The following is a 121,896-nucleotide window of genomic DNA, read 5'->3' as shown; positions in this document are numbered from 1 at the left end:
TATGACTCGGGAGAGATTGGTCAGGGGTCATCATTTAATTCACACCACGGTGTTAAATCAAAGTGGATGTTGAAAATGATTATGAACGATTAAGAAAATGGCTCGAGTCAAATGGGACATTTGCAGTTAGAGAGCGCGTTCACACGTAAATCACTCACGCGTTACCAATTCAATCACATTATCTCTATCGCTTGCAGGACTCACCAATCAAAGAGAATAATCCTACGTTTAGTGAAGCAACAGTCGAGGTTAACGCGTAGCTGCCGTCAAACGTTTCTAACCATTCTACATAAAAAATGCTACACGAATACGAAACTCCACCGACAATGAAGCTACCAATGAAGGCTGACAAAACAACCATCCAACGTTCATTTGGCATGATAAAGCCTCCTTTAAACAAAGAAACCGTCTAATGAATCGGAAATTGCCGTGAATATCATATACCTTAATGAATAAATAGATTGCGTTGCTTAGCAGTATTACACATATTGTGTTTGGAATGATCAATCCCATTACAGCAGTAATTATGAAACGAGAATGTACGTATAAACAGACGAATTATATGTAACCCACACTTGCCACCTTGTTGTTGGCCACCGTGTGGTAGGGTTCTCCAAATTTAATTTCCTAAATCTCGATACCGACAGCAAAATGCAAACACAAACACTGATATGAAATACTACAGTTTATTACTAATAAGGAAAAATAACTATTCAAATTATCAATTAGAAGACATAGAAGACTGAAACAAAATTAATCGATTACTTCAAATTACTAAAATTAATCAATGCGTATTAAATTCATTAATTGAACAAAATCAAAAAAAAAATAAATATAATTATACCACAAATCCACGAATCTGTTGACGAACCTTCCTGGCCGCTGATGATGATCTTCCGAGGTTATAATTCTAATGATTCAATGATGCAAAAATACACACACACCGTCAGTAGTCAGCTTCAGGTAAGTTTCCAGTTACCAGGTGCCATTTTGAGGCGGTCCCGCATTGTTGGACAGATTTCAACATCTCTTAAACTAAAACCTCTAGCGCGATTACTTGTCGTCCATCCCTCTTTTGGCACAAAATCTAAACTTACGAATCGTTAGAAAGGTTACAATTTCTATTTTTCTGATGGTGTTTATTTCATTTTTCTCGGCTGCAACAATCGAACACAGTTACATTTTACGTCCCTTTTAGGAAGGCGCTTAAAAAAAATTGGTAATTTTGTGTCAATGGCTGTAAAGCCGGGCGTAGGTCGGCCTTGCGACGTGACGCGCGTGGCCGCCCGTTGAGTCAAGCGCAGAGCGCGCGCGAGTGGTTGACCGTCGACTTTCTGCACTCCGGAACGAAAATTTTTCGAACTCGTCCAGCTAATGGTTCTGGTTGGTAAGCATAACTTGAATAATAAGTTTGAAAATGGATAACGTCCATTTGGGTCCACAAGTCTTGGAACTTGGACTTCAATTTTTGAAAGGGATTTCAAGAGGTCTTTAGCTAAGATCCTTCTCCCTCAAAATCTCTGAAGCGTGTCCAGCTTGCATCTTTGCAACCCAGCAGGGACCCCCTGCAGGATGTCACATGGCTAACCACAATAATGAAAATTAAAATCTTACTTGAGATGACTCAGCAGTGAAAAATGACTCAAAATTATGCTACAAAATATAATTAGATTTTGAAAATGGTTAAAATAACTCGACTAAGACTTAACTAAAAATGTAACTAAAACGATAAAACATTTTCAATTCACTGGTGATCACTCAAGTAAACCCCCTTACAGCCCACGAAGAGTTTTGAATTTTCTCAGAAAGTGTCAAATGAAAATTATTGATAACTGGGTCTTGTAAGAATTTCCTTTCGGTGATGGAGAGTTCACCGGAACGTAGTACAAACTGCGGTTGCCTAGACACACCGACTGTGTGATTCAGAATTTTCAAAAACTAAAACTAGCCTGATTATGTACAAAGCACAGCAAAAAGAAATAAAATATATTTAATCATAAAACATAGTAAATTTTTGATTGCTGCGGCGAAATACCGATTTTGGACAGGTTCTTAATATTGCTGCGGCGAATTTACTTTCATAATGTAGTCAGCCAGCCAATCATGGAAAATTCGACGATCACGGCATTTTTTGTTACAGCTTGGCATCCGGGCTCATTTGATAGCAGAGTATGTGGGCTATCATGTGTGGTGGATGCCTTTTACAATTTTTTCGTTTTTTGGCCTACAGGGGGCGTTAAAGTCAGACATTTTGAAATTAAAACATCTTCATTTTCATTCGTCAAGGAAATACACTTTAAACTACTTTTGCTAAATAATTCGAATATCCTATCTTAGGTTTGGAGTAATTTTACAATCTAAACCTTTTCCGAGTTGGGGGATTGCAGCGCATATAGCGCAACGTTAATTTTATGCATACATTCATTTGTTACCTAGTTACAGCAGCAACAATCGTGTAATATTCACTTGAAAATAGCAATTTCATATGAAATATTCATTTTAAAGGTTATTAGCTCAAATAGTGATGTTGTTAATGTTTTTTGTTGATTATTTTGATATTTCTTTAAACTTACTTACAACTCGTATGTACTTGGTCAATATCGGGATTAACTGTTTATTGGTTTCTATGGTAACAGCAATTCAAATCTGCGTTCTTCATCCGTCAGGTACCGGTATTTTGGGCGTTGGGTCTTTCGTGACATTCGAAATGTTCTCAAACTTGCCTAAAGTCGTCGGCCATGTATTGGACCGCTTATTACTACGTCTTGCTAACAATTGAATTGCAACAATGGTAACCATTGTTGCAATTGCAGAAAAATCGCGTAATTTGTCCACATTCTTGACGTAACCAATGGATTAATTGAGGATGTGTTTATCTAAAACCATATCTAATCTCTTTTCTTTAAAATTTTAAAATCATTCCATATTCGTTCACGAGTAAATTATAACTAAACGTTGTCACCATGGTAACCATACATTATATGCGTTTATTTGAAAAAATTCTTTTTTTCCCATATCTTTTGAACCCTTTTACCGAATCGGTCGAATGAAAGCTCATATTTGAGGCAATTTCTTGAATTTTCTTTACTTCTAGGGCATGACATTAATGATTCTAACGTTGGAGTGTCTTGAATGATTTTTGTCAGGATATATGCTGTTCAGTGAAAATGATTGTCTTTCGAATAATAGACACTTCATTATCACCAAAACTTGTGTCAATGAAATATTTCATAGTTGTAGCTTGACTGATCAATTTTTGATGAAGAAATTGCAACAGCTTCAATAATTGTCAGAGTTGGCTTGAAAATGTCATGAAGAAGGAATGAGACTCTATGATTAGGAAAAGATGGGATTCAATAGTTGAGGAAGGATGGAATTCTAAGATATTTGAGTGGAGAATAGGCCTTATAACTAATAGGTAGGCAGGCCTCATATATTACTTATATATAATACTATTTGATTTTGTCAATGTATGGACATTTTTGTTTTTAGTGAACGTTTAAACTGGTTGACATCGTGAATATTACGCAGGTGGTTATCAATGTTATTCCAAAGGGAAGCAGCAACTACAGTAAATGAACGTCCACTAAAAGTACTTAGGTTGTAATGGGCTGGAGACAGTAAATTTTGAGATGATGATCTTAGTGCACGAACTGGATTGTACTGAACGAGTAGATCTTTCAAGTAGACTGGAGCCAACAAGTGGAGGCACTTAAAAACAAGGAGAATAACTTTGAACTCTTTGCGCTGTTTCACAGGCAACCAGTGAAGGGACCTAAGCACAGGTGTTATATGCTCATATTTCTTTGTTTTGGTGACAATACGAGCGGCACGGTTCTTTATTAATTGCAGTCTATGAAGAGAAGAAAAAGACGATCCTGCCAAGCATGCGTTACAGTAGTCAATCCTCGACAAAACTAGGGACTGCATCAACAGTTTCGCAGCCGCATCAGACAAGTAGTCCCGGATGCTACCTATCGCCCTAAGATAATAGGACGTAGCACAGACAACACTACTAACATGTGCCTCCATATTGAGCTGAGGGTCAAAAATTACTCCAAGATTTCGGATAGGTTTATTCGATAACGGAATCTCAAAGTCATCAGTCGCGAATACTACGTATGTTGATTGAACGCAGTATATGCATTGTTCCAAACAACATTGCCTCGAACTTATCCACATTGCACATCAACTTATTGTCAATAAGCCACTTGTTGACATGAGAACATGTAAGCCCGATAACATTAACTTGTCTACTGATGTCCAATGATTTGCATTTGATTGCCATATACAGTTGACCATCGTCCGCAAAACCATGACGTGAAACTTTGCTATCCTCAAATAACTGCACTAAGGGCAATATATAAATGAGGAACAATAGTGGCCCCAGCACGGAGCCTTGGGGCACACCATACTCAACTTTGCAGAAATCAGAGTAATGTCTGTTGATAACGACACGATGCGTTCGATTCTCAAGGTACGATATTAACCACTGAAGTGCTGAACCACGAATACCGAGCACTACCTGAAGTCGATTTACAAGGATGAGATGGTCCACAGTATCGAAGGCAGCACTCAGGTCTAAAAGGACAAGTATGGCAGCACCATCAGCGTCAACCATGTTACGAATGTCACTTTGAACCTTGACAAGAGCTGTCTCGGTGCTGTGACAGGTTTTGTACGCAGACTGGTAAATATCATGTAAATTGTTAGCATCCATATAAGCGGTTATACGAGCAGCGTCAACACGCTCCAGTACCTTGGAGATAAACGGGGGGTTACTGACTGGACGGTAGTTTTTGAGAACGGAAGTATCTAAGCTCTGTTTTTTAATGAGCGGGGTTATCAACGCAGTCTTCATAGACACGGGAACGTATCCTTCCAACAACGGTCTGTTAATAATGTCCAAATAGAGAGGAATGACAGCAGGTAGGATGGCTCTCAGCATCCAAGTAGGCAAAGCATCAAGCTCACATGACTTACTTGGCGATTACCCTATTATTGATACAAGCTCTTTCTCCAAGACTGGCTCAAATTCCTCTAACTCACAATCTCCGAAATGCATCGTTTCAGGACCCAAACACGAGTCTGGGAAAGATAGTTTAATCCTCTCAATTTTGTCAGCAAAGAAAGTTGCAAATCTATTTGCAAGTTCTTCCCAATCATCACTATCTGGCAGCTTTCTACTAACATCTTTCAGAAGAAGTTCATCAAACACTTTCTGCATAGCTTTTCCATCCGAACCCTGCATCACTAATCCTGGTATTGTAGTACTGCCTCTTGGAATGCTTTATAAGATTATTATAATGCAATTTGGCAGTATGGAAAATTTCGGGCTAAAGTATTTTTACAAGAGGAGGTAGATAATTTTCAACAAAATGGTACATTCAGTCGTTCCTAGTTCCATAAAAGCAAGAAAGGGCACTTTGAGTCCCTATCAATATCAAAAGTAGAAAGATGCATTACAACGTCATATAGCCCGTGCAAACTATCAAGCAAAAATGCATGTTCAGCATGTCCTGAATTGGTTTCTTGTAAATGCAAGACTGATTGCAGCCGCGCCAACTGTAAATGCAGAAAGAATTATGTCACTTGTACATCTGCATGTGGCTCTTGCCACAAAAACTGCCTAGATAATGATAAACTAGGGGTCCAGGGACACCATGCCCACTAGGGAAGTGGTTCCAAATGCTCAACAATCTACAATTTCAATATTCCCCCTGGTGACCATATGCAAAAACCAATGACCTTGAAACTCAATACAATCATAAAACATGTCAGCAGCTACGATTTTGTAATTGATTATGATAACAAAATATGCCTCGTTACCAATTTAATATGGAAATACTAAGTTATTCTACTATTCAACGCCCCCTGATGACCATATTCAAAACCCAATGACCTTGAAACTCACCACAATCATAGAACGAACTATAGTCACGAACTATAACTTTGTAATTGATCATGGTAACAAAATATGCCTAGGTACCAATATAATAAGGAGATACTACGTTATTCTACTATTCAACACCCCCTGGTGACCATATAGAATAACTAATGGCCTTAAAACTTGCGACAATCATAGATGATGTCATGAACTACAACTTTGCAATTGATTGTGGTTACAAAATATGCATTGATACGAATATAATATAGAAATACTAAGATATAGTATTAATAAACGCCCCCTGGTGGCCATATACAAAAACCAATGACCTTGAAACTCACCACAATCATAGAACACGTTATGAGCTACAAGTTACTAATTGATTGTGGTAACAAAATACGCTTAGGTATCAATATAATGTGGAAAAACTTTTTCCCACCTACGAATGAGTAGTGATGACACCAAAATGGCCGCCAATTGCGTCATAATTGGCTGATCAAAAATACCTGTCTCAGGTATAAAACATCCCTTTTCAATGAATACCCATCACAAATTGCAATGAGAAATGGCAAACCAGTAGGGAGCTACAGCACTCAGAATTCGGGCCAAAATTGACATTTTTGGGCACTAAAAAGGTCATAGGTCATCTTGAGTCCGATCGACCCAATTTTTGTTATGCTGATGGGCCCTGGGGGGTATTCACATACATCCGAAAGATCAAGGTAATTGATCAAAGCGTCTTCAAAATTTCCCTCAAAAAGTTCAAAAATGTGTAAAAAGTGTTGATTTTAGCGAACAACAATGGCTGACAGTTGGCCATCTTGATTCTTACAGGGCCAGTTTTTGGGCTGAAAAGTAGTCACGAAAAGTGAACGCAATAGCCCGCTGGGACTAAAGTCCCAAGTGGGCTAAAAAGTAAATTGCAGTTAAGGGAATATTAGTTTTACTAAAGGTTAACTAGTATCATCCCCTAGAAGTAAGGAAAATTCAAGGAATTGCCTCAAAAATGAGCTTTCATACAACAAATTCGGTGAAAGGGTTCAAAAGATATGGGAGAAAATCTTATGGGAAAAAAAGAATTTTTTTTTTTTCAAATAAACGCATATAATGTATGGTTACCATGGTGACAACGTTTAGTAATAATTTACTCGTGAACGAATATGGAATGATTTTAAAATTTTAAAGAAAAGAGATTAGATATGGTTTTAGATAAACACATCCTCAATTAATCCATTGGTTACGTCAAGAATGTGGACAAATTACGCGATTTTTCTCCAATTGCAACAATGGTTACCATTGTTGCAATTCAATTGTTAGCAAGACGTAGTAATAAGCGGCCCAATACATGGCCGAAGACTTTAGGCAAGTTTGAGAACATTTGGAATGTCACGAAAGACCCAACGCCCAAAATACCGGTACCTGACGGATGAAGAACGCAGATTTGAATTGCTGTTACCATAGAAACCAATAAACAGTTAATCCCGATATTGACCAAGTACATACGAGTTATAAGTAAGTTTAAAGAAATATCAAAATAATCAACAAAAAACATTAACAACATCACTATTTGAGCTAATAACCTTTAAAATGAATATTTTATATGAAATTGCTATTTTCAAGTGAATATTACACGATTGTTGCTGCTGTAACTAGGTAACAAATGAACTTATGCATAAAATTAACGTTGCGCTATATGCGCTGCAATCCCCCAACTCAGAAAAGGTTTAGATTGTAAAATTACTCCAAACCTAAGATGAGATATTCGAATTATTTAGCAAAAGTAGTTTAAAGTGTATTTCCTTGACGAATGAAAATGAAGATGTTTTAATTTCAAAATGTCTGACTTTAACGCCCCCTGTAGGCCAAAAACGAAAAAATTGTAAAAGGCATCCACCACACATGATAGCCCACATACTCTGCTATCAAATGAGCCCGGATGCCAAGCTGTAACAAAAAATGCCGTGATCGTCGAATTTTAGGATAGTTTTTTAAGGTTGGCTGGCTGACTAATGCTCCTGTTTGTGAAAATCTAAAAGACCAAAATACCCCTTCGCTAGAGGTTGCTCTGTTAAAAACGCAAGCTCTCTTCAATAAATGCCGTTTGGTGAATCTAATCTCTTCCGAATTATAATGCATCTTTCGAAGCTCTCGTCCGACAGCTCAAGCTCCTGTATAGACTATCTCTGATATACAGCCAAATTATAATTTTCACCAAAAAGTAATCTTTACCGAGGTAAATGGTCATGCCAATAAGTGTGACCACAGCAAGTTGTTTAAATCTGGCGACTGGTTAAAGTTTAACAACACTAACTTTAACAAAAAAACTATACGTACGTGATTTAACGACAAGTTGAAAGAGTTTAAGCAATATTGCTCCATATGGTTAACCCTAAACCAGAACAACTGGGCCTTGGTCCCTTTATGTTGACATCCCTAGGGAGGAAAATGAAAATTTTTTACTAAAATCTGTTCATTAACATCAGTTGAAATATTGAGTGACAGGGGACATGCATGTGCATACACTAGTGATGTTACTCGGTGTATAAATGTGCCACTACGGCGCTATCCAGTTATCCAACGTAGTTGCCATAGAGAAAATCCATCTTATAAATTATATACTGGAGGCATATTATGACCAATTGTTCCATCGTACGAACGACATAGAGCGCGGTAGATTGACAGGAACAGGCGGACGGGTGTACAGGTAAATACATGTTCGTACAAGCGTTTCAATGTGTTGTCTGTACATACATTAAATCAAAGATAACAATGTTTTGCACTTAGATGGCGTTAGTTAGAATCTTGATAATTTATCATCCAGATCATATTGATCTACCCAACTCCAGGACAGTTTTCATACATGGACATTCAGAATATCACGTCCAGTTTCAACGAGTTGCAGCGAGTCAGACACGACTGCATTTCCCTTGGGCCCACTACTCTACTACCATCACTTTCTGCAATTAAGCACTTGAATTGTGTGTTCTTATTTCAGATTGCTGGAAATATGTCGAATGCTGTGATCGAGTCTGCATGTAAATCGTCAATGTGTCGGTTAAGAATTTTTCTCGTTTTGCTTTTCTCATCCATCGTAGTCGGTATGTTTCTGTTCGCTCGCAGTACGCTCCTCTATGATCCGCTGATGATCGAGCAACGGATCCGCGATAAGACCAAACGGTGCGACTTCAATTGTAACCCGGAGACAATGCCTATTGCGAATTTGCCCGATGTAGATTGTCAGTTCCCGAAAGATCGCGAGTCGGTTTTAATTCTTGTTTCGAGTCCATCAGAAGCGCATACGAGAAGAACACTGATACGACAAACATGGGCCAGTAATAAAGGACTGGAAAGACCGGGATTCGAAGTAAATTTACGAGTTGTATTTGTGGTCGCTCTGTCTTCTTCTACCGATGTTAATTCCAATGTAATAGAAGAGGCTTCAGTCCATAGGGATATTATTGGGGGTCGGTTCGCCGATACCGTACGCAATGACACATTAAAGACCATATTCGGCATAAGATGGGCTGTAAAAGCCTGCCAGACTGCTACCTTCATCGTGCAAACAAATGACGAGATTCTGGTCAATATAGACAATCTGATTGGTGAAATCCAGTTGATGGGTTCCGGTAGAAGGGTTATTGGCAATTGCGGAGATCCTACCGAACCGATCCGTAATCCTAACAACATCCAGCATATCGATAAAGATGTTTACCCAATGGAATATTTACCGAAAACCTGCAAGAGTTCGGGTGGTTATGTGATACCAATGTTCGTAGTGATAGACGTTGTTTCCTTGTTCGTGGTTATGAATCGCTATGGCATCCCGAGCGGAGATGTATATCTAGCGATGTGTTTGAACGAGCTGAAAGTTCCCAGATACGGAGTGAGCGGTTTCGAGCACGATCAACCCCTTGCCCCGAGTCCAGAATACCTGTGCGACTGCGTAGTTACCGCCGGCGGCTTGGAATACTTCGATCGTTTAGCAATGTGGAATGGAGCCCGATCTTGGAAATGTCAATTACACGGAAGACTTCATTGTTGGGGTATCATTTTGAGATTTTATCTTCTTCATATAACAATAATTGCAATAGGGTTGCCTCTTATTCTGGTGTCCTTTTGGCGCTTGAAACATTGTCTGAAGATGAGATACGTGGGTTATCGACCTGTACCGAAAACTTGGGATTAGTTCGGGATGTTCTCGTTGCACCTCATATAGAGAAGATCTACGAACACACATGAATATGCAACATTAAATGCTACCGTCCATATTCGATTGATATTATATTTCGATTGACTTCGATATTATCGACTATCCTTTTAGACCTACCAACAACAAGATCTAGTTTTACATTTATATATAGGCCTATATATTTAGTGCTACCACCAGTTGCCATTGACAACCGTCTCATTGTATTCAACAATTAAAGATATGAATATTGATAATCTCTGATGACAGTCTTTCTGTTGAATGATCTGTCGTTACATTTATGCTTTGCCAAAATAATTTTAATGAATTATAAAAAGGTAAGTTCATTAAGATTTTTTTCGAGTTGGCTTTACTCTACTGTAGTTGTTATTGTCAACTTTATATCACAAGTTATCATATATCTGATAGTTATTAGTTTTTAGGCCCCTCCCGACCAAAGGACGTTTATTGGCCAGCGTCCATTAGTTCGCCTGCTCCAACCAATGGTGGTCTCATTCAGGGCCACCTTCCGTTATCGGAGTTAGTCGACTATAGTCGAACTAAATGAAACCGAATGTCCGTTAGTCGGAACTATAGTCCGGAAATGGTCGACCATGCAATTGAGCATGGTCGCTACAGTTCGGAACTAGGTTCAAGATGGCCGACACTGTGAAATACGTTACGACCGAACTATAGTGTGTTCGGTTATTAGTTCCGACCACTAGTCGACTAGCTACGAAAACCGAAGTTGGCCCAGGGTGGCCGACAGTCGGCCATATTTGATTCTCAAAATACACTGTTAATCCATCTTCTATAGACATTTTTTTTGTAAGTAAGGCGCATAGTGTAAGGTGACGATATAATTGCACTCACGATGCTGGGGATAAGTCCAGGATCTTCAAACTGAGGGTAATCAGCTGATCATTCCCCTGAAAAATGTTTATAATCAGTCTAATTCTTGCGCATTCTGAGCGTTCTTTAACCCGCTTGATCACCCTATGTCATGTTTAAAGTGTACCATGTACTTTGAAATGTATATATTGGAAAATGAAAACAAGTAATACGAAGAAAATTCCCCGCTGCACCAGTAGCACCCCCCTGGATCCACACCTGCGATGGCCGACTTGCGACCATATTTGATACTTGAAATACTCTGTTCCCATACTACTATACTGAGACTACTAAACGTTGAATACCTGCAGCTAATGAATTTATTGTATATAGGATACAGATTCATATTTTGGTCTGAGTGCCATCATTTTTCAAGCGGAATTTTCGCGAAAGGTTTTGAGTATTCAGTTGTTGATCTCTATTGATTTTGGTTATAGCACTATGATTATACCACTGCTCCTATTGCAGGCACTCTGTTTTTAAATTGACTCGGCGGGACCGATTTACAGACAACCTATTTATAATTCTGTGTTAATCGTAGATTTTATATAAATATCTATTAGAATTTATCTTATGATTTTCCATACGTATATCATAAAATCTTATAATGAATTTGATAGACTTTGTTCTTTCCCGTATACTTTTTAGAATAAATGTATATCAATTCTAAACAAAACGATAATTTTCGCGTGTACTCCTTTTTTGCTACTGCTATAGAAGGAAGTGTCGTGTGCATTATCCAAATGCGCCATGACAGATAAAATGTGTCTGATTTTTCTATCGACACGCGCTACAGCTTTGACAGTCTCTATGGTAACCGTAGGGGTAGAAACACACATTTACCGATCGAAGTCGCTTTGGCAAATAAAACAAAAATTTCAGTCGACTGTATAATATGCGTCCATGTTACGATTCCTTTTTATGGAAATTAATTGTGCTGTTATTGTTCAATACTTGTCCTATATTTTTTCTGCGATATACACTGCTGACAGTTTAAGAAGTAGCGGTGAATGCTTTTTAGAGCTCTACTCAACCAATAAAACAGGAATCGCCCGGCATTGCGGTATATGCTAACGTTTACGTGCAAAGGCTAGCGAAAAACGTTATCCCAAGAGGTGAGATCTTAGTGGACCGAATGCGAGAATCTTGCGAGGAATTAGATTAGCAGGTAACGGTAGCCGATTGTGAGAGGAATACTGATGTTCAGTGATATTGTTGTCCCCTGCTGACTGGAGGAAATTGACTACACCACGTAGAAGCCGATGCGTTGAGGCTACTGCTATCGTCAGTGAATATCGCGCTCAATAAATCAATACGGCGCCATCAATACCGATCGGTAATAACAAAATATAACAACATACTTGAAAGATCAACGAATAACAACGTATAATAGTTAGCACGACCGGCGAAGGTATTCGCTTTGAAGGTAAGTCAGTCCCCCAGTGCTGGTATATATTTCATATACGACGTAAACGGGAAAAAAGGAAATTGATATTGATTAGATTGTTGAGCCCATCGGGAGAACGTTAGGTGATTATGATATTATTTCTCGGGATTTCAATGATGCCGATAGAGTATTTATCATGTTCTATTTATCATGTCTGTCTGGATGTCTACAAACAGCATTTACATAGACAGCCAGCTGCCAGTGCACATTAGCATGTAGACAAGCTTTTTCATAAAAATGAAACCAAAATAAAATAGAAACATCGGCTGGGCTAAGCTCTCGCAGTCATTCAAGCGAGATAAACGAGGATTACCACTGCAGACGGTTGTGGCATCTGAAACAGATCAAAATTCACTCCTCAAGCACTAGCTATATGAATCATATGAATATTAGTGACCCGTTGGAGAGACACAACAGCACATGAAATGAGATAAACATAATTTGTTGATGTTAATTCAATTCTTTATTCCATTCATCCCATGCATTAACATTATGCATTCTAATCATAGTTAGACTCACGAATTTTTGGAAAATATACGCAGATCAAACCCATTCTATACCATCAAGTATCAATTAACTGAGGCAATATAATTTCAGTAGCAAAATCATATCGAAATTCCAAGAGTTTATACGTTAGTACAAAAAATTACTTTTCCAGTTTGGCGCAGACAGCGTTCAAAACTGAAAATTGACCTTAGGAGCAAACCTACCCTTTTGGAACAACGCCTCCTATGGTGTATTTTCGACTTTCTATATATACCGTTACCTCTAAATGCTATCCTGTAACCTATAGGCCTACATGTATGTTGAAAACATCATATATATATATATTATACGTACGTACGTGCGTACGTACATACATACATACATACGTACATACGTACGTACGTACGTATATACATACATACATATATACATACATAAAATACGTACATACATATGGCTAAAAACGAAACCTTGTTTCTGCTGAGCTTAACAGTTGACCTGCCCGGCTGCCTACCTTTCACCCCGGCCTTCCACATATTTCCTGATGTTGAAACATTGTTGTTTCACTCTTTGTTATAATATCACTGTTGATTCAACGTCTACTTTTGGTTGAGTGTTTACTGGGAGTGTACTTCTTTTGAAATCATGATCAGGTTAGCCAAAACGCAGACCCGGCAGCTGTAGAACTGATTACGAATCTTATTGCATTTAACAAAAATGACCCGGCCGCTGCGGAGAAACATGGTACATGTACATACCATTTTAGTCCATCATAACATTTCACCGATATTCACTGGACATGTTTATTGAATCTAGAGCACTTTTCGTGAATCTTGGCACTTGGCCTTCTTAGCCTACAGATTCAAAGATTCAGATTTGAATTCATTGCACCAGAAATTTTGCAATTTTTTTCGATAAGGATATATACAAAATAAACAGTTGACTCCAGATTTTATAAAGATTAATTCTATAAAGTATATCGATATGATACGTATGCAAGTTCAGCAATGGCTTACACAATTAGTTCATTAAATTAGATAAATTTATTGAAATTTTTATGTGCCAATTTCATCTACTAAATGTGATCGTTATGTGACACTTGTAACCGGATACAAAGTAGCAGTTCATACCGGGTCAATCATTGAATATTCCATTTCGGAACGTCATTTAGCTACTTCTGCTTTGTGAAAGTTTGAAATCAACAGAATGATTTAGCATACGATTATGCGCTCTGCTAACGATATCTATTTGCTGTAGCAGGTAGTGCCGCACCTACAACGTGTTGAAACACATTTGTGTTGATATCTATCGAACATAAAATATGTTATCGCTCGTTTGCTTCTATCGGCCTCACTTGCACACAGTTCCACGGTTATATAGATTAACTGAAATGAATAGAGTCAAAATTCTACCAGTCAGAAGCCGTGATCACACGGAGACAATTGGCCCGGGTCAAATTAGCACGGATCAGGCTCGAGCCAAATTTGGCATGTGCCTAAATTAGAGAGCGCGCTCACACGTAAACCACTCACTCAATACTAAGCAAAGCGAAGTGGATGATTTCCGGAACCAGCATTTTGACATTCAAACGCAATTACTTGTCCCGTGCTAAAATTCGTCCCGGACAAAAAAGCTCGTGCAATCACGGTTACATTTAATCTTGAGTTGTAGACGGGGGTCCGGGATAGGATCCACGGGAAAATTAGAAGGTCGGGGTCCAGAAAGAAAGGGCATTACTCGAATAACACATCCATGTCAATGCTACGATCGGGGTCCCACCCTCGATGTTAATGTATCTTTAAAGAAATACCTCCTAAAAATGGGGATTCCTTATAGAATGAGTGTAAAATTTGCAGGTTTTAACTATTCCGTATTGACGAAAAGGGCAACATCAATGGGAAGGTAGGATTCCAAAACCACCACCTAAATCCAAACCAGCATATATATATATTAACGATTTCATTTGTTGGGAAAATTGTTTAGTTTAACACTGAGCTCTGGTTTCTGTCTGCTTGCAGGTTCGCCATGTCGGTGGCATCGTACCACGGAATCGGGTTGATGTCCGGGAATTCACTGGACGGTCTTGATATCTGTTACGCTGAATTTCTCGGCAATCCCTCGTCGGACGTGTGGAGTTATCGCATCATCAAAGTCAAAACTATTGACTACAGCGAAAAATGGTGGATCAGACTGAAAAACTCTCATCGAACCAGCGGCCCCGACCTGATCAAATTACATGCCGATTTCGGTCGCTTTATCGGCCAGGAAGTGAAATCATTCATCGAAAGCGAAGACATCAAAGAGCTCGATTTCGTTGCCTGTAACGGGCACACGGCGTTTCACCAGCCCGGCAATGGACTGTCGTTTAGTTTAGGAGATGGTGAAAGAATCGTTACTTTCATCGACTGTCCGCTCGTTACGAATTTCCGCGGGAAGGATATCGAACTCGGCGGACACGGTCGTCCTCTGGTGGCCATGGCTGATCCTTATCTGTATCAGGAGTACGATTTTTGCCTGAATCTAGGAGGTTTCGCGTACATGTCGTTCGAGGGCAAAGCTCATGATATTTGTCCGTGCAATATGCTGTTGAACTATCTGGCGAGAATTCAGAACGAATCGGCTTTGTTCGATAAAGATGGCGAATTGGCAAAATCCGGAGAAATCTTAGCTCCGCTCAGGCAACAGTTGAATTCGATAACCTATTACAAACAGTCTCGGCCGAAAAGTTTGTGCAGAGAATGGTTCGATAAAGAGGTTCTACCTCTTCTAGATTACAAGGTAGACCTAGGCCTATATTAAACCATTTGCCTCTTCATTTCAAAAGCTTTTGACTGAGAAAAATGTCTTGAATTCCAATTCACATATAAAGCGGGTCGATTAGTCACGTGTTAGTAGTCTTGTTTACTCCTCTGCACGTTGAAACGAAGTTGAATTTTTATGAATATGTAAAACGTAGTATAGGGCCAACTTATTCAAAATAACTGTAGGCCTACATAGTTTCAGACAGGCTGTATACCTACTTGTTATTTTTTTTGCAAATATTTCGTATTTTTCGTGCCACTACCTGTTTTACTGAATCAAAATTAATATTTCTGACATTTTTCTTCCAGACGTGGTCAATCAAGGACATGCTGCGCACATCTGTGGCCCATATTATCGATGAAATTTGTCAAGCTGTTGAGTTGTTTCTGTTGGAAGCGACGTCTGTCCCCGCGCCTAGAGCGGGCGGGAAACGCAAGATGTTAGTAACAGGCGGCGGTGCTCATAACTTGTTTTTAGTAAAATGTTTGACGGAACGTTTATCGACATTGGACGTGAAAATAGTCGAGTACGATCGGGACGAATACACATTAGATTACAAGGAAGCGTTGGTTTACGCATTTTTGGGCATGAGGTGCCTGTTAGGGTTGCCGAATATAAGTAAAGACGTCACCGGTGGTAAAGACAACATCGTCGCCGGTTCTATTCACGTGCCACCGCATCACAGTAAACCTGTGCTTAGTATCAAATGAACTAGTGCCTCGGCGTCTAAAGCTCAACCACTCCATCGTCCTGCTTCCTCGAACTAGATATTTCGTGCCGTGTCAGTATCGTGATGCCCAATTCAAATCCATGGCGGAGTGGGATGCGTTCGCATTGTATCTACTAAAATCATTTAGGCGGGAGTTTCCGGTTTGCTTGTGATGAATTCAGAAACTGATTTCTGGAACTGGAACGCTGTGGTGCTCAATGTAACCCATATACTACCAAGTCCACCTATAAAACATGCAAGCTTACCTCTGTCAATTGTATATGCTTCACTGAGAACCTTAGTGTCAGTGGTATATCGCTAACGCGACCCCTGGTTCAGGCGAGCTCTTTAGGCAGTATACGGAGCTCCGCGAACCGGCCATTCTCAGGACTGGGTGAAGTATATGCTTGATATTGAATATATGCTTTCAATGTAAAAACCTCCCGATTCTATCAAAATTTTACACACGCGACGATTTTTGGCAATTGCTGGGTCCAGTTTCACGAAAAAGTTGATAGTTTAATTGACGCCTTGAAGAAAAATAACTCATTTGCCTAATATTATCGAAAATGAATAATATGATACTAAAGGATCAATAAATTGAATTTTAATATATCGACAATTAAATTGAAATGACCGACAACCAGTATCACCGGGCTAGCCCCTAGACTGGTTTCCGCCATTTAATTGAATTCGGCAGGCCATCAATCTACCGGCAATGTTTATGATGCGGGGACATATCCACTCAAAATTCGTTGTTGAAATGATAGAAGATGAATCAGTGATTTGAGTTAGGCCTGTAACCTATGTTACACAAAAAACTAAACTTAAAAATTTATTGACGCCAAACGAGGCTAGCCGGAGAACATCGCACTCATTTCTCAAATACATGAACATTGATAAATAGAAAATAAGACTTCATGAAATATATCGAAACGCCAATATTTATGACGTGGTGCACATCGCTTCACACAAAGTAATATAAGTATCAATACACAAAATATTGTTGTAAAGGTTAAGTTTTATGGCGTCAAAAACACGAACATTTGTTAAATACAAAACTTCCAAAGAGTCCAGATATCACAAAATGAATGCCAAAATGCCAAAATGCGTAATAAGCCTTTTTACAGTTTCCAGGCGCCATTTTTTGGGTACCCACCGCGTCCGTATTGTTGAATTTTTGTCCCTATTTTTATCCGGTTTAATTTTTTTATTTGTGCATCTGGATTGGATTAAATTATGAGCAATAATTCAAGTTGAATTATTGGGAAGACGATATCAATTCTTATAACTTCACCAGCGCGCATTGTTGCATTAGCTTTATGATTGAGTAATATAATAAGAAAGTTAATTATCAGCTGAGTTCATCGATATTTTCACTTGGTTTCTCTCCAATCTAGAGATATGAACAAAATTTAAAAAAATTAAACGGGGGAAAATTGGGACGAAAAATTCAACAATGCGGACTCAGTGGGTACCCAAAAAATGCGCCTGGAAACTGTAAAAAGGCTGATTGTAAATGGTATTTTGAAACGTGACGCATCGCAAAGCACAGGAGGCCTGAGCCAAAAAGTTTTTGACCGACAGTATCCTAGGTACGGTACTACAAGTAAAAAGACCAAGAGATAGTGGATTTTATTTGAGTAAACGGGTCAACTTAAACTTTTTGTTTCAGGCACCTAACAGCGGCGTCAAAAGTTGATGGTGATGATTGCTTTTGTTTACTTCACAACGTCAATATTGACAACAATTCAAACTGTACCGGGTACGAACTTTTTGTGGTCATTCACACTGAAAATGTCCTTAATTTGACTTTAGAAACAAGTACGGTACTTATTAGAAATATTCAATAAAAATCCTCATTGTGAAGAAGGTCTTTAAATAAAGATAACCATATATAAAATTGAGGGAATACGTTTTCTTTAATCAATAAAGATGGAATTTGATCATTCGCTTCGAACAGCGCGCTGTAGCTTGATAAAATAGTGAACCGTATGGTGCTGCCACTTTAACCAAACATTCAATCATTGTCAATGGCCGGTGACGGTGTCGCTAAAGTCACGGTGAGCTATGTAATATTTTGACATTTTGTTCAAGAAATATTTAGAGGGCTATACGGTTATGTATGGTATTAGACCATGCAAATTATATTCAATCCGACAGATATGAAATTTGAAATTGTCAGTGCCGATTAGACTGGCAAAATAATGACTGATCAAAGTGAATATCAATTCTCAGGTTTGCTCTACCTCCCAATGGGTACAAAATGGCGGCTTTTTCAACCGCAGAAAAAGTTGTATATCTATAGAGCCCAGAGGTTGAGGGTAAGGGTCTGCATAAGGTTATGAGAGGATTTTAATAGCTACTTTTTCCTGCTGTTTCAACTTATTGATGAACTCCTGTCAACAACACGCACGCACTGATGCTCTTGTTAAGAATGTGTGATTTGTTAGCCCACTTGGGACTTTAGTCCCAGCGGGCTATTGCGTTCACTTTTCGTCCATCGTCCGTCCGTCCGTCTGTCCGTAGAAGGAATCCAGTTATTTTGGGAAGTTTTGAAGACGCTTCAAGGTAATGTCTTGATATTTGGGTTACGCATGTATCTACCCTAGACACATTTTTAGCCCAAAAACTGGCCCTATCAGATTCAAGATGACCGACTGGCAGCCATTGTTGTTCGCCAAAATCAGCACTTTTTACACATTTTTGAACTTATTGAGGGAAATTTTGAAGACGCTTCGATCAATTACCTTGATCTTTCGGATATATGTGAATCCCCCCAGGGCCCATCAGCATAACAAAAATTGGGACGATCGAACTCAAGATGGCCGTCCTATGACTTTTTTAGTGCCCAAAAATGTTAATTTTGGCCCGAATTCTGAGTCCTGTAGCTTCCTACTGGTTTACCATTTCTCATTGCATTTTGTGATGGGTATTCTTTGGAAAGGGATGTTTTATACCTGAGACAGGTATTTTTCATCAGCCAATTATGACGCAATTGGCAGCCATCTTGGTGTCACCAGTACTCATTCGTAAGTGGGAAAAAGTTTTTCCACATTATATTGATACCTAAGCGTATTTTGTTACCACAACCATTTAGAAAGCTGTAGCTCATTACGCGTTCTATGATTGTGGTGAGTTTCAAGGTCATTGGATTTTGAATATGGCCACCAGGGGGCGTTGAATAATGCAATATCTTAGCATTTCTATATTATATTCGTACCTATGCATATTTTGTAACCACAATCAATTGGAAAGTTGTAGCTCATGACATCATCTATGATTTTTGCGAGTTTTAAGGACATTGGTTATTCTCTTTGGTCACCAGGGGGCGTTGTATAGTAGAATAACTTAATATTTCCTTATTATATTGGTACCTAGGCATATTTTGTTACCATGATCAATTGCAAAGTTGTAGTTCATGACATGTTCTATGAATGTGGGAAGTTTCAAGGTCATTGCGTTTTGAATATTGTCACCAGGGGGCGTTAAATAGTAGAATAACTTAGTATTTCCATATTAAATTGGTAACAAGGCATATTTTTTTATCACAATCAATTACAAAATCGAAGCTGCTGACATGTTCTATGATTGTGGTGAGTTTCAAGGTCATTGGTTTTTGTATATGGTCAACAGGGGGCGTTGAATATTGAAATTGTTAGATTGTTGAGCATTTGGAACCACTTCCCAAGTGGGCGTGGTGTCCCTGGACCCCTAGTTTTTTGTTTATTTTTCAAACAGCGGCCTCACAGTTAGCTCAGTGAGATAAGGCGTGATGTTGCATCCGCTATCTGTACTGAGTTTATCAAGTAATCTGTACAAGTGGGTTTGAGTCCTACTGGCTGTTTTGTGTGCAGGCAACACTTCAAAGGCTGTCCTGTCGTGAGGTTAAATAATAAAGAGGTTGATAATCCAACTGGTTAGTCTTGGGAAAACCAAGATCCAAGCGACGTAAAGCCAAAAAGAACAAAAATCTTGTTCGGTAAGGATTTTGCATTCAGAAATGAATCATGAATTGGCATAAACTTGTTGCTGAAAAACAGCTTCTGTAGGCTTAATGTGTGGCCGCCTGCTGTATTTTGATATGCAAATCAATAGGTGGTTATGTCATAGCAACATCTCCCAGCGTCCAAGAAGCGGGTTTTTTGGCATTACTCAAGCGTATGCTGAGAAGACTATTAGATGATTAATGAAAACAAAAACAACTTTGGGACAAATGGTTGTTTATTTCTGAATGCACACTGGTCACTGAAGAAATTGATGCATGATAAAGGTTCACCCAGCACTGGCAGTGGTTGTCTCCACCAGTGATCTCCGTCGCTCTACGATCCAAGTGTAACCAACTAAGATTCTTGGTGAAGATAAAGGTTGATTGATTATTGACGAAATTACAGAACGAAAGGTTGCACGAAGGGGAGGTGTGACAGACAGTAGGAGAAACGTACGCAAGTTGGACATTGCTTTAATTTTTCAAATGCATTTGATGGGGCCTTTTTGTTGAATTTTCAGGTGCATCTGATTTTCTTTGCAAAGTGCCGTGAAATCATTGGTCGAAAACAAGTTGAATGTGAATTGAATAAGGATATTACAGGACTGGCTCTCAAACACAATATAATATCGAAATTCCCTGGGTAAGATTATAGAAGCGTATATTTTGCCCGTATGGCATTATTTGCGCTACGGTAGTTTGCTATATGTATAATCAAACCATTAGTGCTGTTTAGAACTACCGGGGTATCAGTGACAACTTAGACGAAGTGTTGTAGGTCTATACGAAAAGACTATAAATAAGTAGCAGGCGGCCGTTTGTCACGTTAAGCACACCAGACCCGTACCGGGACGTGAGGGAGAACACACGTTGGATAAAATCCGGTCAATAATAGGTATTGTTTCGTCACAGGCACTCGCTGGGTTATCGAATTAGCCTGTGGTTTTGAGTGGTTATTCTGCAAAAAATCAGAGAAAATACATCTATTGGTACTGATGTGTTTAAAAAGATAATGGCCGCTGGCTCTACACGGGTGGCATCACAAATTATTCACAAACATTTCCATCTAAGAGAAAAACTTTTGTTTTATATGACACTCTGGCTCCAGTGGCTATTTTCCTGAAAAAAAAAACAGGAAGTACAGATGATGAATGGTTTGCCATACGTATTTGGATATTAGAAACACTGTATTTAGGTAGAGCAGATTTTGTAGAATACAACAAACATCATTCTATTTAGAGGGTGCTGTGACTTGTTCGCTTCCAGCCCAAACCATATTGCTATTCATGGAAAACAGTATGCGCACTGTTTACGTTAAGCAATATACATTCATAAGCCTTCTCAACTATCTTCCTTTATTTCATTGTGTTTGTCTTCACAGGTTGGATGCTATATCTGCCAATATCGTACTCGCCGTCAATGAGGAATACATCGAAATAGATTCCAGTGTAATTCATTTGAACAACGGTGATGAAATAGCTGTGATTCCCCCAATAAGTGGAGGTTGATTATAAAAGCTAAACAACCTTTGGTAAACAAACTGCCAGTGCCTTCTCTTTAATACATGTATTCTCTTCATATGTTCTGAGCAATTAAAAAAGAAAAATGTTTTATCGATTTAATTCACAGATTAAGATGGATAATGTCAAAATCCAAGAGGACCCTCTGTCTATTGAAAAAGTAACTGAACTGATAAGTGACCCTTCAGCTGGTGGCTTGTCACTTTTTGTAGGTAGGCTACGATTTATTTGGCCCATGTATTCTAGTGCAAAAATTGGTTTAGTTTAATTTGCATTTGTTTTAGTTATGAAGAAAATCCAGCTTTTTGTTAGTCTTGGTTGTAAAAATTTACCGTACGAGATTTTACCTAGATATTTATCTTAACCCTTTTAGTTTGGAAGAGCAAGATTTGAAGATTATAAATAATTCCGCCCTAGTGTGTTGAATAACGGGCATACTATAGTGTGTCTACCCCATGGTGTGGTGTGTCGGTAGTAACTGAATATTTCACTGTTTGACAGGTGCTGCCATCTTTCGATAGAAATAAAGCTAATTACTTTAATAACATCAATACACCGCAATGCTGGGTACTAACTTACTAAGTTCATTTTACACCGCACTGAAAGGGTTATAAAGAATTGACTGTAACTGATTCATGCCCTTTGTATGAATCATGAATAATTGACTTATTTCTAGAACTCCCATATATATTTCAGGTGTGACTCGAGATAATTTCAATGGTAAAAAGGTCGTCCAACTCGAATACGAAGCTTATTCTCCAATGGCGTTAAAAGAAATGAACAAAATCTGTCAAGAAATTAGAGCGAAATGGCCATCTATTAAACACATCGCCCTCTATCACAGAATTGGGTAAGATGTTTGACGGAACTTTCATGAAGTACATATACAACGGGATTATATGAAAAATTTTATCAATTTAACCCATTAGCACTCAGGAATTTCACTATGTAGTTTCAATTACTCCTCAGAAAATTCAAGGGAAAATCCGAAGTTTATCACGATACTGAATTGCTCATATGCTGTTTATTTCCATGCATTACAAGTTCGTGTTATTTTGTAGTGAATACTCAAGGCTTTCATATGATGTAAGATTTGATGAGGTGGGCCACCAAAATTGTGTTAATTCCTCCAAACTTACTTGGATTTGAAGTGAGCGCTCAGATGTGTCATGTTCTTACTTAAAATAGTCGAGAAGGGGTCATTCATTTATTACGTGCGCATTAGGGGAGGGGTCAGTGCAATTGCATACTGTAATGCTAAATGTATATGAAAATGGCTGATTTTGCGTACAGAAGGGGTGGTGGGGGTTGAAAAAGTCAAATTCCATGCGTTCGTAATAAATGAATGATCCCGAATTTCAAATAGGAAGATGTCGATTTCTGTATGATATTTTAAGGACTTGGGTATCCAGTTTACCCTTGTATGTATGCATGCACATAAGTTGGGGTTGTCTTAGGCAACAAAGTGAACTGTATGCGTATGAACAACGCCCTTCCCTTATAGTTTATGCATTTTCAATGTACAACTTTGAAAAAAAATAGTTGATCTGATTTATTTTCAGACAAGTTCCGATAACAGAAGCTAGTGTTATTATTGCTGCGTCATCTCCACACAGAGTTGACTGTCAGGCCGCCACACAGTTCGGTATCGATGCTCTGAAAGCTACCGTTCCCATCTGGAAAAAGGTGCATAATAGTTTAAATCACTTATTGAATAATCAGGGGGCAGGTTAGTCGCTGTAACAACTGCTGTTTTAATTGTCTGGAGCAGTTGCTCAAAAGTTGGTTTAAGTAACATGTGAATAACTGACTTAGTGACACTAAAATGGTATTGTTATTATGGTATTTTGGTTTATCTTTTGCTTTACGTCGTTTGGATCTTGGTTTCCCAAGACTACTCTATTGGATTATTCATTTAACCTCACTACAGGACGGCCTTTAAAGTGTTGCCCGCGCACTGTAAGCAGCCAGCAGGACTCGAACCCGCCCGTCACTCCACAATCACAGTGAATGCATTTTCTGAACCCATTTTCCACTAGTCTAGATATTTGAAAATGAATTACCGGTAATTTTATGCTCCACAACAGTAGAGGCAAACTTAAAACCTAAGCCTATGATCCACAACTTTTGAGCGATAGGCATTAGAATCAGCTTAATTTTACTGCAATCTTTACTACATACATGTATTCATATTGAATACGGGATATACATGTACTATATTTTGATGAATAAAGAAATGAATTTTGATATCTGTCACTATTTTTATAGGAATTCTATGAAGATTCGTCGAGCAGATGGAAAGAAAATGCAGAATGTTGCTGGTCAAAAAACAAATCTCAATTATCTTGATATTTTATCATCAATTACCGGTAGTCAAATAAATCGTAAATAATTTATATGAATACATGTGCAGGTAGTTGGTTTGGTTTATTTTTCTTTGCCAATTCTCAGATATTGCTTGAAATAATGCAGCTATCAACCTGCTGTCTGCACACACCCCTGACAGACATTCGATAGACCTTCACCACTTTCACAAAACATATGCGTCCAGGCGTTTCTTTGAAAATGAATTAGGGTGTCATGTCTGAACCATCAATTTTTAGATGGATATTCACCATGTGTTCGTTCAGACTTCGCCATTCAAAATGTGATTGTCTGAGGGTGGTGGATAGACAGCAGACCGACGGTAGCATATATGGAACGGTAAAAATAATCCACCAATGACATTTCAAACCCCCCTGCCAAAGGTGCTTTATATATTATCAGGGTCCGATCTAAGGAATAAGCCCAGGGGCAAGCATATCTGAAATTTTACTTGCCCCCTCAAAAATCTACTTCATATATACACGCCTTTGTTGTGTGTATAGTCTACTTGATCACTTTTTGAAAACTGGGAATGATAAAAGATCCCAATTGAACCTACTGATGATAGGAACCTACTGAAGATAGATTCGAGCGGAGTGGGATCTTATACCATTCCCAGTTTTCAAAGTTAGATCCAGTAACATGTACTTTTCTTCATTACGATTAGACTACTCCCCTAGAGAAAACTGGTTTTCAACCCCTCTCCACAAAATTGTATCTCCCTTACTGCCATCCTCATATATACACAAAATATGAATGGTCCATTTGTACTGATAATTTAATATACACTTTTGGCATAAAAAACATTTTCACTCGGGAATTGTTTCACTCGGGAATTGTTCATTTGTTAAATTTATTTAAAGAATCCGTTGTTGCTATATTTCGGGTCACAAAGTGAACAGTTAGAAAACTAATACATGACTTAAAAAATGCAGTATCAGAGATGTATGTTCAGTAAACAGTTTTGAGCACTGATACCAATACATTGGCAGCCAATGTACATCTCGGAATAGCTTGCTGTACACCCAATGAGCCAAAGGATTTTCAGGGTCTTATCAGCGCTTAATCCCTTTACTGTTAGCAGTATTCACATAAAAAACTGCCTGTATTCCAGTACGCAAGATTTTCAGTATCTCCCAGTTTATCGATGGTCGACAATTATCACTCCTGCACATTTGGGCATGATTAATTGTAATCAGTGAGTAATTTACAACATTTAAACGGTAGTATTAGAATCTCACAAAGATGAAGAGCATGCTATATATAAGTTAAGTCGCTTATCCAGCATTTAGAAAATTTGTATTCCAGTGTTATTCAAGGTTTCGGGGTGCCCTCCCATGCATTTTTGCCGTCTGCTCAAGTTGAGAAGTGTACATGAAATGTATGATACCAAATATCACAGGTATTTACAGTCAAGCTTCCTAAACCCAAGTAGCACCATTAAGTAGTACATGAACATACAAGGATAGACTAGTTGTATGAAAATGTCACAAGACCATCTAGTAAGAACTCCATATTTCAGTAAAAAAAGTAGATTTACTGTAGTCTGATCGGATGTTTTGGTAAGAAATTCTACTGTATAACAATAGTGGAACCTCGTTCTAACAAACTTGGATACAACGATTCATCAGATATAAAGAATTTTGTCCCAAGTATTGATTTAAATTTGATTAATTTCATACTGGATATAACAATCTATCGGTTATAACGAACATATTTTCTGGTCCCCTGAAGTTTGCTGTAATGAGGTTCCACTGTATTATTCAATACAAGTTTATGTACAATATTGTACAATTAGATTATGTTGTATTAATATAGGCCTATTGGGTGTAAGAGGAAGAACAGAGACCATATGCAGGTATCTGCACCCGGCTTGGACCTTACCCCTCAGACATTGATACTATATTTGATCACAAGACATTCTATCGCTACACTTTTCAAAAAGCAACTCGCAAGACTTCACACAAGAATGGTGAATGTCTGAATTATAGTTGTGCCAGGCTGCAGATCGTCACTCACATTAAGCCTAGCCAAGGTCCCTAATACATATCAGTCATTCCTGGATATGAGTGTTTATAAAGGAGAACATTTCAGGAAAGTATCTACATCACTTTCATATTTCCAATACAGTAGACTCCTCCTATAAATCGATATTGTTTATCTCAGTAAACCATTAATTTAGTGGTTTTGTATGCAAATCTGTATCCTTAACACTACTAAACTCTAATTTGGTAACCGCCTAATAGGGTTAGAATAAATCCCAACTGAACTGATTTGGGTGTAGTTTACTGTACAATTACAAGCTAGACACAAATTTCTAATTGCCTATTTCTAAAAATTGAAAGAGTTTTATAGGAGTTGTAGGCATGTTGTTCAAATTAAAAGCACTTTCAAGCAACTTAAAAAACATTTTCTGTTAAGGAGTTTTTTTAAGGAATCAAGGAGTCATAGGGACCCTGGTAGCACACAGACGAATACCTGAAACAAGAAACACAAGATGCTTTTCTGGCTTTTTTTCATGAGTGTCTGCGTTGCTCCGAAACATGGTTTTACTGTAGCGATAAAGGGTAAAACGAATAATTGAAACACAACGGCGTTTATTTCTTGCTGAGTGCACTTGGCTTTCTTTTAGATTAAAGGCTTTTTTGAAGGCTGAATTATTCTTCAATATCATGCGAAGATGAGAAATATTCCTGGCAGTTGGTCATCAATCACTGAATATAGAACAAGATGACCTATGATGAACAGCAATAAACACGTGCATGCTGGTTTACTGAAAGAACTTTGGATAATTTACGTCCAGTATTTATTTAAATAGTCTCTGTATTTAGCGTGTACTATATAAAGTCGAATTCATTTCCAAGATCGTCCCCATAATAATCAGCGGCTTTATCAACTTTCACAAGTGGCTTTCCTTTCTTCTTTCCTTTTTGAGCCTGCAAAATAGATACTTTTCATCAGTCCCGCGACAAGGTTGCAAAAGGTATGTTCAGTAAAAGTACTTGCATAACCCATTAGACCGCCGACGTTCGACTTGTATCCCCGCAGAACGTCTGCCAATGTCCGCTGTACTGTAGCGCCACCTATCATTTGAGGGGGTCAAAGGTCAAACTTTTGACCAATGATTGACAAATCTATACAGCAATAGAAAGCCTGTATAATTATCTTCAAAATAACCAATGGTTGTAGTGCATCATTTTCAGTAGTTTTCACACTGCATCTCTACCAATCTTTATATGAAGTAACGAGACGAGTAGTACTGTATAGGTTAACTATTTATTTGACGCACGAGCTTTCGCTACTAATATATAGAAGCTTCATCAGGTGAATGAGTGAAGGAATCAATCACCTGATGAAGCTTCTATTCATTAGTAGCGAAAGCTCGCGCGTCAAATAAATAGTGAACCTATATAGTACTACTCGTCTCGTTACTTATTTTAAACCAGGTTAACACGGCTACTCTACAAATAATCGTCATATGCAAATTCAATTGGCTTATTAAACGTTTGTTGTTCTGGAACGTGAAGTTGCGGCGTCTAATGGGTTAATTCAGATCAAAGAAATTAATCCAGTTTATGAGAATTCTAGCCAGCAGAAATGAGAAACAAGGTATCAATTTTTTCAGCCTCATTTTGTTGTTGCAAGGATTTTTTGTTGTTTCGTTTCTATATAGCTTGTACATTACTTTTTCAAAAATCATGATCAAGCTAACCATAGCAGACCCGGCAGTTATAGAAATGAATTGAATAAGGAGAAACAAGGTATCATTTTTTAGCCTAAATATCCTTTTCTTCCTCAGAGGCATTCGAACTGGATGATGTCAAGACAGTAGAATATAACTCCCAGCTTATTTACATGGTGCAAAGAGGATCAAAGGAAAGTCTAATGAATGTCACATTCACTGATGCGTTTTTTAGTTAATTCATTTACCTTTAGCAGCTTTTGTTTTTCATTCACTATTGCATTTAATGAACTAGTAATTTTCTTTAAATCATCGGCGTCCACTGCAAATTGAAAATTGTAAAACAATCACAATAGTATTTAAAATCATGTATAAAGTTAAAGGCTTGATTTGATGATCTTTGGATAATATTTTGTAATAATATGCCTTTGTCATAAGTTTGTCCGAAGAATAACCCCATACCCACTTATATCTGCAGGACTAGCCAATTCTGGAGAAGATTGTCAACTAATGTCATTTATAAATATAGGATGGACAGAAAGTGAAAGCAATAGCCCCAAGCAGGCAACAAAACGCAACTGGTTGGCCATTTTGAATCTGATCGAGATGATGTGACCGACGGGAATACATGGTGCGTACTTTCCCTCTCTTGTAGGCAAATCTAAGAGAAAAGGAATTTATCACTTACTTCCGGCTGTTATATCTCGTATCAAGCTGTCTACAAAACCTACATAGCACACTGAATTCTGAAAATCAAGACACTTGGGTCTGACAAAAGCTATGAAAATATTTCATCAACAGGGAGGGTGCCTTTCTACCTTTATTCAACGCATTTCCTACCAGTCACTCGTCGTAGCCGGTTTAACGTATTTTGCTATCTCGTCAATGATTCGAGAATGTCTAGGTTACTGAGAGGACTGAAGTGGCAAGAACCCAACTAAAAATCATCTAGCAGCGAGTACAGAGAGGCTAAACATGATTCATGGGTGTACCTCAAGTTTGGTTCACACAACATTTCTATTCCAGAATTGCATAAGTTTAAGTAAATTATTGAGAATTGGTACCGACAACAAATCGAGCAACTCGCAGCGAACCAATATTTTCTATAGACATATTATAAAAAACAAATTCAGACGTCATAATTGAGCAGTATGAGGCATGATCAATGAATTAATGAATCGGGATTGGAGCTCAACATATTCTTCAATATTACTTACTTCGTATTTGATAATTTTATTTTTCAGAGCAGTTTCAAAGGCATCGAATTCTTCTATAGACGTCGGATCCATGGCATCGATTCCGGATTTATCTGATTTTTCGGTGACGCCTGCAAAATGAAAAAACACAAGAGAAATCTGACGACCCGACCTTTCATTATCTCTGTTGATTTGATATGAAAATATAGAGCTCTCACCAAAGGCATCTTTAGCTATTTGTAGATCACTTTCCTCTTGAAGCTTCTGTCTCCGTAATTTTTCTTCGAGCATTTCTTCAGGGGTTAGTTTCCTTTTTGACTCGAGTTCCTGAAATAAATACCGTAATGCACTCTGGATTGTTCACCAAATTCGAGTTTAACAATTTAAGTACATGTAACTGAAAACCAAAAGTTAATTTTTTCAATATTTTGATGGATACACGCAGAACTGCTAATTTATTCACTCCAACAGTCGGCACGAGTAAGCACATTTCGCTGGCTTTGCCATCGATCACTGATTGAATGTATAGAACAATATATTTGAGATATGAACTTTGCGTGTACCCTGTCTGTTGACCTACATAACAATGTTATGATGCGTGGCTTTGCACTCGGTCACTAGCATGGAAAAGCAATAGCCCTATGAATCATTGTGATAGTTCATCGCAAAAAAAGATCATTTATTTTTCTTGGCGATAAATAGAGAATAAATGATAGAGTTGGAAATCGATACCTAGTGTAGTGAATGGTGGTTACCGACTGTCAGATCATCGGACATAAAAATTATGCGTTAAACAGAAATTCATACTAAGGCATTTTTATGGCGAATCCTGAGAGACTGGCAGTTAGTTAAAAAGGGCTGATAATCACGAGTAAGCATGGTAGGCTGATCAAAATATGCATTAAATTGTACTTATATTAAAGGGGCAAAAGTTTAGATGAAAGAGACTATTGACACGAGGTGGGTAAAGCAGATTAAGTTATTTTTTGTGGGTGATTTAGTTTGGCGATTGAATCGTCAGTAAAAATCCCATAAAATGCCTTTGGCTATCAATCCTGGTGGCTGAATCACCTGAATCCAACATGTTGGATGGATTTGGTTGCCTGGTGATTTAGTCCGTTATTGGTCTAGGTGGTCAGTCAAAAGCAACAGACTGACAGCTGCATTTTCATTTTCAACTATCGTGGTATCAAATGAAGATTATCACCAAAAATGAAACGTTTAAAAGAAGATGAGAAAAACAAGGAGTTCCCTGAAAACTCTTTATTTTTCTCATCTTGTTACAATATTCAATTCAATAGTAGCAGTCGACACGATTCCTATCACAAACTTGGCATAATTTGAATTGTACCAAGGCACGATTGGTATTTATGATTTATCATAACCTACTTGTTTTTTTCGTTCTTCATTGGTCTTTTTCTTTTGTGCTTCTTTTTCTGCCAGGATTTCTTTAAGACTTTTTTTCTTTTTCACTTGAACGGCTTTGGGACCTAAAAATGAACAATTTCCAGGAATAAATAGTTCACCGAATTAACGAATAAAACATAAACATAAAATAAAAGATTTGTATTTTTTGTTCCTTAGAAGATGAGGTTTAGTTTTAAACCTCGTAACTGTAAGGCAATAAAATGTTTTTACAGAAGTAACTGTGGGTTTTATTCGTTAACTCTACACTGAGATTTACATCATTTCACTCCAGTCAAGTTCATCGAATGATCTAACAAAATGTTAGGTTTGTTAGATTAATCTCATATATTGTTTAACGGGGGGAGGTGTTTGGGGAAAATCTTAACGGTTTCCAGAGTTAGATTATCCTTTTTTCTCTAAGTATAGAGGACCTAGATATTGAACTAGGCAGATAGGAGAAAAGACTTTGGGCAAATGTCAATTTTTCACTCAGAATACGAATCTGCAACTGAAGAACTGCCCTCATTATCTCCTGGCTACAGGCCTAGGATATCTGTCATTTTCAATAGCTTGTCACATTATTCACATACCACTTTCTCCATTTTCAGGCTGCTTTTTTTCATCTTCGTCATCGTCCCAGTTGTCCTAGACAGAATACATAAAATTGTTGAATAGAACGAGGATTCTTAGCAGTTTAGGAATTCCAAATGACAGTGTCCCTAGATGCTGTATAAGGAGTCCCTTACTATATCCAAAGTAATTTGCTCCCGGTACATGGGCACTGGAAAAATATGGACTTAGATTATTTGGGTACCAAAACTAGTTGAAAATTTGTTACTAGTAATCAAACATACCCGGTACTGTAATGACTGAGCGACTTTTACCTATCATTGTGATTTATGTCGAATTAATGGCTGGAAATGTACTAGTTTCATCAGTATGGTAAGCTTAATCAGTTCATCTACCTTTATTTTGCACGATTGGATTAGAAAGACTTCCTTTCAGAAAACTATAAACTATATTTCCTTAAACTATATTCGTTAATTTAGCATCCGCTAGTGTCATGCTGAAAAAAGCTTCCATGCGATACCACCTACTGGATTTTTTATTGCAAATGAATGGGTAATGATGTCCATTGCCTGTTTTCTGGCGTCTGTGCAAGGGCTGATGCAGGGACCACTGTCGAGGGTAGCACAACTTATAACTAGGGGTCCAGGGACACCATGCCCACTTGGGAAGTGGTTTCAAATGCTCAACAATCTAACAATTTCAATATTCAAGGCCCCCTGGTGACCATATACAAAACCATGACCTTGAAACTAACCACAATCATAGAACATGTCAGCAGCTACGATTTCGTAATTGATTGTGATAATAAAATATGCCTCGTTACCAATTTAATATGGAGATACTAAGTTATTCTACTATTCAACGCCCCCTGGTGACCATATTCAAAACCCAATGTCCTTGAAACTCACCACAATCATTGAACATGTCATGAGCTACAACTTTGCAATTGGTCATGGTAACAAAATATGCCTAGGTACCAACATAATAAGGAAATACTAAGTTATTCTATTATTCAACGCCCCCTAGTGGCCATATAGAATAACTCAGAGATGCTAGGGCCAAAGTACCAAAATTCTGGAATTTAGAACGGGGGTCAGAAAAATTCTCCCCCAGGAAAAATTTTGCGTTTTTGCATCACCGGAGATGCAGTATCACGATCAGCATCTTTCATCTGAAAATACGACGGCAGGCATTCGTTGTGCTTCACATCCCTCGCTGCCTTCTTATGCCGCGCGCTATCCGGGTGACGAAGAATATCTTTTTTCCCGCCACTACCGTATTTGACCTGGTCTTTACAAACAACGCAGTACGCCACGCCAGCTAAGTCTAACTTACGAATGTAGTTCGATAAATAGTCCCTGTTACTGTCCTTACACTCTAGCCAGTGCCAGTTAAATTTATTTTTTATACCGCTGTCAATTGCCTTTATATCGGCCGACTCCCGACTGACAATCTTTCCGTGCGTGCTCATTTTGCAGACCGTCCCGCTTGACAGCTGCAGGCAAAAAGAAAGTTACAAAGCTGCGTGCCTCAGGACATAGCACGCGCATGGTTATAATTAAGATGATATTTATTAAATATCATCTTAATTATTACCACGTGCATCTTCACATTGTTGGCCGTCAGCGGGACGAAATGGCGTCACAACAGTGGCACTCAACCTACGCACGCACAGATACCACCACAAGCACACATATATACATTGTAGCAGAACATCCTCGGAAACGGAGACCAAGATAAAATAACACAGAAGCGACGACGAGTACAAGCAAACGAACGCTTTTACGGTCCGTGCCATTACTGGTCGCCGCGAGGAATTCTCACCAAATTTCCGGAATTGACATCGGCGATCCTAAATTTCCGGAATTCCGGATATTTCCGGAAAACTAGCATCTCTGATAACTAATGTCCTTGAAACTCACCACAATCGATAGACGATGTCATGAGCTACAACTTTGCAATTGATTGTGCTAACAAAATATGCATTGGTACAAATATAATATAGAAATACTAAGATATTGTATTATTCAACGCCCCCTGGTGGCAATATACAAAAACCAATGACCTCAAAACTCACCACAATCTTAGAACACGTTATAAGCTACAACTTTCTAATTCATTGTTGTAACAAAATATGCTTAGATATTAATATAATATCAAAAAATTGACATTTTTGGGCACTTAAAAGGTCATAAGACGGCCATCTTGAGTCCGATCGACCCAATTTTTGTTATGCTGATAGGCCCTGGGGGATTCAAGTATATACGAAAGATCAAGGTAATTGATTAAAGCGTCTTCAAAATTTCCCTCAGAAAGTTCAAAAACGTGTAAAAAGTGCTGATTTTGGCGATCAACAATGGCTGCCAGTCGGCCATCTTGATTCTGACAGGGCCAGTTTTTGGGCTGAAGTTTTGTCTAGGGTAGATACATGTGTAACCCAAATATCAAGACATTACATTGAAGCGACTTCAAAACTTCCCAAAATAACTGGATTCCGTCTACGGACGGACGGACGAACGAAAAGTGAATGCAATAGCCCGCTGGGACTAAAGTCCCAAGTGGGCTAAAAACGGCATTTTGAAATTAACTAGGGTTCCAGGGACACCATGCCCACTTGGGAAGTGGTTTCAAATACTCAACAATCTAACAATTTCAATATTCAATGCCCCCTGGCGACCATATACAAAACAAATGACTTTGAAACTCACCACAATCAATACATAGAACATGTCAGCAGCTATGATTTTGTAATTGATTGTGATGAAATATGCCTCGTTACCAATTTAATATGGAAATACTAAGTTATTCTATTATTCAACACCCCCCCCCCCCCCCCGATGACCATACGCAAACCCAATGACCTTGAAACTCACCACAATCATAGAACATGTCATAAACTACAACTTTGCAAATGATCATGGTAACAAAATATGCCTAAGTACCAATCTAATAAGGAAATACTAAGTTATTCTACTATTCAACGCCCACTGGTGACCATATAGAATAACTAATGTCCTTGAAACTCACCACAATCTTGGCACACGTTAAGCTAAAACTTTCCAATTGATTGTTGTGACAAAATATGCTTAGGTATCAATATAATGTGGAAAAACTTTTTTCCACCTATGAATGAGTGCTGACGACACCAAGATGGCTTAAAAACATTTCCCCTAAATAATAAATACTGCAAACTATGCTGCGCACCGAGATGCAATTTTCGGCACAGTACAAGAAAATGAAAAATCCTCGTCAATTTTATTTCTTCTTCTGTAGTTTTCTTATTGAAGAATTTGATATGTTGCATCAGTAATAAAAAGCCTACTTGTAAATTCGACAGCAAATGTTGTACAATATTCCGCTCATTTGTTTACGTTAGTAGATCAAGATGACGTCACACTACATCGCTAAAAATCCCCAAAACGGCATAAAATTGCCAATTTACTCAATTTAGGTTTCATCAATAGCTTTCAAAAGCAGTCGCCACTTAGCTTTATAACAGCCAACTTAATGCAGACCTTAGCCCGTGAATCATTTCACACTCGAGATAGCGATCAAACAAATCCAACTAAAACACTCTGTTTAATACTAATAGATTCAGCTGCGCTGAATCTAAAAAAGCTTACCACCAACGATTAGGTAACTAACAAGAATGAAGGAAGTCTGTTCTGATAAGATTTGTTCATAATAAAGGTATATGAACTAGTTTATAAAAAAAGTACGAATTGAAACATTATACCGAAGGCATTTGTGATAGAGAGTAGTATGCCCTTAGGCCATACCTTACTTTCTTTTAAGAGCATATGGAAATTTTTTCAATAACAATTCATTTTTGGCATTTTTCTGTTTAACTTTGACTTTTAAGGTAATCTCTAATATTGAGTTCCTTTCTTAAAAGTGATAGTTTGCCATGAGAATTCATCCAGCTGATCCCCGAAATTGGCACTGGAAGAGGACAGTGCCTATCACCGACAGTAGTCAGGACAGTGTCGTCACTTCAGCCAGTGACTTCTTCGAGGACATATGAATTCTTTACCTTCACTTCATCGTCGGAATCCTCCCCTTCCCATTTATCCGTAACCGTTGGTTGGCTTGCAATAGCCGTCGGCTCAAAATCCTCGTCATCTGAAATTGGAATTATGTATAATCATCGTCGCGATCACGTCTCATTCACCTAAATATAACTGATTATTCAATGCGGAAATAAATTGCCCTCACCCCAGTCCGCCATGTTTGCGCTAAAATGGTCGATGTTCAGTTCGCGGCTCTGATAAATCAGGATTCGACCCTCGTAATTCGCACGCCGCTGCGGTATACAAAATAACACGACTGTAAGACTTCTACTATTACCACAAAGTCAACGTCACAATTAATTCAATAAATGTTTATTGTTTTTAAATCAAAAATACATGACTATAGGTGACAAGAATAACACGAGTGAAGGGATAAAGAAGTTTTAATTAAAAATAACGTAAAATGTGGTCGATGAAATGAGACGCCTCGTCACAGTTTGATTTAATTTTGCAAGTAAATTTAGAAAACTGAGAAAATTAATTGTTGTCAATGAAACTGGAAAAGGAAAATCAGTCAATTTAATTCAATTTTGTTTCATTATGAAAGTACACAAGTAGATGTGGGCCCAATGAGCAGCATAACATTAATGAAAGTCAAATTAATTCGTAGTTAAAACTTGAAAAAGTGACAACTAATGCCAGGATTTATTGCAGCGACGGGTAGGAGGAAGATCGCATAAAGTTGAATTTAGGTTCATCTATAAATCGTAACACCAGATTAGAAAATTAAGTTGAAAAAGGTCACTACATGAAATTTAATTGTGAGAAAAAAACGTGATGAGAATTTCTTAATCGTAATCAATTTGGTCTTTTGCTTCCCGGTAGCAATTTGAGGTCCCCTGGCCTAATGACAGATATATCTGTCATTAGGCCTGCCAATCAGTCACTCGCCGGTTCGGGCTGGTTGGAAGATTGTTTGAATGAACCGGAACCGAATTTCCCAATAATTCACTTAGATTTAATAGACGAAAAAATATGTAAACTCTACCGCAGATCACACAACTATCTGTACCTGGTACTTGGATTTCGAAAATCAAACCCGCTGTTTCGATCCCGGCAGGTGTGGGGGATTTGTAAGGGACACCAAATAGAAAAAATCAAACGAAGTCTTTCAATCAAATAAATGACAATTCCAAAAAAGATAAATTTTTCTGTTAAGGTACATTAGTGTATCAATGAGGAAAAACCTCTTGTCAGAAAACATAAAGAAAATAATATAGGTACGAAACAGCGACAACGGGTTTCTGCTTTGCTGGTTTAAATCGCACTCGGAAGCGCACAAAGATTTCGCCAAAATTGTTCTTATCAGTTTATAACATACGCCGAATAGCCGGACTATTTTAAAGTAGCGCGACACATATCCGGGATGTGTATCCACAAGGGCTGCCACGTAAAAAGTACTGATGCACCTTGTTTGGTGCTTTCGATCATAGTTCCGATGAGAGTTGCATGAACTAATCGTTCCCGTTGGCATATGGCACTTATGTGTATACCGTGTTTTTGATGTGATCCAGCATTGAAACTGAACTAAACTTGTTCGCTCTTCTGACATGGTAAAATTCTTTTACGCGAGATTAATTCATAGTAAATTTATATATATAGTAATTTATTTGCGTATACGCAAATTCGAAACGGTCAGACGGTCGAAGGTATATTTCTGTCAGAATTGAAAATTACGTTTATAAGCTGTTAGTAGTCGAATCTGAGAGGAGTTACATTTTATGAAAATAATTTGTCTGGAAAGTCGAAAGGTAATAATCACGAGAATTACAAGAGGGTTTCTGCGAAGCAGCAGAAACCCTAAATATTTACATTTTTATGGTGAAACTGAGAGAGTTTTGCAACATTAAAGAATTGTGACATTGTGATATTTGAATAGGAAAGGATGACTATATTCCTGATGCATATGCTGCGGCCTTTTTGGACGCCGCAGAAAAACTTGAATTCGAACCCTTGCAAGCCCACTTCTCGTAGATGCTGAGGAAAACTTTGGATTCGAACCCGAGCAAGCCCACTTCTCGTGGAAACCTAGGAAAACTTTGGATTCGAACACTTGCAAGCCCACTTCTCGTGGACGCTGAGTAAAACTAGGACGATAACTGAGTTAGGCATACCATGAGTACATGGATTTAAGCTCTGCAGAAATGCGAAACATAGTATCAATTTGTTTAGCCTTTATAGTCAGCCAGCCAACCTTAAAAAACTATCCTAAAATTCGACGATCACGGCATTTTTTGTTACAGCTTGGCATCTGGGCTCATTTGATAGCAGAATATGTGGGCTATCATGTGTGGTGGATGCCTTTTACAATTCTTTCACTTTTTGGCCTACAGGGGGCGTTAAAGTCAGGCATTTTGAAATTTAAACATCATTTTCATTTGGCAAGGAAATACACTTTAAACTACTTTTGCTAAATAATTCAAATATCTCATCTTAGGTTTGGAGTAATTTTACACTCTAAACCTTTTCTGGGGGATTGCAGCGCATATAGCGCAACGTTAATTTTGTGTATACATTCATTTGTTACCTAGTTACAGCAGCATCAATCGTGTAATATTCACTTGAAAATAGCAATTTCATATAGAATATTCATTTTAAAGGTTATTGGCTCAAATAGTGATGTTGTTAATGTTTTTTGTTGATTATTTTGATATTTCTTTTTAACTTAGTTATAACTCGTATGTACTTGGTCAATATCGGGATTAACTGTTTATTGGTTTCTATGGTAACAGCAAATCAAATCTGCGTTCTTCATCCGTCAGGTACCGGTATTTTGGGCGTTGGGTCTTTTGTGACATTCCAAATGTCCTCAAACTTGCCTAAAGTCTTCGACCATGTATTGGACCGCTTATTACTACGTCTTGCAAACAATTGGATTGCAACAATGGTAACCATTGTTGCAATTGCAGTAAAATCGCGTAATTTGTCCACATTCTTGACGTAACCAATGGATTAATTGAGGATGTGTTTATTTAAAACCATATTTAATCTTTTTTCTTTAAAATCATTCCATATTCGTTCACGAGTAAATTATAACTAAACGTTGTCACCATGGTAACCATACATTATATGCATTTATTTGAAGAAATAGATTTTCTCCCATATCTTTTGAACCCTTTTACCGAATTTGTCGAATGAAAGCTCATTTTTGAGGCAATTCCTTGAATTTTCTTTACTTCTAAGGCATGGTACTAGTTAACCTTTAGTTAAACTAATATTCCCTTAACCGCAATTTATCATTATTTAGGCAGTTTAACGAAATCTAAATTCGTCACCTTCTTAACAAATTTTTGGCAGCTCCTCTAAAATTATCGTTTGCTATGTAATAGATAAAGAAATTGACAGACGAGTTTATGGCCGGTAACAGATCGTTAAACAATACTTGTATCGTTTAGATGGATGAAAGAAGATGCAAGAATGTTTAATGGGTGGTATCCTGACGAAGTGTCCGATGAAATTGTTTTAAGATCGGAACGAAGCTGGAATTTCACAGACAATAAACACAATAACAGCTATGGCCATTTTACTAGCTTTCACGTCTAACCTCTGTTCGGCTTCGTTTGTAAATCCTTTTCTCCGAGAACTAATCTTTCTTAGGGTCCATATCAAATGGCTGTTGAAAATTATAAGCAATACCGCAGGCAGGATTTCTTTGTACAAAGGAATGGCGAATTGGTCAACATTAGATATTAGAAAAAAAATATTTCCGTATTGGATCGCTTGCTGGGCAGATGGATTGTATAATGACCTTGTTACATTCGTCATAATACCAGTTTCCTATTGTAGTGCCGATAATCAATGGACAACCTAAGACACCAAAAATGATGTAAAAACAACAAACTACAATTCGTACCCTTGAAGAATGGCCTAGCGATAGAAGTACACCTTTCTAAAACTAGCAGTACGGTTATCCAGTTTCTTGTCAGTTGCGCCGAGGATCTCGGTAAGCAAACTATCCGATATATCCATGGCCGAATACCCCAACTCATACTCGTAGGTACCGTGAACATGTGACTTCCCTGGGTCAGAGCGGATACGACTAAACGAATAGGCGCTTGAATTATGCGAAATGCAAGAAAAAGAATATCGGCTACTGCCACCGCAGAAGGTAGAGCGATATGTGGTTTGAAGATTGGCGACGCAAAATTGCAATGCTCAAACAATTCAAAATTATTCCAATGACGCTGATAGTAAAACTATCCAGCAAGTTTTACGCTGATTGTCAACACGTTTGGGAATATGTAAGGTGGGCAAGGATTTTTAGTTGCAAAGAGTACTGTCGTCGTCTGCGAAGTGAAATTCATCTCGTGAGAGAGAAACCTTTAATCAGCTTCACAGCTTAACATGGAACACGTACCAATGTGTCACGAAAAATATTCGTTTTATGATGTACATATTTTCACGATTTCTCAATCGGAAAAAAGCCTGAAAAATCCCCTAGATCCACCCGCGTGCTTTGGTTATCGAATACATATTAACAGGCACTCCCATACACAGCAAAATGATACAGGAAGTCAATTGATAACTAATATATTTTTCACTAATTAGATAATCATTTAGATAAAATTCTGTGTGATTATGATATCATACGATGTCTCATTTCTGGGTAGAAGCTGTTTGGTCAATATCATCGAAATGACCAATTCATGCGAACACTCCAGAATACGGTACGATAGCAACGCTCTCCCGTTAGCGTCACCGAATTCGTCCAAAGTGTGTCAACCTTGGTCGAATTATATACGACGATTGATTCGCCGAAAAAAATTCGCCTGTCCTTTAGTCATGTAATTAAAGTTCTAGACTAATGACTAATGGTAGACTCTTGATTGGCTTACGACTTTTGATGTTCTAGCTAGGATCCTGGATTGATTTTGAGTTATTTGCACAAAGAATTATCAATGGTACAACAAATTTTACGATATAGATATATAAGTTGTTGCAGCATCGACATAGAAGTCGCAAGGAACCGGTCTACGGTATGAGTAATATCAAAAATAGGTTCTTACACGCAGATGCAGACTCAAATAAATTTATATGAATCAATTCTGTTTCTTCAGAATCTTCGCTTTCGTCTCCTCCACACTTCATTTGTATTAGTTAGTGGTGAAGCACAATCCTCGGGACCCAGCAGACCATCTGAACGTCCTCTTCTGTTTACGTTTTAGGCGGAGCTATACTCATTGCAAACGACAGCATTTCATTTAATATATCACGTAAATCTTTATTAAAAGTGTTTTTAAGGATAATATAAACAATAGTTATATATTGACAAACGGTTAGTAAAACGTATAGATATAATATCACAAGATTTTAATACTTGTCGGAAATACATCATCCTGAGGTTTCCGGACGAAAGTATCAAATCACTTCAAATTTCGAATTAACGTGATTAAATTCTGATTGATTAATTCACCCTTTCAAAAATTCGTTTCGGAAATGCATTACAAAATTATTGTGGTTTTCAAATCAACGAAAATTTAAGAAAAATCACGAGTATTTCACTGAATTCTAGTAGTCATTTTGAGAAAAAACATAGGTTTTCGGACGACTGTACCATCGAAGCGATATGTTGAATATGTTATTAAGCCTGTACAGTTTCAATTTTGATCAATAGTAAAAGAATAGAAATGGCGAAAAGAGCGTTTTTTTTCTGTTTGAGCATTACGATGATATAGTTTTGGACGGTTTAGTAGTTTTAGAAGTGAACCAGAAGCTGTTGTTTTACATACATATATATTCAGGTATCATGGCGCATAAAAGACACTACACAGTATTACACAATAATGTCCGGATTTATAGACAATACATGATTCGGAGATACATTCAACCAACATCAGTGCACCAGCAGAACGATTTTGGCGGTATACAGAGTATGGCGGTAAATCGGGGTTGGTCAACTTTGTATTTGAGATTTACATTGAGAAAACCTGGCGGTAGGCAAGAATGGCGGTATATGGGTGGGCGGTTTATCGGGGGTTGACTGTAAAGAAAAGATTAGTGTAAAAATCTTCTCGTTGAATTCTTGGGAGTCAGACTAAATAATAGCCCATTGGTGGTCATGTAGTTTACCAGTGTCTTTTGAAATAAAAAGTACCGCAGATGAAGCATTTTCATTAATCAACAAAGACAGTGTAGCAACCAGCAATACATCAAGGGATATTAGCGGCGTGAAGGACGCGTATTGAAAAGGCATGCATTATGATCGAAGTCATTCCGGATGGAATCATCTCGAATTAAACCGTAGCATAGATTCACGTAGCAACGGTATATCAAACGATACTCATACCAAGAAAGGATCACCCGCGCAAACAAACCGCATTAACTTTTGTAATGGGTTTATTATACGCTACGCAATTTTGGTCATTGATACTGTGTTTTATTCAAACGATAATTAAGCTAAAATCCATTCGCATATTCATACACACGTTTTTTCATCGATATTATTACTGGCGCATTCAAAATGAATTTTAGCAAGCTTAATATATTCAAATGAATAATCAATTTATTAATAGATTGCCCTTAAAACTAATAAAAGATTGATTGATTGCATCTACATGATCGAATCGTTGGTTTGTGTATTTAACGCGAAGTCGATCCCGTAGCAGGTGCGCGAAAAAACATGGCGCCATTTGGATATTGCGTTGCAAGGAAATCCTGTTAATCAGGAATCTCCGTCAAAACGTCAAACGTTTATGCAATAAAGCAAGAAAACGGCAAATTGGCATCACTTTTGAAAAAAATCACCCAAGGAATTGACAGTTTTATACAAACTTTATTTTATGCATACGCAATTAAAATGAGCACCAGTAATTAGAATTGAAATACAAAATTTACTTCTGTCACTCAAAGTGGACGATAATAGTAAACTAAAAACCACAAAAAATAATCCTACAAGAGTTCAACATTTGATGCCTTTGGGAAATAAGTCGCGATCACACGAGCATCTTTGGCCCGGGCCTAATTAGTCGCGACCCAGAACAACTGTTCACGCGCGTCCCAAACGGGTTTGTGCCTGTTTGGCCAGACCAAAAACATCGAACCAGGCCTGAGCCAAATTCATTCAATTTAATCATTGCGTCTGAATCGCAACTGGTTCCGGAAGTGACCTATTTCGCTTTGTCACAGAATCGTTTAGTATCGAGTGAGTAGTTTACGTATGAGCGCGCTCTCTGATTAGGCTAGGGCCAAATTTGACTCCGATCTGTGCCAACGTGCGATCACGGCTATTATCACATTATTACGTAGTTAATACTGCCTCTCATTGCATTGCGAATTCTCGTTCCACATTCAATACTAAAAAAACATTATATACGATTATAAAAGTTATGAAGATATTAATAAAACTGCTACAAATCTCCTCTTACGTATATTCAAATTATACAAATAGAACTTTTTGTTGAACCACCGTCGTTAGTTATGCGAAGCTATGGGCACTCGGATTTGCATACACATGCTCAGGCTGAGGATTTTCTGGAACTTCCTCATACTTCACCAGATTTGAAGTATCAGGAGTAGTAACTGACGGTCCCGGGGGCTGCGGTTCGGAGTAGATTGGTTCGGCCGGAGGGCCGCCATCTGGTCTGTTGTTTACATTATTAGCTTCTTGCTGTTCGGCCAAAGCCAAGTCGTATAAGATGTTACTGACTTGCATCGGTGAATCTCGAGTAACCGAAGGGTTAGAGGTCAGTGGTGGGTGAGATTTTCTGTATTTGTAAATAACTACAGCCCCGACCACCACTAGTGCAATTATCACAAATAATACAACAGGAACTGCTATCGCTACTGGCTTTACATTTCGTCTGCCCTGTTGCCCCCAACCAGCAGTTGTAGTTGTCAGCTGTTCTGATGTTTTCATAATGACGGTTGATGTTAGCTTACTGGTCGCTTCTGATGATTCAATTGTTGTAGTCGGCACCATCGCTGTGAAGGGAAGACAATAGTAAAACAATATTCATTACATCTTAGAATTAGAATTTACCAACTCATTATCAGTAACAGTAACAGCAAAAATACATGTATTTTTGGTAACAGTAAGTGTCTGACCGCTTTGGCGATCTTTTCACTTGATAAACTAACACTATGCTCACGTGCCTTCCAAGGTTTTAGTTTTTTATGCTTACATAATTTATCAAATTTAATTTTGAATTCTAAAATATATTACGACGACTACTTCTGGCAAGTGGTTCCTATTCTTCACAATTCGGTTGGCGAAGAAATCACGCAGAAATAATCTTGGGTTTCTGGACGTTCAAGAGACAAAAGGCGAGAATTGTACCAACGTGATAAAAGAATTGCTCATCGATCGCCTACATGCCGCTCGCGTAAATGCCATCAGATTCCATAGAGTACACAGGAACGGTCAACACCTCCATGACATAATTCGCTCAATCACTGCCGCCTTCGTCTTTTATGAAGATAGGCAATGCATCCTACGAAAGCAGATTCAACGACAAAAGTGAAGATTATCTGCGCATTTTAGAGGATTTTCCACGCGCGATACGACTTCAGCGCCAATTACTTTTCCAATTCAAGCAACAACTCGCGCAACAAAACAGAGGCGCAAAAATCATCGTGTCCTTTGACAAACTCATTCATGAAGGCCGAGTTTATAAGGTACTGGACAACAAAGTTACCCAGATGAATAAGGATCCAGCTGAAGTACGAGATAAGCATCCGAAAACGACACGGGCTAAGGCCCTGAATCCAAGAGATCCCAGGCTTAAGACACCTCAACTTGGTTTATACATATGAAGATATCAGAGAATCAACTAAGCCCGCCAGGGCAGCCGACATGAATTCTGAAACCACCGCTCCACGAACGCCGGTCGAAGCAGCATAGGAAAACGGCCGAGGTGCATCCTTAAGCCTGGGTCACTGGAATGTGTTCGGTTGGACTGAATCCTGTGAAAAAGAACCGGGTGCGTTAAGGAACCAAATAATCAACGATACAAAACTAGACGTTATATCGATTTGCAAAACCCACTTACGTGGGAACGATAAACCTATTTTACAAAATCAAAAATACCGATGGATTGGTCAAAACCGTGCTGAAAATAAACGAGCGAAAAGAGGGTCAGGCGGTGTTGGTTTTTTGGTTAAATGTGAGACTCTCAATATGTATAAGTTAGATATTCTAGACTCCGGTTACGAAGGAATATCATGGATACACTTGACTAGTAAAATGGATCCTAATGACACTGTTGTCTTGTGTAGTGTCTACCTACCACCAGACAATTCTAGCAGAGGAAACGCTTTTTCAAAGGGACTTTTTAAAAAAACTCTTAGCAAATGTGTACTATTTTTGAATAATGAACCAATGTTCATTTGTGGTGATTTTAACTCAAGAATCGGGAATAAACTGGACTATTCTTCTCACATGTTAGCCCCTGATCGTTAGGCAATCGATCCATCTACTAATACGTTCTGCGATCATTTTATCGACTTTCCAAAAGATTGCAATTGCTGCGTGCTAAATGGATGGTACCCGCGCGATAATTTCACTTGCGTACCAAACCGCGGAAGCTCTGTCGTGGACTGTATCGTGACTTCGATTAGTAACTTACAATCCGTTTCGAACTTCGAGGTCAATTTAATGTTGGACTTAATTGACCCGAAACTCTTCAGTCCAATAAAGCGCGATCCTCCGAACCACCGTCCTAGCAAAAATTCGAGGGAAGTTAACGCGTTCGAAAGGAAATATGATGTATAGCCGGGCGTAGGTCAAACTTGCGACGCGAACGTCGTGTTGCGTCACAAATGGGGGCGTAAGTCGGTTGCAACGCGATTTCCAGCAACTGTGTGCGACTAGTTGCTCCCAGTCGCAAGAGCGCGTAGGTCGGTTGCGACGGTCGCGTCGCGTCGCAGAAGGTAGAACATGTGCGACTCACTGCGACTCGCGTCGCTGCCAGTCGCAACCCGTCGCTTGCAGTCGCAAGGTAGCGTAGGTCAGTGAGTCGTTGCGACGCGATCGTCGCTGGCGGTCGCAGTGAGTCGCGAGCCGTCGCAAGGCCAACCTACGCCCGGCTTAAAACAGATACTAATCGATCTGTTCGCATACGACCGCAGACGTCACGCGCTGATTACCATATGTAATAATCTAATAAATCGTCAAATCAATCAGTCCGAAATTAACGACGCCTACAATAATCTGTCATCTGTAATACATAAAGAAATGGATGAACGAATCCATTTCAAAGACATTAAATTGTCATTTAATGGCAAAGGTCAGTCTCGACGCGGTAAACCGTGGTGGAACGAAAATTTAGACATTGTGTGGAGAAATACGCGTACTGCCGAAAAAAAACTATCATAAATGTACAAGTAAAGTTCGTAGGCGAGCTCTGTTATCGGTTTTTAAACTCACCCGGAAAACGTTTGACATGAACTATAACAGGAAAGCGGAACGCGTCTTTTACAGGGAAAAAGTTAATAGAATTCAGGAACTCTCGAGAAACAACCCCAAACAATTCTGGCGTGAAATGGATGATATCGGTCCTGGCAAAATCAAACCTAATATTAAAGACTCGGTTCGCCTACCCGACGGCTCTACCTCACAAAACGATATTCTGAAAAAACGGCACGACGACTTTGCGTCATTGTTCAACCACCCCGTAAACCATAACTTTGATGATGATTTCCTAAACAGAATCATCCACGCAGTGAATCATCAACAAGACAACCAGGATAATATAAATGTCTCACTCAACTCACCTCTCAGATACCGAAGTGACCAGAGCAATTAAAAACTTAAAAACAACGAAAGCCGTTGGACTAGATAATATTCCGAATGAAATTCTTAAAAATGAAAACATCGCTGGAATGATCTGTTCGTTTCTATCCACTTGTTTTGAAAATGGCGTAATACCAAAACTATGGTCGTGCGGAATAATTCACCGTATCCTAAAGAAAGGGAACGAGAAAGATGCTTGCGAACCACTAAGCTACAGAGGAATAAGTCTGATATCTACCGTATATAGGCCTAAGTTATTTACATCCATCATTAACAACCGTTTAACCAGCTATCTCGAGCGAAATGGAAAAATTTGTGATGAACGGAACGGTTTCCGTAGAAATGTGAACTGTACAGACCACATATACTCACTAGCAACAATAATTCGAAATCGTAAGGAGCAAAAGAAACCTACGTTTGCCTGTTTTATCGACTTTGCAAAAGCGTTTGACTCGATTAACCACGACTGCCTATTTTCAAGTTACACCGTGCAGGTGTAACAGGCAAAATGCCGAAAGAATAAATGGCTTCAAAATTGATAAATTCGGCGTAAAATGCGGATCAAGACAGGGTGACGGACATAGTCCCAAGATATTTCCTTTATATATCAACGATCTAGCCGAAGAAATTAGTAACTCAAAACTAGGTGTGAAAATAGATGGCGAGACAGTCATTAGTATCTTCGTGTATGCGGATGACATTGTCCTTTTAAGCGAAAACGAGGATAACCTGCAACGGATGTTGGAAATAGTGAATAAGTGGACAAGACGATAGCGTTTTAACATTAACGTTGATAAAACGAAAATAATCCATTTTAGACATATCCGCTCATTTTAATCGGACTTTCAGTTTCGTTCCGGTGATCAACCGGTAAACTACGTGGATTCGTACAGATATCTTGGATTAGAGGCGAATAACCACCTTAATTACTCACACACCGTGCATATTTTAACAAACTCTGCCAGTAGAGCGTTAGCCAAACTAGTTTCAAAACATTTAGGCAGTTGGATTGCGTTACGATACCTACACAAAATTGTATTACTCGTAAAACAATTGTACTTAGTAACTCCAATAATGGATTACGCAGCTGGAATATGGGGTCACAAAAATTATAACCAATGTGACAAAATTCATTATCGGGCAATGCGTACGCACCAGATCCTCGCCCCTGCCAAGCGTAGACGGAGACATGGGTTGGCTGCCCAACACAATACGCCAAAAAAAAACGAATGCGTTCATGTCACCAGCTTAATAATCTACCACTGAATAATACGGTAAAGAAAATTTTCAACTGGGATCTCGAGTTGGCAACGAAGGCTAATACTAGTAACTGGGCTTAATCCGCTACTGAGATTTTAAGCGATTGTAATTTTAATTGGTACCGTGACAATGTCAACTTCACCCCGCAACTTAGCAAGTTGTCCGATAAACAGTGCTTAAACGTTTGTAAGGAAAATTTGCGGGTCAAATATGCCCGCCAATCGTGGTCGATCGCGGTCGACGCAATGCCAAAATTGCGTTTCTATTAAACGTTCAAGAGTTCGTTCAACGTGGAGACCTACGTTATAACCCCCATGTCAATAATGCAGCCTTCAGCAATTGACTGAGACACGGAACATTCCCGCTACACGTCGAAACAGGCCGATTCAGGAAAAACTCCACTCGACCAGAGACTGTGTAAATTTTGTGATCTGGAGCAGATTGACGATGAAAAACACTTTGTGTTAGCATGCCAATCGTTTCATGCTCTGAGAGCAAGGTTTCTGGACATCGACCATGACAACTGGTTGGATCTATTCACCACCGACTACCCCGTGTCTATTAGACAGCTGGCAAACTTTATCATCCAAGCAAACTATCCAAGGAATTCAAATGCCGTCTAAGAGTACATCTATAAAATGTGAAAACCCTGACGTGCCTCGTAGGCCAAATCTTGGACGGTCGGTTTAGTTTATTTTTCTATGCAATTTATAATAATGTTCTGGAACTCCCTCATATTTCACAAGCTGTTAAGTGGCAGGATTATCACGAGACGGTCCCGCGGGGTGCGGTTCGGAATAGGTTGGTTCTGCTCGAGAGGCAAAATCTAGTGGTGGTAAATTATTAGCTTCTTTCTTGTTGTTCGGCCAAAGCCAAGTCGTAGAAAATGTAACTGTCTTGTGTAGGTGAATCTTGAACAATCGAAGGGTTGGCGTATATCGAGCTTTTTGCATTGGTTTCAAAAACGTTAAGCGTCTCCAGATTAAACATAATTGACAAAAGCTGATGTTTTGAATGATATTTCTTATTTCGTAGTACTAGCATTCTGGGTTTCAATAGAATAAAGAACCCGCTAAAAGCTGGTATTTTTGCGGCACTTTTTATGTACGTTGTGAAAATACGCCGTTTAATGTTAATTCCAACATAATCACTGAATGAGATATGCCTTGACATCGCGTTGTCTAGGAGCTAGGCCCACAAAACCGAATTTTTAAAAATCGAGGTCCTCATATTTTCTTCCAGGGCTTAAATGGTTGGCACTAGAAAGGTACCACCACGGACCATAATTAACTTCAGGTTGTGTTTGCGAAAATCTTCTCGCTTATGGCACGATCATGAAGATCCGTTTAGAATTGACGGAGAAATTGAAGAAATAGATAAGTTTCTTGTTTGGAAGAAAGAGATAAAAATGGGAATTACAATAGTCTCTTCAGAAATGCAGAAACTCTGAAGTTCAAGAATAATTTACCAAAGCATATGCTGAAGTCGTAATTAAAAACAGAATATCCAGTTGGTAATATTACTCCGGTTCTAATAACTTTGTCGTAACTTACCAAAGCAGGCAACAGATGCGTCTTCGCTATGGTCACAGTTGTGATCTAGGAATCCTCGCCGTTGACAATCACCTACGTTACTTTCATTGCCCGCACACTGAACGTTATCCAACATAATCATACCACTTGCAATTCCGAAATTATTACGAATCGCTTTCCCCCATGGAAAACCCAGCATTTTACAGACAACTTTGGCGTCTTTGTCATCCCACATATCATCACAGACAGTGCCCCACTGATTGACTCCGGTAGCGTATACTTCTACCCGTCCACTTGTAGAATTGCCATCCGCCAGACGCACCTTAGTTATTCCTGTAATGGCATCGTAAAAGTAAAATACAAAAAAACGTTCAGAAAAACTGCTTAAATTTTGCGATGTTTGAAAATGAACAGAATGGAATCGAATACTTATATATATAAGTTAAAAAAATAACTCACGAATTTTTTCATTGAAACATTTCACTGATGCGTCGTAATTATGGCTTTTACAAGAAGAAGTTATCGATTCATTCCAACCAGTATTGAAACATTGTAGTATAGTCTTTTCTGAGCCAATACATCCAAATGATTTCACCCAAACTGGCCCATTCCCTCCACCATAAGCCGATCCACGAACTGCGATTCCGTCCTTATAGTTGAACTGTTTACATAAAACCAGAGCGTCGAAGTAGGACCAATATTGGTCGCAGATAGTTCCCCAAAGTCCATCGTACGATATTTCAACTCGTCCGTAATTGCTTTTCGGGCCCACAATGCGATAGTTCATTCCTACAGAATAATTCATGATTTCATCAACTCAAGCCCATCTGAATATACATATAGTCATATTGACAAAAGGTATCGTACTAAGGATTTTTATAGGAGTTTTAAATTGACTGTTTTAGTTTAAATATCGGCGCACAACATTTGGTAGGCGATAGCTTAAGTCACGTATAAACCTACCTGCAGTGGTATTGTAACAGATGACTCCAGCTTCAAACCCGGTGGCGTGACATGTGTAATTATCTCCCCAATTTGTGAACGAACAAGACTCCAACTTGAATCCCAACGGACACGATACATTGCTAACTACGATCGGTCGTTTATTCAGTGCAATATGCGTGTAAGCTACACCACCAGCATATTTCATTGTTTTACAAGCCGCGGACGCCTCGCGATCTCCAAATCCATACGGACATACGCGACCCCAGACACCAAAATTGTTTACTTCGAGAATGCCATGGTAATGACTGGCATATCTGTCTTCGGATATACGCAATCGGAAGCCTGCAACATTCACATTATTCATTATTTTTAACGTAAGTTCATTTTGGCTTTTCAATAACTTGGTTAAATCAACAAATGAAATATTAATCTTTTATGTTCAAATAAAAAAATGCTCTTTTGAATTGAGAATGTGTACATTGACGAGATATTCTCTTCACTTACCATTACTGGTTATTGGCGTTTTAGAACAGTATACTCCAGCCACAGTACCAGAACTACATGTCGATCCTTTCACAACGGAACAACTTTTGAATGATGTTTCCGTTCCCAGGCAGCTGACTGCGATCAGACCTATTGGCAACTTTTTGCCTCCAAACGCTGATCTGGATAAAGAAAAAATAGTATTCACTTTGGTTTAATAAGATACAACAAATCCGTGACTACGCCGCATCTGAAACTTTGAGGAAAATTCATGAAATTATACATTTGATATGCGAGACTGTATACTGGATTATCTAACAAGAATACCTAGGAACGGCTTTGCCCGTTTGGTAACCTAGTTGTTTACACACAACAACCGCATCATTGTCGTCCCAGTTACTGTTACTACACACATGACTCCACGTTCCATCTACATTGACTTCAACCGTACCATACCCAAGTCGTAATCCAGTCGATAATCTCACTGCGAGTTGAATAATTACAAAAACGAATAATAAAATACTATACTATAAAACAATGTCACAAGATGTACCGTTTTTATAAGGTGTCCTAATCGAAGACAAAAACACTTTCAAAAAAACGAATTTTCAAAAGGTCATAAGTACATATTGTGTAGGAAGTACTGATCGAGATTGTGTCAGACGGTATTCTTGATTGTAAGGTTGTTAGCCTTACAGGGCGTTAGAGGCTGGGAAAAACAGGCAGGTTCAAGGGGCATAACAGTTAACACGAATGTCCTTTACACGCTCTTTTTTCACATTGTGACGTTTGTATTTCAAGAACCAATAAAGCAATTTTTGACTACTATTCTCATTGTCTTTAATCGTACGGCTGGCTTATGTCAACCTGCGACGCGATGATCGCCTATTGCAAACTGCGATCGCAGCCCAGCTTATGTGGACAAAGTTCCGATTCGCGGTACCTGAGCCCGACTAGCGGGATATGAGATCCAGCAAGTTGCTTCCCCACTTATGGTTACGGTTACTGGGAACTGAAACAACTGCAGATGGTCATGTGATGTACATTTTGAGAATAGATATATCATAATATAATTATATTTTTGCTAATGTATATACTTCTATACTTCTTATTCGTATTATCTTTCAAAATGTAGCCATCGACTAAAAGGCAAGGCGTGTATCAGCTCCTTTTAGGCATTCTACCTTAAGATTCGTATGCCAAGTTATATAACCATCACCGTCTATTCATTTGCTTATTAGCACTGGATCTTCTTTGGATGTCTCTCCAATTACTTTCAAATAAATTCTGATAGTGAAATTCGAACATACAGTTTGAAGTAAAAAATTCAAAAAATTATGGCTAGATACCAATGATGCGATCACAATTTGTATTATGCATATGCGGACTCTGATTGGCTGGAAATCCTGCGGTCAGTTCCGTCGCGTCGGTTGCGCAAGAAAGCAACTGTCAGCCCACCGTAGGCGGGAGTAGAACATGGGCAACTACCCGGATAGGGCTTGCAACGAGTCGGTAGGCGTTGGGTTTCCCTTGCAAGCCGGCTTTTGTCGAGAGGATATGACAGCAACTGGTGGCCTAACGTAGGCCGCCTGTCACCAATAAACCCAGTTCGTCGGTAGGCGTCGGGTCGCTGGTTGACATTAGCATTTAATTCGAGAAGTCTCTTCATAGTCGGTCTATCAACTTCGATTCCAACAACCTACCATCTGTATAACAATGTACTCCAGCGTCGTAGTAATGTGAACAGGTTTGATAGTAACTAAAGTGATCGAAGCTAGAGTTGAATCCAGGATGTGGACATTTTTCCAAAGATGGCTCCGTCCCATTGCATTGCAAGTGACTTAACCAAATCGGCCCTTGGCCCCTTCCAAATATTTTGCTGTTGTACACCGGATCCCCGTCCATAAAAGATCTTCCCAAAGACCGACAAAAAACTGCTGCATCTTTTTTATCCCAGTGAAGACCACAAACAGTTCCCCATACTCCTGATATACCAACTTCAACACGTCCTCTCGAGTTCGTCCCGTTGGCCAAGCGGTATTGGATACCTAAAAGTAATCATAGATTTATACAATTCGTTTATTGCGTGCAGTCGTCGTGAAGTGTATAAGACATTCAGATTTCTATAAACAAGGAGCCTATTGGCTTATATAGCTCTGCTGTGTGATTTGAAGAAATGGAAGCTGCATACCTAGGGGTGCCCCCTTTTGGCCAAATCCAAAAACGGCTCTGCATTTTGTAGGTATTGGTCCATAGAACATTCACACCAAATTTGGACTTGATCTGATTAAAACTGTAGGACTAATAGCAATTTGAAGAAATTAAAACTCCAATGGTGGTCGAAATCGAAATCGTCCAGTGGTGGTCGAATCAAAAAAGATGGCTCTGTTACTTTAAGCCCTTGGTCCATAGAACATTCATACCGAATTTGGAATTGATCTGATTAAAACTGTAGGACTAGTAGCGATTTGAAGGAAAAGTTGACAGACAAACGAACGAACGGACGGACGACGACGGCTCACCCCTAACCCATTAGCTCCGCTGACCTTCGATCATAGCGGAGCTTAAAATGTCTCACCTCCTCCGTTATAACAGAGAACACCGGCGTCATAATGATCCAAATTTGAACAGTTGCCGAGGGAAAGTCGATCGTCGAATTTACACTTATCTAAGCTGGTCTCAGTGCCGACGCAAGATACGTTAGCCACCAGGTAAGGTTCAGAATTGTAGATGATCTTCCACGAATAATGAAACGAATGCATGTAAGCAATTCCACGTTGAAAATTAATCTGTTTACAGAATACGTTGGCATCATTGTCATCCCAGTTAGAACTGCAAACGCGACCCAGCTGTCCTAAGTGTTTAACTAAAACTCGGCCGATGCCCGGTTTTGTTGTTGTTTCCAATTCAAACTTGTAATCTAAAAATAAATTTCACAGTGTTACCCGGTACTTATATTATCAACAGGCAGACATTAGTACGGCGACTTGGTTATGCACTTATATTGAAATATTCTTCAATGAAAAGTTTCAAGAAGAATGATAGATTTGGTTCAATTATAAAATCAAGAATAAGGTAATTAATTAAGTCCTTCTTGATTTTCTGTGTAATCCGGAAATATTTACTGACATTCACTTACTTACCTGTATGGACGGATATCGTAGGAATACATATCACAGAAGCGTATTTACGGCTGCTACAATAACCGAGCGTTTTACTATTTTCAATCAAAGGATTCGATGAATTCCATAATAACGTCAGTGTTCTGTTGTATTTGTATTCGAAGAATCCATACCCCGAACAGCAAACCGCTCTACCGTCATAATATCCAAGCTCGTGACATACTTGTCGCGCGACAGCGTCCGTGAAATTGACATCGCAGACAGTATGCCACGTGGTATTGCGATATATTTGTACAGGACCCGAGGTCCAGTTTACGTCTCTAGTATGATTTGCCAGGCGAACTGTAATAAAAATACAATCAATGACAATTATTTCAAATTTTATCTTAGATGCATCATTAGTTCAGCATCTAAATTAGGGGTCAAGGGACGCAAGCCCATTTGTTAAAATGCTTGACAATCTGGCAACACTATATTTAACACCCCACGTGAACGTACACAGACACCAATAAACTTAACTCAACGTTATCATAGAACATGTCATGAGTTTCAAATTTCAAATTGATGGTGGTTATAAAACCGGCATAGGCACCGATCTTAATTACCAGTATATAATTCGATGATCAACTCCTTCTTGTGGGGGTTGGGAAAGATTGGGAAACCATGTAAGGAGATGTGTACACATTCATCAAATATCAAGTTAGAACCTACTGACATTTTCCGCAAAAAATATCTCCGCATGAAGACTGATGAGACTAACATCGCCACCAACGATCACACAACTATATCTGTACTTCGATTTCCGATTTCAAAATCAAACCCCCCGTTTCGCTCCCGGCATGTGTGGTGGGTCTGTAAGGGACACTCAATCAAAAAATCAAACGAAATTTACCAACTAACAGGGTTAATAACATAAATAATATAATAACATTAATAATAAATAACATAAATAACAGGGAAAATCCCTATTCTAAGATCAAAAACATTGAAACTGATCAGGCCAGTATTTTGGTCGGAGATGAGTCATGGGCAGATCATGTACCAAAACTTTCCAACATTCCGTTTACAGAAGAGTTATCGTATGGACGTATGGAGGATAAGAATTGAACGCAACAGCCCCCATGTGGGCTACCTGAGTTAACTGAGTCCATGAGTTTTTGAATTGTACTGATACCTAAAACTCGAGGTGCAACATATCAGCTAGTCCACCACAGCAATGAAATTGCGATCCACAACAGTCATTTATATGATGGCTGATTCGGGCTACGTTACATACTAAAAACTTTTTCTGTACGGCTAGAGGAACGGAAAAAAAAATTTGCCTGTTTTTTGGTTTTCTAGAGCGAACATTCAAAACTTTTGGTTTTCTCGCGCGAGAATTCATAGGAAAAAGTTTGGGTTTCTCGTGCAAGAAAACAAAATATTTTGGTGAAATTGTTTTTGAATTCTCACACGAGAAAACCAAACGTTTTGAATTCGCGCGAGAAAACCAAAATGTTTTGTTTGCTCGTGCGAGAAAAACAAAAGTTTTGAATTCTCGCGCTAGCGAACCAAAAAACGGGCAAATCTTTTTATCGTTGCTCTAGCCATACAGAAATTTTGTTAGCATGGCCCGAATCAGCCAACGTACATTTATGAGGGGTTTTATTATTTCTTTTTCTGAAAATATGTTTTAGAAATAATACCTGCGCCAAAACAGTGTACAGCGACATCTCGCTCGTGGTTCTGGCAATCCGAGTATTTAGACTGGCGCCAAGATGTCTGCGGGCAATCCTGAAATCGGCTTTCATTCCCAACACAATATATATCATTCGTGTAAACGACGTTCGTATTACCAGGGCTCGAGTCTTGCAAGAGAATTCCATCAGTGAAACCCATCTGTCGACAGAATACCCCGGCATCAGCGTTTCTCCAGTTGATATTGCATACAGTACCCCAAACTCCATCCACAGAAACTTCAACACGACCAAAATTCCGTGAGCCGCTGCCAGCCAAGCGATAGGAGAGTCCTGAAAATGAGTTATTTAAATGTGTTCATACGATCCTGGTAAAATAACCGACTTTTGAATTTTATTTCTCAGTAATGGCTGTACTAAAATCAAAATAAGTAACATACTTTATCATTCATGAATATGATGAGATTCGTCGAGGCGCCGTGTTAACCGCGTGTAGAATAAATATGATACGAGTAGTATAATATAGTTGAACTATTTTATTTGACGCACGAGCTTTCGCTACTTCTGTATAGCAACTTCACTCATTCACCCGATGAAGCTACTATACATACGTAGCGAAAGCTCGTGCGTCAAATAAGGTAGTTAACCAATATAGTACTAATCATCTCGTTGCATTTATAAATACATCACATTAGAAAATAGGTTTTACACGATATCCCATTTAGAGGTCACCTTTTACCTTGAATGTTTTTGGTAATAATAAGAGTCCTTAAAGATTACATTAATATGAATACAAAATAATAAAAAATAAGAAAATATGTAAGGCCTACCATTGCGTTGGTAACACAATACGCCAGCTGCGTGTCCAGAGGGACACGATGTCAGCGAACCCCAGGCTGTTCTAGTACACGAACCAAGGCTTATATCACCGGCCGTGCACTTAAAATTACCGCTCCAGTACGGCCCGTAAACGCTTGATGTTTGATAATGCGTATATGCCTGTCCATTTTGGAATCCAAGCTGTCTACAGGCGACTGATGCATCTGCATCACTCCAACCATCTGCACAAATTCGCCCCCAGACATCATAATATTTCAGACCAAGCTTGCCAAATCTCATACTCCCTTCAATGCGTATTCCATACCCTAAAATTGTAACACGATTTGTCAATCAATCTACAATTACTTCATATGATCTATAAGGTATTCAGTGGTCAGATGATACACATATATGATCGCAAACAAACCTGTACTGGGTGGACTATTTGAACAGACAACAGATGCATAATTTCTGGTGGAACACCGATCTCTAAAAGTGGGACTCTCGTGTGGACAGTCGAAAATCGTTTTTTCATTTCCAACACATCGTACGTTGGTCATGTTAGCGGGTCGATAGTTATAGCCAAACGCACCACAGCATACACTTTTTCCGTAGGAATATCCCAACTCTTTACAAAATACTCCTAAAATACAAATGATTATCTTTATCAAGCCGTTCTTCATAGTTGCACAGGTAGAATATATGAAATAATATTTGATTGAATTACACAATTACACTCACGAGCGTCAGTGTCATCCCATCCTTCATCGCATACACTCATCCAAGAGGAGAAATCTCGTTCGGGGAATTTCCCCCAGACGTTAACAATACCATACGATCTCGAATTCCCTTTGTAGATTTTAACTAAAATTCAACAAAACATCGTTTCCTTTAGGTATAAAAAAAGTATCAGTAATTACCGCGTGCAATGGATTACATTGGAAGTTATTTACCTTTTCCTGCGCACGCAACACCGGCTTGTGTAGTAGGATAACAACGAGACGTACTTTTTTTCCACCCTGAATTCTGGCATTGCAAGATATTATCCTCCCGGCTGTTACACCGCATGTTATTCAAAAATGCCACACCGTTAACTCTACCGTGATATGACCGAGATAATGCACGGCCATCGCTGTAACCTAACTGACGACAAAGCACCTTAGCATCGAAATAACTCCAACTACGGTCGCAAATTGAACCTGGCACGCCATCAAATGTAAGTTGCACAGTGCCAATGTTTGGCGAAGCACCACCGATTAGGCGTATAGTTAAATCTAGAATGATATAAAGCACGAAAAAATGTTAGTTAGTATGTAAGTTAATGTAAGTTAAAACTCCTTAGCCGTATATACTTAGTTGTGCCGGAGTGCTAATACTAAACCTTGCGCGCATGGCGAGAACAAGCCCAAAACACAAAACTGTTTTTCTGCCCTGTTTCATGACCAAATATGCGTTGTTCAGAAACGCAAAACACAGTTAACCGAAACATCGTTTCGCTGGGTATGATTGGAGAAATCGGTACCGGATTCCTACCACCCAACACAATTACATCGATGAACAAAGATCATTATGATCAAACGATGAAACGAAGCGATCTATGGGCGACAATTCCCCTCAAAAAGACTATGTTTTGTTTGACGTAGCGCAAGTGACAATTCCGCACCGTGTAGGCATTTTTACGCCGCGAAGATATTTCCGAAATGTCAGCAGATGGCACCACGTACACGTGAATGACGTCATCTTGGAAAACCCGGAAATAAATCAAAATATTCAATCCATTTTCTTTCATCTTTGAAACAACGTTATCATTTAGCTGTTTCAGAGTTTCGGCTAGAAATTTGTGCGAAATTCTCAATGACGCCTGGGGAAACCTGAAATAGATGCACCATTTCACACGCTTATCATACCACGCAATACTGATACAAAAATGATATTAATAAATGTCATTCATTATCCCGAATTAGAATTTAGATGTTCGAAAAAAATAAAAATTCATGTATATATGTATCGAGTCAGTAATGATGATTCAATCAATTATTTAGTCATGCAGTCCCCATTCCATACATTCTTGCCTTGAAGTATCAAAATCCGAATATATTATGAATGGGGCTATCATCAAATTAAGAAATATTATTTCTGGGTTTCCATGGTGACGTCATTTGCATGTACTAGGCGCTATCTGCTGAAATTTTGGCGCATCCAACTTCGCAGCGCGGATTGACTGTTACGTCAAGTGAAATAAAACATTGTCGCCCATAGCAATCACAACGGTGACGGTGTGTACTGGTTTTACAGATGAAAATACGTACTTGAATATCTGTAGCATAGTGCGCCTGCGTCATAGGTTCCGAAATGACACGGCGATGCGACTTTCATTGGATCATCGAAAATACATTCGGCTAAATTTGATTCTGATCCTTTACACCGGACATTAGCCATAGTGTACGGCAGTTGTCTACTAGCTGTCGATTCTTGAAATGCGTAACCTCCGGCATAACCCTTTTGTTTACAGAAAACTGTTGCTTCACGATCCGACCAGTTGATTGGACAAATACGTCCCCAGACACCTCCCACACGAGCTTTCAGTCGTCTTGTATCGTTAAACCATTGTACAATTAATGCTGAAATATAGATTAAGGTAATATTTGAATAATCCATCATTACATATTCACATTTACACATAGCGTACATTCTATCAAATTTACAGAAAGGAACACGGTTATAGATTTCAAACACATGAGACGTTTGTTCTTTCTTCTACTGGTGTCGTTATTCCTGACCTGGAAATTTTTCATCTATGTACATAGGTCGCGAAAAAACTCATTGACAGATACGTGTACCAGGGGCAGATTTAGGGGGGGGGGGCGTGGTCTCGTGGACCGGGTTTCTGTTTTCCTATTGAGGGTGCCCAAGACAAAACCTGCAAATTTGACGCTCATTCTTTTGGCAATTGTATATCCTTAGATATCTTCAAAAATATCTAATGCCGAAGAATAGGAACCACGACGGCCTATGACATGGCTGATTTATTTAAAGAATGTCTTTCTTTTCGTCTGGATCCAGGCCTCCCAAATTTCCTAGATCCGCTCCTGGTGTGCGTATGACGATTCATGTAGAAATCCTTCCTTCCTGCTGTTTGTGGTATTCCATAATTATTTTTGTAAGCAACAATCTATGACGATTATTTCGATTGAGCATGTATATTTATCATACATGTACTTACGTTGAGTCCTGATGATAGGTGTCGATACACAATAGATACTGGTGTAATTCTTACTGGAACAACTGTCAACCTTTATAGAACATAAATTCAACTTTGACTCGTTGCCCAAACATTTCACACTTGCCAGTTGGTTGTTGGATTTTCTCAAAAAGAAACTTCGTAAAATTGCTTTTCCATCTACATAGCCAAGTTGTTTACAAGCTATTCTAGCTTCGACGTCAGTGAAACCGTGATCACAAACTGGGTACCAAGTGTTGTTTTTTATGATGTCCAACCGACCGAAATTGGACTGTACATAAAGTCCCAAGCGGACTGAAAATGAATGGACACACATTCAAGTATGCTACATCATCGATGAGTGAACTACAAGAGACCGATATTCGTAATCGAAGCCGACCAGATTTGAAGTCTGGAACCACTGCAACACATTCAGAGCGAAAAAGTACGTTTACGTAAATTTCAAGACTCGGGCCACACAAAGAAATATCCTAGTTTCTCAAGAAAATCAAATGCCACCCTGCCATAAAAAATCCCTAAGAATAAAAAGCCAAATGCGCTCGCCCGCATCTGCAAAGCATTGATCGTCTTCTTTTAAATAAATATCAAATCCGCTCGCCCGCATAGCTATTTCTTTTCTGCGGGCTTTATATGCTCATCGTCCACGTATCGGTTATCCACATTTACGGTGGCAACAGCAGCGTTTCATTTTACTTCATTTCGAGGAATCGTTAGAATAGTGAAAATGGTTGTCTCAGTTTCGGCGATATAGTTTCATTTCATAGGTTTAGGGAGCTTCATAATTCTGAATAATTTTTTGCATATGTTCTACTTGTATTACTAGCATTGGTTTGGCATTAGTAAAAAACTTCCCTCTCGCGCTTCATCTATAAATCTCTGGTTAGGCTTTTTGTTTCAACCTTTTTATTGAAAAAGAAAAGAATTGTACTAAATCTGATGAGAAAATAGGATACCGTATTTGTTTGTGTGGGCTTACCTGCTCGGTAACATCTAACTCCGGCGACTTTATATCGATAACTGCTCGGGTTACAAAACGTATTGGCAACTTTTCCCCAACCGATATGACGACAATTTTCAATACCAAGTTCGTCGCCATTACAATGCACTTCACGTAACCATAGGAAAACCCTCCGAAATGGCCTATTTGCCAGTGAATATATCACTGCGTTGCCAGTTTCGAAATTGAGTTGTTTGCAAAATACGTTTGCTTCCGTGTCGGTCCAATTTTCCCCGCAGATCATTCCCTGTCTACCGTTAAGTGTAACTTGGATCGTTCCATCGCTGGTTGTGCGACCGGAAATCAATTTATAACTCAACTCTACATAATAAAATACGAGTTACTCTCAGATACGAAAAGTACTTAAGTTAATAGAACAGACATTCCATTATTGCAAATGTTCTTTTTCACTGCAACAACACGAATATTGTTTTTTAAAAATTCGGTTTTCACTAAAAAGTATAGATCAAAGTATACGTATTTCATATCAAGCTCATACTTACTATTAGTAGTCGATGTGTAACATAAAGCGGCTGCCGAATCTGTTGATGAACACGCGTATCCATATCTATTACGATTTCTGATACCATCGCAATATTTCAAGTCGCGCTCTGTCCCTGTACACGTGAGATTACCGACCCAGAATGGACTACCTGTTACCGAAACCCGAGTCCTGTAAGCGATGGCATTATTGTGACCCATGGAATTGCATAAAGCTTTAGCGTCTTTATTATCCCAACCGTCGGCACATATACGGCCCGAATGCCCGTAGATGTTCAACTTCACGAGGCCATCCTTCATCGTGATAACAACTGAAGACAGTGCGACACTGACCCGAATAACATCTGAAAATGGAAAAACAGTAGGCTGCGATGGTCCTATGAAATGAATAGCTGTATTTCTACATCATATATCTGTGTCTGCTGTATTGCAACTTGACATTAACCAAATTTACAATTACTTCCAATGGACATTTTCTCATACTTGGAGTTACAAACTTGGAATTTATCAAACTGCAAAAATCACTGATTAAAGTGAGTGAACTAGTTTCTTCCGAAACTAACTTAAATCTCGAAAATCTTTTGAAAATAAGTGCGTCCCCAGGACGAAACCATACGAACGAACCATTTGATGTTCTATCATTGCCATGATGGGCGCTGAAACTCACCGATTGGAGGAATCACTAGGCAGAGGACAGAAGCGTATTGTCGGTTCGGACAAGCCATTTGATTACCATAGTTCACTCGACATTGACTAAAATTGCTCTCCGATCCAGAACATTCAATGTTTGAAGCTATAATTTCATATCGTTCTCGGGGATCGGAATTCTTGAACGCTGAGCAACAGATCGCTTTAGCGGCGGAATAAACAGGTGAAATTGATCGACATGTTATCATCGCTTCTCTGTCGTCCCAATTTTTATCACAAGCGTAACCCCATTTTCCTCCATAATTCAACAACACAGGCCCAATTGCGCCATTGTTCTGCAATCGAACTGTATGAAATGAAAATGAAATGTTTTAAATTAATGGAATAGTGTGACAAACTAGAAATGATTCATCCGAATAAAAGTTAGGACTAATTCAGCACCGCTTTATCTAAAGATGTCTACACCTGAATAACATCAATGAATTGGATTTCCCATAATAAAATTTATCAATCAAAATTATAAAAGTCATTACCGGAAGAAACGCAATGTACGTTCAGATCATTGTCGTGCGTGCGACAACCGGAATATTTTGCTGCCTGCCACTGGTAAACGGTACACATTAGAATCGACGATTCATTTCCAGTGCATCTCGGTGCTTGGACTGCTACAGGACCAGACGATGTACCAAGTTTTCCGTTGTAAACAATTCCGTCCATGTATCCTAAACTACGACAAAAAACCTGCAAGTATCGAGTATTTCAATTATATGTCATATATATATATACATATATACATATATATATATATATAAATTGCAAAACGATTTTATATGTAAGCTATTTTTCCTATTGGTAGGATATAATCTAACCTTAGCGGAGGTGTTGGCACGGTCTGGATCGCACACTGTTCCCCATTGTCCGTTGATCAAGATTTCTGCTCTTCCGTAATTTCCCATTCCGCCGGCAATTCGGAATTTAATGCCAGCTTTAAAACAACCAAAAAAGGGTCAAGAAAAATTTTCATCAGAAATAGATTTGTAACAGATGGAAAAGGATGTCACTAAAAGATACAATTTCTTCCGAGATTAACTTATCAACAATATTAGCGCGCAAGTCTGCCTCACCTGCGTCAGAAGTGCATAAAACGCCAGCTGCTCTGCGATCTGAACAATTACCATCTCTTATTACACAGCCGGCTAAAGATGATTCGAAGCCGGAACATTTCACATGTCCAACAGTAAAAGGTCCGTAACTGTAGTCAGGAACATATATGGCTCGACCACTAAGGTATCCCAATTGTTTACAAGTGACATTAGCGGCTCGATCGTTCCACGTGTCGTGGCACGTGCTACCATTTATATTCAACCATCTGATTTGAACAGTTCCATACACACTAGCTCCTGAGCTGAAGACATTTCGTAGGCTAATCGCATAACCTGTAAAATAACGATTAGATCAGTGACGTCATAGCAGGATTTTCCCTGGATTAACGAGCTTATATTTGAATTTAACGCTTGAATTTCTTGTTTTTACTATAGGCTGCAGATTGTGGATTGCCGGAAGCGTATCGCAAGGGCGACTAGAGGGAACTATTTAATTGATTGTAACTGATTATCCTCCAAGTAACCTCCAAGCAGGGTGCAGAACGCATATCAACGGTATCATCATACCAATCATTAGTGTTGAAGATGCTAAGAAATCTTCTAGATAAGAGGTGACCGATAAAGAGTCCTATATTGGATATTACCGGTACTAAGAGCTGCACTGAGATCAATACGCATATTGAGAACTTCTGCTGAAACTCAATTCCATTTTTCCTAGAACCTTTCGCACTACCAACAACCCCTTTTGACCATGAAGATCTCTTTTAGGTGCTGAGGAACCCCAAGGTTCCGCGAAGAACTAACGGGTTCTTTGAATAACCCACAAAGAAGGTTCTTAGATTATACAGACAGACGCGTGCCAGCTTTGGGTAAGCAAGTGTATTTTGGCCAAGCCATAATTATCACCGAAAATCACGAACAAAAATATCTGCAATCAAATTACGCAGATTTTCGATATGAAAATATAGCTGAGATTTTTGAGTCCGGTTTTTCCATGAAACACAGACCAATTTTCATTTTCTGCTTACCGTTTAAGAATGGGGTCATCGAGCACGTAATTCCTGCAATATTATTCAGCTTTCCCCAGGAATCTCCACTGCAAGTTCGAACATTAGAATATCTGCATTTAGTGGCTGATGGTTCGCTTCCGCTGCATTGTAAATTATTGATGAAGAAGTATTTGCTACTGTAAATTGGGACAAGCATATTTTTCGGCAACGCTTTTCCATATGGGTATGACAAATCTCGGCATATCACTCGTGCGTCGTTGTCATCAAAACCATCTCGGCAAATATATCTCCATTCCCCATTCACAAATAACTTTGGATTGCCGTATCTGGAAGTGTTTGTCACTTTACCATTTGAAATTGTAGCTGAAAGGATATTTAAAAAGTCAACTTAATAGTGAACAGAAATTTAATGTATACTACGATGATACTATCTATCCTAGCTTCTAATCTTTCCATAATAAACCCTTACTATAAACCATGGACGATTCGTCTTAGAGTCCACAAAAACGAAGAAATTAATTCGTTTGACAGATTTTATGATTGTGGCTGATTCTGGTCATAACTTAAAATTCCGGATATAAATAATGGCAAAAAGCGAATAAATTTCTTTGTTTAATAACAATAATTTCTTCAGTGTGATAGCCCGAATCAGCCACCTCAGTGTAGGTTTGATTTTTGTAACTACAGTTCCTATGAAAATTGCGATTGATAAAGCAAAGATCAAATCTGTGGACATCTTAAATATCATCCAGTAACTAAGTAACACCAGGATATGTAACTACTTACCATTCTTTATGCATCGAACTGCCGCAATTTCCCATTCTGAGTGGAGTAGCTTAGCATCGTGACAAGCTCCATAACCAAATGACTCAGGTCTCCATCCAGCACTTTCACATGCAAGGATCGAATTTTCATTGCCTTTACATCTGATATCACCGAGGTACATCCGTCCACTTCCTGAACCAAATTTGCTTGGAAGTAAATGATTTAGAGAAATGATAATTCCGATCAATTTTTTTATCAACAATCTAGAAAATGAACTCTTGAACCATTATAACCATTGGTGGAAATACTATGTGAAACCATTGGTGGAAACACTATGTGACCCGTGTTGTGACGATATATAGAGATCCCCACACTAATATAACAAGAAATATGAAGTCCGAAAAGTTTCCTTTAAGTTCCATTTGTTGTAACTCAATCTACTTATATTCACTAATGTTTTTGATAATCACCCTCTTGTTTGCTTTGCTTTAATTCGTTTAGTTTGTAACTGTGTAACTCGGTATTCCTGAAGACGATTATTTGATTAGAGTCGGAAGTTAGAATCAATGAATCATTCAACTTTTCGAACTTCATCTTTCCCGTTATATCAGTGTGAGGATTCTCCTTATCTCGAGTCAGCAATCGTACGTAAGTTGAAAGCATACTTGCGAATTACTGTTCCTCCATTGTAACCAAGACCCAGTGATTTACATAAAACGGAGGCAGCGGTGTCATAAAACGATAATGAACAAACGGATCCGGGTATGCCTTCATATGTCACCACAACTCTTCCTTCATTTGGAGTCTTTCCTCCTTCAAGGTGAAAGGTCACCCCTGATTTAATACGTGAGAAAAATGCATATTTTAGCGACGAGATTGTGAATAGATTGTATACATACTTCCTTCAGTTATTCTGCAACCATTCTGATAAAGACATTCATATTATTGACTCTGCTCGGGGTATAGGAAATATAAATGAAATTATTGTTATTTTTTTAGGAATGAAACATGTATGGCGTCGAACAGAAGTTTACACCCTTCGGTTAACATGTTTATGCTCTGGCCGCATCAACACTATAATTTATTTCAAAAACTCGCAAATAGATCACCTAAACCAAGAAATCATGCTTCAACAAAACCTTCATATTTGGACTCTTAACAATGTACTTATACACCTGGATGCAAACGGACTGAACGTAGTAAACAGAATCACAATCGACACCATTAGCGTAGTCTATTAATTAAACCCAACGCCTTTTTTATTACTTACACCTACATATCCCGACTTTGACACTTGAGGTATGTTCTGATTTAGATCGAACAGGGATGACGGTCTATCAATACGCATAGAACTGTCTGACCACTTTTGCTCTATATCATCACATACGCATTAGTTTATTAGTTTACTGTTTCTGATGTTTTGACTGTAAACTCAGTCTGATTGCCACGATAGCTGGAACGCTGCCTCCGTTTGTGACCTTAGGATAGCAAGCTCAGTCTATCTACGCGCAATGGTGACTGGAAAGTTGCCTCTTGACATCATTAAAAGCTACCAAAAACCTAATCGTGACAATGTAAATAAAACCCGATCAAGACTGTATATATGTAAGTGTACAAACATGTATTTAATATTCACGTGTCTGTGCCGCTTTCTTACTGACGGTCTATCAATACGCATAGCACTGTCCGTTTGATTGCGATACATTCACGGACCTAACTCACTGTATATTAGAAACACATAACTGCTCCCAGTGTAAAACTTATACTTTTAGGCAAATTCAGCACCAGATGTGAAGTACCAACTGCGCACCCCTTGACGGAGAAACCCATCCTCATTGGAGCTGCACCGTCGATGTCATACAACTACACTTCGGATACCCCAGGGCCATACTCTCATCTGGAAAATTTGCGTTTCGAAATGTGCTTTCTTCCTATCTAGTCAACACGCGGGATCATCAACTTAGAGGACTTCTACATCAATATCTACCCGAGAAAAAAAACCACAATAAACTATCGGACTATTTACACGTAGAAAACGACCAAAAAATATAAAAATGGACAAAATGATCTAGTAATATAGCTATTTCCAGAATCTCATTGTATTAAATTAGGCAGCCAGAAAAAATTCATCCCAATCAGTCGCTTGCCGGTTCAGACTGAATGGAAGATTGTTTGGATGAATCGGAACCGAATTTCCAATTATGTACTTCGATTTTAAAATATTCTGTTAACTCGACCGCCGATCACACATCTATATCTGTACTTCGATTTCCGATTTCAAAATCAAACCCCCTGTTTCGCTCCCGGCAGGTGTGGTGGGTCTGTAAGGGACACTCGATCGCGAAAAATCAAACAAAATTTACCAGCCAAATAAATAAATAATGGGGACAATCCCTATTTTAAGATCAAACATGTTTATGCTGCACCGAATAGCCGTGTTATCCAGAGAAACCAGTTCTATGTCCTGTCCGGCTGCAGGCGGCACCTTCCGCAGAGTATAATTGGTTTCACGCCGCAGCTCCACAGAAATTTAATTTCGAAGCTTCGTTGTATTCACGTTGTTTAAGATGTATATTTTTTATCCGTACTGCGACAAGTTTTTTCTATTTTATTTTTTTTTCAATTTCTTTCATTCCATGTATCTGATGTTTTTACACTAACAAAGGTAGGCTAGGAGCTGTGCCCAATTTATGGATTTCACAATTAAAATTGACAAATGAAATTCATAATTTTCAACCGAGGGGCCGAACTCATCATCAATGATGCCTCCACTTTTGATGGTTGCAACATTGAAATAATAAGAGATTACTACTATCTTGGCATCCTTTTTAACGTTATTTATTTAAGGTGATAACTTTATCAAGACCTGTGACAAACGAGTTGATATTACTTCCAATGAAATGTCTGGACATAGGGCAGAATGTGGCATACAAATCCCTAGTCGTACGTCCTATACTAACCGTTTGCTGTGAAATGAGATACTTTGTAGCTGCCGAATCAGGATCATCATATAAATATGTGAAACTCCTCCAATTGCAGAAAACCTGATAAATAATTAGGCACGAAAAATGAACGGTCCGTGGAGAACTAGGCCAACCCCCTCAACTCTATTTCATTATCCCTCTCTGTTTGAAATACCCGGTACTGGTCAAGGTTTCGTAATCGCGAGCTCTCATTTTACGCCCGTACGCCCGTACGGCTATCGGTCTCCTTCTTGACAAAATGAATATTCCACATCCGGATACCACTATTCAAAAAACCTTTTCATGCTTCACAACCTTTAATTATTAATATCTGGATAAACCAAGGCTCCAGCAAACTTCCATTTAACTCGCTTAAGGGATCCATATCATATGTTTTTTGTATTCCTGTAAATGGGCAGATCTTATCAACGACTTTTGCAGCAATCCGAAACTGTGCACCTACAAGACATTTGAACTATTGTTCCATATTGAAAATAAATCCTAGTCCTACCTCTTACATCTATCTCTCCAAATGAAGATCCCAGAACCTGCTGTCATAACCTCTCTATTGAGACTGACAGATATATAATCTACCCATCACCCGTCTACCGATAGGCTTCGAGGTATCTTTATACTGTAGCCTGGCCACATTGTTCCGATGTTTAGACGGGGAGTTTTGCCAAATCGATTAAATTAGGGAGGCACGCGTCGTAGTATGTGTTACATCTGACGTGTCTTCATGGGGGATACCGAAATTCTATATTAGAAGTTGAATTAAATGTTTTTGTGTCATCTAAAGCAAAATCTCTCGGCTCTCTGGACTTTTCAAACCCGTTAAAGACGACGCCAGATCGGTAACCAGTAACTAAAGGGAGTCGGTTAATAGATTCACGAAAATTATTCAGTGTAACGACTTACCTGATGACTGATAACATAAAACGCCAGCAGCGCCGACCGAACTGCTACAAACCGATAAACGGGTATATCTACAATCTGCTATCGTCGATTCGGTACCGTTGCATTTGACATCAGTAATTAGGTAAGTATTTGACCGATAGTATGAATCTCTCGTGGCACTGTATATCATTTTCATTCCACCGCGATAACCGAGTTGTTTACAGGTGACATTAGCTGCTGAATTGTTCCACCCTTTGTCACAAATATAACCACTTTGACCATATATCGAAACATGTACTGATCCAGTGAAATGACCGAATTGTCCACCATTTGTCAGTTGAATTGTTAAATCTATTGAAATTAATAATTTTGAAATTACGAGAATATATATGCATAAATGAATATCATAAATGTACGATGCAATGAAAGAAGTCTCACCACTAGAATTCAGAATTTGGAATTTCATCCAGGGTAAGCAGACATTTCAAAAGATTTACTTTAAAGCAACTGGGTCCAATAAAAGTTGTTGAAAATCATGTAAGTCGAATTAAAAACTCAAATCGCGTGTCAACTGTGGTCTCAATTTTATAGGGCTTCGATATTTTGTTTCGTAAATTTCCTGTGTGAAACTTTCCATCTACATTAAATGATGACTTATGCCATACTTACTCCCTGAAAACGGCTTGTTTTGACAAACAACTGATGCATAATTACTGGATGAACAGTAAAAGCTTGACAAATAGGGACAGTCTTCTAGACCAGTTTCATTACCCCTACAACCAACAGATGATATCACCGTCTTGGTATAATACGAGACAGGTTTAAACGCCTGGCAACATAACGATTTCCCGTAACCGTATCGAAGACTGCGACAAACCACTTGCGCATCATTATTATTCCAACCGGTTCCACAAACCTTTCCCCATCTACCGTCCTTGTAGAATCTCACTTGACCGGCGTTTGGACCACCATTGACCAGTTTTACTAAAATGATATTCAATTATTTCAATTGCATTATAATGTGCACAACATCGTAAATAGTTGTCGAGTCAATAAAGATTTTGTAAGACCAGGCACAGCCCATTGCCAAGGAATTTGGAAAAGGTGAACACTGCTAGAGTAAAGAAGGAACTTTACCTCATAAAGCACATTCTATAAGGGAAAATTAGTTTTTTTTCTAAGTTGCAAATTTGAAATTAATCTCAAAAATCCTTTTTACAGATATGTCGTCATGACACTTTCATAGTTGTATAGCATAAATTCTGAATGATATTGAAGGGAAATGATTTCAAAATTCGCCCTTCGCTACAGGTTTACCTGGATTACATTATCTGTGCTAGATTACTAGAACTAATATTAGTTAATGTATTAAGAAATAGAGTACACAGATACAGTAATTTCCATGGCACTCAAAATTTGGGGCACTAACGCCACCCTTGATTAGAACATGATAAAGCTTATTCGTGCAATCATAAATGGATTACCTCTTTTATAACAACGGACTGATAAATCATGATCATGACTGCTGCAGTATGTACTGTTTACATAATTTCGTAGCCAGAAATTTGCTATTTCACAATTGAATAGAGGTTTCGAGCAGCCATTGAAATCTTCTCCATCTCCAAGCACAACTGGTCCAGATCCTTTTCCATAAAAAGGATGTAAGATTGCAATACCGTCATTGAATCCACGAGACTTGCAGATAGAACTAGCAAGTGACTTGCGTCGATCGCACACAGTAGCCCATTGACCATTATATCTAATTTCAACTCTTCCTTCGCCAGGCGTTTCAACTGTACCATTCATGAAACGGATTTTCAAGTTATCTATTGTTTGTGACAAAAAGAAAAACATTTTTGATATCATTTGGTGCAAGTACAATTCGAATTTTATATGAAATAATTTATTAGAACGAAACCACAACGTTTCGGCTGTTGACTAACAGCCATCATTAGGTGTATATGGTAACGAAATATTGTAAACAATTCGCAAGAATTCACAAGGAAATGACCCCGAGCTCAGGAAAGAGCTAAGAACAGTATTTCTAAGAAATGAATATTCAAGAATAATTGTTTCAGACTTATGTAAAATATTTAGATCATTTAAAGTTTACCTTGAACATACAACCTAAATTATGCAATAATGGAAACTATAATCACTGATTAATTCTGCAGTAAAGAATTACCTTGATCATTATTTTTGAAGCAAACAACATTGACTACTTGATAAATAGAACAGCTGTCATAACTATTTTGTACGCCAAACGGGCTTCTCGAACATTCTAATAGTGAGGTTTCATCACCAGTGCAGTTGATGGCCGTGATCCACTGTAATGATGTGTTATATCTGTCAAAACTATTTCTCATTGAACCGTAGATTAATATTCCATCGACAAATCCTGCTTGGCGACAAGCAACTTTTGCTACGTCATTGTCTACTCCATTCTTTGGGCAAACTGATCCCCAAATTCCAAGATGCCGTACAAGCAAAGTACCGAACGAGGTTTGTCCGTTTTCCAATTTGACTTTGAATTCTGAAAAATTATTGAGAAAAATATTCATATGTTCATGAGTAATTAATGTTCATCATTCAAAGGTTTGCCTCTGTTGCACACCATAAAACCCAATGCACAAGGCAATTAACATTTCGTTTCATAAAAAAGGAAAACACGTTTTATTAGAAATCGTTTTGAATTAATTTCTTAGAGGTTTATTCCTTGCCTTGTGCGTTGGGGTTAAAGTTCCATGACGTGTCTTACCCATTTCAGATTGTGTTAGTGTTTTTGCATGACAAACGACCGAGGCCAGTCTTCCATAACGACACGTTTGATTCCGTTTTGTCGATGGACAATCTGTGAGGTTTTTCTCGCTACCCATGCATCGTACGTTGATCACAGATTTTATACCATAACCGCTTCTCGAACCGAGCGCAGAACGGTTTAACGCGCGACCGTCGACGAACCCCAACTCTCTGCACACAACTTTAGCATCGTTATTGTCCCAGCCATCATCGCAAACGCTATAAACGCTAGCATTTAAAGTCAGGGAAACAGTGCCGTAATATTTTCTTGACGACAGACGCACTGAAATATAAATAAGATGAGTTATATTACGACGACCCTATTTTTAGGCATTCTACTTAGCCGGGGACCATCGAAGAACTCTGTCACATTTCTAAAATCATATCACGTCTGACAGAAACAATGCTTCGAAATAATTATATCGATTTGTGGTGAAAAAATAATTCTCACTTTTTACTACTAGTCTTGGTTTAGGAGAATGAATAGTCGATTTTCAATATTCTATACGTTGGCAGTGTCGCGACATCTCACCCCATTGCAATACGGGATATCGACAAATTCAAGTTCTGGAATTACTCGTTTGATGGAGCTAGTCAGAACCGGAAATTGGCACCTGTTTTCACTCCATTCCATTCCAATGATTATGGACCATTATAGTTAGTTAGTTATTGTGTCCACACAAAAATCAATTACACTAAGCTCTTCCATTTATGAACATACAGTTTGGCAGTGTCGCCAGGTATGTCGGCGCATCAAGCACTCCAGCACTCCAGCAGGTGGTTCATCGTCTGTGACTGAAGGTCACAATCGAAAAAAATTTCCGGCGCGGGCAGTCGCAGGCTAAACTTCATAATGAAAGCTCCTCCTGGATTTCAGTCGCCTCCTAGCTGGAGAGTGGGCGGCGTCTGTCTGTTACTAGTCTTTACTGTTCATTCTTGCTGATCTCCTGATATCTGATGGTTTTTTGAACGAGAGATTCCTGTCTAAGGATATACAAAGATACACTGGGAAGACAATGTGGTGACCGTCAGCAGCGGTCAGTCTTTGTCTCTGAGGTAGAAAACGCAAACTGAGTTTTTGTCTGGTTTATATTTAGGTCGTTTTCATCATGATATGGTATCCATAACGTCATCGAGTCCATTTGTAAGTTTCTGCTCAACTGCTTAGAAAGTGTGTTCCTAAGCCCCTATGGCCAGATCATCTGCAAAAATAAAACGAGGCTTTTGGTTTTGGCTGGTGGTTTTTAAGATGTTGAAGAGCAGCGGTGAGAGCATGCATCCTTGTGGCAAACAATTTTTTATTCTCCCCCATCTACTATTCTTTTCCTCAGCTCAACATTCTGTTTGCCAGCATACTTTTATCGAGCTCTGTGAGGTAGATATCTTTGGTTATTTAATGTGCTCAGGACTCGTCTGTGGTTTTCAGTGTCACATGCAGCAGTTAGGTCAACCAACACAACTCCAGTCACCATGCCTTTCTCGGAACCGTCTTCTGCGTACTAGGTTAGGTTGAGACTGTTGACTCTCATGGACGGAATCCCGATTGCTCTAGTATGACGAGTTAGCAGTCACATTTGGCTGTTGCGGTGCTTGGGGCCCTTCCAAAAGCTTGCGTATTAATGCCCATGTCGTTTTGCTGTTTATCGTCAGATCTTTTGATTCGACCAACATAGACAAGCTATGCTATCTGTCCTTTGAGATGGCTCCCATCACTGTCTGGCCAGCTTCCCGAGTTTCTTCTGAGAATGGGTTAGCTTCAAACACACTAACATAGCTGGCATAGAGTTCATACGTTTCATCTGACAGGCCTGGTATGTACAGATCTTCTTTTTGGCTACTGTCTGCACTAGCTTCCTGATGTTGGCTCATTTTCATTCACCTGCACTTCGAAATCTGCTCAAAGCCTGTCAGCCTTCCAGTCAGCCTTTTAGTGGAAGCGTCGTTTGAATGGGACATGGGTTGGAACAATGACAGCTATGGCCTGTATTGACCGAATTGGTCGATGTCGGCTCTGTGGTATAGGATCTAGCACAATCCTTGAGCTCTCCAAGGTTTTCGGAAACAGGCCAGGTCAGGATTGTAGCACCATTTCTATCGCGCATTGTGTAATGAGGGAAGCAGCTTGAATGTAAAAAGCTGTGGTTAGTTCTGCCCACTCAAGATGCTGTTTGGGACTGGTAGGCCTTACTAACCTCCGGGTACTTATATACTGTTGTGACAACTACTTCATTTAGCACTACCGTACTGGCGATGTGGTCTCTCGATAAGATTCATCCCTGGTACATTGGGTCAGTTATTTTGAACCCCACTGTGTCTCTTATAGGCATAGTACCTGGCACGCTGCATTGTTAAACTAATTATGCAAACTTACTGCATTGTTAAACTAGTTATGCTCGCCTTGGTGACCGAGAAACATTCAAGGTTGGTTGAAATTAACGCCGCCGGCCCTAATAAGGACTCTTGCTCACCAAGTTGGCTTCAGCCGCTCATTGTTGGTTCTGTTGGTGTTGTTATCTATGGGTGGTAGTGATTGGATTAGGCCCGCGCCGTGAATGCCCCTTTTTCGACATGGGCATGATGAGAGCAAGAAAAGGGCGAAGTGGACTGTTTTGGTAATAATGAAACTGGAGTACCCCAATTTGAATGATATCATATGTCAATACAGGTATGCAAACTGTAGCTTATAAAGCCTTACTAAATACAGATGAGCGTCATAAACAATTATCATATGCCAGTTGTTAGCAACAAATCACTGTCAATAGAAATTAAAGTAAGAACAATGATATGAATACAAAAGGAATCGCAGAGTGACAAATACATGTTAAAATTAACAAAACCTAGTTTCGGAACTTCACGGTCTTCATCGGTGATAGTGACTTATTACATGCTAGACATCTTTCGTTGTTTATTACTTTCACGCGGCTTTCAAAAACTTCTCGCTTGATTTCTCAACCCATCTGATTGTTCTAATACATAGACTGGTGGCCCTGAGCGGCAACCTATCCGCCCAAGAAATCTTGGGCGTCGTAAAGGGGTTGCGGCCAGGGTTTGTGTGGGCGTGAGCTTCAGTGGGAGGCAATCAAACCCTAGCGAGCGAGTTTGTGACAGGCTTTGCAAACAATCGATGCAGATTCTCTTGAAGGTTTATTAATGACTGTTTCAATACCTGTAGTATTTTTACATTTGACACCAGCATCCTCTCGGTGATCACAGTTGTGTTTTCCCCAAACGCTCCGAGAACAGTTTATGATATTCGTTTCGTCTCCTTTACACATGACGTTATCCATGTAAATAGGGGTTGAAGATGATACATTTCCAAATGATGAGCGTTGAGTATGCTAAAAGTACGAAACATTCATTTACCGTCGAATTATACGAATAGTGAATAACATCGAAGAATAATTTAATCGAAAGATAACCATACTTAAACGTATCGCTAATCAGAACTGCGCTGCAACCTTACTTACTGTTCCCCATCGGTAACCAAGCATTCTACAAACCACTGAGGCGTCTTCATCATCCCAGAAATCATCACATATAGTACCCCAAAGTCTGGGTCTTGAGCCACCCAACGGCATAATCTCTACGCGACCTTCGTTCGGTGTAGAGCCGTTCTGCAGACGGATCGATATCCTACCGTTGTAGTCTGAAAGAATAAATTATTTTGGGATTCAGCCTGACGGAACGGGGGGGGGGGGTAGCATTGCCGTTAATACATCTCCCATCGCTGGTCATCGTATTGTGATGATTTTTCAAAGCCATACAAATCATATACGACGATTTAAAAAAAAACATTATCTGGAATCAACAAATTCATATCGCAATGTGTATCATCGAAGTGTATTTAGTGTTATTAGTAGTTTTTAGTTGAAAACCAAAAATTCGGATTCTTAATAAATTCTAACGTAACATTTTAGTTTTTCGATTTCGTGATTGTTGGACTTATACCTAAAACTTTGTTAAAATCTTAGAAAAAAGCTAATTACATGTAGGCCTACATACAACCTATGAGAGAAGCATCGGAGGGAAATGTATTTCACCGAATCCATAAACTAGACATTTTTTTAAAGGCAACCGACACCAGACTTTTAGGAGGACTAAGTTGATTTGAAAAAACCACGGAATTTACGTAAGTATTAGCATAGCAGTCATATTTTGGAATGCAATCAACTTATGTTAATGGTATTTTTAGTACTTTGGCGATTTCAGGTATATGAATAAGGATATAATCTCAAATTGATATGAAATTCTAACTGCGTAAGCTACTCGTATACAAGTTCCTTATACGTTCTATAGGTTTTAAGTTCATGATTAATTATATCATTATGAACTGAATATCAGTACAATAATATCGTCCCAATATAATACCGTAAGAAAACCGATTTTGGGAATAAGCCTTACAATGTATACCGGCATGTGACATTATTGATGAAGAAATGAAACGCCGCCAAACGATTCTTTAGACGGAATAAAAGCGCTCGTTATATGCATTACACGTAATATTTTTTTAGTTTTCCCTCGAGGCGTCAATTTCAATTTCGGGTTGTATTCATTATGTATTCGGGTTGTATTCATTATCTTCGATTTCAAACGACTGCGCAATTCGCTCTAATTCCAAAAAACGCTAATAGAAATGAAATGATATGTAATCTTAATCATTTACATTCATTCTTAAAATCGTATCAGCTAAAAACATGATTTTTGTAGGCTTAATATATTTTCATTGAGTTAACAGCTTGTCCAGTGATTAGAAAGAACACATCCAACCATTATCTAAAGGGTTAAAGTTCCAGCAACGTACACATGTACTAAACTTAACACCATATTATGTCTGTATCCAGCAAGAAAAGGGCATCAACTCGTTGCATTGTGGGAAATGTCAACTCCAAGCTTGATATCAGGGTCAGTTTAAAATCTGATATCGATCAGTACCCGGATGTTATTCATTAGCGAATGTAAAATATGTTTTATTCGTATATCTGGACCGTGGTGGCTACATGTTGATCTCATATCCCGTTAGTAACTGGAAATCAAGCGCGACTGACAGACTTGGGCTACGATCTCGTATCTTCTCACCTGCGTCGGCATCCTTCACGTTGCAGCCTGACACGAGGCTTGCTGGTTAAAGTTCGCAAAATAGCCCCCATTTGCCTGGTGAAAGAAAGTTCATTTTTGCATGGGAATATTCATTTTTTCTCTGTTGACAAAAACGGGCGCAAATCACGTTCGTTATTATCACTGATAAAAAAGACACTAACGCCGCCTGAAACGAGCGAATGTGGGCACAAAAACCAAAGTTCGTTTTCGTCCTGCTTTAGGTGGTAAATTTCCTAGTTTTTTTGCCTGGTGGACGAACGCGCATCAACGAAAACTGCACGCACGCACGCACGCACGCACGCACGCACGCACGCACGCACGCACGCACGCACGCACGCACGCACGCACGCACACACATACATACAGAAAATCCAATAGGCCTGCATAAAAGGCTAAAATCTGACGTCAACAAACAGCCATGCCATTCATTTTTTGTCTCCTTATTATACACATAATCTTGAGTCATAATTAAACCGCTGTAAGTCGACTGTTTGACTTCTTCCAAATTTGATGCCAAACTCTGGTGGTGGCTGTGCGAGCCCCAGTTTTCTTAGATTATGTACTAAGACTTTCTTTAAGTCATCAACATTCGCTAACATTGGTCGTTGAGATAGCTATGGACCGACATTTTGTTTTCGATTATATATTTCAGTTTAGATTTCCTGGTCAAGGCTACAAAACTGGAACCGTACTTTGATATATCGGTTCTAGATGGTAGGCCTAGCGCACATGTTCCACCTCTGTTTTTGCTTTTCATGGTGGTGTAAAAATCGGGATAACTTTCTGGCCAATCAGAAAGAAAAAGATATCTCAAGATATATGGCATCCGTCTCTTTAAAGTGAAAATGTAACTTCAAAATCTAAATTGATTATACCGGATAAATTCGCATTTGATTTACTATCCACTGGGGCCTACAATGAGATTCTCAGAAATTTTAAGTTCTTAACAAATATTGACCTATTGATATGTATGTCTCTATTTAAACACCAAGTTAGTCGCATGTGTATGACGCTAGTTATATGTCTGTTCTTGCATAGTTGAAAGCACCTCTTCAGGTGACGAGGCAGTATTGTCAACGATGTGCTGGCATAAAACATATGTATTGACTGAACAAATAAAAAGTCGTCTTTTCGAAGTAGAATGTTGTTAATCGTAGGTAGCCTTGATTCCCTTAACTTGACACGAATTCATGACGCAGGGATATTACGTTCCATATCTGGACCTCTAGAAAACCGATGCACGATAAAGCTTTGAATACAAACTCGTTTGCACGGTAGATTTTCTATGTATATGTTTTTCAATTGTATACGATTTTCATATATTCAATATACATTATCATAACGAATCTATGGTGTATTTCATTAAGGAAAAAGTTCAGCAAGGTTGCCGCACTAACCTCCCGACCCATGAGCTCTAGTAAAAATTGAATATTTATATTTGAATGCGTTAGATTCTTATTTTTAAACATAAAAAGTGTGAGTAATTAACGAGTGAAATAATTTATATTTAAAACATTGAATATGCATATTTGAATGCGTTAGAATCTTATTGTCCCCCGAACGCGTAGGCCGCGAGCGGGGGACTTGGTATCCACCTCCGTCCGTCTGTCCGCATGAGCTTGTGAACGCGATTCAAGACGAACCGTTGATCGCAGGACTATGATATTACACAGTATGATTACCCCTAAGGAGAGGATGTGCCCTATTGATATTGGGGGTCCAAGGACCAAAGGTCAAGGTCACTACAGGTCATTCATGTAAAACCTTATGAACGTGATTCAAGAAGAACCGTTGATAGCAGGACCATGATGTTACGTAGTATGATCACTCCTAGGGAGAGGATGTGCCCTATTGATTTTGGGGTCCAAGGACCAAAGGTCAAGGTCCCTACACGTCATTCACATGAAACCTTGTGAACGTCATTCAAGACGAACCGTTGACAGCAGGACCATGATATTACGTAGCATGATTACCCCTAGGGAGAGGATGTGCCCTATTGATTTTGGGTGTCCAAGGACCAAAGGTCAAGGTCAGTACAGGTCATTCATGTGAAAGCTTATGAACGTCATTCAAGACGAACCGTTGATAGCAGGACCATGATATTACGTAGCATGATTACCCCTAGGGAGAGGATGTGCCCTATTGACTTTGGGGTCCAAGGACCAAAGGTCAAGGTCACTACAGGTCATTCATATGAAACCTTGTAAACACGATTCAAGAAGAACCATTGATAACAGAACAATGCTATTTCATAGTATGATTACCCCTGGGGAGAGGATGTGCATTAGTGATTTTGGAGTTCTAGGGTCAAAGGTCAAGGTTGGTAGACGTCTTTTGCCTAAAACCCTGTAAACTCAATTCTTAAATGACCATTCATGGCAGGAAAATGATATTTCATAGTATAGTTATCCCTGGATACACTCATCTCATCATTTTTCTATACCAAAGATCAGTGTCTTCAGGGGTCATTAATTCCCTACTGGCTATCGCGGGGGACATAGATACGTAGTATCAAATTGCCTTGTTTTTAAACATTAAAAGTGTGAGTAAAGTGTGAGTGAAATAATTCATATTTAAAACAGTGAATAATTGTATGAGTTAGATTTATTTTAATAAAAGTTTTGTTATAAAAATGAAGAAAGAAGAAGAAGAACCTAAATTCAAAATCGAAATCAATGAAACCAATAACTTGAAAATAAGAATCTAACACATTCAAATATAAATATTCAATGTTAAAATATGAATTATTTCACTCGTTAATTACTCTCACTTTTTATGTTTAAAAATAAGAATCTAACGCATTCAAATATAAATATTCAATGTTAAAATATGAATTATTTCACTCGTTGATTACTCATTACTTTTTATGTTAAAAATTTATATTCTTTTATTCGAAATCTATATTTGATCTTATTTTTCTAGAATATTATGCTAACATTTTACTCTCACTTTTAAAACATGAAATTATAAGAGTAATTGGTAATGTCTTGTTTCAAGTCAAAGGTTGAGGGGGCGAGTGAGTAAAAAATAAAAATAAATTCGAGCGTGCAAGAATTTGTTTTTATTTTTTATGAGCTCGACCCTTCGACCTTTGGCTTGAAACAAGACATTACCAATTACTAGCTCTCATTCGATAATTCTGATATTGAGGTACCTGCGACTGATATTGAGGTACCTCTCCCAAAATGATAATTATCTCAAATTGTATATGTATATTGACGTGCATCGTAACAGTATTGCGCGTTCATCATTTCAAAAATCACTTTCCATTTTTGCTATGCGTGTCATAGGTAGCATCACTTACCATCTGTATTTGTTCGATTTGTCGGCGACGGGAACTGCGTGGAGCTATTGCGGATTGATAATAGCAGCACTATCAGCGTAGCGAACGTTTTAAAATCCATATTATAGTCTTCTATGGTGGTTGTCCGTTACCTGTGCATTTTCATACTACTATTACTGCTGCGAAAATGTGAATATTATATTGACTGGCAGATTCTATTATAGGTTGTCGCGCGCGCATTATTTTTACACTCTAATACATACCCCTTGATAATCAGGGCAAGTCTCAGCGCTCGCAGGTTAGGCGTTCATGAATACAATACCTTATGAAATATTCATAGTCGGAATTAAGATGAAAACGGACAAATAACTTAAGAAAACAAAGGTGCATTCAAATTAAAGAAAATATTATTTCGCATTATAACCATACATTTTCTTATATGCAAAATGCTATTTGCATTCTACAAAAAAATACTGGAGCAGACGTATTGAATGTTTCAAATGATGATATTGTTTGGCTAAAAGAGGACAGAAGATATGTACGTATAGCGAGGACCCATGTGTTCAACTAAAGGCGGGCGTAGGTCGGCCTTGCGACCGCTTGCGACTCACGTAGAAGACTATTTTTACATGAAGACTATTTTTAAAAGCTGATGGAGATTGAGGGCAATTGAGGCTTGTGCTTAAACTGTTCCAGAATTTGGCCCCTTGCATTTTGTTTTTAAAACATAAGTTTTGATTGAATATCAAATAGCTCTCCCTTGCTTGATTAACCTAATTAATACACCATTTTAAAGGAAATGAAATGCAGATATTTGCCGGTGATTCTTGGATTTTTTGGTGACGAAGTGAAACCAAGGACCGCATACTTAAACAGCGCGTAAAAAAATTGCGATTCTTATTAATTTTGAAATATCTAAGTGGTCATTAAAGCTAGATTTCCCATTATTACTGAGGCTAAAGAGCGTTATTTGCAGTTTTGGCCTGCGTTAAAATTTTTTAAATATCTTTCCTGACGACTGATCGGTAATCGATAGAGTTTGAGATAACGCGCCAAAGGGGTCTCTCACTGCGTACCGCCATTTCACCGAACATTGAGATTTGGGAAAGGAAATGGAAAAAAAAACATTTTATACTGGTTTTTAGTTATCGATATTGCTTCTTAAGGTTATACGTTACCTTTATTTTCGTATGGTTGAAAATAGACTTTGAGTGCTTTGAGGAGTACGAGTTTTGTAGCGTCGGGAAATTAAAGGATTTCTTGAAAGAAAGGACTTTCTGAGCTGATTGGGGGACAGATATGATATTCATGATATTGGAATTTGATATCAGTAAGGTTTTCTTGTCATGTTTTCCAACAAGAAGGTAGATATTCAGTAAATTCATCGTATAGTCCCAGATTGAGGGATTACGAGAGAGACTTATGTTTTTAACATGCCATAAGCGTTTAAATTGAATGCCAACATTTCACCATGGACTCCAAAACGTTTTATAGTCCATGATTTTGCTAGGATGAATGAACGCAACGAATCAATGGAACGTTATTTGGTTTTCATCCGTAGATGGTTCACATGACGTAGTTGTTTAGTGTAAGTAAACAGAGTGTATCAGAAATGTGTTACACAACATTTAAGATTGATTATTCATTAACTATAATTGCAATGCATTTTTGTGAGGTAACGTTGGTAGACCGTTGGTGTGCCGCACTTTTTCATACCCCCATCAAAGACAATAGCAGAACAAATTTTCATTGGTTGAAGAACTTCCCTATACCGTATGACAATGGAGTCCTGAGGGTCACAATGATACTGTAGACCGTATATTCCAACAGAAAGACAAACAACACTGCATTTAATATGTAACGTTAATCTTTATAAAAAGTATCAAAAAGGACAATAAAAAACAATAATAATAATAATACAAAGGGTTATCAATATGTATAGATATAGTTATCACTAGTTTTGAATATTATCGAGGTATCAGAACATTTCAAAATTCGAATTAATGTGATTGAAATCTGATTACTCGATGATTTCTAAAATCTGTTTCGAAAAATTCATGAGAAATCTATTTGATCTTCAAGTCAACGAGAAGGAGAGAAAACCCGTTAAATTAGATTGTTATTAAAGAGTACCAATTTGATCGATAGTAAAAGAATAGAAAAGGTGGAAAGAGCTTCTTTGTGAGCATTTCGATGATCTAATTTCGGACGGTGTATAACTGTACCTGGAGCTGGTTTTATACATACATTCAGGTATGATGCAGATAAAATACAATAAGCAGTATTACATAATAAGGTGTGGGTTTATAGACAATAAATGATTCAGAGGTATACAAAAACGTGATGTAAAAATCTTCTGGTTCAATTCTCAGGAGTCAGACTATAAAGCCTGGTTTTCACGAACGGTTTCCAGCTAGCTTTTCCTGCTGGCTGGAAACCGCTTCTGATAATACCTGCTGCAGCGGTTTCCTGCTTTGTCCCCAAAAATTCTCGTGAAAATGTTCAAACTGCCGAACCTTTCAGGGGCGGATCCAGACGGGAGCAAAAGGAGCACGAGTACGTAGCAATTTTCCCGTACCCTTTTGAAAATATAATGGCAATATTTATCAGAGCACTTTATCCCGGAACTAATAAGACAGCAGTCTGCAGCGTAAGATTCAGCTTATATTAGCAAGAAGTGGCAAGATGGCCGAGGGCGGTTTGCACGAAAATGCGCTCCGTATTTAATTAATGTTTCTTGCTGTTTTTATGACGACTAGAAATGTGTCAGATCTTTACCTGTGATAGGATTATCATCGATACATCAGGATTTTTAAAAGGAATATTCGCAACTAAATATTGGTATGCTTGATATTTAGCTGAAAACTCTGACAACATGACCTGCAAGATAGTTAAGCGTAATTGTGGCAACACAATTTTAAACTATAAACTATAAACTGTAAACTACAGACTCTGGTTGAAAGTTATTGTTGTATCCGTGGCTTTATCTCTCCAGTAACTACAAAAACTACAAAACTCGTAGTTTTCTTTGCTTAGACTATAAATCGGTTAAGTTCTCTGGAAGTGACAAGTGGATTATCAAATATCCAAACGTTCAAGGTCATCGTATATTCGTATGTACGATAGTCCTGAAAATTCAACGTACATATGAACTCTATGTGAACCTGCGCTTATAAGGGATTAAAGTTACTCGGCGCGTATATTGCAATATCGACGTTATTACCTTCAACCATGACCGACCATAGAAATGATCTAGCAAACCAAACCGCTGAAAGTGAGGTGTTTATGGACTCAAAGTCCACTGACGTGGACGACGTAACTTATGTTAAGAATAATCCCGTGGATGATAATAAATCAGTTAGGCCCAAACAGGCCTCAAAAAAACGTAAAAAGGCCCCTCTATCATCCTCTGATGAAAAGCCAAAAAACCCGTCAGATGCTGTAATCGATCCAAAAACGGTATCTATAATTGATAAACAGCCAAAAAATACCTCAGTTAATATATCGGATGCGCCAACTATTCTAGAAACTCTTTTGATTATGCAAAAGATTATGGTTACAAATGAAAGCCTCGAAAAATTCAAACTCTCACTAGAGAATGTCATGGATAGAAAACTTGATGCGCACTACCAACGAGTGGAAAAAACACTTGAACGATTTGAATGTCGTCTGTACGACTTAGAAGGCGAAAATGAAGATTTGAAAAAGGAAATTGAAAATCTCAAATTGAAGGATGACGAACAAAAACGGAATCTTGATTCTACAAAAAAGGAACTTTTATCTATTAAACGGAAGACTGTCGAAAATGAACAATACTCTCGTCGAAATAACATACGCCTGTTTGGGATCAGTGAAACGCCCGAAGAGAATTGTGCTACAGTAGTCGTTAACACACTGAAATCAAACATGCCGGATAAAATCCTGGAAGATCTACCAGTCAACGACATCGATGTTTGCCATAGAATTAAACCTAAGAAGCAAAATAAAGATGCCGATGGAAACTTATACCCTAACCCGATAATTGTAAGATTTAAATTAAAGAACACCAGGGGCCGGTTGCTCAAAAGTTGGTTAGAGTTAACCAGTGGATAGTTGATATGGTGACAATTGAAATTTCATTGTTACTATGGTATTTAACGGCCGGTTATCTTTAACCAACTTTTGAGCAACTGGCCCCAGATCCGCAACAAAATACTATTTAATAAAAAACGTCTAACAGGTAAAACATTTTTTGTACAAGAAGACCTTTCACCGGACAATGTTAGCTATATGAATAGAGTAAAAAAACAAGAAGGTTACCAAACGATGTGAACCATAAATGGAAAAATCTTTGCTCTTGACAAGGATGGGAAAAAAATCCCAAAACCAATCAAACTCTATGAAATCTAAAACTTATAGTCTACTATATATACGTACTAACTTAACTATTTTCAACTCGAATAACGCTTATACTACTTAAATATTAATTATGAACAGTTGTGTAAACAGCTGTCTTTAAATTGTTTTTTTCTTTGCTCAATGTTTATTTTGCGATCACCACGCATTGCTGGCTACAGGACTCATAACCTTAAATTATCTAGAATGTTTTGTTATACATTTCCTTGGTTTGATGCGCGCTGTTTACGGTGCCGAAACGATTATGGAATTATCCTATGTATCACTCTGTATTATTATTATTACTATTGGGACGATATGTATTATATTTATTTTGCAAGCGACCATGCAATCTGACAACCTACAATACGACTGCTTGTATTATGGCAGTTCTGAGATAGCTCAAGACCCCTCAAACCAGAGTTTAAGTCTATTTCATGCAAAATTAAGAAGCATGAATAAAAATTTTGACAACTAAGTTCTGACGCTAGATTCAATAAATTGTAAATTTGATATCATCGGTATTACTGAAACCTGGGCAAAAACCTCAAATAACAATTCACTATTATATCCTATTCCAGGATATAACTATATATTTAAAGGGTAAACTAAGAGCGGATAACTGTGAGATGACTGTTATATTGCTCCGGGTGTATACTTAGATCATCGACTCGTTTTAGAGTCCATGCTTATATCGTTTATTGTAACTTACCATAGCAGGCAACAGATGCGTCTTCGCTATGGTCACAGTTGTGATCCAGGAAGAAAGCCACTAAATATTTGGATGGATATATGAAAGCTGTGGGTACTGGAGTGTGTAATGGGTAGTGTAGTGTGATCTGTGTGCATTTGTGGCCAGCACACAGATCACATTGTTCATTGGGGTTTAGTCCATCTTCACCCGTCAAGGGATTCGAACCCACTACGCTAAAGCTGTTCGCCGAACCCCTTGACCTCACGAGTCGTTGGAGTCGTTACTAGCCGACCAGAATCCGGTCGTACCAATCACAGCGCTTGTAACAAACGACTTTAGGCTTCTATTGGTTTTCCCGTTAAATGCACCAATCAGCGAACGTTTTACTGAACAAGGAAGTATTTCGCAAATCGACGTCATGCGCAACAGCGCCAGTAATGAAATCACGCTTCGTGAGGCCAGGGGGCTGGTGGAAGCGAGTTCGGGAGTGATACCGGACCCCTGGCAAGCGAGGATGGGTTTAGTCCAGGACTCGCGAGATTTTCAACAACACGGAAGTAACGTGTAATAAATGATGACTTGAATTGCATGACTACCTACAACCCCTCATTATTGTTGAAAAAGTAAACGTTCCGCACTGACTAAAAGTTAGTAATAATAATTAATAACATTTTAGAAATGGCCAGAATTTTAACTTAGGTTCTATCTCATTTTTATTTTACAATTGCGATTGGTATAGATTTTTTTTAAACGGCCGTTAAGGCTTCATGTTTCGTCTGCAATTCACTGCAAATAGTTACGCAACTACGCACATTTCAGTGTTTTTGGCAGCTGTACACTCAATCGGCACCGTTCGTGACTAGCTTCACTGCGGAATTATCATTAATTAACATCGCCATATCACATCATCAACTTATATTGTGCCTTAAAACCCTAACAGCCGAAATAATTGAAATGCACACACGATTTCTATCATTGAAAATTGAGAGTGGCCGTGTTTGTGTTCTACTGCTTCGCGTAAATCCCGCGCGGTGGCGCCACCGAGCGGAGTGGGGCCGATACGTCTAGGAATCCTCGCCGTTGACAATCACCTACGTTACTTTCATTGCCCGCACACTGAACATTATCCAACATAATCATACCACTTGCAATTCCGAAATAATTACGAATCGCTTTCCCCATGGAAAACCCAGGAAGAAAGCCACTAAATATTTGGATGGATATATGAAAGCTGTGGGTACTGGAGTGTGTAATGGGTAGTGTAGTGTGATCTGTGTGCATTTTGGTGGCCAGCACACAGATCACATTGTTCATTGGGGTTTAGTCCAGGACTCGCGAGATTTTCAACAACACGGAAGTAACGTGTAATAAATGATGACTTGAATTGCATGACTACCTACCACCCCTCATTATTGTTGGAAAACTAAACGTTCCGCACTGACTAAAAATTAGTAATAATAATCAATAACATTTTAGAAATGGCCAGAATTTTAACTTAGCTTCTATCTCATTTTTATTTTACAATTGCGATTGGTATAATTTTTTTTTAAACGGCCGTTAAGGCTTCATGTTTCGTCTGCAATTCACTGCAAATAGTTACGCAACTACGCACATTTCAGTGTTTTTGGCAGCTGTACACTCAATCGGCACCGTTCGTGACTAGCTTCACTGCGGAATTATCATTAATTAACATCGCCATATCACATCATCAACTTATATTGTGCCTTAAAACCCTAACAGCCGAAATAATTGAAATACACACACGATTTCTATCATTGAAAATTGAGAGAATGGCCGTGTTTGTGTTCTGCTGCTTCGCGTAAATCCCGCGGGGTGGCGCCACCGCGCGGAGTGGGGCCGATACGTCCAGCATTCTACAGACAACTTTGGCGTCTTTGTCATCCCACATATCATCACAGACAGTGCCCCATTGATTGACTCCGGTAGCGTATACTTCTACCCGTCCACTCGTAGAATTGCCATCCGCCAGACGAACCTTAGTTATTCCTGTAATGGCATCGTATAAGTAAAATACAAAAACTGTTCAGAAAAACTGCTTAAATTTTGCGATGTTTGAAAATGAACAGAATGGAATCGAATACTAATGAGAGTAAAAATAACTCACGTATTTTTTCGTTAAAACATTTCACTGATGCGTCGTATCGATGGCTTTCACAAGAATAAGGTATCGATCCATTCCAACCAGTATTTCAACATTGTATTATAGTTTTTTTCTGATCCAATACATCCAAATGAATTCACCCAAACTGGCCCATTTCCTGCACCATAAGCCGATCCACTAACAGCGATACCGTCCTTATAGTTTAACTGCTTACACAAAACCAGAGCGTCGAAGTAGGACCAATATTGGTGGCAGATAGTTCCCCAAAGTCCATCGTACGATATTTCAACTCGTCCGTAATTGCTTTTCGGGCCCACAATGATATTAATGATATTTTGAATAAGATACATTCTGATTAACCATTACTTATGACTTTAAAGGGGGATGCATGTTATACCGTACCAACTGACAGTATTAGAGCTACCCCCTAATAGATCGATATTAAAACAACCATTGCAATTAATAACTTCAAAATCTAAAATAAAACATGATATTAATGATATTTTGAATAAGATACATTCTGATTAACCATTACTTATGACTTTAAAGGGGGATGCATGTTATACCGTACCACTGACAGTGTTAGAGCTATCCCCTGATAAAATGATATTAAGATACTGGAGGACAATTATTATTCAAATTAAAGTAGTCTACTATTATACTGAACTGCGATAGTGAAAAACTTTTAATTTTTGATTTTGTGGCCCCTAATCACCGTAGATAGAATCATACGACTAGTATGCATAGCAACGTGCTTGAACAGGTGTCTCAGATTCATTATCTTAGGATAGGCATGATATGTTCACGTACGTTGATACGAGGCGACGCAACACAACAGTTGTTTAACAGCGGTTTCCATGTACCAGTAATTAGAAGGGTATTACTTGATAAATCAAACAGGTTTTTGGTATCTTAGAAGAAGATATATTCTGATTAACATCGCACCAGAGATAGCATTAATAGAGCTGTTCCGTAATAGAAAGATACTAAACCAAATTAAAAATTCAAAGATAAATCACTTTTGGATAATTCCAATTTAAGACATCATCTTATTCACGTTTTTATGTAGATGTATTCTCATTGACTATTATATTTAACTTAACAGGATGTGCATGTTATACCGTTCTATTTAGCAGTTGAGCTATCTATTACAACATTTAAAAGAATTACTTCCAAATCTTAGATTTAAAACGATTATTTTAGAGTGAATACATTCTGATGAACTATATTCTATCCGACTTTAAGGGTGATTCATGAAATTTAGCATTTGATGCTAAAAGTTGATAAATTTGATAAATAGGCGCCATTTTATGGCGGTCCCGCGAGGTCCACATTTTTGCGATAATTTCAACTCTTTTTTAAAACATATGTTTAGATTGAATATCATATAGTTCTACAGTCCCTTGCTCGATGAACTCAATTGATATAACATTTTAAAGGAAATGAAATGCAGATATCTGCTGGTGATTCTTGGATGTTTTGAACGCAACAGAGAACAGTGACGATGTGAAACCAAGGACCGCATATTTTAACCGCGCGATATCTATTAACTTTGAAGTATCTCTAAAAGCTATATTTCCAATTTTCACAGAGGTTAAAGAGGGTTGTTTGAGATTACGCGCCACCATTTCACCGAACATAACCAAAATTATGAATGATGTTATTGCATCGATAGATTAAAGATCAAATCTCAATATCTAAGAAAATAACTCAAGAAAATAACTCAAGTCCCGATCAATAGTTAGTAAAGCAGCTAATATCGAATAATCATAAATCTGATGATAGATATATATTATATAAATGATTGAACTTGTTATTCTATTTGAAACTCATTCTGGTAAAATAAAATCAATAAAAGTTTTGAAAGATAAATCTTGCTTCAATTTACGTTTTTGGCAGGAACTCAACTATTTAAAATTCGTCGGAATGGCAAGCATGCCCAAGTTGTAAGCTCCTTGGATGAAGTAAAAAGGATTTTTACATCATATCATTCGAGTCCTGAAGGAGGCCATTTCAAATTAGAAAAGACTTTCTCCGTGATCGCAGAGAAGTACTTTTGGCCTTCAATGACTAATGACTTGCGAGACTGGGTAAGTGCATATATCAAATAACCCTTTTAGATTCAGTCATATATTGTGTGATTTTTACTCATCGTCTTATCACGGATATTGTGATCAACTGATCCGTATATTATTTGTTTGAATATTCTACATAACAGTACAATTATTAAACATAACATAGAATAATTAGAGCATGTATTATTACCCAATTAAAGGTGCCTTTTTATTTCTTATCATCAATTAATCAATAGATCAAGGGATGTGAAAGCTGTAATATCAAAACTGGGAGATTGCTGAAGGGCGATTCTGAGTTGCAACCTATTAAGGTAAATGTCTCTTTTCTTCTATAAAATTTACATGTACCCTCACCAACATCAAGTATAAGATTATTTCACATACTTTACTTTACTTTACTTTATTTGACAAACTCTTGGTCTTAATACAAAGGCAATTTGAGTGATATATACAGCACATAAAAAGATACATTATATGCGACGTACAGTAGGTAGATACCTAATTAAATATAGGTTTACATGCGAGCTATTTCTAAGGAAAAGTGAAAAATCTCATAATTTTACCAATGAAAATGCACAATTTACTAAGTTCGGCTCTCTCTTTGGTTTGCATTAATAACTTATGTTTCATAAGGTTGATATAAAATCTGCTGTCTAGATATAATTCCCTACTATCATTTGAATATGTACAGTTGAAAAGGTAGTGAAATTCGTCCCCAATCCTTATTTACTTATGATATGTGCTTTCACCGCGCTCTGTATTATCCCATCTACGTTTTTATTGTGAGCTTATGATTTGTATTTAGAAATTTAGTTAAGTTAATTATGAGGTTATTATTACGATAGACCATATTGTTAATTTTTTTCTATTTCCAGGTTAATGAAGTCTTGGAAATGGTAGGCGTTGATCTAACCGAAGCACCGATGACAAAAAATGGAAACCGGTACATATTTACGGCTACTGATTGCGTGTCAAAATGGGTAGAAGCATACCCGATAAAACAAAAGTCGGCACCTGAAGTTGCAAAGTGCATCCTACAGATGTACTATCGATTTGGTGCCCCAAAGAGAATCCTGTCTTAATAATCAAGTAGGTTTGACTCTTGATAAATCACAGAGAACTTGTTATCATTGAAAATCATATCATATTGTCTTCTTTTAAGTGCAGAATTCAGAGGAAGGTATGTGGTACTGTCAAACTTTTTAACATTACGGTTGTGTTTTAATCATAGTAACGTTGGTGTTGTATCTCTCAGCTTTGGTTTTTGTTAACCCACAATTGGTTTTGGTATTCTCTTACGGGATCTAAAAGCTTCGATCACTTTATTTTTTATGTATTTTTGTGAAAATGTTAATATTTTATTCATTATTAATAAATTAGCTAAAATTCAAGTAGGCCTAAGCATCTTTAACTACAACTATAGTTATAACTATAAATATAACTATAATTATATAATTAACTAAACAGCTTTAATCATATAACAATATAAGTATAACTAGTACTATACAACTATAAGTGAAATGATCCTGATTCATTTTAGTTGAATGATGAGTTATTGAAAACGAAGCTTCGATCACCTTATTTTTTATGTATTTTTGTGAATATGTTCATATTTTATTCATTATTAATAAACTAGCTAAAATTCAAGTAAGCATCTTCAACTACAACTATAGTTATAACTATAAAGATAACTATGATTATATAATTAACTATACAGCTTTAATGATATAACAATATAACAATATAAGTATAACTAGTACTATACAACTATAAGTAAAATGATCCTGATTCATTTTAGTTGAATGATGAGTTATTGAAGATGATGGGTACGAAACATTGCGTCACCGCTGTCTACCACCCACAAACCAATGGACTCGATGAACGGACAAATCAAACTCTAAAACAGTACGTGAAAATACGGAAATATAACATCAGACAGATCTATTTTCATGTATTATGTCATTCTTACATTAATGTATTTTAGGAGATTAAAGCATTTAGTTAATTCTAAAAAAAAATGATAGGGACGATTACTTTAACAGTGCCACTTACTCCAGAAGCCACACAGCAGCACGAAAATGTCTCCGTTTTATGTTATGTATGGAAGAGTTGCCAGGAATGGAATTGAGGTACCAGAGGTTACTGAAGAATACTCGGTAAAATCAATATTTTCAGTTCGAATTTTTGTATAAAGATGCTGAATTTTGTTAAAATATGTCTCATTTTCCTATATTTACCTTATATATCCAGGGAGTTGAAGAAGACGTATTTTATCCATTCATGAGAAAATTGAACAGACCGCTAGGCAAAATATTGAAAAGACCCAAACTCGTCAAAAAATTAATTACGATAGGCGGCAAAATAAAGGAGCGAAGAGCCTCAAAGTTGGAGACAAAGTCTACAGGTATTAGTTCCATACCATGCCTATAGTTTTATGTAGGCCTATGTATTATTTCGTGTTGCATTGAATATATGGTATATATATTAGGTACAAAGCAGAAAATATTGGGAGGAAAGGTGGTTTCTTGGAATCTAACTTCCACGAGGAGACGTTGACTATTAAAGAGATTGTTGGCAAATCAGCGATATTATTGAAAGATGGTAGACCTCTGGGCAGAAAAGTGTCTTTGAAACACTTGATGCCCACCAGAGATTTAATCACTGAGTATATTCCAAGAAACCTTCTAAAGAAGAGTTGAGTATTTTAATGAATTAAAGACATCATGCTCGTGAAGACATGTACTGATAATGAAAAGTAATTAAAATCTTTTGTTTTGGGCCCACAATTCGATAATATATTCCTACAGAATAATTCATGATATCATCCACTAATAAACATCTGAATATACATGTAGACATATTGACAAATGTTATCGTTTAAAGATTTTATACTTGGCGGCTTTAGTTTATAGGCGCACAACATTTGGTAGGTTATAGCCCTAAGTGGTTCAACTCCAGAATAGGTCAATATAGTTCCGTCGTGGATTGTTTTCTTTAATGAAGTGAGTGGTTCGGTTCCCGATTGTCGACCGATTCTACTCGTCGACAATGTCTACAACCCCGATTGTCGACCGATTCTACTCGTCGACAATGTCTACAATCCTGATTGTGAAAATCAACTGATGGAAGTACGCAGCCCCTCGATCTCAGCCACTTTATATAAGGGTAATCCACGCCCACACGCAGCCCCTCGGTCCAAGCCACTTTATATAAGGGTAATCCACGCACACACGCAGCCCCTCGATTCCAGCCACTCTGTATAAAGGTTATCCATGCACACACGCAGCCCTTCGATCCCGACCACTCTGTGTAAGGGTAATCCACGCACACAATCCACGCACACACGCGGCCCCTCGATCCCAGCGCACTCTATATAAGGGTAATCCACGCACACACGCAGCCCCTCGATCCCAGCCACTCTATATAAGGTTAATCCACGCACACACGCAGCCCCTCGATCCCAGCCACTATAAGGGTAATCCACGCACACACGCAGCCCCTCGATCCCAGCCACTTTACATAAGGGTAATCCACGCACACACTCATCCCCTCGATCCCAGCCACTTTATAAAAGGGTAATCCATGCACACTCACGGCTTCTCGATCCCAGCAACTTTATATAGGGATAATCCCCGCACACACGGCCCCTTGATCCCAGTCACTATATATATATATATATATCAAGATCAATCAAGACGTGTGGAAAACGAGGGGCCGTGTGTGTGCATTGATTACCCTTATATATATACATATATATATATATATATATATATATATATATATATATATATATATATATATATATATATATATATATATATATATATATATATATATATATATATATATATATATATATATATATATATATATATATATATATATATATATATATATATATATATATATATATATATATATATATATATATATATATATATATATATATATATATATATATATATATATATATATATATATATATATATATATATATATATATATATATATATATATATATATATATATATATATATATATATAAGGGTAATCAATGCACACACACGGTCCCTCGTTTTCCACACGTCTTGATTGATCAGTTGCTTTTCACAAACATGATTTAGACACTGTCGACGTGTAAAATCGGTCGACAATCAGGATTGTAGACATTGTCGACGAGTAGAATCGGTCGACAATCAGGGTTGTAGACATTGTCGACGAGTACAAATGGTCTACAATCAGGGTTGTAGACATTGTCGACGAGTAAAATCGGTCAAAAATCAGGGTTGTAGACATTGGGTCGATGAATAGTTTAACAATGAACCGCGTTGATCGATCGAGTTGAAAATAGCTGAAATTCCCTTAGCAACAGGAGCGAATTCATAATAACAAAACGCGGTCGCGGCCCGGTGCCACGCGGTTCGGCGCGCAGGTTCGAATCCCGGAGAATTACGCTCTCGCGCGCGCAGCTGTCATTCCCAGCTTTTTTAATCAAAACTAATGACCCTTTAAAACTGCGGTCACGTACGGAAGCCCCTTGGTGACATACGAGATAATTTTTTTCATAATTTCGACTTATTAAGTCGAATTTCGACTTAATAAGTCGAAATTCGACATGAAAATAAAACTCGAAATTCGACTTAATTAACACGAAATTCGAAATCAATTTTTGTACTGACATTCGCATTTCCTGCTAATTCGAGTTTTTTCTAGCAGAAAATAATTTTCCGATTTCTGCGTTTCAACGCGTATTCGATTTTTTTCTTTTTGAAGGTAATTAAGAAATGCGTTGTAATCTTCTCATCTTCCTTTTATTTCCAAATGGAGCTAATTTCTAAATTAACTACCAGGTCAAAATTCTTCAATATTGCAAAAACCCCTCTCAGTTTCCACCATAGAAATGTCATTGGTTACATTATGGTTTCACAAAGAGTTTTAAACCATTAAAAATGACACTTTATCTAAATCGAAAGAATAATCTTTTTAGCAGACAGTGGTACCGAGACCTCATTTATAAGAAATTTGTCAAGTTTTTTTCTCGCAAAAATTAAAATATCAAATTTCATTTGATCTTGTAATGTAAGATTAAAGAATTATGAGGTTTGATTCATTTCTGAAATTTGGGCTTATAATATATCAAGCCCAAATTTCAGAAATGAATCAAAACTTACAGTTACAGAGTTACAGTTTCATCTTCTTTCTTCCCTCCCCTTAACTCGAGCATTAATTTTAAATTTTCCAAGTTTTGACTAAGAATTGATTTAATTTCTTCATTAATTCATTGCTTTGGGTTCAACTACAGTACAATTTCAATATGAAATATTGGAGTTGATTCTCTTTCCAGTTTCATTAACAACATTTAAGTGTGTTCCTTGTCACTGACAATATTTTGAGTGTTTTCGACTTCGTTACCCCGTACTTAAGGTTGTTTTCCCCAATCGCTATCATTTCTTACTATGAAAAATTGAATCAAGCTGTGACGAGGCGTCCGTCACTTAGATTTCATCTATTACATATTATTTATTTATTTTCCATTTTGGGGAAGCATGATGGTAGTTTTTGGAACTGATGCAGTTTTGAGGAACTAATTTTTGGCTAGTAAGTACCTTCACCAAGAATCTTAGTGTCTGATGTACCACAGACACTACTGTCTGTCACACCTACTCTCCGTGCGACGTTTTGGTCCGTAATTTCGTTAATAATCGGTTTATCTACCTTTATTATGCATCAATTTGTTCAGTGAGGAATTTGCATTCAGAAATAAACAACAATTTTCACTTAAGTTGTTTTTGTTTTCATTTATGAGCGATAGTTTACTCAGCATACGCTCGCGTAATGCTGAAAAATCCGCTCCGCGGACGCTCGGAAACGTTACAGTGACGTCATCACCTGCTCATTAGCATATCAAAATACAGTAGCTGGCGCCATGTGACGGGCCATAAAAGCCGTTTTTCAGCATTACGCGAGCGTATGCTAGGTAAACTATCGCTGATAGAAGAAAACACAAACAAATTTCTGCCAGTTCATGATTTATTTCTGAATGCAAATTCCTTACTGAACAAATTGATGCATAATATTTACAGATCAACCGATTATTAACGAAATTACGGACCAAAACGTCGCACGAAGAGCATGTGTGACAGACAGTAAGATGCGAACGACATTTTCTCGATACTTTTAGATCACTGCAGCTTTAAACCACCAGAAATCCGGTTTCACTAAACCGATTGTGAAAAATAAACTGTCGTTACAAACCTCATACATTCAGTTTTCTTATTATTATATTCATTCGGAGGTTCCTTCATCATAGTCTGTGCTTGATGCGATATAAATACAGAAATAGCAAAAATGACACAATTTTTTCACTTTGAAACTAATGTCTATTTCAACCTGACTTGAGAGCATTCCAGGTGGCCTAGCTCAATTAGATTGATTGTTAAATCCATTTGAAACTGTGTTGAAGGATATCCAAAAAGTCTTCACTGATAGGGGTTAAATGAAGAGAAGTGACTCCATGATTTGAAAGTTTAACAATATGTTTCCATGCCTACGTATCAAATTTCAGTTGGTAGGCATGGAGCGGACCGCGCGCGTGCGTTATTCTCCGGGACTCGACCCTTAGTGATGCTGTGAAACCGGCGCGCTTGTTATTCTAAAAAATTCGACCAAATGCTAAGGGACTGTGCTTTTTGTGGGATTCGAATCCAGTCTTCCAATCGGTTTCTACGGAGAAATACGAACTAAAAATAACATTTTTTGACAATATTTTGAGGATATTCTTTGTAAATATTCTGAAAGTTACACAAAATCATTTTGTTATCCTTCATTGACGTATTTAAACTACCCGCGCGACGCGGCCCGCAAGTTTCGACGAAAGTCCGTCCGTGACCGTCATTTTCGTTGCCGCGATTTAGCCAATGCCCATGTGTCCCGGATGTAAACTACACTTTTTGAGAAGGACGGTATGGAGAAATATAGGAAATTTGAATTTGCCTCATACGCGCGATTAACTTAAGGAGCTTCCAGCTCGCGCCTTCGGCGCTCGCTGTGCGCTTATTATATCCTTTTTGTGTTCCAAAATTCGAGTTTTTAAATCACGACCAGTTTCACCAAAGTACATTTTATCACAGCCAAAACAAGGAATTTTGTAAACTCCGCAGTCCAAAGGTTTAGATTGATTGTTTTTTAACCAAAGTCTTGCTAATTTTGTTTTCATACGTGAAAATGATTTGTTTATCCAATAAAGGGAGTGAGTGACGAAACTTTTCCAAAACAGGTACATACGGAACTACAGTGAATTTTGAAGTGTGTTTTTTCTGGAGGTTCAGAAGAAAGTACGTTTAGCCTTAGAAATAGCGATTTTCAAAATGTGATCAGGGTAAGCCAAATTTTTAAGAGAGTTGGATATATGGTCAAATTCAGCCGAAAGGAAGGTTTCATCGCAGATCCGCAGTGCACGGAGAAAAAGGCCTTGAGCGAGACCAATTTTGATTGATTTAGCATTAAACGAAAAGAAATGGACATATGCCTCAGCGTTGATCGGTTTACGGTAGACTGAAAAAAATCAAATGAGAGTATTTATTGTGAATTAGAACATCTAAAAACGGGATTTGGTCATTTTGTTCTTATTCAAAAGTGAATTTCAAAGATGGATATTGGGAATATTGACGAAGTCAATAAAAGAGTTAAGATCAAAATCATCAGAAACTAAGCACAGAATGTCATCAATATATCTAATCCAAAAGTTAGGTTTAGAGCCAGCGTAGTTGGGAAGAATTTCGGATTCAAAATGTTCAAGGAAAAGAGAAGGGCTCTACGGGCACAAAAGTGGGACCTCAAATTTTTCAATGAGATTTTTGCTCCTAGCTCCTTAACTGTTGGAGTTAGAATCGTGGTTGCAATGAGTGATCAGTAGCCCTTGACAAGATGCTTGTATTGATGTATGGTATAACTATGTAACTCATATGGTTCTCCAGGAGCGTCACCTATAATACGCTTGAAATAGCATTTTCATCTATATCGATGGTATCAATCGATTTCTATTAAATTGATACACATGTACCAGGTTTCTAAATGCAACGAACCCCCCACATGATTAGTTCCTATTTTAACCACTAGGGGGCGTGAATTTAAAAAAATTAATTTCAGCATGTAATGCGGTCTGTTTATTATGAAAATCACAAAACTTGGTATAAATACAAAGACATGTGTGTAATATGCCAACCTGCATGATTAGTTCATAAAACTGCCACCAGGGGACTGTGAAAACTACGAGTTTTGCTCCTAGGTCCTTAGCCGTTGGCTATAGTATCGAAGTTGCAATGTGTGGTTAGTAGCACTTTCTAAGACACTTGTATTGATGTATGGTTTAAGTAGGTAACTCATATGGTTGTTGGAAATTCATTTTCATTGATATCTACTAATTGGATAGAGGGATTTCTATGAAAATTGATACACATGTAGTTGGATAGGAGATACAACGAATCCCTCACATAATTAATTCCTATTCTAATAACTAGGGGGCGTAAATCTTGAAAAGTCATTCTAGCATCCGTTTCTCGCGTGTAATTCTGCCATGTTATTATAGATATCACAAAACCTGGTGTGAGTACATGTACATAGGTACACTAGGCTAACCAACTAAATTAGTTGATACAACTGTCAAGAGGGAATGGTAAAACACTGTATCACCTATATTCTCGAAGTTATTTTCCCTAAACTTGGTACAAGAGCCATGGGTCAACATATCCTTGATATGGGCTGACCCCTAGGTGGCGCCTCTTCACAGATAGTGGTACGTAATGAACTGATTTCAGTGAAATCTTTTGCAACATTCCTGGTACGGCATTTAACCCAGCAAGGAGGCAGAAACCCGTTATCGCTGCTTTGCAGCTATATTTATTATTATATTCTCCAGTAGCGCCATCTACAAGTTGTTGGAAATGCATTTTCATTGATATCTACTAAGCGGATAAAATGATTTTTAAGAAAATTGATACAAATGTACCTGGATATGAAATACAACGAATCCCTCACATAATTAATTCACATTCTAATCACTAGGGGGTGTAAATCTTGAAAAGTCATTGTAGCATCCGTTTTTCGCGTGAAATTCTGCCATGTCATTATAGATATCACAAAACCTGGTGTGAGTACATGAACATTGGTATACCAAGCTAACCAGTTAAATTAGTTGATAAAACTGCCACGAGGGAATGGTAAAACACTGTATCACATATATTCTCGAAGTTATTTTCCCTAAACTTGGTACATTAATACTTTGCACTTTAAAGCCATGGGTCAACATATCCATGATATGGGCTGACCAATGATACAGGCTGACCCCTAGGTGGCGCTTCTTCACAGATAGCAGTACGTAATGAACTGATTTCAATGAAATCTTTTGCAACCTTCCTAGTAGGCTACGGCATTTAACCCAGCAAGGCAGAAACCCGTTATTGCTACCTTGCAGCTATATTTATTATTATTTGACAATTGACGTCAAAACTGCAAAGGCTTTTTTTTATCTTACCGCTGTTTCCGATACAATCCGTTTTAATCCATTTAGCTCACTTCGATCTACAGATACTGCATGGGAATTTTGATGAATCAACGTTACAAAAGCACTGTCGGGCCGTAAACATCGAAAATTGAGCCCCATTCAATGCGGTGTTGTCATATCGCGGAAAGACGGAATCGCGGAATTTTCCAAAAACGCGGAATTTCTTCATTCTTACTTTAAATAGAAAACGGGTTTTCCCACGGGGATACCCACTGTCGGACAGGGCACCGGACCGATCGATGCAACGAGTTAGGTTCGAGTCCCATTATTTGCAGGCAATTTTATATGGAATTATTATATTACGATACCGTTGACTGGCTGCCACCTGTAGAAGAAGTCAGAATCAAGTGGGGTGAAAGAGACCAGGCACCTAATGTCTATTTCTACTGGGCAAACTTCGGTTATCGAAGTTCATCGACTTTTTGAGAACTTCAGAAACGAATATTATCAGATAAATATTGAGCACGTTCGCGGTGTCGGACCGTAGTTGTAGATGGTTGCAAACATGAAATCCTACGACCAAACAAGAATCGGTTCAAATTCCTTCGTCAAATTCGTCCAGTACCGGTACCAATGAGATTCTTTTGATCCAAATAATCAGCATAGGAACATATATCTTATAGCAGTCACAAAGAAAACATTAAAAAAACGAAGCCATTTTATAATCTTTCATATCATTTAATTCTAAAAGATAAACCACATTCGCTTATAACAACAATGTAGACACACAACACGCATGAACAATCCGAAGCCAGAATGAAATGTACATAATGTCTATTTATTTTCGTCTGACATCGATCCAGTTCCACAGTTGTGAGTTAACTCTGAGTTACTTAGAATCAATTCATTTCCAATGTTTTAAATCCAGAGACCAGAGTCAAATCTTAACTCGGAACTGAGTCCTGGAGAATGACCCATGGTGTCATCAAAAATCCTACGTTTACGTACCATCGATTTGCATTCCTTCAGTTAATGCAGCGATTCTGTATCACTGAATTCGCAAAGCACGTATTGCCTAGGTTCTACATTATTTGGAACAGTATCGTTAAGTTGTTGACTGGCGATATAATAGATTATCAAATACTAATTCCCGTGGTTGAAAACCTGGGTCCGATGCCCTGTCCGACAGTGGGTATCCCCGTGGGAAAACCCGTTTACTATTTATAGTTAAAATGAAGAAATTCCGCGTTTTGGAAAATTCCGCGATTCCGTCTTTCCGCGATATGACAACACCGCATTCAATGAGGCGATATGTTTTTCTGAGACGTCATCCCGAAATCCACCGCAGACTGCTCGTCACTTTCATTATCAATTCAAGTATAAATAAACAAATTCATTGCTGCAAGACTCGAGACAGTAATTTCAATAATTACCTATTTTCTTCATCGCTACACTTTACCGATCAACAGGATATTTACTACTCTAAATATTATACGCACTGTCGAGCTGTAAAGATCGATGAATCAACGTGTGTCTTTACATCGGCGTTCCGTGGATCCGCTGCGACTTCTCCTTGCCATGATAATCAAATCAATTACAAATAAATTTATTACTCCCAGTGATTTGGCCGCGGGATTCAAACAGTTAGTCAAACAATATTCTAATTTCCTTTACTAAATTTACCGGATATTTACTACGATGAATCAATTAAGTACCGGTGCCAGCCGTAGGCCTAAACTAAACACGCCGAACAAATGCAGCGGAGAAAAGCTGTAGTGTTGACGAGGTATCAAAATAAATGAATTCATTACTACCAGTGATTCGGCCGCGGACTTCAACCATATATCAATATTCTATTTGTCCTACAGTACATACCGATTTTACCTAATCCACAGGTCATTTACTTAATACCTCTATATAGACACATTCTTATCTGTAAGCTGAATTCACGCTTGATATTCGGATTCAGTGTTTCCAATACCGCGGGTGATAGTTCGAAGATCGTTTCTAGGCCGCTCGAAGTGTTTATTGAGGTCCTGCACGACCTTTGGGTCTACGGGCTTTACTGTTTCAAACAAACACAATATAATTGTTGTGTTCATTAACGGACACATGGATTGAACTTGAAACAAAATTTGCAATAGAAAATCCGGACGTAGTACAAAAAAAGATTTGTTTCTTCATCCGAAAATGAAATGTATTTTACAAATCGAATATACCATGAGGCCCAACCCTATTAAATAAAGGTGTAGGAATACGATGTTTAGGAGGGTTAAAGCGAAATCGGCCTAAGCCTCCTCTGTCCGGATGCTAGGCCTACGCGCATACGTAGGCCTACATAGGCTAAAATGAAGATTTCTTTTGAAAAGTTGTTAGCATTCGTATGAGCAAGCTTTATCACCCAGAGTTTTTCTTTTGAAGTTTTTCATCATTGTATGTTATTAATTCCCGATGACTTTAATAACAAAGCCCCGGATGACAAGGTCTCTTTTTCGTTTGAACATCTTTTCGTTCGAACAAATTTTTGTGTCAGAACTTTTTCCTTCGAACCGACAATATTTTCTTCGGTCGACAAAATTGATTTCGGTCGAACAAAACTTTTTTTGAAAAATTTGAAAAGCTTTTTATGCCAACAAAAATATGTTGTTCGATTGAACAGAATTGTTTTCACTCGAATTGTTTTCGCTCAACAATCTTTTATGTCGAGCCAAAGAGTTTTCGTTCGAACAATAACGTAGCTTTTTATTCGAACAATTTTTTATATCTGAACGAAAGGTTTTCCGTTCGAACAATAAGTAGGCCTCTATTATTTAATTGAACAGAATTGTTATCATTCGAGAAAAATTCCTTCTCAAGACAACAATTTTTTCGTTCGAAAAAATATTTTGTTCGATTGAACAAAATGGAGTTTGTTCGAACAAAACTTTTGTTGGAAAATTCGTTCAAACAGAATTGTTTTCTTTCAAACTAAATTTTCTCGTCGGAAAATTAAGTTTTTCGTTCGAACAAGTATATTGTACCATCGAGTATTTTTATACTATAAGAAAAAGATGTTCGTGGAACTAAATAGTCTTATCGTTATAATGTGTAATCTTCATTCGATCAGAATAATCTTCTCACTCGAACACAAAGGTATATGCCCCTGGGTTTTCTTTGTATCCAATATCCATATTATACCTTTTTAGGCTGAAGCTTATCTTCCATGTTTCTGACCATGTACGGGATAAACTTGTTAAGGTCGTTTTGGAGATTTACTCGGTCCTGTACATTTCGAATACTCTGTAAATCATTAATCAGGACTGTGAAGAGAAGACCACTTAGGATACTACCTTGAGTGACTCCACTAGTTAGATCTACTTAGTTCCAAGAATAGACAGTTCTGTTGATTTCGGCCCTCTGTTTTCGATCGGAGAACACAACTGAGCCATTTAAGCGACCCATCATTGATAACATTTCCTAGAGGCCCGTTTAGTAATCGTAGATGAAGTGCCTTATCAAATGCTTTTCGAAATCCATTAAGACTAAATAAGGCCTAACACTCGATTTTCCAGAGTCAAATAACCATCTGGAACAATCACCCATGGTTACAAGTAAGCCCAATTGACTGTTTGTAGACCTTCATTTTATAAAACTTTGTTGACAGTTGAACAGGATTCTAAATTCCCTTCACTTTCATGGCCTGGCGGGGCTGCGTCAATATACACGCATTCGTGTTCGACACGAACAAGGCTGTGCAGAAAACCCGTTATCGCTGCTTTGCAGCTATATTTTAAACTTAAGTTGTATAGCGTTCTATCATATCATTCTGTATTTATCTTTCAATTGTGATTGCTAGAATTTTTGTAAATGGCCATTAAGGCTCCGTGTCTCGTCTGCACTGTACTGCAAATAGTTAGGTGACTACACAAATTCATATGTTTTTGACCGCTGTACACTAAATCGGGACAGTTCGTGACTGGTTCTCACTGAGCATTATCATTTATATACATCGCCATATCACATCGTTATATTGTGCCTTGAAACCCTAACAGCTGAAATAATTGAAATTCATGTAAAATTTCTAACATTGACAATTCAAAAGGTGGCCATGTTTGTTTCTGCTGTTCCGCGTAGATCCCGCGCGGTGGCGCATCCGCGCGGAGTGGGGCCAATACGTCTAGAGCTGATAGATTAATTAGTGCAATTCATCGTGTGAATTGTACATAGGTTTTTCATTATCAACATGGGAATATTAGCATTCGGATAAATGGAACAACGAGTTTGCAATACCACTGAATGGAATTGAGTTTTGCTAGACCTAGGTCGCAGTTGATTACAAACTGATCTTATTATATTTTACAACTAGGGGTCCAAGGACACCATGCCCACTTGGTAAGTTGTTACAAATGCTCAACAATCTAAAAATTTCAATGTTCAACGCCCCATCCAATGACCTTGAAAAAATGCAATGTCCTTGAAACTCACCACAATCATAGAACATGTAAGCAACTACAATTTTGTGATGGATTGTGGTAACAAAATATGCCTAGTTACCAATATGATATGGAAATACTTTTAAAGTTATTCTACTAATCAACGCCCCCCTGGTGACCATATGCGAAGCCCAATGACCTTGAAACTCACCATAAGCATAGAACATGTCTCGAGCTACAACTTTCCTATATATATTTTTTAGTAACAAAATATGCTTAAGTATCAATGTAATGTGGAAAAATCTTTTCCACCTACGAATGAGTACTGATGACACCAAGATAGCCACCAATTGCGTCATAATTGCCTCATGAAAAATGCCTGTCTCGGGTACAAAATATCCCTTTCCAAAGAATAGCCATTAGCAATTGCAATGAAAAATGGCAAACCATAGCTACAGGACTCAGAATCAAGGCCAAAATTTACATATTTGGGCAAAAAAAGGTCACAGGACAGCCATCTTGAGTCCAAACGACCCAATTTTGGGCCCTTGGGGGATACAAATATATACGAAGGATCAAGTAATTGATAAAAACCTCTTCAAAAATTTCCCTCGAAAATTTTAAAAATGTGTAAAAAGTGCTGATTTTGGCGAAGACTAATGGCTGCCAGTCGGTCATCTTGAATCTGACAGGGTCAGTTTTTGGGCTGAAGGCGTGCCTAGGGAAGATACATGTATAAACCAAATATCAAGACATTACCTTGAAACGTCTTCAAAACTTCCCAAAATAACTGGATTCCGTCTACGGACAGACGAAAAGTGAACTAACTTAAGTCCAAAGTGGGTTAAAAATGACCCGGCCGCTGCGGAGAAACAAGGCATCATTTTTGTTTAGCCTATATTCGATTTCATTTCAACTGATAAGTCGTTTGTTGGCAGCAAAGTGCATCTCGTATCTGTCAAAACTATAATATCACTAAAACAGATTATCAGCACACTGGTCACTAGGCTTATCAAGGTATGACCGATGGTCAGAAGATGACCCCGCGCACATGGCGATGACCTTTCCAACCAAATCCATCGCACAGACCTTTCGACCTTTTAGCGCACCCTTCCTCTCAACATTTTTTGGTTGAGCCGACCAGACTTATTGATTGGTCCAGCGAACTGGAAAACGTACGTGGCAGTCCGACTATACATTACACTCATCTCCGTTACGGAAATGAGAATACTGATGATTTAAACTGGAATCCGAAAATAAATAAGATTCAAAATATTATAAATCTTTGGCGCCAAACTAAATTATCTTTGCATGGCAGAAAGGTCGTCATAAACTCTATTATATTACCTATATGATGGTACACTTCCGAAATTTTTCCAATTCCGGATAAATACGTCAAAAACCAAAATTTTTTTTCAATTTGGCGCGTTGATCCTGTGTATAATTTGCATAAATTTGCATATATAGAATTATTTTACGTGGTTGAAAATGGAAACGGAATTTTCTTTGTTTTGGCGCGCCAGAACGAACTTTTAGAGAAAAATTGGACGTTTTTTTTTCGTTTTGGCGGGGGTGCCAAAACGGAATATTCGTTGTTTTGGCGCGCCAAAACGAACTTTTAGAGAAAATTGGACGTTTTTCGTTGTTTAGGCGGGGGCGCCAAGACGAACTTTCATTTTGGCGGGGGCGCCAAAACGGAATTTTCTTTGTTTTGGCGCGCCAAAACGAACTTTCAGAGAAAATTGGATGTTCTTTTTCGTTTTGGCGTTCTGGCGTTCTGGCGCCCTCATTTACATACCAGGAATTTCACGCTATGGCCCTTATCAGCCACCATACATTGATTCGGTTCGAATTCATATCACTCACACAAAATGATTGCCGTTAGCACATCTTCCTCCAAAATACCCACAAATCATAAACCATTTTTAAAAAAATTTATCGTTTAAATCTCTGAAAAAACTTTATCGCATATAATTTTTGAGAAGGGCATCGGAGGAAATACTTTTCAACTACGTTATCTAAATATTGAAAATTTTTAAGGCAACAGACATCAGACTTTTAGGCGATAGATTAATAAAATGGTAAACAACATATTTACGTTAGTATTAGCATAAAAGTCTCATTTTTCAATTGCAATCGACGTCGGGTGCAATTAATGTTGTTATTTCGAAATAATATGGCGAATTCAGGTATATAAATAAGGCTATTATCTGAAATTGACATAAAATTCTAACAGCGTAGGCTACTCATATAAGTTCCTTGTACGTTCTTTGGGTTTTAACTTCCTGATAAACTATATCTTTATGAACTGAATATCAGCTCAATAATACGTTCCGTGATATAGAGCAGTGCCATTCAAAAACAACCAGGAAGAAATGAAACGCTGTCAAACTTTTGTTTAGACTGAAGACAAGCACTCGTTATGCACTACACAAAATAACAACTTTTTTTCTAATTTTTCCCTCAATTTCGATACCAGTTTGTATTCATATTCTTCGATATCAAACAACTGCGCAATTCGTTCTAATTCCAAAAATGCTTGTAGAAACGAAATGATATCTTTTGTGATCATCTAGGTTAATTTTCGAAATCGAAAGTACCAAATATACTGAAGAGTATAGATCCTGGCAGTTTACAAGCAGAGAAACGAAAGTACATCGGTTCCCGCCCTAAAACACATTATTATTGACCAGCAATTAAAAGGGATAAGCATGTTTCCCATAGGATTAACAAAGCGGGTACCGAATTAAGTGAAAGGTCCAACTCGTTGCATTGTGGGATTGCGGTTGTCCTTTGTTGAATTCATTCGTTAATTCCCTTAAACCACACACCGAGTGTCGCTTCAAGAGGGCGCTACTTTAGAACTAGACAGCTTGTTTCAGTCAGTAAAGACGACTTAATGAAAAATATGACATTTTATCAAAACCGCAGTATAATCGAAAATTGTTAACCCAATGCTTAATAGCAGGTTGGGTTTATGATCCGGTACCGGATGTTATTCATTACGAATGTAAAATATGTTTTAATCGGTTTTCTGAGCCGTAGTGGCTTCATTCATTGAAAATTGATACAGATTACCAGATAATATGACGATTTCAGCACGAATAATCAAACCCAGATCAGCAGTTTCATCCGTTTCATCCGTTTAGTTCGTTCATTGATAAAAGCCTGGCGGTTTCCAAAACAATTTATTATTCTTAATGATTATGGAATAGTGTGGTTTGCTTTTAAATGCAAACAAGGACGGATCCGGGGAGGGGGGACCAGGGCGACTAGTCCCCCAACAATTTTTTTAGGTGCCCTGTTATAAAGATATATGAATTATTCCCTCACAATTCAAATTCAACATTTATTCCGTAAATCAAAAATAAACACGTATAAAAAGGTAGGTTCTACGATTACGTTTAGAAGATTCGACGGATTTAGAATCTTTTATTTCCTTTGACCTGATCGATATTATCTGGTACATGAGGTTCATCTTTGTTGCATACATCTGACGTATTTACAATACAATAATGTTAATATACATTGATACCTAGTATGTGTTATATGAGGGGTTCTATGTGAGTCGATGTGCCCTGCGTCATCAATATTGGCGTTTCAAAATAACTACAACTATTAATTATTAATTATTATTATTAATTATTACGGTGGTGAATTTCGGCATTTATTTTGTAACTAAATATATTTCATAACTCTTACTTTATTTTTTTGATACAATTTGATAATTGGTTTTGGGAGGATGTGTGCTACGTCGTTAATATAGCGGGGTTAGACTGATCGGTCAATTCAATTCACTTATTGACTTTATTATTCAAATCTAAAATAACTTTATTGATCCTCTGTATTGCATGTGTATATTATTGATATCATCGTTTATATGTTCTACAATATCAAGCAATATGTGTGTTGTTTTTCAAGGGGTCAATAAATTTCCAATTTAGTTTTCTTGTTTAGCCTTGCCTTGTTCGTGTACTTATTTTGGTCGCTTCTACTATATTTCTTTAGTATTTTATATCTAATAATCAAAACCGCTATATAATATAACGAATCTGGGGTGTATTTCAGGAGGGAGTTCGGAAATTCTGCTGCACTAAGTTCCCAATCGATGAGCTCTTATTGGATAATGAGCACGACTGATATTGAGTTGCTTCTCCCAAAATGATGATTACCTTAAATTTTACATGTATATCGACATGTATCATAAATAGTATTCTAAATAGTATTTCAAAAACCACTTTCCATTTTAGCTATACATGTCATAGTAAAGATCACTTACCATTTAATGTCAGTGTGAAGCTATTACGGATTGATAATAGCAGCACTATCAGCGTAGCAGACGTTCTTAAATTCATATTATGGTCGTCTGTGGTTGTCCTTTACCTGTGCATTTCATACGTCTAATTCTACAGCGAAAACGTGAATATAACATTAACTGGCATGGCAAACTATATATATATATATAGTTTGTCGCGCGCAATATTTTTGTACTAGAATACATACCCTTGATATTTAGCGCAACAAGCCTCATGCGGTCGCATGATTTGATGACTGGATGTCTGGTCGACGGGATGACTGGATGACCGAGTTTTCGGATGTATGTACGACTGGCCGACTGGTTGACTGGTCGATTGGATAACTGGATGACCGAGCGACTGAATGACTGTGCGACTGGATGATTGGGTGATTGGGTGATTGGGTGACTGGATGACTGGATGACCGAGCGACTGAATGACTCTATGACTGGCCGACTGGATGACTGGGTGACCGGGCGACTGGATGACTGGATGACCGAGCCACTGTATGACTGTATGACTGGCCGACTGGATGACTGGGCGACTGGACGATTGGATGACTGGATGACTAAGTGACTGAATGACTGTGCGACTGGATGATTGGGTGATTGGGTAACTGTATGTCTGGTCGACGGGGTGACTGGATGACTGGGTGACCGGGTAATTGGGTGACTGGCTGACTGGACGTATCGGCCCCACTCCGCGCGGTTGCGCCACCGCGCGGGATTTACGCGAAGCAGCAGAACACAAACACGGCCACTCTCTCAATTTTCAATGATAGAAATCGTGTGTGCATTTCAATTATTTCGGCTGTTAGGGTTTTAAGGCACAATATAAGTTGATGATGTGATATGGCGATGTTAATTAATGATAATTCCGCAGTGAAGCTAGTCACGAACGGTGCCGATTGAGTGTACAGCTGCCAAAACACTGAAATGTGCGTAGTTGCGTAACTATTTGCAGTGAACTGCAGACGAAACCTGAAGCCTTATGCAGTGAACTGCAGACGAAACATGAAGCCTTAACGGCCGTTTAAAAAAAATTATACCAATCGCAATTGTAAAATAAAAATGGGATAGAACCTAAGTTAAAATTCTGGCCATTTCTAAAATGTTATTAATTATTATTACTAATTTTTAGTCAGCGCGGAACATTTGCTTTTCCAACAATAATGAGGGGATGTAGGTAGTCATGCAATTCAAGTCATCATTTATTACACGTTACTTCCGTGTTGTTGAAAATCTCGCGAGTCCTGGACTAAACCCATCCTCGCTTGCCAGGGGTCCGGTATCACTCCCGAACTCGCTTCCACCAGCCCCCTGGCCTCACGAAGCGTGATTTCATTACTGGCGCTGTTGCGCATGACGTCGATTTGCGAAATACTTCCTTGTTCAGTAAAACGTTCGCTGATTGGTGCATTTAACGGGAAAACCAATAGAAGCCTAAAGTCGTTTGTTACAAGCGCTGTGATTGGTACGACCGGATTCTGGTCGGCTAGTAACGACTCCGACGACTCGTGAGGTCAAGGGGTTCGGCGAACAGCTTTAGCGTAGTGGGTTCGAATCCCTTGACGGGTGAAGATGGACTAAACCCCAATGAACAATGTGATCTGTGTGCTGGCCACAAATGCACACAGATCACACTACACTACCCATTACACACTCCAGTACCCACAGCTTTCATATATCCATCCAAATATTTAGTGGCTTTCTTCCTGGATGACTGGATGACCGAGCGACTGAATGACTCCATGACTGGCCGACTGGATGACTGGGTGACTGGTTGACTGGTCGATTGGATAACTGGATGACCGAGCGACTGAATGACTGTGCGACTGGATGATTGGGTGACTGGATGATTGGGTGATTGGGTGACTGTATGTCTGGTCGACGGGGTGACTGGATGATGTGGGTGACCGGGTGATTGGGCGAGTGGATCACTAGATGACTGGATGACCGAGCCACTGTATGACAGTATGACTGGCCGGCTGGATGACTGGGTGACTGGTTGACTGGTCGATTGGATAACTGGATGACCGAGCGACTGAATGACTGTGCGACTGGATGATTGGGTGACTGGATGATTTGGTGATTGGATATCTGGTCGACGGGATGACTGGATGATGTGGGTGACCGGGTGATTGGGTGACTGGATGATTGGGTGACTGGATGACCGAGCGACTGAATGACTCTATGACTGGCCGACTGGATGACTGGGTGACCGGGCGACTGGATGACTGAGCCACTGTATGACTGTATGACTGGGCGACTGGATGACTGGGTGACTGGGCGACTGGACGATTGGATGACTGGATGACTGAGTGACTCTTTGACTGGGCGACTGGATGACTGAATGATTGGGTGACTGGATGACTGTATGACCGATTCAATATGCGATGATAGTGATGGTGAAGAGAGAGATAATGATGATGATGGTGATGATGACGGAGTTGGTGTTGGTGGTGATGGAATAATAGTCACGAGGAAGGAGTCGGGGCAGAAAGGGATGGTGGACATGCTGGCAGAGATGGTGGTCGTACTGGTGATCATAGGGGAAAGTTTGGTGATGCTGATGCTGATGGTGATGCACGAAAAGGTGATGCTGTAGGTGATATTGATGATGTCCGAGATGGTGGTGATGCTAGTGATAGTGGTGATGCTAGTGGTGGTGGAAATGGTGATGGTGATGCTGGTGCTGGTGATGTTAGTGATCATGGAGGTAATTGTGCAGATGATCATGATGTGGAGATGATGGTGGCGGTGGAGATGGTAGAGAATATAATAATGTATATGGTAGAAACGGTAGTGATGATAGAAGTGATGTTGAAGTTGATTCTGGTGATCGAGATGATGATGATGATGATGATGATGATGATGATGATGATGATGGCGATGGTGCTGGAAGTGAAGGTGGTGATGGTAGAAATGGTGGTGATGGTGATAGTGATGCTGGAAGGTGATGGAGATGATGGCTGCGATCGCGATCGTGGTATTTTTGCTGGGGAAGGTGATTTTGGAGATGATAAAGATGGTGGAGATGGGGATGATGGTTATGTCATCCAGTCGACTAGTCATCCAGATAAGCAGTCAACCAAACGACCAGTCACCCGGACATTCAGTCATCCAGTCGGCCTGTAATCCAGTCATCTCGTCGACTGGTGGGCCAGTCAACCAGTCACCCAGTCGCCCAGTATATAATTTCACCGGTTTACATTCGGTGGGTCTTCGAATCACGTCAAAATGGAGAACCGAATCACAACTAACGTATGGAATATGTTCCAATACCCTTCCTTGCACTATTACCCCGTGTTCTACATTTCGTCTTGTTATATCGCTTTAATAAAAGCTATCGGTGAGATATTTTGTATTATGTATGATGTTTGGATAAGTGGTATCAAGTTGGATTTTCGCTATATTGGATACATTGTGGTGACTGTTCGTCTGCGGATGTAGATTCGTGGCGGAGATTCGTAGAATCTGAAGTCATCTCTCTGACGTGTATAGGTTTGCTAACTGTTCGTACCATATCAGATCAACTATATTCGTCGAGTATAGAATTAACTACTCGTATCTAACTATTTGTCGTGTGTAAATTGACTATCCGTTCGATACCAATAATTACTTTTCGTTGAGAATCAACTACCGCGAGAGATTCAGGGGAACGGACCTCTCAGTCACCGGGGGACTCGTGCGTTCAACTTAAATACATCTCCCCACGATTTGGCCCAAGTCGGATATAGCATAGTATAGTGCCTTGGCATAGAGTTGATAAGTTGTGCGGTTAATGTATCAGCGCATTAATACATTGGCGCATGAATACATTGGTAATTGGGTATTAATGCGCAGCAAAGGAACAGTTCATGTACAGGTTGACCGACGACTAGTGACAGTTGACTACTGTTGGTTGTTTGTTGGTTGGCCCATTGAAGAGATGATAGAGTGCATATCTCACCTGCTGGTTGACGGTCGACGGATGACACGATGCAATGTTGTCGCCAATTTATGTACAAGGATCGTGGTGACAAAAATGAGAGACGATAGAGCGCATAGACCTATCATCCGCTAGTTGACGGTCGACGGACGACACGTCGCAATGTTGTCGCCAATGTATGTACAAGCATCGTGGGTTGACTGGTTGACGGGTGACCACAAAACACAAACAAACAAGAGAAGTAAATCTAAACCGAAACAGTAAACTATAAGCATCAGCTGCGAAAGTTTCATTTTTGATTTTGAAAAAAAAGAGCCGGCACGCATCGACGTCGTTATGTAGCAATGTGAACAATGCCATATTTCACTGTCCCCACGTTTGTTTTTTTGGAGGCGCATCTCACGATGACAGTGATGAAAATAAATAATGAATCTCCTGTGAATTTGAATGCTTAACCGTGTTGAAACTAATATCAGAGAACTGGAATTGACTAAAGAAAAATAGAAATGCAATTTGTATTTTAACTATGGGGTTTATCATGTGTTTGGTCACGTGATGTGTTTGGTGTATGAGGTTAAGAGATCGTTAATAGTTAATATGTCGGTTGGTATATACGTCGACACGTTGACACATGGAATGTTAATTGCTGGCGATGTGAATGTGTCGACATGACAACTTTCTTTGGGTTACACATAAACCGAACAACGCAGTAAGCATACGCGTAGGAACTATACTATGCAATACCCTACTTAAGACCACGCGTTGACAATTTACGTTCTGTTTTGAAGCGTGGCCTTTTTAAGATACGTACCGTGATTTTCAGAGTTTTGTTATTGTGACATTATAATCCATGGTGATCCTTGATTTCAAATGTCTCGGGACTCGATCAGCGATCTGTGTGGTCGAAATCGCAAATTGGTTTTTTTTTGCAAATATGAATGAACGCAACGAAAGAATGAGATGTTAATTGGTTTATTTGTAGATGGCACACGACGCATTCGTTTAGTGTAGATTCATTTAAAGTCAACGTTTACTGTAAATATGAAATATTTGGCAGATATAACATGCATTCTTAATTAATTTAATGGTATTCATCTCCAAACTATTTAACTTTATCATATCACCGCTATTACTTACACGATTTATATAAATGGAACACCGGAATCAATCTAATCACCTCCTAGAAACTTCTTTCTTTCTTAGACTCGAGGGTGTCTTTTAAAGAAATCACAACTTTGAGTCCATCGATGGTTGCCACGGTTTGTGTCAACATAAGCGCCGCATTTTGAAAAAAGTTTAGGGAAATACCCCAAAAGTATCATGCGAAGTTACGAAATGCCAAATCGAAGCATCCTACGAGAGTTTCAGCGTACTAGAATGAACTTCCTGACAAAAGATTGTATGATTTGGTTTACATAAACAGTTTATATCTTACAATAATAAATGCATTGGTCGTTTAAAATGCTTGAATTTGTTTGCACGACCTTCGACGAAATGCAACAAAACCTGGCAAGCTAGGATGGGATTGGCCCTGTTGGGCGTACAACTGTTAAAATTGCCTGAAAAATATTGTAAATAATATGGCCGCCTATGACAATACTATTAGCCACGCAACCATAATAGCTTGTTTCTCATCAGTTGCATTTTCTGCGTGCATCAGAAATTAAGTTCGTCCGTCAAAAATGCAAATAAAAATGCGCATCCCGCATGCAGAAGTCTGTTTTCGTTTTTTTTTTGAAAAGTAAAACACCCGCGCACGTATCCCGAACGAAACCGGATCACACATTTTTACATTTTTGTCTCACAGTCGTTACTATGGCAGGTGAACATTTCAGTGACGAGGTGCTATCATCCTAAATAATGTCATAAATGCATAAATGCCAGATAATGCACCTGTTGCACACATATGCCCACCAATTGTATGTACTGTCAATTTTCATTGTCTGTAATTTGTATAATGTATCTTGTAACTGGCTTTTGCTCTTCGCAAATTTGTAAATTTTGTGAGCAATAAATCTATCTATCTATCTATCCTGGCTCAAGCTCGTTGACGCCTAAATCTCCCCATTTGAATAATGTAAAATAGTTGCTCTCGTCACTTTTGAAATTTAGAATGAGGCTTTTTATTTCTATATCTTTCTTTTTAAAGGAAGGTTAAAATAAAAATCTGCGTCCCTCGTCACTTTTCCAAAAGGGGGTGATGAGTAAAAAAGGTATTATTGCGTAACCATATCTAAAATTTGATTTCCGATTTCAAAATCAAACCCCCTGTTTCGATCCCGGCTAGCGGTGGGTTTTAAGGGACACGAAATCAAAACAAATCAAACGAAATCTAACAATCAAATAGATTACCGGGTCAATCCCTATTTTAAGATCCAAAAAACTTGCCTGACGTTCAGATGAATCTTGCTGGGCACATTTTGGTCGCAGGTAGGCATAAATATCGACAACTGAAACGAATTATCGACCCTGTCGTGGATGAATGTTCTACGAAAAATTGAAATTCAAATCACTATTAATAAGATACGATAATTCATTAAACAGAAAAAAAGAGCCATATGAAATATCATATAATCATATACTAAATGAACGCTTAACTCCCACAATATTGATGACGTAATGCACATCCACTTGATATACACTACGGTACGTGAAAATAGAACGCATTATCAAATCGACGTGAAATTCATTAAATAGAAAATAAGAGTCGTGAAATATATTCATATGCAAAATGAACGCCGATATGTATAGGCATTTGTAAGTGCTATACCGATATATACATAGTGCACCTGCACATACAGTAGTAGTTATCAATGTATAAAAACATCTTTGTAACGTTTCTACGGGGTCAACTACATTCGATGATAATGCTGAGAGTGGTTGACACTTTCCTACCACATAACACAAGTGAATTACAGTTAGCCTTGTCATACGAGTGAAGTTGTAGTTGGTGATCGAGTTCGGGTGATGCTTGTTGATACCGAACTTGCTGATAGCGTTCGTTGGCCAGGTAGATGTCCGCCATTACGACCTGATTTCCTTTTCCCGCCACCTAATGGAAGTCTAAGGATGTCACGCAATTCTAATCTGAACTTTGTTCCGCCACCGATACAGTAGAGGATGAAATTGACGGCGCTATTTACGAATAGAAAACTTCTGAATATTGCCGAAAGTATGGCCATTATCTCGGCATTAGTTGTACACTTTGTAAGGGTCATTTCATCTTTGACGAGTATTAGTATTCTGAACGGTGACACAAATAGTAAGAAAGCACACGATACCAGCAGCAGTGAACGGGTCATTCGTGCCTCGTGAACTCGACTCGGTCTCCGCAGTCCTAAGTTCATGCCTCGTTTTCTGGCCCGATTTATGCCAAATACGATGCACAAATTAGCAATTACTATGAAACAAATGGGAAGAATAGTTCCGGAAAGTAAACCTGTGAGGTTAATTATTTGAAGGGCACTTGGCGTCGCGTGGACAAACACGCATTGACGTTTGCCGGTCGCTTGAAAGAATACAATGTCCGAAATAACCAGATATTGAGCATTCGTTACCAAAAGAAGTATAGTTAAAACAATTACTTCAATTTTAGCATATTTCGATGTACAAATTCGCGTCGATTTGATTGGAAAGTTGACGGCTATCGCTTTATCAATTGTCATAGCGACTATAATCCATGCCGATATCCTGAACATAGTCATCACCAGATATTTCCTACTCTTACACAGCCACGTGGTCAAAATTGCACCGATATAATAGTCGAGTAGCCATTGTAATAGCCAACAGAGTAAAACTAGATTGTCCGCAATGGCCAACGCTGCCATGAAAAAACACGTACTATTCCGTCGATTCCATGGTCTTATCATAACGAAAAAACTAAGCGTATTGCCGATCAGACCTATAGTGAGGACAATCGGTGGTACGTAGTATTCCACGGCTGCTATCACGGCTTCTGCGTTTAGAAACTGATCGCACGTTGTCGAGTTCGGGGACATTACTATCGACAAGTTGTTTGTGTCGTTTCGCATTATCGGTGTCATTGGCGCCATTCTCCATATTTCCGTACTTTTGCCACTTCCGTCGACGCCAGGGTCTGAACTATTACCGATAGAATAGTATTCCATTTCTATTTAACCATTCGTAATTCACCTAAGCTTATCAATACCAGTTAAATTGTATCACACACCGACTCCCGGGTTTTCTTTATATTAAAGCTCGTAAGTAGTTGCTGTAATGACTTGGCAAACATTAATGACTGATAACGTTCCACGTCCTAGATACTAAATGTCCTGGTATAGTTTAATGGTTTTCCTGCGTCGATTTGTAGTTTCCGCGTACGTTTTATCCGGCGGATAAATAGAAAATATGTATCATCCAAAATGTGGAATTCCAGTCAGTCCGAAATAATTATCTTCCGTTGCACGTGAGCAGGAATCACTAACTGAATTTAAACGAGCGTCTAAACTGATAAGCTTAAAAGTGCGAAGAAGTATCTCACTACCGCTCGTAAGTCAAACATTCGAAATACAAACGTATTGGAATTTCCATATCGCAGACGAGCTATTTTACCTGAGGATGCTCGCTGATCATAACAATGACCCGTCTTAAAGTTGCTTATATAGACGTGTCTTACACGTACAGTCTCCGTACTTGTTTATCGGATAATCCTCCACGTTTCGACGTTTTCCATGAACACTACAACTTTGACCATGATCCCTAAGAATTACCAGGAACTGGACAAAATTGTTGATCAACACCACTCGTAAAGCATCGTAAAACTATATACACTGGTGCCGAGCTTTGCCCTTATATTGAAACGTAACGTCGATATCAGTCTGGGGCAAGATAATTATATTGTCACTTGTATTCGAATCGTTAATAAATAGACAGATATTATCTAGCGATATCACGATAAGGGCATCAATAAAGTCAGCAACATCCGCGAAGGAATTACATAACAAACAATAATACCAAAGATTATTTACGAATGACCTATTTCTAACATTAATCATCGCTATTATGAGGAGGATTTCGACTATGCAGTTAAATCTGAATGTGAAGTGTGTAGTTGTTAGGACTAATTATTTTATTCAAAATCAACCCCGCATAGCTTAGCCTTATAGAAGGAAGCCAAACTGTCTAACGATGGTTAGCGGTAAAGATCCCGTAGAAATTGATCGCTTACATATAAGATTCCCCTATATGGCTAACACAATCTATGGTATAGGTAAAACTCCCCTTTTCTCGATCTTAAAGAGCGTTTCAATGAAAGTTGTCTCTCCCAATTTTTGTATTTTAAAAGAAATTACTGATTTGTGTAATATTTCTACAATTCAAACTGTGCTGATACAACTGGGAAAATATAACCTGGTACATTATTTCCGTACACCGTAAGATCTATGTACAATACGTATAATTTTGCATGATACTAATGATAAATTCGTTATGAAATATGGAAACTCAACTAATTTAAAATCACCGAATCACCGGATCTCCTTGTCATATTTCATTTGTGGGGAATTGTTAAACCAAGGATTCAAAACACCACCAGTAGGAGTCTAGTTCTGGAGCAGCTTAATTAGTAAAGAGGACCAACAATTGTATTAAGAAAAATCTGCCTTTTGATTTGATAAGTTTCAAACGGCAGTTGGCCGTTTATCGATACAAGTACACGATGAAACGATCCATATTTCTTGTTTTTGGTTCGACTCCATTTTCATGATCATTCAGAAACGCGGTAGTGCTCAGCCATGCATGACTTATTATTGCATTTCAACATTCCATCCTGAGCAAACATCCAGCTAGGTCTATTAACCTACCCCCAAATTTATTGATATCATAGGTAATGAATGATTAATCATAAAGCTTAGATAATATTTTTCCTGAGATACACTGTAGACACATAAGTAGCCAAACAATTGGTCTGACTGTGGTCATTGTTGTTCGCCAAATCAGCAATTTGAAGCATATCTGAAATCGCTTCATTTAATCATCATGATCTTTCATTTATGTTTGTATCGCCCCAGTACCCATTACATATCAACACAAGATGCCATCCTTTGACTTTTTTCGACCATACAGGTCAATTTCGAACCAATCAGAATTGTCACACAATCTTATTGTCATCAGTCCCCATTCGCAGATGGAAAAGGTTTTTTGTAGGCAGCACGGTTTTAACTTATAGACTTGATGTTATATAATATTTTTAACAATGTCATAAGATACAATCTCACATGGAATTTGGATTGACATATCTCCAAAACTATGTTGTCGCCTTGAAATCGGTGTGTTAGTCAATCATGGTATAAACTAAACTAGTACAATGGCTATGAACGCGTGTGAAAATATTTACAGGCGGATCAAACGGAGGCAGATACAATTTCAGCCGATCATTGAGCAGGAATTCTAATTATAGACTCTCACTGCATCAAAACAGTTTTACAGAATGCTCAATGCTCCAGTTAGAATAGCACACGGGTACAGGTTATCAAAGTTCGTATGGTCTCCAAGGGCATGAGCCGACTAAATTCCACTGCCAATAAATCGTTCAGTTTGAAGTTTTGGGCCAAATAAAATCATTCATTACTCCAGTTTACTATCATTACGATGAACGCCAATGTCAATGGTTCGTGTATATGTTCACCAGGGAGCATTGAATATTGTCAGATTAACATTTCAAACCATTTCCCATGTGGGCATGGTGTCCCTGGAGCCCTAGTTTACGGCCTAGTTTACTACTCATATGATCTCGATTTTAACTGAAAAAGAATTTTTTTACCTCGAGACATCTTGAGCCCAATTATGTAAACATCGTTGATTCATTGCCTCCTGAGCCTGACCTATGAGTATTATAAACGATAGCCGACAGCTATGTCCAATAGCTGATTATAATCTGCAAATTTGCAACCGGTTGTTTTAGTTGTATATCAGATATACCAACTTGCCGAGAGAGAATAGATTGTGCCAATATTGTAATGCCATTGAAGATGAGTTTCATTTCGTAATAGAATGCTCACGACTTAAAGAAATTAGATATGACCTAAACAGAGCAGTGAGTTGTATATACCGTGAGTTGTATATACCCGGATGCTCCAAATTGGGACGACCAAACCAAAAAAGCTTCTCGCAAAGAAAGAACTACATTTGCGGAATACATCTCTAAAGGCTTTGAAATCCTAGACTCTGGTAACTAACAAGAAACTACTGTTGTTCTTCTTATTGTCATATTAATGTTAAATATTTATGTTTTGTAAATACTATTTGTAAATATCACTCTGTACATCTCGACCCGAAAGGATAATTAGTACAATAAAAATATTATTGAATTCAATTGAATTGTATTTTGATAATAGTTTTGAAACCTGTGTTTTTTTCGATACATGCACTACCTATTTTCTCTCTTTTCGCTTTCGTACTACGTTGTAATATGTTTGCAATGATGAAACGCGTGCTGAAGGTTTAATAATGGAAATATCTCCAAAACTTACATTATCAAAACCTATAACTTAACACGTTTCACTCGTTGAAACTTGTTTAGACGAAATAATTGGAAGGAAGTGATTGAATAAATAGCCAAAATGCGCAGGGAGATACGTATCCAGTCAATAGTTATTATGTTCCATAGAGGCCACGAGGGATGAGATAATGTATAATGGCTTCACCAAAATATTCGCGTTGTCTGAACCTGGCTCCGGAGAAATCATTTTGAATAAATCGAAACTCACATAGCTAGGTCTATGTCTCTTAATTCATGCACACACTGCATTGCCTCTTATGATGTGAAGCCCTAGGAAACGATTCTTCGTGGTTTGTTTTACGTAAGGAGATAATTAAAATCTCTTTATACAATTTTGGTGTGATTCCAATTTTAGGCATTATCTGAGTAGTGTGTGTTCATTCAGCGTGTTAAAAGTTCCGACTTGATTTGACATTATTTCTTTATTTCGTACCGAGGTGTACAACGCTCGTTGAGCTGGAAAAAACACGATATTTACAACATATACAATATGTGAGATATAATAAAAATAATATTATTCAGTATTTGTATCAATATATAGTACATAATTGAAATTGAAATTGAAATTTATTTTCATTACGATGTTACATTATTGGACGATATAATGAGTTTGATGAAACGAAGGAAAAAGTAACAGGATAATGGGGCTACACGGATAGACTGAGAAACCGTCTATCTAAGCCGTATCACCCAGAAGCATCCACACCCCACACCGCATTCATCACACTCACACATCATGCACACAAGTAATTAACAGGCGAAAAGAAAAAAAAAATGTTTTACATATTTCACATTAACATAGGTTTGTATAGAATGGAAATTTACAAAGTGTTGAATAATGATTTTATTTAGGTACGCTTAAAGGCAGGTTCGCTTTGAATAGTTCGAATTGATTCTGATAGAGTATTCCATAATAGGGGACCGGATATTTTGACACAAGATTTTCTAGTTACAGTTCTAAAATGAGGCAATCTTACTCTAAATCTATTACGCGTAGGTTTATTATGAATTTGATAATTGAAGTTCCAATAGTTGTTTAAGGTCCTAGGCAATTTTTAATTGACGAATTTATGTACAAAATAAAGCTAGTTGGAGTTTGTTAATATTCTTAATTTTTAGTATATTTAACCGAACAAAAATAGAATCAGTGTGTTCTAAATAATGGGATTTGCTGACCAAACGGACAGCACGTTTTTGTAGAATTGTTAATGGATGCAGTTTATAATCAGTAGTTCTTCCCCAAACAATGTTACAATATTGAAGATATGGCACTATTAAGGATAAATACAAGGTATGTAAAGAATTGGAAGAAAACTTGTGTTTAACACGATGAAGAACGCCAACACAACGTGACACTTTTTTACATATAGATTTTATGTGATCATCCCATGACAGTTTTTCCTCTATTTAAACCCCCAAAAAATCGGTAGACTACCAAGTGTGGACACGTTCAATTTCACGATCGTCGATATAGATCTTTAATGTCATAATGGCATAATGTCAAACGTTGCTAAACTGTTGCTATAGTCAGAATTCAAGTTTAATGTATTATAAGCTAGAAATTCTGGAATGCACCAGTCACTTGAAACTAAGGATATTCGGTGTGTTTGGACACATTTTTATATCTTGCAAAGATCTATTGTTTGATATCCGCTACGTGTTACGCTAAGAATAATTATATTAAATGTTTAATCAAATGAAGATCATATATTATAACTTTACATTAAGAAAACTTGTTTTAAAACGCGTTGTTTCCATTTTTGAAGTTAATCGCAGTTATATGAGACGGAAAATAAATCATTGAGTAAAATTATGGATTCTGCGCATTGACGTCGTTTATTTAGTCTTCACAGTTGGTAAAGTTTATAGTAATGCGCACACGTATCTGATAAGAATGTGGATTCGTTTCAATACACGGAGAGTTTTCATGATACGACGTTTTCAAGAAGATTTATAGATTCGTAGCAATTTCAATAGCTCTAAACGGAACGGGGACAGATTGAAAGCGTAAATTAAAACATTCAGTGCGTTGTTACCGATTGAAAATATTGCCGTTGCATTATTATAGAAAACCGTTCCAGATGGCGACATAATTTCCCACCCGAGTGGAAGAAAAACAAACAAATTCAGAACAGACAATGAATATGGCGTCACAAATATAAAATAGACAACGACTACCATAACCAGATTTTGCAAACAACGATTTTCTTTCGTTTTTGCGTTCACCGTTTTGAAAGATTCGCTGCACATGCCTCGGCGTCGATGTTGACTTCGCAATACCCCGATGGAAATCATGACAATTCCGGCAACACAGCTACACCAGGGGATAAAGTAATTGATTACGATGAGTAGAATAGCTGCTGGTAGTGCGGTGATGTTATTCTTATCATAATCGCAAAGATGTCTTCCGTCGATATCATAAACGATGGTGCCACCTTGGAGGAAAAAAAGGAGAACTGTAACAGAATATGAACACTATCGCCGTAACGAGAAGGATTCGACGTTTCGTCGGGGTTAACTGAAACATAACCATCAGCGGAAACGAAATCGCCAATCCTCGTTCTATGGAAACAGTAAAATGATCCACGCCGACGATCCAATACCGAATACAAACATTTTCATAATTAAACGACAGGATATAGTAGAAAATGTGAAGTTTATGGGTAATGTAGTCATTGTCGTAAACGCGAGCATTTGGACACCGAAAATACCCATTCCCCACAACGCGATAGTATCAAAAACCGCTAGCGGCATTAGATATTGTAGGCTGCGCACATCGATATTTCTACGCAATCGGGGTAGAATTATCAACGTAACAAAATTACCTATCGTTCCAAACACCATTAAAACCGAAGCGTAAATGATACACACGATTAACATCGCCCTATAAGCGCCGGGCTGTGCTGACGTCGTTGCATTGTTCACCGAATCCATTTCTGTTAATTAGACTACTTTGAGAGAACGTTTTAGAAATAAAGAATTCATCGATGGCCAAGGCTTAACAGAACCTCTCTCGAAAGCTTTTAGCAGCAATATATCGATTTTAGATATGTAACTTTAACATTAAAAACATAAATATGTTATGGAACTAAATCTTAATATCGTGAGCTAGAAATGGAACAAAATGCATTCATAGATGAATTCAGACTAAAACAAAATTATTAATGAAAAACAAATCACCAAACAATCTCACTGGTATAATAACATCATCGTCCTTTATTTTCGGACATTACAACAACATTGTCCGATAATACTAAATAACTTAATTTTGTCATAACAGATTAGATTGGCCAAAATGAGCTCGAGTTACATCGAGGCAGAATTCCAGGTCTTATATCTGGAACCGGCCCCTGAAACAAGTCAGAAAGTTGTAGATAAACACTAAATTGTGAAGCTCAGTGGCTTATGTTGATTTAGACGTAATAAGAGTATTTACTTAGTACACAGTTTCACTATGGTATAAGGTTTAAATATCCCTTGGACATAGTTCCACAGTAGTGGGATGAATTTGATAAACATGAAAAAATTTTGGAGTTGAAAATGAACGAATTCTTACTCACTGGTGGAGCCGTCCGCGAGATAAGTCTAGAGTTTTAGAATACACCCTGAACGCTTAATTTCGAGCTTTTACAACTATTAGATAAGTGAAATTAACTATTTCTGGATTTAAGAGTAGAATTTAACGTACAATTTTGGAATTCTACGTAGTTCAATCACAAAGATACTCGATCGTGTACATACATGCATAACAAAGATATTGCAATCTAAATCTTATAATGATTGAAAAATCTAAAACCGTTTTCATGACGTCAAACCAAACAGAAAGAAATATACAGCTATCCATTATTTATAAAATATTATACAGAACTGCAGTTACACGTATGATAGTCAGTTAGGC

At 38.3% G+C, this 121,896-nt stretch overlaps 6 protein-coding genes and 1 long non-coding RNA gene across 11 annotated transcripts in view; 2 read left to right on the top strand and 5 right to left on the bottom strand.

Annotated features, from left to right (window-relative positions):
• Nucleotides 1–1,579: 1,579 nt before the first annotated feature.
• Nucleotides 1,580–14,550, bottom strand: LOC141906433 (uncharacterized). Its single transcript, XR_012619328.1, has 4 exons — nt 14,430–14,550; nt 14,028–14,282; nt 8,222–8,320; nt 1,580–1,653 (listed from the first exon to the last, which is right to left on the bottom strand). It is a non-coding gene; the product is annotated as an uncharacterized LOC141906433 (long non-coding RNA).
• Nucleotides 11,960–18,253, top strand: LOC141906432 (anhydro-N-acetylmuramic acid kinase-like). 3 transcript variants are annotated; one of them, XM_074795731.1, is made up of 3 exons: nt 11,960–12,132; nt 14,916–15,675; nt 16,008–18,253. In XM_074795731.1, exons 2-3 carry the CDS (start codon nt 14,923–14,925, stop codon nt 16,407–16,409), a joined length of 1,155 nt encoding a protein of 384 aa, XP_074651832.1. In that variant the 5' UTR covers nt 11,960–12,132; nt 14,916–14,922; the 3' UTR covers nt 16,410–18,253. The 3 variants fall into 3 exon arrangements, with proteins under 3 accessions (XP_074651832.1, XP_074651830.1, XP_074651831.1); XM_074795729.1 differs by having other exon boundaries at nt 11,960–12,390; XM_074795730.1 differs by lacking the exon at nt 11,960–12,132 and adding an exon at nt 12,485–12,494.
• Nucleotides 18,254–18,432: 179 nt separating this feature from the next.
• LOC141905170 (molybdopterin synthase catalytic subunit-like) lies at nt 18,433–24,316 on the top strand. The gene is made up of 6 exons (XM_074793948.1): nt 18,433–18,471; nt 21,778–21,927; nt 22,026–22,128; nt 22,613–22,766; nt 23,479–23,602; nt 24,185–24,316. Exons 3-6 carry the CDS (start codon nt 22,032–22,034, stop codon nt 24,263–24,265), a joined length of 456 nt encoding a protein of 151 aa, XP_074650049.1. The 5' UTR covers nt 18,433–18,471; nt 21,778–21,927; nt 22,026–22,031; the 3' UTR covers nt 24,266–24,316.
• A 2,575-nt stretch (nt 24,317–26,891) lies between these two features.
• LOC141905224 (eukaryotic translation initiation factor 3 subunit J-A-like) lies at nt 26,892–35,382 on the bottom strand. Its single transcript, XM_074794038.1, has 9 exons — nt 35,351–35,382; nt 35,169–35,257; nt 31,156–31,210; nt 30,548–30,648; nt 29,377–29,485; nt 29,180–29,289; nt 28,651–28,708; nt 28,211–28,284; nt 26,892–27,216 (listed from the first exon to the last, which is right to left on the bottom strand). Exons 1-9 carry the CDS (start codon nt 35,361–35,363, stop codon nt 27,118–27,120), a joined length of 708 nt encoding a protein of 235 aa, XP_074650139.1. The 5' UTR covers nt 35,364–35,382; the 3' UTR covers nt 26,892–27,117.
• Nucleotides 35,383–40,420: 5,038 nt separating this feature from the next.
• Nucleotides 40,421–106,658, bottom strand: LOC141904972 (scavenger receptor cysteine-rich type 1 protein M160-like). Of its 3 annotated transcripts, XM_074793633.1 has the most exons (33): nt 106,534–106,658; nt 74,163–74,341; nt 73,862–74,033; nt 70,655–70,978; nt 70,082–70,429; nt 69,381–69,722; nt 68,566–68,880; nt 67,918–68,247; nt 64,702–64,870; nt 64,058–64,242; nt 63,290–63,634; nt 62,283–62,594; nt 62,028–62,143; nt 61,692–61,899; nt 61,178–61,504; nt 60,513–60,854; nt 59,989–60,330; nt 58,995–59,306; nt 58,081–58,392; nt 56,725–57,045; nt 56,513–56,635; nt 56,199–56,414; nt 55,783–56,097; nt 54,962–55,285; nt 53,298–53,618; nt 52,733–53,074; nt 51,858–52,202; nt 50,482–50,638; nt 50,176–50,336; nt 49,690–50,013; nt 49,186–49,515; nt 48,748–49,059; nt 40,421–43,125 (listed from the first exon to the last, which is right to left on the bottom strand). In XM_074793633.1, exons 1-33 carry the CDS (start codon nt 106,607–106,609, stop codon nt 42,620–42,622), a joined length of 9,153 nt encoding a protein of 3,050 aa, XP_074649734.1. In that variant the 5' UTR covers nt 106,610–106,658; the 3' UTR covers nt 40,421–42,619. The 3 variants fall into 3 exon arrangements, with proteins under 3 accessions (XP_074649734.1, XP_074649735.1, XP_074649736.1); XM_074793634.1 differs by lacking the exons at nt 67,918–68,247; nt 68,566–68,880; nt 69,381–69,722; ... (3 more) ...; nt 74,163–74,341; nt 106,534–106,658 and adding exons at nt 64,936–64,960; nt 65,307–65,596; nt 65,759–66,019; nt 67,511–67,703 and having other exon boundaries at nt 64,702–64,849; XM_074793635.1 differs by lacking the exons at nt 67,918–68,247; nt 68,566–68,880; nt 69,381–69,722; ... (3 more) ...; nt 74,163–74,341; nt 106,534–106,658 and adding exons at nt 64,936–64,960; nt 65,307–65,596; nt 65,759–66,019; nt 66,997–67,037 and having other exon boundaries at nt 64,702–64,849.
• A 4,793-nt stretch (nt 106,659–111,451) lies between these two features.
• Nucleotides 111,452–115,230, bottom strand: LOC141905337 (allatostatin-A receptor-like). The gene has a single exon (XM_074794177.1). It carries the CDS (start codon nt 114,604–114,606, stop codon nt 113,407–113,409), a length of 1,200 nt encoding a protein of 399 aa, XP_074650278.1. The 5' UTR covers nt 114,607–115,230; the 3' UTR covers nt 111,452–113,406.
• Nucleotides 115,231–121,214: 5,984 nt separating this feature from the next.
• Nucleotides 121,215–121,896, bottom strand: part of LOC141905929 (neuropeptide receptor 15-like) — a 15,744-nt gene continuing 15,062 nt past the window's right edge. The window contains exon 2 of the mRNA XM_074795038.1: nt 121,215–121,896. This exon is cut by the window's right edge and continues 813 nt beyond it. The gene's annotated coding sequence lies outside the window, so the exon portion shown is untranslated.

Source organism: Tubulanus polymorphus, chromosome 5 (assembly GCF_964204645.1).
Source record: "Tubulanus polymorphus chromosome 5, tnTubPoly1.2, whole genome shotgun sequence".
NCBI lineage: Eukaryota > Metazoa > Nemertea > Palaeonemertea > Tubulaniformes > Tubulanidae > Tubulanus > Tubulanus polymorphus.
The sequence above is the reverse complement of the archived record's forward strand: the minus strand, read 5'-3'. Positions and strand labels throughout refer to the sequence as shown.

Bases quoted from the DNA above. Each gene is read 5' to 3' on its own strand.
- LOC141906432 (XM_074795731.1), top strand. From the start codon at position 14,923: ATGTCGGTGGCATCGTACCACGGAATCGGGTTGATGTCCGGGAATTCA. The intron at 15,676-16,007 runs GTAGACCTAGGC...TTTTTCTTCCAG, and splicing joins TACCTCTTCTAGATTACAAG to ACGTGGTCAATCAAGGACAT.
- LOC141905170 (XM_074793948.1), top strand. From the start codon at position 22,032: ATGGATAATGTCAAAATCCAAGAGGACCCTCTGTCTATTGAAAAAGTA. The intron at 22,767-23,478 runs GTAAGATGTTTG...ATTTATTTTCAG, and splicing joins GCCCTCTATCACAGAATTGG to ACAAGTTCCGATAACAGAAG. The intron at 23,603-24,184 runs GTGCATAATAGT...CTATTTTTATAG, and splicing joins CCGTTCCCATCTGGAAAAAG to GAATTCTATGAAGATTCGTC.
- LOC141905224 (XM_074794038.1), bottom strand. The intron at 28,285-28,650 runs GTAAGTGATAAA...TTCAATTTGCAG, and splicing joins ACGAGATATAACAGCCGGAA to TGGACGCCGATGATTTAAAG. The intron at 27,217-28,210 runs GTAAATGAATTA...TCTATTTTGCAG, and splicing joins AAAAACAAAAGCTGCTAAAG to GCTCAAAAAGGAAAGAAGAA.
- LOC141904972 (XM_074793633.1), bottom strand. From the start codon at position 106,609: ATGAATTTAAGAACGTCTGCTACGCTGATAGTGCTGCTATTATCAATC. The intron at 60,331-60,512 runs GTAAGTATGAGC...TTTATTATGTAG, and splicing joins TTACACATCGACTACTAATA to AGTTGAGTTATAAATTGATT. The intron at 56,098-56,198 runs GTTTGTTTGCGA...TTACAATTTTAG, and splicing joins AAATAGTCCACCCAGTACAG to GGTATGGAATACGCATTGAA.
- LOC141905337 (XM_074794177.1), bottom strand. From the start codon at position 114,606: ATGGAATACTATTCTATCGGTAATAGTTCAGACCCTGGCGTCGACGGA.